We start from the raw sequence: 117,235 nt of genomic DNA, 5'->3' as shown, positions 1-117,235 counted from the left end.
TGCACAAGTGTGTGTATTTGCCTGGTTAAATTTGTGTTGAATCTGGGATCTTGTAGTTCCCACGTTTCTTGATTATGTGATTCTGTGGTTGCAGACCTGCTATTTCTACTATAGAGTGTATATTGTGCGAATAATGTGGCGGACACATGTTGTCAAACTATTCTGTTTCAGCTCTTTATGCGCAGTAGATGCAGTGAATGGTGGATCAATATATTATATTTTGTAGAAGTAGTTTGAGGGATAATTATTCATAGTGTATTATGGTGTACTGTTTTAGAAATATATTTGAGCTTGAACTTTAATTTGATAGTAATATATTTTTTTCAGATGGGGATTTTTACAAATGGTTAATACTGTTAATGATTAGAGTAGGTGTTCATGTTGATATTTCAGAGTATAGCACGAGCAAAGTTGCGGTGAGAGAAGTCAGCATGTTTGTAGGCTGAGGAATGCTGAGTGTGGTGTAAATGGCCTCTCTGTGACCTGACCTTGCTGAGTGCTGACCGTGTTGTGTTACACTGTTTACCTTTTAATACTGATGCTCTAGAGTTTGCTTTGGGAAATCAGCAATGCATGAATGTTTTATTTTGGGAACAAATTTTTGTTTTTACAGGTGATAGATTGTTGGAGAAATTTTAAAAGGGAAATTGGTTTTGCTTACGGGTTAGTTTGTAACGATTTGGGCCCAAATCATTTTTTTTTTCAGCAATCATGTTTTTGAATTTTTATCAGAGAATTACACATGCAATTTTTCAAGTTCATTTTCTGAATTTATGTATTGCTTTTTAAGTTTTTGAAGTATGTGATTTAAAAATGTAGCCTACTGAAGTAAAATGTTTCACTTGTTTTAACACCAAAGCAAAGTAGGGAGTGATTTGAAATGTTTGTTTAACTATTATTTTTTATAGTAATAAATTTTAGTTGTGTTTTTAAAGATACTAAGGGAAATTGAATTTGATTCGGGAGATGATTTTGTTTTGTTAGGTAAGAGATAAATCGCATGACTCCCCGAAAATAACTGTATTGGGAAATAATGTTTTAAATGTTGCAATAGTGTCCTTTAGTGAATTTAATAGTCTCACAAAATTTAAAGACAAAGACGGATTATGTATTAAAAGAATATTTTATTAAGATATATTTTGTTGTTTAGATTTTTAATTATCAGGGACTTAAATGGGAGACAAATTGAATATTTTTGTTTATTCAGAATTAAATTAAATTATACTAGAAATGAAAGACTGTTCCATCATTTATTGTTTTAAATGCTTTGAAAAAGGTTATATTTGAAGAATTTAAAGTAAATCAATCTGAAATTATTTATAATGTTTTGTTGTTTAATCATAGAGGCCAATGATTTGTTAAGGTAACACATTCCAAACACTTCCCTTAGTTTCAATAATTTTTGTTTCAATTTTGGTTGTTTTGTTTTGTTCTTAATGTGAGTTTGAGAATTTCTTTAAAAGTCTAGGGTTTTTTTATAAATTATATGTTGTATTTGTTGTGAGTTATATGTTTGTATAGGCTTCCTATTTACCCATTCCCACTGACCAACTGTAGACAAGGCTACAAGAACTTCATGATTTGCCCTGTTATCTTCAACATTGTGATCGGAGGAAGAGACTTTGTCAAACTCAATGAAAACTGGGGAAACGCAGCTGGGGCAAGGGCTTTTAAGAAGAGGAGAACTTCAGGCTGCTGTACACTCAATCAATGGCAAAATCAGTCCAACATCATTGTCAACCAAAGTCGATTCATCATCAATGCTGTCAAGGAACGCTGGATGGACTACAGACTATAGACACCGAAGTGGGAGACATCGCAGAAGACATGGCTGTGGTCAAACATCTGAAGACCAACGACTGTTCGAGGAGGCTTTATCAACGCAACTGCTGAGGAGGTCAGCAAACAGTTGGTCAGTTCTTCCCCTCCTAAACCTTATTTTGATTTTGTTTAGGTACAATTTTAAAAGATTTTAATCAGTTTTTGTTATTAATTTTTTTTCTCTCTCTGAGTGGATGTATCTATGTAGTTGAGACGCTGGGGACATCGTCTGGAGGAAATGGGGGGATGTAATAGGAGGGTCAAATATTGTAAAGAGGAAGTGTTTGGCAATGTTGTGTGAGTAGGCTGGTAGTGTTGTTAAACAATAACTTGTTGTGCTGACCTACTGAAGGCTGTTGCTTTAAGTAGGCCAGTGCACTTGATCAAGGGGTCAGTTTTGGTGTGTAGTGTTTGTGTGGTGCACCTGAGGACGGGGTCCTGCTGGGGGAGCTGGAGCCCAAGGCCCTTGGCCTTGGGTCCAGGTAAGAAAATGTTAAGGGTTTTCAAAATTGGGGTTTAGAGTCTTTTCCAAATTGGGTTTTAAGTTCCTAACTCATTTATACAGTTCCAGTCTACTCTACCTTTTTGATTGTTAGTTGAGCTTTGTGTTCTTTGTGTTGTTTTGAGTAATTAATAAAGTTGGGTTTTGTAAACGAGTGCTGAGTTTCATTCCTGAGCTACGTCACCCAAAGTAACAGTAGGTATTCCAAGAGGAATACGACCGTTACAGATTTTTTGGTGATTTTGGTCGTCATGGTTACTATTTACACTTCTCTATTCTTTAATCCACAGCTGACTAAATAAACTTACAATTATTTTTCAAGCAACCAAAGACATGTAAAATGAATAAGGAAATCATTAAGTATGTATTCAATACAAATTCAAAACATGCAAACACTATATAAAAGGGATTTATTAATAAAAAGCCGATGCTGAAAATGTCGCGGCGGCCGCGACGTACGAGTGGAACGGTCAGACGTGAATGTCGCGGTAGCGGCGACATACGAGTGGAAAGAAATAAAATAGATCTTAGTAAAACCTCTGGGATATTTACTTTTTCTCAAACAGGGTAGTAAAGTTCCAGCTAGCTATAGTGATAACAGAATTTAACCCAAAACGTTTTGGCTTCTACCACTTTGCTAACTGATAACAGTTTAACTTAATGTGATGATAAGTATAAATGAAAACACAAAATAAACAGCATTCTTTTAAAAACCTTCAGAATAAAAACAACAATAACCAGCCAATTAGATGAATATATTTTGTGAAACAATTGAACATGGATTAAATATAATATGAATTGATTTATTGGAAAAGCTAATTTCAATAAAGTGAACCTTTCAAAATACAGCAATACTAAATTTTTTTTATAAAAGTGATTCTAAACGTTGATCTTCGACTTGTTTCTTTATCCAGACCGAGCTTTTGTTAATGCTCATAAGCCGTTCTTTGGTAAATCCTGGGTCGAAAAGCAGCCCATCAATCGTTCGGACGCGGCTCACTGCAACGTATGTTAACCCCCGGCACTAAATTCCCTTGGCCCAATATCAATAACTGCTTGGTCCAGGGTCATGCCTTGAGATTTGTGGATTGTGAGAGAATAGGCAAGTGTCAAAGGAAATTGTTTTCGGGTACATTTTATGCCTCGTTTTACAAACTTGGTTACAACAGGGACAATCGGTACCACATTATTGTATAATGTGGGTCCTCTATAATTACTAAACTCAACTAATACGCATTTCCAAATGTGATAGGCCATCTTCACGTCCGTATACAATATCTTGAACAGTGCCAACAGCACCATTTACTAAGCCTGCATCAGTCCATAAGTTGTGGCGTAACATTACTTTACAACCTTTGGCTAACTGAGGGTGTTTTCAAGAGCTTGACATTCATCGGAACTCACTGTTGCGGCTATTAAAAGGTTTGTTTATGGCACGAATGAATGCCACAGGACTTTGTAGCTTAGCCAATTCCTTAAGGTTGTAAGTAGCCACGTCTTCTTTTCTTGCCATGATACGAACAGCGTTGCAAAAGTCAGCGATCTTTTCGGTGTTTTTCGATATGAAATATGAATCTTGAAGAAAAGAACTTGTAATCTTCCTCTGTTACTGTTCCATGAGCAATGTTATTAAGAGCATCACGAAAATGACTTTGTTCTTCACCAGCTTGACGCATGATAGTTTTTAGTTGAAAAACTTTTTGGATGTGCTCGTATACAAAACGTCCATGTGTATACCACTGGTTTGAAAGATCAGCTGGCATGAATAAAGCTCGATCTTGCACCGGTAGTAACTGCGCCATATCACCACATAGATACACAATAAGACCACCAAACACTTCATCTTGGTCTTCAGGTTTAGCTTGACGTAAGCGTTTGTCGATCATTGCTAGTAGCTTCTGCCCACACATAGATATTTCATCGCAAACTACGACACGGACGGTTTCGAACAAAATTTGAAGATGTTGTTCATGTTCACCCTGTAGCTCATTAAAATGTCGTATATTTAGTCTTAATGCTGAGTGAATTGTTTGGCCATTAACATTTGAAGCAGCACAACCAGTTGGTGCTAATATGAGAACACGACCGTCACCATAGGTCGATTCCGTTGTTTTGATAATCTCATTTATAACTACAGACTTCCCAACACCAGCTGGTCCTATAATCAAGCTTCTTTTTAGCGAATTTCCCATATAGGGAATAAGCTATTACCGTAGTACTCATGGTAAGACCTGGACGCGGGACCGATTTTTTTGTTTGTTTTGAGGTCCCTAGAGGCCAAAAACACCATCCGTTCAAATTCATATATATATATATATATATGTGTCCGCCAGCACGATAACTCGAGCAAAAATGATCCGATTTTGATGAAATTTGGTACGAACGTGTAAACCTACCTACGTTTATTCGAACGAGTTCGCGATCCAGCATGATCGGACCAATGGAACGGGGGTTTACGGGGGGTTTTATGGGGTAAAAATAGGTTTTTCCCATTTTTGACCCAAAAAACATAAAATTTAGCAATTTCTTTCCAAACCATTTTGTAGAGCTTAAAAAAACAAATAATTTAGTATATTAATTGAAGCGTTATTATGCACCTAATGGTTACGGGAAAAATTCCAAAAATTTTTAAATTTAAAATTTCCATGTTATTCTTATGGAGGATAAGTAAACTGTTGTAGTTTGCTTGTTTGTGAACATATTTTGATCAAATTTGGAAATTGTTTTTATACATCTTACTAACTATTCACATTTTACAAACAAAAAACAGTTTTACCCTCCCTGATGCAGCAAACCTAAGTACTTGTTAAACTAATTCTATTTAAATCAAGAATAAATGTTATATTTTTAAGTAGACATTTCAGTGTAAATCCAATCAGTCAAATGGAAATTCGCTTAGTCTGCAGGTTTGATGCGGCGGGGGTATTATATTTGTTTGGCCATTCAGTTGCTGTTTTAATTGATCTTGTTGTTGTTCTTGATTCAACAAAACTTCAGAACTATTAGCCCGTACTCTTCCTAGCTGAGTAGCTTTACTTACATGTTTAACCAAATTTAAATTGACATGTATATTGTCATACGCTCAAACCAATCATAGTCCCGATCAACTTCTCTTTCACCTGGATAGACGTGTTCGGCTACCACATTATGAGGAACTGCAGCTGCTTCCATCCAAGGAATTCGATCAATTTCTGGATTAACCACCTCGACTTCATCATCGTCATCAGCAACACCATCGTAATCCCACAATTCTACATCAAGATGTTCATACGTTTCTTTCCAAGTACTGTGAGTTTTTGCTTCGATAATTTCTCTGAACGCAGACACAACTAGCACTTTTTGCATATAGTACAATTCATCATGTTCTTCAGAAATTCCAAGCGTGGCTTTGGGTAGGATTTGAACAATGCGCGGCTGTCGGTAGTAAGTTAGTCTTTCCACTCTACTATTCGTGTTACATGAGCTAGTGAACTGATATAGTGTCATATTTTCAGCAAGACGAGGTCGATTCTGATATTTTGAAAAATTTGACGATCCGTGATCACCATTTTCATTCAGGACTACAAATTCTTCATTTGATATGTACAATGTGATGAACTGGCGTGAAGAATGATACAATGCTTTTCCTGTCAACAATCGCATAACCTCACAAGCAGATATATCTCTTTGGCCAATTAATTTCATTAATGTACGTTGAAGAGCAGTGGTCGCGTAGTTTGTAGGCTCAGATGTCTACAATAATTCAGAGAAAATATCACGGAAAAATTGGGAAGTCGGCTCACTTTTGGAAGCGTATTTAGCCAAGTAGTTGACTACCATCTGAAGTGAAGTAACCACCTTACAGTCAGTATTGGCGCGCCAGACATGTGCCACAAATGGATTGTAATAATTAATTAATTCGTCATTTCTCTTTGGAGTGTACACCCAATCACCATTCTCGTTTTTCTCAAGATGAGACTCTTCTTCTATACTTTTTGGGTAACCAAATCGACAGGTAAAGCCACCACCATTCTTTTTCTGACAATAAATAGAATGCTGTGTGTGACGTTGAACACGATTTAATAATTGTGCCTTTTTCTCAACGTCACAAAACTCAATTGTTGAACCATATAATCTCGAAGGGTGGATTACAGCAGGAGGTTCATTTTGATTAGGATTGACCGCAGATACAAGTTCATCGTAGAATTGTTTGTATGATGACATCTCATTCATAGTTGCTTGATCAAATAGACGTATATCGGGAGCGTTCTCAATCAAAATCAAGCTATGTACATGTGGACTACCACGATGTTGATACTCAGTTCGATACCAAAAATCTTTCACTTTGAATTTTATATTAAAAATTTCCATGAGTATTTGCACTCGCGCCTCGAAATACTAGTCCGCAATTAGTGGATTGTCATTTAAAGATTTTTGCATGAATCTAGACATTTAGCTTTCATTACTTGTGATTTCTTGAGGAATCTTGAAGTACTTTTGCAAGCATGGCCACCATAGATCAGCAGAACTTAATGTTAGAAATAGGGTGGGTGCACCAAGACTTTCACACATAGATTGAAGTTCATTCCGGCGTTTAAACCAATATGCGTTTGTTCCCCGGATATGGACACCATATGATAACAGCTTATTTAAAATGCTCAGATTTCTTTCAAATTCAATACGAAGTTGATCTATTGTCATCTTCTTGAGATCTGATTTCTTTGCCATAATCGCTCCGACATTGAGTGCCTCGTGTCTTTGAATTGTGTTTAGACAGAAATATCGGAATCTTTTGTCAGTTGCAAAACGGGAGTCCCTGAAGTGCATCAAATAATTGCACCACTGTTTGAAAGTCAGTTTTACTTGTCTTGTATGATCATTAAAATATGCTTTCCCACGTGGAAATAGATGAGGAAAAGCCATGACAATATATCCAGGAGTACGAAACTCGTCTATTGGATTGGGATGTCCAGGTGGCCATTCCAAAACTCGTTTTATTGATTCTTTTTGATTTTTGGAAAGCTGTACTGCTTACAGCCAATTCAGTTACCAAACCGTCGTCTAATGAATCATTTAATTCACTGTCGATTTCTATCGTTGGAACTTGTTCCTCAATAGTGCCATCTATTGGTAAATCATTTAATGTGTCCATATCGATATTTATGTCATTTTAAAAGTCGTTGTTGTGTTTCAAAAATACCAAAGCATCAAGTATTTTTTGTCTGCGGACTCTGAATTCCAAAAATCCTTGTGATGTTGGTCTTCGAACAATAAAAACGTTCAGAGTATTTGGTGCTCGGGGTAGAAAGTGTGTTATTTCAGACAAATCTTGCGCAATATTTATTACATGGCCGTTATAAAATATCTGTTCACAAGAACGATACTGATATAGCCGAATAACTGGCTGAACTTTGGCAATGAGCATTTGCTCTGCTGGAGTTAAGTCTTGTAGCTGGGGTAGCACATCTCCTGGATCCATGTTGTTAAGATCTGTAAGAACATTTGGGTTTCTTCTGCAAATTGCACACATAAAGTCTTCTTTTAATTCTTGCAACGTTTTTGCTTTACAATTTGTGCAGGTTACATAATCCAGAGACTGAAGGGAATGATCAAATTTGTTTGCTAATACCAAATTTCTATTAATGTTCCTGGCGGTGAGATCAGAAGATGAAGCAGTCTGATGGCTACCACTGTTGTGCTGCCTAGTCGTCCGTGTTGATCTTGACAAGTTTGAGCCTTTTGAAAATCGCGGCATTTCAAGTACGTTATATAAACTAACCCGATATTGTCCAAAGAAATCTACGTATGCAACACTGGCCAGAGGTAATTCCAAACATGACAAGCAGCAACAACAAACTCTCTGTCGTAAACTATACTGCGGTTCAATGAAGAAGTATAGGCCTACATTAAGTAAATTAAGCAGAACGTGAAATCCTAGCATTTCCTTCTGCGACAACCTTATAAGTTATTTGCAAAATATTTTTAAAGTTTATTTTTCAATATAGAATAAGTACCTAAGTAAAATGATTTTTATTGTTCTAAGGTCACATTAACGTTTTAATTAAAAAAAGAACAAGAACACTCACTGTTTCTCATATCAAAAACAAATCTTATGTGGTAGTTCTGCATGCGACATATTATGGGAATATAACACTTTCACATAATTCTGAACAATCCTCATCACCCTTCATCTTGATAAACTTCCACAATCTACAAATTCAATAAAACACAATATAAACTAAAACACTAATATTTAAGTGAAACTTTGTAAACAAGACAACTTTGTTTACATTAAAACACGTTTTTTGTTCAATTGAAACCCAACTTAATTATTGTTAACATATGGTTTTCACACGTATATTAAAACAATAATGGTGTGGATCATAAACATAAACAAATGACGTCACTATTAAAACACGTGGTTTCGTTGTATTGAAACCCCACTTAACTGTTAGCGTTAGCATATGGTTTTTAGACGAACATTAGAATATAATTGTTGTGGATCATAAACATAAACAAATGACATCACTATCCCCAAATTAATCATGTTCGTGTTATTTTTATGGAACTGTCAAAAACGTTCAAAACATGTTAGTTTCATTAATACAGGATTCGGGCTAGATGCTGCAGGATCCATGACGTCACACTAGTGGATAGATTCATTGACAAATTCATTACCATATCCCATATGTTTTAGTTTTAGGTAAATAAGCTGGCTGTCAGATTTTAATGGTAAGATTTTAGTACAACTATCCACCACTGTATTGTTGCGCTGCCCGTGCTGCAGCATGGCCTGTTTTTATAGGGGGGCCTTGGCTAGTTACGTCATTTTTTTATGTTTATGATCCATATAACTAAAGCTTCGTGTGGCCGTCTACAGTTCTCGAGCCGCAATGGCGTAGGCCTACTTTGGGCTCTTAATAAACAAACAGGCTGTTGTCAGCAGCCATAACGATGTTTACAAATGTTAGCAAAATAAAAATAATGAAACACTGAACAAAATACACGTTGGATATAACTTTTTCTGTCGGTGATAAATATCCAATCATGTTTAAACTGAAATCTTAGTTTAAAGGAGTAGACATACAGTGTATGCCTACAATTAATCGCACACTTAAATAATACACAACAAGACGTTTAACAGCACGGCAAATTGAAATTATAGAACAGAAACAGTATTGATCATTAAGAAAACTTGTAACAAAAAAATCGCAACAAAATTCAGAATTAATAGACCTTACGTACGTTTCAATGACGCCAATAGCCCGAAAGTAAACATGTTTGTATTATTATTTAAATTGACCTGTCAGTGAACGACCAAACCATATGTTTATGTTATTAGAATAAGGTTCTACCTATTGTCGTCATTTGTTTATGTTTATGATCCACACCGTTGTTTTAAACAGTTACATTAATTCCTTTAAGTCAACAGCTTAACCTCCATATGTCTTTGTTTATGTGTCAAATACTGCTTCCATAAGGATTACATTGAAACTTTGAGACCCAGTGGGGCGGATCCAACAGTCCGGACTGCTTGCATTTACTACTTCCTTTACCACTTTCTACGTCGCAGACCTGTTTTCCTCTCTTCCCATAGCATTTTAAGATTGTAGATACCTTAATCTAATAGTCATAAACATTTTCCACACTCCGGACAGCTCGCCTTGACTACTTCCTTCACTTCCTACGTCGCGGACCTGTTTTCCTTCCTTCCCATAGCATTTTAGGATTGCAGATACCTTAATCTAACCGTCACAAACAGTTTCCACACTCCGGACAGCTCGCCTTTACTACTTCCTTTACCACTTCCTACGTCACGGACCTGTTGTCCTCCTTTCCCATAGCATTTTAGGATTGTAGATACTTTAATCTAACTGTCATAAATAGTTCCTACAGTCCGGACTGCTTGCCTTTACTATTTCCTTTACCACTTCCTACGTCGCGGACCCGTTTTCCTCCCTTCCCATAGCATTTTAGGATTGTAGATACCTTAATCTAACCGTCATATACAGTTCCCACAGTCCGGACTGCTTGCCTTTACTACTTCCTTTACCACTTCTTACGTCGCGGACCTGTTTTCCTCCCTTCCCATAGCATTTTAGGATTGCAGATACCTTAATCTAACCGTCATAAACAGTTCCCACAGTCCGAACTGCTTGCCTTTACTACTTCCTTTACCACTTCCTACGTCACAGACCTGTTTTCCTCCCTTCCCATTGCATTTTAAGATTGTAGATACCTTAATCTAATAGTCATAAACAGTTTCCACACTCCGGACAGCTCGCCTTGACTACTTCCTTAACCACTTCCTACGTCGTGGACCTGTTTTCCTCCCTTCCCATAGTATTTTAGGATTGCAGATACCTTAATCTAACCGTCACAAACAGTTCCCACACTCCGGACAGCTCGCCTTTACTACTTCCTTTTCCACTTCCTACGTCACGGACCTGTTTTCCTCCCTTCCCATAGCATTTTAGGATTGTAGATACCTTAATCTAACCGTCATAAATAGTTCCTACAGTCCGGACTGCTTGCCTTTACTACTTCCTTTACCACTTCCTACGTCGCGGACCCGTTTTCCTCCCTTCTATCGAATTTTAGGAATGCAGATACCTAAATCGAATCGTCATAAACAGTTTCCACACCTCAGACTGCTCACCTTTACTACTTCCTTGACCACTTCCTACGTCACGGACCTCAAGCTAGTGTCGTCATTTGATTATATTTATGATCCATACCGTTTATGTTCTAATATCTGTGGAATAATGCTATGGAAAATGCCCATAGCATTTTAGGATTGTAGATACTGTACCTTAATCTAATCGTCATAAACAGTTTCCACTCTCCGGACAGCTCGCCTTGACTACTTCCTTCACCACTTCCTACGTCGCGGACCCGTTTTCCTCCTTCCCATAGAATTTTAGGAATGCAGATACCTAAATCGAATCGTCATAAGCAGTTTCCACACTCCAGACTGCTCACCTTTACTACTTCCTTGACCACTTCCTACGTCACAGACCTCAAGCTAGTGTCGTCATTTGATTATATTTATGATCCATACCGTTTATGTTCTAATATCTGTGGAATGATGCTATCAGCTATTTTTTTATCTACTGCATTCAAAAGTCAACAGCTGATCATATGTCTTTGTTTATGTGTCAAATACTGCTTCCATAAGGATTAAATTGAAAGTTTGAGACCCAGTGGGGCGGATTCCTGAGAGACTTTTTTAACGCCATATAGATGTTAGCACTCACCGATATGGTCTTTATCACCATGCAAAATTTGAAAACGATTTGAAAACACAGCCGTCTAGGAGGAGTTTGCGTATTACGAAATGCATAAAAGTCTATGTATAAGAGCTTCGCTTGCTCCGCTCAAAAATGCATATTGTTTATTTGGCCATTAAACATTACATAATAGGCTGTGTATATACATAATTCAATTAAATAAAACCATGGCGGTCGTTGATTTCCCTTCGACCGCCGCGCCGCGGCTCCCGCGCGGTTGGAGTTTCTAGAGTTGGCATGAGAGCGCGTACACATGAGTGTGCGTACACATTTACAACTTGAAAGCCGACTATTTCCTTGGCGGGAACAGGGTGGAAAGGTGTGACACCATCAAGGACCTGGGCGTTCTGATTGATGCTTCGTTTGATTTTGGACCGCACATAAGTCATATATGTACCTGGGCGTCACGCATGCTGGGATTGATCCTCTCGAACGTCAAGACATGGGTTGAGTGCCAACTCCTCAGCGAGCGATCCTGTTCAATGCCTTAGTTCGTCAGCTGCTCGAGTAAGTCTCTGTGGCCTCGTTGCCCCTACTCGGCCAAATCAATCATTTTGAATCAGACCAGGGGCCCTATTTTTGAAATCGTTGACAGTTAAGTCAGTCTGCATTTGGATGACGAAGTAGCCAGTGACACAACAAGCATATGTCAGCTGTTCTCCAGTTATTTCAACTCGGTCTACTCTCCATCGTCACGAGTTTCACCTAGCTTTAGCTATACCGTCTTCGATTCTCTTTGTGACATAACAACCTCAACTGAAGAAGTTCTCAGCAAGCTTAAGAATCTGGACACTACAACCCACACAACACAAGAATATCCTTGGAATGTCCTGGGGAACTCCCTGGGATATCCCTATGTCCGCCCAAATCCTGATCCCTGGGATATCCTACCAGAATATTCCTGGGATATCCCACCAGGATATCTATCTATATATATAAAAGGCAAAGCCCTCACTGACTGACTCACTCACTCACTCATCACTAATTCTCCCACTTCCCATTTACCTAGGAGGCTGAAATTTGGTACACTGATTCTTTAGGCATTAAATAGGAAAACTAAGTTGTTTTTATTCTGATCGGACTCTCGGGCTCCGCCCCAGTGGCTCTGGAGTTTCCCATGTTAACCTTATGAGTACTCATATTTATATGGAATTAATGAATCTTAACAGCTGTTTCAATTAAACATGTTGGTTCTGTTCTATGATGTTCAATAGCATTAAAGTTACAAGGATTACCAACAGGGTGCAGCACTATTATTTTTTTTTTAATTTATGACAACAGCTAATTTGCAACCAAAAGGTGAGTGAGCGTAGCGAACAAACTTCAACCTGGAGGCGAGTTAGCGTAGTGAACGAGCTATCCTGAAGGCAAGTGAGCGCAGCGAACGAGCTCCAACCTAAAGGTGAGTGAGCGTAGCGAACGAACTTCAACCAGGACGTGATTGGGCCATGCGAACGAGCTCACTTATGAAGTAAAACGGGACAAAGCCCGCGGGTACAGCTAGTTATACATAAAAACACAAAATAATAAATATTTAGTCTGAAAAGCACTTTTACCAGTTAAGTATTTTAATTCTCATAAAAACAAATTTTGGCAAAAAATATAAACAAAAATATTTTTGACCAGACGAGTTTTGAACCGGGTACCTTATTTGTGATTGATGATATCACTAGTTTTCAAGCGGTTAAAGAGGAGCCGACAGCTGAAATGGTCGTAATACTTAAATATTTTTGATACTATGATTCTGTTTAGGCATCAAGTTGTGAAATTGTTTTTCTGGGAATTGTAGAGGATACTGTAAGAAGAATATAGATTATAATAATTGTTATATGATTAATTAATATTTCCCCTTAAATTTTCAACCCATACATTTTCTCAAATAAGTTAGAATTTAAATTAAAAAGAAAATATTTTGCATTATTATTATTATTGTAAGCAGGTGTATTATTATTATTATTATTATAAAATGGTAAAAATTTAGAGTTTGATAGTTATTATGCCCCACGGGGATATCCTACGGATCTCCAAAGGATGTCCTATGGATATGATCGGAAAACATGATTAACTTTTATAAATCATTAGTAACGTTATTAGTTATTTTAATTCGAAATAGTATTGAAATCCTTTTTAATAACGTTTCTCAAGCACTTGTCACTTGAAAAATACAGCCAATACTATAAAATATGTTTTATTATAGGTAACCTACCGAGAATATACATAGGAAGTCCCCAGGATATCCTCAAAATGGATTCGTTTGTGTTGGATATGTGCAATATCTTAGGGTGATCCTAGGAACATTCTCAAATCCTGGATCTATGTGGGATGTGTGGGAACTGGTCAGGATCCTGTGCTGTGTGGGAAAGCTGTGGTAGCAAATTTCGAGAATTACTTGAGTTATTAGGGGATTTTACAAATAAATGATGACAAAAGGATATCGTAAATATTTTAGGGATATGCCAAAGATATTCCTGTCCCTCGATCAAAAACCCTAAAGAAATAAATTAATTATTGTAACGGGAATATGCCAGGAATGTCCCAGGGATATTCCTATACCTCATGGGATATTGGGACGTTTTGGGAACTCTGTGGAATATCCTGGGGATATTCTGTGCTATGTGGGAAAGGGAGCTGGAATTGACAATATACCATCTATGCTTCATCACTGCCGATCTCTCTTAGCTGAACCCCTCACAGTGTTGTTCAACGAATCACTTAACAAAGGAATCTTCCCTAGCTCTTTAAAGTTGGGCTTCATCATTCCTTTACATAAAGCAAATGATCGCAGCGACATACGGAACTACCGTCCAATCACTATTAAAGTTTTTGAAAGTATCGTGGTAGATAGACTGAATCCTTTTCTATCCAAAATAATCCATCCTTCCCAACATGGTTTTATGAAAGGCAAGTCTACTGTCTCCAACCTCATGCTCTTTCAAGAATATGTCTTGTCTGCTTTTCACAAGAACTACCAAGTTGATACAGCCTACATCGATATGACAAAAGCCTTCGACAAGGTCGACCACAAAATTCTTGTGTCTAAGTTGCTGGGCTACGGAGTGACCTCTTTTGTCATGGATTTCTAGTTATCTTCAAAAACGTTCTCTTGTCGTGAGGATTGGTTCCACCACTTCCACTCAGTTCTCACCTTCTTCAGGAGTTCCACAAGGTTCTTTGCTGGGACCTTGCCTCTTCAATGTTTTTGTCAATGACCTACTGGACAAATTAACTGTAAAGGCCTTACAATTTGCTGACGACCTGAAGATTTTCACTACTGTGTCTACACCAGAAGACTCTCAAGAAATTCAAAATAGCCTTTCTGAAATTGAGGATTGGTGTGTCAGGAATAACATGTCTGTAAATCCCAGTAAGTGCTCTTGTATAACCTATCACCGCATCAAATCCCCAGTCATGTACGTATACCATTTCTGGTACATCCATTCCACGGTCCCAGTGTATAAAAGACCTAGGCGTTATATTTGCCAGCGACATGGATTTTCTGGACATATAGATCACGTGATGGGTTAGCCTCTGGATCGAAAATTGCAATATAAAATGGTTTAGGTTACATTTTGCGTCGAACGATCCTTGTGTAGTAAGTGATAACTACAGCTGTTTCATGCCGCTGGGGCACATCTTCAGTTTGTAGAGCGTCAAGATAAAATAGCTGTCTTCCGTGGATGATTTTGTCGAAATAAATATTACACAGAAAACATAAATAAGAAAACATTTAAATACACGAATTTAACAAACTTGGCCAAGTGACAAACTGACAAACACGCGATACAGGTGCCGGTGAATGTTGCGTCATGACTGCGGACTGCGGGCGTGTGTCCAAGCATCAGCTGTTACCCCCTCCCCCCTACTCCTTTATCAGGACCTGTTTTGTTTTGGTCTAGTTGAATGGCAGTATTGTAAATAATGTTTGATCTGAATGAAGTTTGTTCGTTTAATTGATGGTCAGGGTGTTCTTTGGATGCCTTGTAAATTTCGAATTCCTCTATTGTGTCCATATATCTGCCTTTATTGCATAAATGCATAATTTCCAAATTACTATGTATATCTGTGTAGTTGTGGTTTAAGTTAATAATGCGGTTGGCAAATGCTGATTTCGAGTTCTTTTTGGGTAGATGTTCTTTAAATCTAGTAGCGAACGAGCTACTAGATCTCCTGCACATGAAGGCCTAGCAATGGGTTCTCCGCTGTCCAGCGTCCTTTCAGAACTGTTTCTAAATAATATTGAAAATAATTTTTTATGGTCAAATTCCAACAAGCAAAAGGAAAAAATAGTTCACTAAAGCCAATATGTGGATGGCACATTAATTTTATTTAATGGTAATGAAATGCAAATCAAGATACTCGGAAATTACCTAAATAAAGTCCACCATAAATTAAAATTCACTCTCGAAACCGAAGCCAACAGGTCAATTAACTTCTTAGATGTAACAATCACAAGAGATGACCACAACCTGGAATTAAAAATATACAGAAAACCCACAACAACCGACCAGACCATCCACTCATCATCACACCATCCTTTCAACCACAAGACAGCTGCTTACAATAGTTTCGTCCACATACTATTATCCATACCACTCACCCCAGAAAATTACAACAAAGAAATAAACATTTTGAAATACATTGCAGTTTCCAACGGGTACGAAAACTCACTCATTGATAAACTTTTTAGAAAACAGAAGAATAACCGGCGCCTGTATCGCGTGTTTGTCAGTTTGTCACTTGGCCAAGTTTGTTAAATTCGTGTATTTAAATGTTTTCTTATTTATGTTTTCTGTGTAATATTTATTTCGACAAAATCATCCACGGATGACAGCTATTTTATCTTGACGCTCTACAGCCAGATGTGCCCCAGCGGCATGAAACAGCTGTAGTTATCACTTACTACACAAGGATCGTTCGACGCAAAAGGTAACCTAAACCATTTTATATATAGATCACATCAGTAACAAAGCAAACAAGATGCTTGGTTTCATAGCAAGATTCTCCAGAGGCATCGACAACCCTTCTGCTCTTCGCTCTCTGTATTGTTCCCTTGTGAGACAGCTTGTGGAATATGCAAGTCCCGTGTGGTCGCCTTACACTGTTGGCAATAGGACGAGACTGGAGGCTCTACAAAGGTGTTTTCTTCGCTTGGTTGGTGTCCGGCTGGGTTTTGCCTATCTTGATGTGCCTGTGGAGGAACTGTCCAGCAATCTGAACTTGTCACCTCTTGCCCTGCGACGTGACGTGGCTGATGTTGTTCTTCTCTGGAAGATAGTGAATGGTCACATGAACTCTCCAGATCTAGCTGAAATCGACCTCAGAGTTCCTACAAACACAAGATCTCGAGATCTGCTGGGTCGAAGATCAACCAACTTCGACTTCAACAGTCCTTTCGCAAGGTTTATTCGCCTGGGAAATCAAGTTGCGTCTGGGTGTGACCTGTTCTTCGATGGACTTCACCAGGTTCGTCGGTAGGCCTCCTCTCTTCTTCTTTCTGGAGTTAGCTTTAAGCTGTGTTAAGTGCATGATCATTGTATTGTATGTTGTATTTATTGAATTTCTACTGTTATTTGTTAATTATTATATACCGGGTGTCCCAAAAAGAATGGATCAAAAGTAAACTTCCATAATTACTTTTTTATTAAAGATTACAAGTTTACTTTTTAAACACCTTTTTCCTTAACTTCTTAAGTTTTTCCTACCATTGTTTCGCCCTCTAATCTCTACATGTTCTCCACCATTTAGTCAAAGAAAGTCAAGTCAATGTTCCAGCTCTGACTGCACATTGTGGTGTATTTTTTCCAAAGGCTTCCCTTATCTTTGCTTTAAATTGATCTATAATTGAGTTGAACGAGCGATAGACACACTTGATCTTTCCCAAACCCCAAGACCTAACTAAAGAAATCACACCACAGATTTTATCTTTATAAACCATTCAATACACGGTGTTTTCAACTGCAACTGCATTTACTATATTGCAGCTTAATGTTTTAAAAATTCTAACAGGCTACAACAATGGAACAGCTGATTTCTGTTGAAGGGTACCGAAAGAAACTCTAAGATATCAGAGTTTAAAATTAGCCATAGTTTACTTTTCTAGGACCTTTGCATAGTTGGGAAAGTTAGTCAAAAATTCTAACTAGTTAGAAGTTATAAGTTAGTCCCGTAAAAAGTAACTGATAGAAGTTATAAGTTAGTTAGTTTAAAAAGTAACTGATAGAAGTTATTAGTTAGTTGAAAAACTAACTGATAGAAAATAAAGTTAGTTTTAGTAGAAATTAGCTGTTCGTTGGGCAGTTGTTTTAAAGTATTTTGTTATGTCACATCTTGGTTACTAATATATACTATAATATGAGTAAAGATTGCGCACGATATGATTTAAAAAATGGCTCCTACGATTTCCTCCAATTTTAATGCTATTGAAAATTGCTTGTATAATACATTTGCATTGTATGATGTCTTACTAACCAAAGGGATAATTACGACTGTTCAAAAACATTAAGTGTTTTACTGCAAAACAATATACACTGATATTGAACTAAAAATCTAAAGGAAAGGCCAAGGAGATTTGTATTTTTCGACGATGCACCGCACGAACTGAAATGAAATGGAAAAAAAAATGAAATGAAAATGAAAAATTCTTTATTTTACCAGGCAAAGTTAGGGCCACATGGCCCTCTCTTACACTTAACCTGACAAACTTAAATGTAAATAAAAATACAATGAAATATCTTAATCTAATATAAATATACATATTTAACACATCAAGAACACGTTAAGCAAAAATTCAATTTATTTAACTAATTTACTAATTTAAAAAAAATAGTAATTATCATAAATAGAATATACAAAAGAAAACACGCATACGCACCAGCAATCGCGCAAAGACGCAGAAGCCCTAGGACACGCCAGCCGAGACCATTTGCTCAAAGTAGAGATTTTTTAGTGCCGCGACAAACTGGGAACGTTTATCAAGGGATTTAATGTGTAGGGGTAGGCTGTTCCAAAGACGGCAAGCGGTAATAACAAAAGCCCTGTCATAAGCGGTGGTCACATGATGAGGTATACGCAATGTGATCGAAGAAGAACGAGAAATTCGTGAACTACCCTGAGACACAAATTTAAAATCTGATGTAAAATATCAGGTCACCTTTGGTAACAAGTATATTAAGCTGTAGATATGATCCATTCTTTTTGGGACACGGTGTATTATATTTTAATTTATTATTCTACAGTTGTTGATATCTACCTATACTTTAGTTGTTTTTTATGTAAAGTACATTTTATTTAAATCAATTTTCTGAGTTGTTTCCATCCTTGAGTAATTATTGTTGTTTGTTAATCTTTATTTTTTGTTGTTTTTATGTTTTGGATATTTATAACTTGTTATATCTTTGTAAACTTATTATATATTATCAAATTCTTGTATACCTATTTTGTTACTTTATGTAGATTTTTCATCTGATTGTATTAATTTTAATTTTCCGCTGTATTCTACCATCTATGCTTGTCCTTGTAAATTGGCTGCTGCCGTTGGAAATAAATAAATAAATCGTCAGCACTCAACTCAACCAACAACAGGATTTGGTATTTTTGAAATCCAACAGTTTGGAAGTGAGTTGGAAATGGGGTGGCGGAATTGTACCCCCTGCAGGTTAGTGACGTCATGATGACGTCTCATTTTCTCGACCAAAACGGCGTGTACGGGCTGGAATTGTACCCCCCTCATAAAACTTTGATATTGTTATGCACGAGTGGTTTGATTAAATCCACTGGCTTCTAAAAAACTGTACGGACCGGAATTGGAACGGGTGGCGTCGTCCTGTAATCCAGCTACTAGGAGGTCACGGATTGTGGATATTTATAGGTATGCACTGTGGATGGGATACTCCCTGGTGTGGATTAACGTCCGCACTAGTGAGTATTACGACTATCCGCAGTGCTATCCTGATAATTAGACCAATTCGTAAATACCAAGGAAAAAATGTGGTTCGGATTCCACTATAAACTGTAGGTCCCTTAGTTGCCATTAGCTGTTTGGGCTATTAATTAACAGCTGTGTCTAAGGAATGTCGGCCTTAGTCACTAACAAGACTACAAGATCGCGCCACTCATCCTACACTCATCTCCATTCATACTTGGCTTAAAATACCTACATTGTATGGTCGCCATTTCATAAGAAAGTATAAAGTATTGTACCCCCCTGGAATTGTACCCCCTCAGTTAGAACTCACTTTTATTTGGCCAGTGTACGGGGTGGAATTGTACCCCCCTGGAATTGTACCCCCTGGTGACCGCAGAAGAAGATGTACGGCCCGGAATTGTACCCCCTGGAATTGTACCCCCCCATTTCACCCAAGAGCTTGTATAATAATTATGATTACCAAGTAAAATCAAAACAATAGTTATGTTGGATATTAGAGGGGAATCACACGAAAGTGAACTGAACCAAGTTACCCGACACCTAATGAATTGCTTGTTGTGAAAGGATATTCTAAGAAACTGCAAATTAAGGCCATTCCGAGTGTGAGAGGCCTAACAGACTTTTTTGTACGTTATTCATTAATATTTGTTTAACCTTCCCAAGTAGGCTACTAACTGTTCATGGGTTAGCTTAAATTCACAAAGGGTAAAACTTTGACAAACCGTGAAATACTTTGTACCAGATACCTACAACTAAATTTTACAACAGGTATTTCGTCCACATTTGCCAGTAATAGATGTTCATAATTTGTTACCGAATGAACAATAATGCATATTATGTTTGAATGAACAAAAATGAAATACATTAACTTATTTTCACGGTCATATTAAATTACGTTGAAAAGAGTGACTTGAATAAATAACCATTCCATTCTTATAGCATAGTTATTGTATACAAACTAGTATAGCTCAGTTATTAGGCCTATGTGCAGTAATCAAAAGGTAAGTATTTCAAATTTATATAACTAAGCCGAAATTCGCTGCTTGCTCTTGAAAACAAAGTTTGTTAGGATTAACAGTAACAGATGTTTTGTATGGAAGCAGCTATGATGGTATTTTTGTTTTTACGAAATATTCATTACTGGACTATGACAATATTGACTCTGCTTAAAATGTACAGATATAGATTTTTTATTCAAATTGTTTCGGTTTTCAATCCTATATGTTTTATTTTCAATATTTTAATAACTGTATGTTCTTAATTTTAAATCTATGAATCGCGAATTAATGAGCTGATGACGATTCCCTAGTCTCTACGACTACGGTGAAGAGCACCAAGGTAAAAAAGGTGTTCACCATGTTATCTTATGGGACGTCTGTCACTAAACAACACCACTTGTGACGTTGCCAATTCTATCAGGCCGCGGCCTGTAGTTTAAGGTGGCCCTGGTACGTGCCGGACCCTGTTTCTTTTTACACAAGTTGTTTGTGGTTTGCTGGGTGCAATTTTTCAGTGAAAACTATGTCTGTATAATAGCAAAGCCATTAAAACAACGTATATGACCATATTGTTTAAAACACAGTCTTCAAAGAGGCTCTGTAAACATGAAATAACGTAGCTTAACATTATATTTTGAATAAGTTAATTATCCAAAATGTAAACCCACGTCTATTCCTGAAGTAAGGACGCATACTTAAATCAACGATGCGTTTACTACCTAGTATTAACTGTATTATGTGTACTTGGACGAAAGCCAGGATAATAAATCAAAAACTTCTAAACAAACTTGAAGAAGACATTCAGTACAATAACGGCTACGTTAAAACTATATTATTCAGAGATAATTATTTCTGTAGTTCACTTGAGAAACAACCTATAACTCCAAGATTACATACTATATGAAAGTATCTAAAGACAGGGGTTGGTGTAGTAGTCATTACAGAAAATTTGGTAAAATTGAAATGATCAGTATTAAGAATCTATTTTTCAGGTGTCTGTACAGAGATTCAAATAATTTTTGTATATCGACATATCACTATTTCTAAGAAGTTATTGATAAATTGCAGGTTTAAGCATTAGTTGTTAATTTTCGGATGATTTGATCAGTAATATATAACAATTGAATACTTGTGTCAGGCAATATTACAGTAATCATAAGTTTTGTTTCTTTAACTGAGAATGTTCTATCCGATAACTAAAATAGCGAGCTGTGGTAGAGCTAAAACAGCAATGCGAGAGTTGGCGCAGAACACGTTGGAAATTTTAGTTTGAAAAGTACGAACTGAACTACCGGTACTGGATTTTTTTTACTCATGAATTACTCATGATTTTTTTTGTTGGCCTGGTGGACACCCTGTCTGGATATAATGGCTTTCTCGGTATGGTAGTAGATTCACTTTTTCTTTATGGCAGCAGGATGTTAAGCTCAATATTCCTAATGAAATGTTTCATCTCTTTAATTGAAGACTAATTAATCCTCCTACACAAACCTAAACCTTTTTAAAATACGTTTCAACTGTCTAATACTCAACACAGTGTTATATTTACAAGCAAAGTAAAGCTATATTTCTGCCTGAGCCAAGCCTAATCTAAAATAATCACCAAAATGGCTTCTCTTTCATTAGTGTCCATTTCGGTGCTCAATTCACCGTTTCTTTAGGCAGGAGAAGAACGTCCAATTCAAGGAACGCCCACAAGTTAAATTCTACGACGGCTCTGAAGGGCCACCAACTGAATAAAAAAATATTTTCTTCATCTCTGAGAAAAAACTTAGAATTCTAAGATTAAAGTCTGAGCCCGGGAAGTAGGCTTCCCCTCTGAGAAAAAGTCAGAATTCTGAGTTTAAAGTCATAAATTACAACTAGATCTAGTGGGCGTTCCCCTCTGAGATTTAAGTCAGATTTTAACTCTTTGCTCTCTGTCTACCCGCCCCTTTAGCGTTAGGCTAGTCTTGAGTTTGAGTTGAGTATTGACTGAGTGAATGAGTAGAATAAGCTATAGTCTCTTCAAACTCAGTCTTTACAACCATGGACACATACGAGTATGTGTATGCCATAATGGCTTTAACTTATCATATGTATCTAAATGCCAAAGATACTTTTGGACCGTTGTTCTTGTATTTTCGTCGACGTAAACGTTTGCGGGTCCTGAGGTCAAGTCTTTCAAGACTTTTTTCTCAGAGAGGATGCCGACTTCCCGCGTTCTGACTTTAATCTCAGAATTCTAAGTTTTTTCTCAGAGATGAAGACAAATATTTTTTTATAGTTGGTGGCCCTTCAGCACCGTAAAGAACTAGCCTAGGCTATAATTAATTTTAAAATGTATTAGCCTACAAGATAAATTATAATGATCCATTAAAGATTGTGTTAAAGAGAAACATCATTGCTAGTTTCAATACCAAACTGCACTTCACCTAGCCTAATTAAGGGATAAAATTTAATTAAATACCATTAAATGTTTGGTTTAAGTTACACTGAATAATAACATTGAAACAAACCTATGAAGGAAACTAAAAAAGGTGATTTATTTGTTCCTAGAGACGCTAATCGACTATTATACGGATATGTCTGTAATGAGGTATAACCTAAAACTGTTTTAGGCATAAAGAGCTATGCAGTCTTTACCACAGAACAAAGGATCTAGAGTCAACTCATTTCATGCGTGAATATTACAGAAGGCTAATGTCGCTACCGTTCTGTTATAAAAGAAGAAAAATCTAATGAGATATTACGCAAAATCCAGTCAGCTGATAATAAATCAAAAGTGATTTGGCAAATTATTAACAGCAGAAGGCCAATAAAGAATAATACATTTGATGATATGTGTATTAGAGACATTGATGGAGAACTGACCCACGACCCCTTAAACATTGCCAACAAATTCAATGACTACTTTGTGAAGCACAATGATAAATCAGTAAAAACATGAAAAAAAGTCGTAGCTGAACAGCCAAAGGAATCTTTTTTCTTCCACCCTACATCTGAGAAAGAAATAAAAGAAGTAATAGCAACCCTGAAAAACAAAAACTCAGCTGGAGTCGATGAAATATCAGTTAGAATGTTAAAGAATATCACTGACTTACTGGCAGAACCCATCAGCCACCTGATAAATTTTTCCTTTTCTTCTGGTTGTTTTCCCGACTCCCTAAAGCTTGCAATAGTCAGACCAGTATTTAAAAAAGGTGACTCTAAATATCTCAACAACTATCGGCCTATATCCATTTTAACAGCTATATCTAAAGTGTTTGAAAAGCGCCTAACAAAATTTCTAGAAAAACATGAAATAATTAGTGAATCCCAACATGGCTTTGTAAAAAATAAATCTACCACCAGTGCGATGTTTGCTCTCATTGATGACATCGTGAGTGCTCTTGATGAGGGGAACTGTTCTGCAGGCCTGTTCTTTGATCTGAGCAAGGCTTTTGACTCAGTAAATCATGACCTCCTACTTGAGAAAATGAAAAGTATTGGAATCAGAGGCTTGGCTCTAGAGTGGTTCTGCTCTTATTTGAAGGGAAGGAGGCAATGCGTAAGGGTGTCGTCCGTTGATGAACATGGATTACTACGACAATATAACTCACCCGAACGTCCTACATTGAGTGGTGTGCCCCAGGGTTCCATTCTTGGCCCTACTCTGTTTCTGTTGTTTGTAAACGATCTCCACACTGGAATCCAATCGGCCAGGGCTTTCCTTTATGCCGACGACACGTCTCTCGCATTGTCCGGCCCCACTGTGGAATCCATAGAACAATTAACATTTGCAGAGGCCAACAGTTTAGCTCAGTGGTTTGACGACAATCTGCTCTCTGTCAATTCCCTTAAAACGCATATTCTTAATTTCCACATATCCGATCGTTCTTCCTCATTGTTTAGCTTTCATCTAGATGTGTATCCTGTCCACCCCATTAGTTGCACTAAATTTCTCGGATTGTTTTTAGACAAGTTAACATTTTACCATCATATTGACCACGTAATAAAAAGAGTTTGTTCAGGAATATTTGCCATCCGCACCCTTGCAAATTCGACTAAATCTGATGTCCTACTTTCCGCCTATTATGGCCTTATTTTCCCACATCTTACCTATGCCTTGCCCATATGGGGGTGAGTGAAAATTTAAAAACGTACGTTTTCATGTCCCTGGGCTTTTACTTCGTAGATACTGGATTTGTAGTTTATTATTATGTGTTTTAATATTTTTTGGGACGGGGGCAACATGTTACACACATTTATTTTGTTTTAAATAGGTTCTAGGTATTTTTTTCGTATTTTTAAAGTCTCGAAATTCACGACCAGGACGTGTCCCTAGGGTACATTTTCCAACTTTCACGCTATTTTTAGACTAATTATTCATGCCGAAATATATAAAGCCATATTTTTATGTCATCAATGGTTATTAAACTTACAAAAAAGGAGCATATTATAATTTTATTGTCATTGCAAACTGACTACCATGACAAAATAAGTCTGTCCCTCGATTTGGCGTCACGACCATTTGGGAAAAATTTTCTACTTTGGGGCACGACAGTTGCAAGCCTGGCGTCGATGGAGTCAGTTGGTTTTAGAGACTAGTTCGGGGTGTACGTCAGGATTGTAGTGCCGGTCGTTTCGAGTTGAAAGGAGGAATTACAAGATTAATAAAGGAAAGATTGTGTTTTTTTGTAATTTTGGTGTGTCCATGACCGTACGTAGTCATTCGATGAAGTAGACATGGTGTTATTTTTTGTTTATAAGATATTTCAATTACTAGATTAACCTAGAAGTCCACTTTGTATCCTCGAACATGAGGTGCAGAGCTACCGCCAGAACAGAGCCAAATAACACGTAATTTCACGACCAAAGTTTCACGACCATCGCGGTTTTTTTTCACGACCAATCCAGCCTTATGGATTATAGTGTGTTTGGTCGTGACAATAACTTTAATATAATTGTAAATTGAACAGTTTAGTTCAATTGAAACACATAATTTTATTATATCTAACAGTATAATTGAAGGATTGTTTAGAAAGATTTAGATTATTCCAGACAATTCACGACCGTACCGCTTGTCCCTGACCATCACGTTTATGATTTCTATCATAAAAAATTCAAAAATTAAAATATCATCATATTTTAATGTTTTATACACAAAAGAAGCACACCTCTATACAAACATAACGATTTTTCGGGTCTCTGGAAAGTTTTTTCGGAGTTATACAAATTTAAAAAGATTTTATTGGCTTTTTTTCAATTTTTTGAGTTTTTTCCTTTTTTTCTAGAAAGACCAAATATACCAAAAGCTCAGTGACCTTTTTATTGTATAATGGTCATAAAATTAAATTCGTTTATAGCAAAACATAGTTATAAAAATAATATTAACTATTTTTAATATTCATTTAAACGTCCGTTATGGTCGTGACAGGATTTTGTGTTTTTCCACTAATGATGCTCTTTAAAAAAAAAACTACCAAAAATATTGCGTTACCATGGACATTTTATAAAACTTCAAATGTTAATAAAATAAAAAAAATAATAAAAGTTTTGAAAAAAGGGGGAAAAAATTTGCAAAGTGCTTTTCCTGAAAACGTACGTTTTTAAATTTTCACTCGGGTATGAGAATAAGTGGACCTTATTTCTATTCCGTTTGCAGAAGCGGGCAATTAGAGCTATATTTTCTTTAAAAAGACGACAAACCTGCAAACCATTTTTTCAAACTGCAAACACCTTAACTCTTAACGTTTCCATCACTTTACATCTACAAAACCTTGTCATTCCTAAAACAAAACATCGACAAGTTCAACAATTCCCATAACCATGCTTACAATTTAAGAACTTCTTATAATCTTCCAGTCCCTGTTCACTGTACAACCTTTTTTAAAAAAAATCTCCGTTACAAAATACAATGCAGTAAATATCTTTAACCACCTTCCAATGAATCTAAAGGCAGAGTCAGACCTTCTGAAATTCAAAAGGAAGTTAAAATATTTTCTATTAAATAAATGCTACTACAGCTTCCGTGACTTCCTGACTGACGGCTAGAATCTTAATTTTCCTTTAGACAGAATGATTTGTAAAAAGTATGTTTAAGTTAATTTTATTATTTTAAGTTCAATTCCAATGCATATTATATTATTTTGACCTAACCTATACATGTAATTGTGTCTACTTGGTTCAATAAACGAGTTATTGAGTTATTTCATAATGGTATTCCGAATGTTTAATTAACTTAAACAAGGCACTTTAACCAATCATTCACTAAAAAGACAGTAAACATAACCTCAATCTATTATAGAATTGATTTGTTCAGTTCACTCTACTACTATTCGCGGTCGCGGAACGAACAGTAACGAACAGTTTGCCCCCTGCGGTTTCGGGGTTAGAATAGAACCGCAGCCTTCCCGGGCTTGTCGTAAGAGGCGACTAAAAGGGTGACCGACGCTCTCACTGGGAGTCCTTGGGAGTTCCCCTGTTGTGTTTGCAGGGGTTGATGTGTGCCCTGCACTGCCGATGTGTATTCTCAGTGAGTCGTGAGAAGCCAGCCACTTCGGTCCTTGGTCAGGGAGTGCGGCATGGATGTAGAGGTCGGGCTCTACATTGTGACGGGTGACCCCCGGCACGTCAGGTATCCGGTGCTGGGAAAACGGAGGTTGGGCCTCGGGGAACTGGGGTAGGGGCGCTGTCCCCGAGGGTATACCCGTTCCTGACTATTCCGGGCCGCCCCTTGCCGCACGATGCGCTGGTAAACACAAGATGGCTTTTATAACAAATACCCTGAACACATCTTTGATAAGTAGCTCGAATGAGCAAGAAAAGAAGTCGGAAGTAGAGCGAGACCCTTTTGGGCGAAGCTCCAAGGTCCAGAGATCGCCAACATTGAAAGGCGTGAAGACGTCCCCTCCACCTGCAACTTTCAGGTGTACAAAGGACTTGACCTTGGGATCTCCCTTGACAAGTGGAGAAGGAAACGGTGGACCACCCTCTAAGTCTGGTGAAGGGATGCCGGAGGAATCCCTAACAGCAGCGTTAGATTTGGAAGTGTCGGGAATGGTACTTCTGCGTCAGCAATATCTCGTCGCAGAAAATGACATTGAAAACCGGCTTCGAAACATGGAGCAGACCATAAAGGCAATGCTTGAAACCTTTAAGACGCAGAGAGGAGTTAACCAAGTGGTTAAAAATGGTATGGCTAAGCTCGAGGACGACCTTGGTTTTGTCTTCGCCTGCCGGCTGGTGAGCAAGGCGGCCATGGAAAGGATCGCCGAGAAGGTGGTGTCCCTACCTGACGACAATGCGCGAGCTTCCAAGAAACGCAGGAGGCCTACATCAGAAAGCCCTCCAAAAAGAGAAGAGGTTGTTCATACAGCTAAGCCTAAAGTTAAGGTCAAGGCGACCCAGACTTCTAGGTCCTTCTCTGACGTAGTTGCCGATCCAGCGAAACCTCAACAGCCACAGCAACCTACGACACCCATTGAGGGTAGCTCCCGAAAGGGGTCAGTCGTAGAAACACCATCTGGGACTGTGTGGGAAAAGCGCCTTACGAAAAAGGAGAAGAGGAAATTGAGGCACGCGGAAGTCGGCTCCAAGACATATGTGGCAGTGAGGGCACAGTCGACCGGCGTGGCCCAAGCTGTGCCTGGCTCGGCACTCGCTAAAAAGTCGCGGCCCAAAAAGCCCAGGACTGAGGCAATTTTGGTCAAGCCTTTGGAGGGAAGATCATTCGCCGAAGTCTTGGGTGTTATCAAGGCCAAGGCTAAGCCAGAGCAAACCGACACGGTTGTACGGTCGATTAGACAAACCCGGGACGGGGACGTCCTCCTCGAACTGGGTAAGTCTAAAGATAAAGCCGCCTTTGCTGCCGAACTAAAGGCAGCTGTGGAAGGTCAGGGCACCGTTCGTGCTCTCGAACCCAAGACGTCCGTCAAGGTTCAATTCAATTCAATTCAATTCAAAATCATCTTTATTCTGTTTCTTGTAACATTTACAAAGAATAGAGTCACACATAAGGTAAATATAACATAAGGTCATACAACATAAGGTAAAATAATATAAAATAGTTTCATACTACGTCACATGTAACTGAGTTTCCCACATCATACAGTATTTACAATATATACATAGAAGAAACCTTTAAATAAAAATTATGTTTAAGATACAAAATAAACATTAGTTACAAAAACTACAAGAGGATATAGACAGAGAGAGAGAGAGTTAAAAAATCATATATTTACAAGAAAAATAAAGTTGCTATGAGATAAAGTCTTGGAGAGAGTAAAAAGCAGATTTAATTAGATATTCTTTAAGTAATTTTAACAACCTTTTATGGTTTTTCTCTGATTTAATATTTTGAGGGAGGTTATGAAAACATAAATTGCCCATGTAAGTGGTTTTCTTTTTAAAAAATTCCAATTTGTGTTGTTCAACTAAACGATGAGCTCTTGTGTTATACGAATGGGTTGTGTTGCCAATTGAAATTTTATTGTTGAGTAGTGTAAATTTTATTGTTTCATAAATGTATAAGCCGATAACTGTAAATATTTTTAAATCCTTGAAAATATGTTTCACTGAAACTTTTCGTTTCAGATGAAACATTATTCTCAATGCACGTTTTTGTTGAATGAGAATTTTGTCCATGTTCTTTATTGTTGTCGATCCATATATACTAATACCGTAGGCAATATGAGAATGAATTAGGGCGAAGTAAATAGATTTCATGGTTTTTAGATTACACCAGTGGACCATTTTCCTTAAAGCGTGTATGCCACTAGATGTTTTATTTATAACATGTTCAATATGGTTGTCCCATGATAAATGTTCGTCTATGATTAGACCCAAGAATTTAGTTTCATTTACATGGTTCAAGATTCAAGATTTCAGGTTTTCAAGATACAGGTTCGGGATATGGATTGTGTGTCAACGGAGGATGACGTCATTGATGCCCTAAAAAAAGCTGTCCCCGAGCTTGCCGGACAAACGGCTAGTCTGAGGGTGTGGCTCACGAAACCAAACCGGAGTCAACAGCGGATGGCGGTCGCCGAAATGGCAGACGCAAACGCCAGTAAGGTTTTGGCACTCCAGCATTTGAGGGTTGGATGGGTTAATTGCAGGTTGAGACGGAGGGTGGAAGTAACGAGGTGTTTTAAATGCCTTGATTTCGGCCACTCCTCCCGAAACTGCGAAGGGCCCGACCGAGGCAAGAACTGCCTTAGATGCGGGGAGGTGGGTCACACTCGTAGGGACTGTAAAGTTGAGACCTGTTTCCTCTGTAAGGAGAAAGGCCTCAATGATAAAAACGCTAAACATATAGCTGGGTCTGGGCAGTGCAGTGCATTTAAAGGCGCACTACAACAAGCGAAAGCCCAACCACGAAGATAAGGATCCTCCAGTGCAATGTAGATCGATCCAGGACGGCTGACGCGCTTCTCAGTCAGCTTGCCCTCGAACACGGTGTTGACGCGCTCTTGGTCAGCGAACAGTACCAGTACCGGGACAGGGACCCATCTCTTTGGTTTCCCGATACACTTGGTACTGCTGCGTTCTGGGTTCGTAATACAGCTAAAGTGCAGGTGAGGAGTCACGCGAAGGGCCGAGGATTCGTTTGGGTCCGGGGGGGCTGTCGAGTGGGGAATGACTCTCACTAATTCCCGGGGGAAGTACATCCTGGACTTTGCTGCCAGGGCTGGACTTGTTGTCATAAACGAGGGCAACACGCCAACTTTCCAGCGTCCCGGAATGAGGGGAACGATCCCAGACATCACGCTTGCATCTGAGTCCCTCTTGCCGAGGATACGAGCCTGGAGAGTCCTAGAGGATTATACGGCCAGTGACCACCAGTACATCATTTTTGATGTCATGGATAGTCATCAGAGACAAGCTACCGTGTCTCGGCAGGTGCCCGTTCGGTGGAACACCAAAAAGCTGGACGTGGCCAAATTCACCGAAGTCATACTACGGGGAGAGCCAGTGGTACCTGCTGCATCTGGCGTGGCTCACGCAGAGACATCAGTTACATCATTGATGAGGCTGATAGTCTCGGCCTGCGAAGAGTCAATGCCTTGCAGGAGATCCCGGTGCGATAAGCGACCTGTGTACTGGTGGACAACCGAGATCGCAGAACTGCGACGGGCAGCATTGAGAGCCAGACGTCTTGTTACCAGGGCCAGAGAACCTGAAGATAGACGTCTTAAGTCTGACGCTTACAAGGTGGCTAGGAAGTCTCTTCGCCGGGTTATTAACCGGAGCAAACGCAGTTGCTGGGAGAAATTAAGGGACGATGTCGATTCCGATCCGTGGGGCCTGGGTTACAAGATAGTAACCAAGAAGCTTGGCACCCGCTCTCCACCTTCCGTTATGGACGGGGCCTCTATGGAGAGGATCGTAAAGTCCCTTTTCCCGACTCACACACTGCGCCCATTGCGGGAGTTCGGAAGGGTGGACGACGTACCGCTTTTCAGTCTCGAGGAGTTGGAGGCGGCCGTCCTATCCCTGAAGAACAACAAGGCTCCTGGACCGGATGGGGTACCTGGTGAGGCCCTGAAGAAAGTCTTTTCAATAAATCCACAAATCCTTTTGAGCACGTACAATGCCTGTCTGGCCGAGGGGAAGTTTCCCTTCTGCTGGAAAACAGCTAGGCTTGTGCTCGTGGGGAAGGGAAAAGGAAACCCAGACCTACCCTCCTCTTCCAGACCTCTCTGTATGTTGGACACTGCTGGGAAAGTCTTGGAAAAGTTGATCCGTTTCCGACTGAATTCAGCCGTGGTTGCTGCAGGAAATATATCCCCTCGTCAGTACGGCTTCAGGAAGGGACGGTCAACGGTTGACGCTTTTGAGGAGGTAAAGCGAGCCGTAATGAGAGCTGAGGAGTTTAACAACTATTCTCGTCGGGTTGTGCTGCTTGTAACACTTGATGTGCGAAACGCATTTAATTCTGCGAGGTGGTGCGATATGCTGGACGCACTCGAGAACACTTTCCACGTCCCGGCATACCTCATGCGCATTATAGAGGACTACCTCCGGTACCGCCTCATCATTTACGACACTAGAGAAGGCTCCAGGACGATGGATGTAACTTCTGGTGCTGCTCAAGGATCCATACTGGGCCCGGACCTCTGGAACGTCGCCTACGACAGCCTCTTGAGATCCGAGATGCCTGAGGAACCTGTCCTAGTTGGGTATGCAGATGACGTTGCGGCTTTAATAGCTGCACGTAGCATTGAGCTTGCCCAGCTGAAACTAAATCGAGTCATGCGAACCGTTAACGCATGGATGGCAGAACATGGTCTCTCGCTCGCTCTGAGCAAAACTGAGATTGTGATTCTGACTAAAAAGAGGATTGACACCATCGTGCCTTTGATGGTGGGGAACGTTGAAGTCCAAACCACTCGTGCCGCAAAGTACCTTGGGGTCATGGTGGACAGCAAGCTCAGCTGGCGAGACCAGATCACCCGTACGGCGGACAAGGCCGCTAAAATGGTTTCTTCCCTTAGTCGGTTAATGGCCAATGTCGGAGGTCCGCGGTCCAGCCGCAGAAGGCTGTTGATGTCTGCGGTCCAGTCCGTGCTCCTGTACGGTGCGGAAGTCTGGGCAGACGCTCTCAATAAGGAGATATATAGGATGCGGCTCACCCGAGTGCAGCGTCAGGCAGCACTAAGGGTAGCATCTGCCTATCGAACAGTGTCCGAACCCGCTGTCCTGGTGGTTGCTGGAGTCATCCCCGTCAAACTTTTGGCGGCGGAGAGGAAGGCAATTTATCAGCGCCGTGGGGAGGACCAGGCAAGAATTGAGGAACGCACCCGGACCTTCCAGCTGTGGCAGGAGAGCTGGGAACAGGAGACAAGGGGGCTCTGGACCAGGCGACTGATACAACAGGTCCAACCTTGGGTTAATCGGCGGTGCGGAGAGGTGAACTTCTACCTCACCCAATTTCTGACGGGTCACGGCTTTTTCCGGTCGTACCTGTTCAGGATGGGCAAAGCCGTGTCACCCGATTGCATATACTGCCCAGGCATTCCCGATGACGTGGAACACACTTTCTTCCACTGCTAGCATTGGGAAAGGCCCCGCCTAGAGGCTCAACAGTTCGTAGGACTGCTGTCGGTGGACACGGTCATACCGATGATGATGGAGGGTGAGGACAATTGGACCTGTGTGTCACTTTACATCCAGGGTGTTCTCCGCGCCAAGAAGCTTGACCTCGACCGGTATGCGGTGTAGGTCAAAAAAATAAATAATGCCAGAAACGGTGCGAGCCCTGTGGGCTTAGGTCACATGTTGGCCTGACTTGAAGTAATGTGACAAACAATTCCAGGTCTGTGTCCGACAGAGTAGAGGGGGTTTTTTAGTGAGTAGTCTGTGATAAACTCAGGAGTCTCACACTACAGGCTGGCTACCTGTGTGCGTAAAAGCATTTTCCCTCCTCACCCTAAAAAAAAAATCCGAATGTTTAATTAACTTAAACAAGGCACTTTAACCAATCATTCACTAAAAAGACAGTAAACATAACCTCAATCTATTATAGAATTGATTTGTTCAGTTCACTCTACTACTATTCGCGGTCGCGGAACGAACAGTAACAATAACAGTAAGGCTCGTTGCACACACACCGATTTTGGACGACCGGTATTTTACGGCCGGGGACACACACGGCGGTTTTGTCCGTCATGGATTATTTGCCGTCGCCGCACATGGGCAAACCGTAGTGTACACACGGAACGGATAATCTCCGTCGCCGTCTAAACTCAACAATTTTTGTTGTCCTCTAATTCGTCAAAATCGTTTCTGAATTGACACACTTCTCGCAATGCACTCCTTGTCGCATTCCTGTCTATGTATCTATTGTCTTATCCCACAGAACGGGCCTTTCTTGAACCAAATGAATTAACAGTTCATTGTCTATTACAAGTACTTCAGCTTCAGCCATGACAATTCAATGTTGAAACTATAATCTCGAAATTATAATATAAATGAATTACTGCAATACGCACTCTCTAAAAACGTTGTGCAATGTCAAGCGAATCCAAGCGGACAGCGGCAGATAAACCGATGTGTGTGTACGCGTGCATTAGGTCACCTACGCCACTGTTTCGGCGGAGGTGGAAACAAAAACGTCGGTGTAGTGGCAGCGGTCGTCCAAATTCCAATAGTGAACCACAGGCGGGAACGGGACCTTGCACACACGCCGACCGCTGATCGGCGCCGGTAAAATGCCGATGAGCTGCCGGCCACTGCCACTGCATACCGCCGGTGCCGGGGATGTACCGGCGACGCAGTGGCGTACGTAGCTAAATACAAGCTTGCACACACACCGATTGTTTGCCGACCGTCTGGCAGTTCTCGCTACACCATCCTCCATTTCAAGCCACTGCTCTTCTGACATTTTTAATTAGTTTTGGTAGTGCGTGTTTATAACGTTTTAAATGGGTGACTTAATAGATAAGGATGCTATTGACATTTTGAAAAAGGTAGTTGAAAATTTTACTGCTATCAAGCCTTATTTCTTAAATAAGTGTGTGGAATGTTCCCGTTTTTTCTCTGCTTAGATTAATTGGATAAATCCAGAAGATGCGTTTGATCATACGGCGCTTAATACCTACGTCGATACAATAACTACATAGCAACAACTCTTTTAGGATTAAGTATTCAATAATAACTCAATAACTCGTTTATTGAACCAAGTGGACACAATTACATGTATAGTTTAGGTCAAAATAATATAATATGCATTTTAATTGAACTTAGAATAATCTCTTAGAATAATATATTAGTAATCTCGTCTCGTCCTCGACACAACAACCAGAGACTGATCGTTTCGCCGATAAAAATCCGGTATGTGTGCAAGCACACCTTGATGTGATATCAATTCTTCCTGTTTTCTCTAAGGTTCTGGAGTCAGTAATGAAACAGCAACTGGTGGCCTATTTCGAGAACAACAACCTGTTCAACGATTCCCAACATGGGTTTAGGGCCGGACGATCCACAACCTCTGCACTCCTTAGCCTAGTCAAGAACATCTCTGATGCCTTTGAATCAAATGACTCCCTCCATCTTAGTCTTTGTGACCTTAGCAAGACATTCGACGTGGTATCTCATGATATCCTTCTTACCAAAGCTTGGTAAATATGGCGTCACTGGAGTAGTCCACAAATCGTTAGTCAGCTACTTAGAAAACAGGAAACAAATTGTTTCGCTGCAGGGAGCCTCCTCTAGTATCAGACAAATACACCACGGCGTGCCCCAAGGATCGATTCTGGGCCCTGTCCTGTTCGTCATAATGATCAATGATCTGTCCTTAAACAGGCGAACGTTGCTCTTTGCAGACGACACAACACTACTGACCAGGCACAGCAACCTGAACGACCTGAGAACCGAGGCAGCAATTCTGCTGGAGGAAGCCAAGGAATGGTTCGTTTTGAATCGTCTCAAAATCAATGACGATAAAACACAATCCGTCACGTGCACTCTCAAACAGGGCATCGAAGACGAGGCGGTCAAACTGCTAGGTTTCTGGATCGATTCCAAACTCAACTGGAACCTCCATGTGGAGAAAGTATGTGTTAGGCTAAGTAGAATATTATATCTGATTAGGAAACTTAAGCATGAGATCACACGTCCCTACCTAGTCATAATGTACCATGCTTTATTCCATAGCCACATAAATTACGGACTGGTGGTATGGGGCCATAGCCACGCGACCCAGAGTGTGCTGTTGCTTCAGAAGAAGGCGTTAAGGCTAATAACATCCTCCGGCCCTACCGACCACTGTAGGCCTCTTTTCAAGGAACTTGGCATTCTATCAGTCTACAGCCAATATACGTTAAACACCCTAGTCCTTTTGAGAGAAAATATAAACAACTTCTCAACCAGAAACATGCAGCACAACTATGGGACCCGCAGAGCTTATGACCTGGATGCACCCCGTTGTCGACTTAGCCACACGCTTAATTCATACCCATCTCTAGCGATAAAATTATTCAATACGCTACCGACAACCATCCGGACCCTAGAACCAAAACAGTTCAAGTCTGCACTTCGCCAGAGCCTAGTCAGTAGGCCCCTGTACTCGATTAAGGAACTGATTGACGAACCACTCGCCTTTCCAAAAATCCGAGTCACATCCGTCAGTTCAGATTAAATTGTATATATATATATGTTTATAGTGTTTTATAAGTTTACTCTTTTTTTTGACGCAGTCTATCCAACTTTTGTTGGTCAAAGATGAAGGAATCAAGTATTCAAGTATAAGTAAGTAAGTAAGCACCATGATCCGATAAAATATCGACCGACTTATTACCGACCGTCCAAAATCGGTGTGTGTGCAAATAGCCTAACAGGAGAGTCGGAGGGAGCCCGGCCGTTACCTCAACCTCACATACTTCAATGTTGCCAGCAGAACCAGACTAGTAGCTGCTAGTGCAACGAAACAGACGTGTTCGTGTTGTTAGTAAACAAACAACAAATTATTGAATATTGATAAATTTGCTAGGTTAGGTACACACCTACCTCATCCATCTATTGAAATCTGAGAATTTTCGGAAATGTGAAATGATAAATCCAGTTTTCAAATGTTACTTTGTTATACTTCTACTTGCTTTCTATTTTACTGTTGAACAGTGCACTGCACAACATAAGAACTCTTCAACTACAGAGGACACCAAAGACAATCAGTATCATCCCCTTGGACCTTTAGTAAAATGCAGTTATTTGTGAGTATTAACTATAGGCCTAAAGTAAAAATTAACGATTTCAAAATGAGCTATGGTACTCAAAAGACTATTGTACTTAATTTTAATCTTATCAATGTAGGCTAGCCTAAGTATACCTAACCTATACCTACCTATACCTTTTTTAGCTAGGCCTAGGCCTACTCTACTTAAATTACTTACTTACTCCCTCGACGTCGTTGACCAGCTCTTCTAGGATAGACTGAGTCAAAACTTCGGTCTACACTCAATGTAAAACTGGAGATGTAGGCCTAAGTTGGGTCTTTATCACAACTGTTTAGATTAAAACTTTTAATAAGTAGGCCTACTTTCAACAATCATCACATAGCTTAATGTGGCAATTATTTAGTACTAGCAGAGTACCCGTCCTTCGGGGTTGGCAAGTATAAAATGCTTATTGCAGTTATACTCAAGCTTTGCGTTTGCAATGAAGCAGCAATGATTGCAATGATTTTACCCCCCCTAACCTACTCCCCAGGTACATGATGTTGATACTGTCGTGTCCGTTAAAGTGTCCTCTATCTGTTGGCATCATCGGTAATATGGATCGCCGACGTATTTAGCCGCAAAACGGCCAGCAATAGATTTTAGCGGGCATGTGCACAACTTATTGCTGATTTTACCCCCCCCCCTAACCAACTCCCCAGGTACATGATGTTGATACTGTCGTGTCCGTTAAAGTGTCCTCTATCTGTTGGCATCATCGGTAATATGGAGCGCGGACGTATTTTGCCGCAAAACGGGCAGCAATAGATTTTTTGTGGCGCGTGCACTAGTTATTGCCAGGTTCATACCAATCAATGAAGCAGGACACAGTTTGATAAAATTAGCTTCTTTAAATTTACAGTATTCTATGGTATTGCACATCTACCATAGCCATAATGTTCTACCACTTCACCTAAACAATAGAGAAAAATAAATCATCAAAAATTCACAAATTATCAAAAATTATTCATGAAATTAAAAACATAAGGTAAATTGCCAAATACCGTGACTCACCCAAATAGGCCTACCGTGATTCTTGATATCGAAATGAAAAAATTCTGCCCAACATACCAGAGCTCATACCCCAATTCCCTCCTGCATGAGTCACTGGTGGCTATGCATTTCATGTTCAATACTGTTAACACGTTCTGCGGCGGCACGTCAAATGGCGGGCGTATCCCCAGTGCGGCGCAGCCCTCAGCATCGAACAAACCCGATTGCCGCGTGTGATTGGCTTTCCAATTTCGGTCTGACGTATAGCAAATAACGTGCGAGGATGTCCTGCTTTACGTCGACGTAGTTCGCTAAACACCCACAGATAGCAGCACTGCTTGGAACGTAGCCGGTCCCATTGGAATTGTATTGCCAAATGGAGGGAAAAAGACGGGACAAAAAGTACATTTTTGAGAATTACAAGACGGGGATTTTACGGGGAAATTTACTACCAACCGACACCACAAAAAATACAGTATACTATTGAGTAGTGCTGTGCGAGGTTTCAAGTTTCTAGCTCTAATCCTAGCTTAAAGAAAGATCATTTCGTACTGCATTGCAGCTTAGGAGCGATCGCACCCACCAGGATGGCATTAGGGTTCCTTATGGGAGCGATCGCTCCCATGCCGCCGCGAACGTGTTAATAGTGGAGTGTATACTCCGTTCACACAGCCGTGGCACCTGACGGATTAGGACACCCCATGGAAACCCTTGGGGCCTCCTAATCCCTCAGGTGCCACGGCTATGTGAACGCACTATAGGCCTACCTATCATTATGTATTTTCTTGTTAAATATTTTAAAATTATTCATCCAGTTTAGCCTTGTTTGGTCATGTATGTGATTTGTTTAGTTATTGTGTAGTAGGTAACCAATTTTTTGCAGACTTCTCAATAAATTCTTTTTTACACTTGCTTCTTGTGTTTTGTTAGATTATCTAGTTTTAAAACCTAATTATTCCTTCTTTTCCAATCTCCATAAAAGTTTATATTTATAGATAAAAAATGGGAAAGTAATTTATTAAATAAAATTGGAGCAACAACAAAATATGTTTATTGGAGTTTAGCCTCTAAGGACGTGATGCATAATCCTTCTTCTTACTCTTTACAAACATCTGAATTTTACCTGTCATCGTCATCTGCTGGTACAATTAAGTGTTTGAGGTTATATTTTCCTATTTTTTTTATGAAATTAGGAATTTTCTGGTCTTTTTAGAAACTTTTAGCTGCAAAATTGCTGTATTACGGACTTTGGCTGAAAAATCACGGATTTTTTTCTGTGAATCACGGAATTAGGAAATAGTAGGAAAATTGAGTGTTGATACGGACGTAGAAAATACATTTTTTGGTCATAGCACAACCTGAAACCATCATTTTGTTGAGAAAATTGTACACATTATATTGGTAAGAAATATTTGTTCCAAAAGTCATAATTTTATTTGTTATAAAGCAATTTCAAGAGAACCGTCCTTAAGGTCACGGTATTTGGGCAGTTTACCTTAAACATAACTGTAAACAATCCTACTTTGACAGTTAGTTCTCATTGCGTAGGCCTATCACAGTAAAAAAAAAAATTAAATAAATAAAAACAAAATACAGGAAAGTAAAATAAAATGGGCACACGATTGCATATCCAGCTCAAAAAATAAATCTAAAGACTCTTGGAAGATTATAAAAAGCATTAGGCCAAAATAAAATTTAGACTGTAATAATAGTATATACTGAATATTGACGGTAACAAAATAGAAAATCCTATAGATGTGTGTGAAACCTTGAATGACTATTTTGTTAATGTTTCGAAGCTTGTTAACAAGGATCAGGAAACCCATGCCTTATCTGGTTTTAGGAGGAATGGCACTTCTGAACTTGGACAATTTCATTCAATTACATCTGCTTACCTTCTGGATTTGTTCTCAAAGCTTCCATCTAAACACTCTAGTGGTGTAGATGGAATCAGTATGCAGTGAGGAAGTGGCAGTTCCTCTTACCCACATAGTCAATTTTTCACTGTCATCTGGAATTTTCCCTCAGAATTGCAAAACTGCAAAAATAAAACCAATTTTTAAAAAGCCAGACAGAACTGACCTGGGGAATTATCGCCAATCTCTCTCCTACCAGTCGTTTCAAAATTGATTGAGAAAGTTGTTACGGAGCAACTTAGCAACTTCTTGGAAAAACATAACATATTGTGTGACAGACAATATGGTTGGAGACGCAACAAATCAACAAAATTGGCACTCGTTGATTTCATCAACAGCAGTATCTAGATGCAATGGAGGCTGGAGAAACAGTAGTTGGTTGTTTTGCTGATCTCTCCAAAGCCATCGATTGTGTCGAACCTGCGATTCTATTGGAAAAATCGGCATCAATTGGAATCTTAGGACTTGTGCTGAAGTGGCTCACATCCTATATGAGCAACCGATTCCAAGTCACTGAGATTTAAAAAAACACAAATTCAAAAACTGAAAGAATTTCATCAACAAAAAATCTCCAATGGCATCCCCCAGGGATCTGTCCTTGGACCTCTCCTTTTCTTGGTCTACATCAATAACATAACAGATACTGTTCCGCAGGACAGCGTCTACCTCTTTGCGGATGATACAACATTGTTCGTAAGGGGGACTGACGACGCGGCCCTGGAGGCAGAATCTAATCAAAGAGCAAATGATCTGGCTGACTTTTTTTCTTCAAACAAACTCAAATTGAATTCACAAAAAACAGGATACATGTGTATCCAAACTGCAAAAAGACAACATTTAAAAAATAATAGGACTCCGAACGTATTAATTGGAGAGGATCAAATCCAAATTTCAAAAACTGCCGACTTTTTGGGAGTGTGATTGGATGATAAATTGAGCTGGGATGCACAAATAAAAAAACTGGAGGGGTCATTGGCTCGAGGGGTCTTTGTACTTGGAAGAATAAGGACCTTCGGAAACCTGGCACTCTCTAAACTTGTGTATTTTGGCCTAATAGAACAACACATTTTGTATTCAATCATCCTATGGGGAGCTGTGAAGAAGAATATTGAGCAGATCTTTGTTTGGCAGAACATGGCAGTAAGAGCAATCTTGGGCATGCCGCCTCGGACCATCTGCAAAAATGTTTTTAAAGAACTTGGCTTTCTCACAGTCCCTTCACTTTTCATCTTTGAATCAGTTTGCTATATAAAATCACAGAACATTAAACCAACTTTTACAAATCACACTTACAACACCCGAACAAAGGGCACACATGCAGTCCAACATAAACTCACAAAATTTTAACACAAACCAGATTACATGGGAATGAAATTGTACCAGGCCCTACCAAAAAATTCTTTGTATTAACCCTGACCTGTCCAATTCCTTAAGGCAAAGGACTACGGACGGAGAGATCATGTATCATGTATGTATGTTTTTTGTTGCTGCTTAGTTCAAATTCGCTGTTTTCATAAATGCAAAAAAATATTGTGCTGCACCCTGTTGGTAAATCTTATCACTTTTTAATGATTTTACATATCATAGAACCAACTTTTTAAGTTGAAACAGCTGACTAAATTCTTTAATTCCCTTTAAATATGAACTAATGATTTTTCCCGAGCAAAGGTTGGTCCCAAGGTACCTTTAGTAGAATACAATGCCGTAAATTTGAGCTCAAAATAACAGCTGGGTAAAAAATGGCAGATTCAAGAAATATTTGAACGGTTGCCATTTTGACTCGGTTGTTGGTTTGAGTTCGGGCTTACGGCAATGTAGAGGTCGTACGGAATGAGGTGAAGCTTTGAGGGGAATAGTGGTGTGGCGGGGGAAGTGTCGCTATGCGAGGCGACGATCGGCTCGTCTCCTACCCCCACCATGGATTTCCCCGCTTTAGACCGTTCCCGCCGAAAATCTCAGGCTTCACCTCGTTCCGCCCGACCTCTATTTTACTAAACAAAACCTTTAATTAGATACCAAACTGGACCTATGCTGATGCTATTCAAGGAAACGTAGGCCTATATGTACAGTTTCAACATTTTACTGATTTGGATTAAATTAAATCTTATATATTAAAAAAACTTTTGCAAAACTTATGACAGCTAGCCTTATCATATCGAATTGCACACAGGCTGTACCTAAAGAAAGGTTATCGGTCCTATATGTGCAGGTTTTATTTGTATTTTGAGAATATTTATGTTAATTTGATCAAAAATTGACATTCAACTTTTCTTATGGCGATTTAATATGTGGCCAAACTTTTAAGCTTACGACTGCCACCCTGACAATACTACCTGAACGATTTACACACAGGTTGTACCAAAAGAATAGGTTATCGGACCTTTATGTGCAGGTTTTATTTTTATTTCGAGAATATTTATGTTAATTGGGTCAAAAATCCAAATTAAACTTTTCTTATAGAGATTTAACATGGGGCTGATTCTATATGTTAATAAACGAGCACGTTTATTGAAAACCTTTTTTCTCAGCTCCTGTGCATCACAGGGAAAATCTACGCATACTGTTAAAAGGATATTTGCCTATAGATGTGCAGAATCCCTTTATAAATTAAAATAGGCTCAAAAATAAGCACAAAAAATGTATTTAAAATTTAAATAAGATTAACATGGGCCTTATGGGTTGCCAACAAAATATAAACAGAAAATCAAAACATATTGAAGAAATTCCAATCACATGTTTTATTTACAGCGTGGGGTGAAAATAGAGAAGTTTGCACAATACCTATTTTTGGTTGAGTTTTCGACCACGGGCCAGTTCTAGTATAGCCTATTGAACTAAATTGTCAGAAAATTATAGCAAACCTAAATTATATTACTCTTTAATCGCTCCTCAGAAACCATCATCACATTTTAAAATATTTTTATATCTAAAAATGTTATTGCTTACAAAAAGCCTAACCTGTAATTTAGCCCAGTTGCAATAACACTTTTATCTTTTTAATGATTTTTAATGATCTCTACATTGCAGGTATGCAGGTATTCAGGTATTCAGGTATCCAAAATTATTAATATAGGCCTAGCTAGTATAAATGAATCCTAAAACCCCAACATTAAATTATTTTCCAAAAGCCTGAATATTAGTGTAAGTGATGTTCCCTTATGAAGAAAGGAGACAGTTGGCCACAACAATGAATCCATGGACATCTTGTGCGGAATTAAAAAAATGCCTTCTCTTCTCAATTGGACATGGCAGCTTCAACATCTTAAATTCAGTGAGGGTATAATCCCTATGAAAAACATTTAAATAAAGTCAAAGCAGGGCATATTTTAAGGAAATTTTTTCATAAATTATATGAAAACAACACATTTTTACGCATCTTTTGATGATTTTTCCTGTTATATTTTCTTTATGATAGTCCATATAATTTCACTTAATCACGTGTTTTACAACGACTTAACAGGTCAAGGCTCTCTTCACAACCTCTTGGGCAAAAATCATTGCTCAATTTTAAAATGTACTACAGTACTACAAACATTAAACAATTTGTGAACACAAACATGTTTAAAATATCTACGTAAACCTAAAACAAAACTACAATATAAATTTCCATTTTTTATTTTTAGACAGGGAAAAATCATAATCATAATTATTAATTGTTACGGATTTATATATAAGTAGCCTATGATACAAAATTATCTGTAATGATAATTATGATTATGATTTTTTACCTGTCATAAAATAAAAAGCGTAAATCTTTTAACGTATATTTCCTCAATTTGCAATTTTCACATAAAAAAAAAACATTTAACAGTAATTTTCTACTTTTATTAGTGAGATTAAAAAAAAAACCCCTTGGGGAATTCTTTTATAAATGGTTTATTGCACACAACAAACAATCGCCAGGAAATACTTTGAAAATAACACAAAGCTTTAAAGAGTAATAAAATTACTAAGATTACATCAATACTTTTTACAAAGAAATAAGTAGCTTTCTGATTAAAAGAATTGACGGAGAACTTTGAATTTAAAGGTTACATGAAAATCAGTACAACAGACCGAATCGCTATCTTATCTTATCTGCTTCCCCTCCCCCTCCCCAGCACACATGCACTCGTCCATCCTTTCTGCTGTCAACTTCAACCTGCCAACCAGTCTTTCTCTCTCTCTCTACCCCCTCACGCTCTCTCTCTTTCTCTGGCTCGTTTGAAATCAGAAAAAGCGTGGCAGTTTCATGTTAATCACTTGTTTACTTAACGGAAGAAGTTGAGAACACTCTAAAATATTTACACAATGTTATTTTTTTTACTTTTATAATCCCGATACATGTGAGTCATTAAAAAAATATGCCGGCACTACCCATAGCCACTGGGCGACAAAATCTCGGCACTGGCAAAATCTCGGCAGTTAACATGTTATTTTATGCCCTGAGTCAAAGTGATCAAAAGTATTTAACACTAACTAACAACAGAAGAGTTAGCCCTTATATATTTATTTATTTATTTGTTAACGGATACACCATTTTTACATGAAAAATATAATAATCTTACATAAAGAAGCAGAAAAAAAATCACAGGCCAGTACAAAAGTAGTGAAAAAAAACTGGAATACAAGACCTCAATAACAAGACATAAAAAGATAAATAACAACTATAAATAAAAAACTATAAATAACTAACTATGAATAGCAAACTATAAGTAACAACTATAAAGAACAAGCTATCTGAACAGGTTGACAAAACGAGATTCGAAAAACAAAACCAGTATAGGAACAATACAATGATGCAATGCAGTAGCCGAGTGAAACTTCAGTAATGAGGCAGAACAAACTTCATAAAAAACAGATAAATCTTGCAGAAAAATAACAATATGCTAAACTCTGTACAAGAACAAGATACTAGTTGCTCTGCCCGTGCTTCGCTACGGGGTGAGGATGCAGAAAAGAATAATTCAGTTTTACTTTAAGATACTAATATACTAACAGAAACAGTTACAACACATTTACCAGGAAACATATAGGCAAAGGCTCAATCGTTCTTATTGTTTTTTTTTTTTTTATGAAGAACTCTTAATATATTACAGTACTATAATTTTATATAGTGTATAGCATTTAAAATATATGCAAAAGTATAATTCATTGACAACATGGCACCAAGAAACAATTCTCATTCTAAACAAATTAAATTAAATAGCAGAACAGTATTTCTGACAACAGCTGGAGTTTCATAACAATGTTTGTTTCCCATGTTAATCTTATGGAGAAATACAAAACTTTAAAGGACCCCAGGGCCTCACTCTCTAATTATTTTCCTGAAAAGAAAGTTTCCTGCACAACTTCACGTTATGCTCTTTCCAATGACACCAAAAACTTGTCAATCGGTTCAGTAATTTCAGAGGAGTAATTGTCACAAAAATCCTGCTTGCGTGTTAAATAAGTATAGATAACAAAAACAACAGGATAGACTATATTAACAAAAATAAACAACAATGCAATAAATAGAAAGTTTGGAAACGTGCAAAGATTGATGCAGGAGTTCAGGATAGAGTAGGAGTTCAGGATGGAGTAGTACAAAGGTCGGAGGTAAGCATTACTGCCTCAGCAAACTGATGCCAACACACGCACAACCCCCGGATCCCCCACTGACCCCACACTATTGACATAGACTCACTGAACCACCGTGAACACATCTCCACAGATGATTTCTAGTGCGTTGAGGCTAATTGGATTGAAGAATGGAAGTCGCTCTCCGTTTGAAGGCAGCTGGGCTCAGGCCATTGAAGAAATCCAGATGAGAAGCTACCATGTTGCCAAGACGCATCAATCTGGGAAGAGGAGAGTGTTGTAGATAGTTGTAGGGATAAGATCTCTTGTAGAATAATTCACGTGATCTGGTTCGATTGGGAATGCAGAAATCAATTTGTTCTAGGAGCTCTTCACAGTTGATAGCACCCGTTAATAGTTTGTGGAGAAAACTGATATCCGCCACTTCCCGTCGAAGCTTTAGTGGGGTGAGGCCTAGATCAGTTAGGATGTCAGGAACAGCAGACTCCAAGTATCCGAATCCGAGCTTTGTTCCCACCAACCGAGCAAATCTTCTCTGGATGGATTCAAGCCTATCGCATTGGCCCAGGAGGTAAGGTGACCAGATAACGGAACAATATTCCAATTGCTGGCGTATATAGGAACAGTAGAAGCTGAGCAATGTTTTTGTACTAAAGGGATCCCTAGATATTCTGCAAAGGAGACCCATAGTTTTGTGGCCTCGACGACAAATCTCATCAACATGAAGGTCAGGTGAAAGGTCAGATGAGAGAACCACCCCTAAGTCACGAATGCTTGTGACACGCTCCAAGTAAGTAGTGTCAACCATATACTGAAATTCGATTGGTTGAAAGTTTCTATGAAATGAAATGATTTTGCACTTAGTTGGGTTCAGCGACATTAAGTTCTTTGTTGACCACTCGAGGACAGAGTCAAGGGCTCTCTGCAGGTGGAGACAGTCTCGCACGGTGTTGATTTCCAGGATGAGCTTCACATCGTCGGCAAACAATAGAGAACGGACTTGCAAAACACTGGGAAGGTCATTCACGAAAAGAGAGAATAGGAAGGGTCCCATCAAAGATCCCTGTGGCACTCCTGAAGAAGCAGGAATTGGAGTTGATACTGCGGAAGCGAATTTAACACAGAGACTCCTTCCAGACAAGTAGCTGCCAAACCAGTTCAAGAGATTTCCCAGGATTCCATAGCTCTTCAATTTAATGAGAAGCGTTGAGTGGTTTAGTTTGTCGAACGCTTTTGCATAGTCCAGATATATGACGTCGACCTGATTGCCCCTTTCAAAAGCATGCAATATTCTGGTTTGAAGAGTCAGCAGATTGGTCATAGTTGAACGGCCTGCCCTGAAGCCATGTTGTTCGGAGGCGAAAATGTGTTTAGTTGCAGGAACAAGTTGAAGGAGAACAAGCTTTTCGAATACCTTAGAGAGGGATGACAATATTACCACTGGACGTAGGTTAGTCGCTACATTAGGATCGTTTGACTTTGGAATTGAAACTATGAAGCCCCGCTTAAATATTTCCGGGAAGATACCAACTTGCAGGGATTTGTTGAAAAGTACAGTTAATATTGGTGCTAAGATGTCAGCACAATGCTTCAGTACAGAAGGGGGTATACTATCTGGACCGCAGCCCTTGGATTCATCAAGACTTTTAAGTTCGGTGAGGACATCTTTTTCACATATCATTAAGGAGCTGATGTTTAAACTGGTGTTGACATAAAAAACTAGATTGCTTGGGATCGGGGGTGCAAGTTAGAGATGGGCTAAATGATTCCATCTATGTAGCCGCTACAATGATTCCAGCTACACTCGTGGACTTATTACAAGTAACCGTTCCGATTCCAAACGATTACTTCGTTACCGCCGTTACAGAGTAGCCGCAATCGACCGATTGCACTCGTAATCGTCATGGTATTGATACTCAGATGTATTCCAGTTACAGTAACCAGTAACGCCTTTTGAATTAAAGTTTACTGAAGCCAAATAAATATTTGTTTGTGTTTGTATCGCAATAAATACAAATTTAAATGAGTTTCCAAAATATAGGATTCATGAATTAAACTAATTTAATGAAGCATTAATCAATCATCTAATCCATCATTAATTTAAATTTGTATATTATTACACAAATTTATACAACCAATTACTGTAGTAATTTGTAACAATTAAATCATTCTAAGGAAGGTTAGAATAAGCAAAACTACGGGATATGTTTTTGCACATTGTAATCACCACAATTTTAACTAACATTATTTTCAAATCACAGTGGATTAATTTAATCCGATAAACTGATTTGGATTTCGCATTCAAAAACATCAACTGTTCACCCACGGGTGCGAGGCGGCGGCGGAGTTAGTTAAGCGGAGCGAAGTGAAGCTCTTTGGGATCAACTTCAATGCAATATTTATAAGTGTTGGACTGGACTGCGGAATGGGGTTATCTCGCTTGTCAAGCAAGCTGGTAGCTGGACTCATTTACGGAATCGAAACGGCATGGAATCATCTTCTCTAAACGATTCCAGGCACATCGATTTGCTACAGTAACGAAGTAATCGGAACCGGTACTCTGATACTTGAGTAACGACTACTTTAGCACCAACCATGTAACGATTACAAAGTAACGATTCCAGTACTTCGTTCCCACCTCTAGTGCAAATACACTTGAGAAATAATGGGCGAGCAGATTGCACATGTCGAGTGGCTCTGATGCTTCAATATCGTTGTACTTTATCTTTGTTGGGACAGTCTGGACCCTTTTCATCCTATTTATATGGCTCCACAGGGGTCTTGGATTGTTAGAGAAGGTCGAGTCTAGATGTGAGATGTAGTCATTGTAGCATCTGGTGGCAAGGAGAGAACATCTTCTTCGCAAGGTCCTGAATTTATCCAGATCGGGATACTGACCATGTAGTTTGAAGTCACGGTGAGCAATTTTTTTCTCGATAGTAAGATGTCGAAGTTCCCTCGAGAACCAAGATGGAAAACGTGCAGTTCCTAAGCGTTTCAAAGGTGTATTCTTAAGTACAACGTGTTGAAGTTTTTCAATTAAGGCTTGAAACAAGAAATCCACATCGGTCACCGACTCGTCCATGGAGAGGTTTGTGGCGGCAAGATCATTTCTAACAGCTTTGACGTCACAGCGGCGAAAATCAGGAATGAAGGAAGGCAAGTCGGACTCAGAAGGTTTCTGAATGTTACAGTCAATATCAAAGTTGAGAGCAGGGTGATGGAGTTCCTCCTCAACAATCGGGTCCAAAGCTCTTATGATTTTTAGTGAATGGTCTGAAGTGAAGATGAGGTCAAGTGTTTTACCTCGTGAGTTTAAAATATTATTCTGTTGCTTGAGGTTAAACATATCTGCTAGGTTGACAAGATATTGTGCAGCAGGGGAACAAGCCGAAGTGATAGGGGTGGTCCAATCAGTCCCTGGGACATTGAAGTCTCCTAAGATGAAGCATGAATGAGTTGGATAATTTACCAAGGTGGCAGTTACAAGATGTGAGAAATTGAGATATGTAGCGGCTGGTTTGCTGGGAGGAACATAAGCTACACAGAACAGCAGAGGCCGAGTCCCAACGACGATAGAGAGAAAAAGAGCCTCAAATTCGCCACACTCTAAACTAATCACTGATGACTTAAGGTCCTTCCTAACTGCAACAAGAATGCCACCACCGGATGTTTTGCTTGTTGAAATGAGGGATCTGTCGCATCTGAATAGGTTGTGATTAGTGAAACCAAGCTCCCCATCACTAATTTCATCCTGAAGATTTGATTCAACAGCAAATATGATATCGTATGAGGTAGAGGGGGCTTTTTGACGAAGGTTCTGAGTCTTAGACCGCAAGCCATTCACATTTTGAAAGTAGACACTCAACCTCGAAGAAGTACGAGTGTCATGCTTTACTCGTTTTTTGAAGGAGCGGGCATGGTGATGATTTTCGGGACGCCTTTGATAAACTTAATTGTGATGTTCTCCTCGCCATTATTCTTCCTTAGCTCGAGTTCAGATTTCAAATTATTCAGAAGAGATCGTTGCTGTGGGGTTCGGTCGGGTATATATATATACTAGGAAAAGTAAACTAAACATTGCTCACAAGCACATACGTTTGATAGTAAACAATAATTTAATAGCACATAATACAGTATATATTGTTGTGGTTTATAGCCTTATATAAATCTATTACTTGCAACTATTGTAAACAAAAATACTTAATTTACAAATTTTTGTGATTAATTAGAACAGTGGCGGCGGAACCAGGGGGTCAGGGGGATCAGTTGACCCCCCTGAAATTTTAGGAAGGGTCAAGGGGGTCAAGGGTCAGGGGTTCATATAAAAAATGTAAAGATATAAAGCATTCCGTACTGTATACGTTTATTTTTTCGGCCCAAGAAGAAAAGTATAAGTAGGCCTAATAACAGTTACTGAAGATAAGTACAAAGACAAACGTTCCACGATGACGCAGAAGAGATTGAACCATCTTGCCATCTTATCCGTCCATAGGGACATTGCTAAATCTATTGATGATAAGCACATTGCAAGAATGATTGTCAATAGAGTTGAAAGTCGCTGTGCAGTTTTCGGGAACTTCAAAGATTGGAGTTCAAGTTAGGGCCTACTGAAGTTTCATCAGCAGAAGTTTAAAAATCTAGTAAACTTGTAGTAGGCTAATATCTTGAGATTCTCGTGTGGGATTTTACTTATTTTAGCAATAATTCATCAAAAAGGTTTTGTATTTCTTAGTAATTTTATGTTGTGCCGATACAATGTTTGTAATGTTTTTTGTGTAAACCATTTTTTATCCCCAGTGGACACACTTACTTGGTTATACCCTACCGTCTTACTTTTGTGATTAACTATAATCAAGCATCCAATTTAACTTTTTATTTTTTTCAGTTTTGAGGGGGAGGGGCAGAGCTTGCCGAAATTACGCGAACACATAAATCCCTAGGGCCTAGAGCTTGTTTACTCTTCTCTGTCGTCTGCAGCAACTCATTGCTGACAGCTTTAGTAAAATCTGGGCACCAGTACTTCATTTTATGTTTGTTTGAGATGTATGTGTATTATTTATTATAATGTTTTTACAATGAACAGAGTAGCGTCTTTGTTAAATTGTAAATTTTCTTTGTTACTGCTTGAAGAAAAATGTTCTTCAGGAAGCCTAAAAACACGTTTTAAGGCTTTTATTTTTCAAAATTTTCCCGGAGGAGGACCCCCGGACCCCCCTTGTCCCCTGGGGGGTATTCCATACCCCCCAGACCCCCCGGATGTGGACCTCCACCGTAGGTTTCTGACCCCCTAACAAAAATTTGCTTCCGCCGCCCCTGAATTAGAACATTACTACAAAGAAAAAATATCTGTTTAAGCCTGTTCATAAATACTAGTGTACATGTTGCTCGAAATCAAGCAATTGCAAAGAAGTAAAGTAGTTATTTAAAAACAAATAACTTATTAAAAACTAATAAAATCATAATTTCCGATGAGTATAAAAGATTCAACTCATAGATTACATACCTAACAGTTCCATATAATCAACATTTCTTGTAAATATTTTATCATTCTTCGAAAGCTGATCTGGTTTTTTTGTGTATTCTATAAATGTTTCCCACTTATAGCCGCATTAGGTTGTCCATGTTGATCTTCGCCAATGATAATGTAGTCTGCATGGTACTACCTATTGTCGCCAGTACGTTTACAAATTTCAGTCATTTTTTTATAGCGATAACATTTTGTACACATTACTTAAGAACTGCCTGATTTTCTGCATAACCTCTCTATCACAATTTTATTTGAATCAATTGGCATTAATTTGGCTAGTTAATGTTACAACGTAAGTTATATTTACCTGAAAAAAATGTAGAATTGAAAGGTCTATTGTTGTTCAGATGGTTTTTTTTGTTTCCCTTAAATGTGAATAATGCAAGTCCTTTAATGAAAGTTTTATTAAGGTTTCTTGAATGTAGTCATATTATTTTAAAATCACTTGAATTTTATGAAAACATATATTTAATGTCCTTGCAGTACCAGTTTAATTCAGCCTTAGAGTGTTTTCCTTTGCCAATCATCATAAAGTTAGGTCCGTGTTTCCTACAAAATAGTAACACTTCGGATAACATCCTTGTTTATTGTTTGTGGGAATCTTCATATTGTAGGTGTTCTTCATTATATAGGAGGTAAAATATATCAAATTGCCCAGGCTTTCTTGATTTTTTACATTGTAAATTAAAGTAGTAAATATTTAACTTCAACAAAATCAGTAAATGTACCCAATGCGTTTCGTTGAATTGAAAAATAAATAACAGCAATTAAATTATACAGCTGATCAAAATGTAAACAATTATGTTCTTCATAAGGATAACATAGGAACTTTCAAAGCCACTGGGGCAGCGCCCATGGGACTTAACAATAAGACGTCAATGGATAAAATCGGTTAAGAAATGGCAGAGGAGTTCAACTGACAAAGTTTCATGTATCGCATTAATTATATAGATATATATATTATTTTTCAATTTTAAATTTGTAACTTACTGCCACATCAAGATTGATATATATTAAATTAATTTGCCACACATTTGATTCTGAGTTTGTTTAAATATTACAATAATTTCTTTTCCATTTGAGATTTTTAGGGACTTATGTCCCTACAAGCCACTAGTATGTATTAATTACGTAAGCCGATTCTTTGCATTAAAATTGTGGGCGACTGGGAAGTGGTAGAATGACGGGAGAGGGCTCAAATTAAAGGCCTCGATCCCGTAATGGTGGGAAAAATAGTGAAATTCCAAAAATTTTAATACAAAATGAGATATAACGTAAACTGTTCCCCATAAGAATAGCATTAGAAGCCATTTACTGCTGTCTTTTATTTACTTCAATATAGCTGATTGTGATTTATCATTAAGCCAGTAAGCAATATTACACTTGGATTACTCATATTTGCCAGTCAATTCTGCAATGTACTGTATACTATGTAAAACCAGGGATTACGTTACCTATAATAATTCAGACTTTTAGTAACGTCTTAGAAAGTTGAAATCAATTGTTTTCCTGAGCAATTTGCAAACTTAAATACAAAAGTAAATTTGTTAAGCGTATGATTAGTAGAATCGTAGGATATGGCTCAAATCGAAGGAATGGAACTCAGAATGGCTAAAAAAATAATGAAGTTTTTTCATCTAATTTGAAGGTTATTGTTATGTTGAAGAAATGTTTAACATGAAATAGGTTATAACCACATTGACTAAAAAATAAACTAAATATTAAATGGATAACTTCTGCTTTGTTTTAATTTCAAAACATTTGTTAAAGATTTATTCAGCATGTTAAAATTTCAAAGACAAGACTAAAAGACAATTAATGAACTTTAAGTATATTTAACAACTAGCTGTGTGCCCGTTCTACGCACGGGGATCTTATAGTAGTCAGTTGAATGTGACAAAAATCACAAAATGTGTTGAGTTTTTGGACATTTTTTGTAACTTTATTTCTTAAGTAGGTAGGCCCTGTATTCCATGGAAAAGTACCGGTATCAAGGATCGTCATCGAAAAGGTTGTTATGAATAGAATAAATAGGTAGGCGTACGTACCCCATCGATCTCTATTAATAATAGAGATCGATGACGTACCCAAGAGATGGGCTATGGGCCTATTGGCTGTATGGTCCAGCGATTGCATCACACGATGAGTAGAAACAGAAAGTGACACATTGGAAAAGCGAGTTTAGCATCATCCGTATACCGCTATTACTTAAAATCACCCACTGCAGTTGTAATTTTTTTACTTTACACAATTGCCATTGAAGCGCCGTCAGTGAGTGGAAACCTTGTTTGTAGGCTATTGACGACGATCATTATAAGTGTCCCAGTCCTATACAACACTGATTCAAGGTCTTCTTTCTGGTTATCAAAACTCAGATCAATTTCATACACAAATAATCTCTGGTTCCTGACCTGGATGATGCCTAGTTATTTAATTTCATTTACGGTTACACTATAATATTGCACTTGTGATTCATTAAATCCGTTATGTAAGAAAAACATTTTTAATCTCACTTTGTTTGGGATTTGCTTTCAAAACGTGATCGGAAATGATTGCGGTACAGTAGAACCTCTTTAATCCGAACCCCCGTAATCCGAACGTCCACTAATCCGAACCCCTCATTGCTGTACTCTATACACAGTACAGCAGTTCTTTATTGTATACTGTATTTAATTTACAGTAGTGTTTATTCACTATGTTAACTACTGTATTCAATAAACACTGTATTTTACTTTATAAAACCTTTTTTCACTATTCCCAAAATAATGTTGATCAATTTTAGCCATGTTTTAGCTATTGTTAAGTAAAAAAACAATATGTTCTGTAATCCGAACTATTCAATAGTCCGAACTACCCCTGGTCCCAATTAGTTCGGATTAAAGAGGTTCTACTGTATTTGTAAACAACATTTGTAAACATATCAGTGACAGCTAGAAAAAATAATCTTGATCAGAACAGCTGTTCGTTATTTCATAGATATGAAATAACGACCGATATGTGATAAAAATTGACCGAAAACTTGGCAAAAAATCGCACAAAACTGCATTTTTGAACGTCCGTAATTTTATTTACAAAGTAGTGAGGCGATGTTTTAATGGCTAAAGACACTCTCGCCAATCCAGTGAATACATTAAAATGACTTGGATCTTGATAGGTACTCTCGTTTTCATGGAGAAGATTGCGTAAAATAACATCTTGAGTGTTACAGAAAGACAGAAAGACAGACAGACGGACAGAAATAGAGATAAGACTTGTTTCTGCTTCTTTAATGTATAAAACGTAAAAATAACCTAAAAATTTATAATTCTGAGCAATGTACAGACAAAACTCTAATTTTATTTATATAGAAGTTGGACATTATTTACAAAATCATAATAATAATTAATAAAACATATGTTAGTTCAATTAAATAAGAAAAAAGGCAGGCATGGATTATTACATTTTCTCCCCCCCCCCCCACCCCCCCCCCCCCAACAAGAACTGCGACCTTGGTAAGTGGGTGCCGGAATGTTGTTTTTATGTCCACAACTCTTATAATGCCATCTTTACCTGGGAAAATGGCTGGTATTTGTCCAAGAGGCCATGAATTTCTTTGATTATCTTCTTCTACTATTATAGCCAAGTCCCCTACTTGAGGTGGTTCTATTCTTTTGTGCCACTTGCAACGTCTTGGTAAACAGGGCAGATATTCGTGGACCCAACGCTTCCAAAAACTATCCAAAAGTGTTCTTACGCGGGCTAGTTGTTTCTTAGATAGTTTATCTTCATCAATATTTATTTTGTAGGCTTCGCGTAGAAAGTGGTTTGGTGTGATTGGCTCAGGGTCCAACAAATAATTGATAAGTGTGTGAGTGGACGTGAGTTAATAATAAACTCAACGCGAGTCAAAAACGTCTGCAGTTCTTCATCTTTTGGGTACTGGGATCTCATGACACTTTTCAATGCTGTTTTTACTGACCTTATCAGTCCCTCCCAACATCCCCCCATGTGTGGCGCACGAGGAGGAATGAAATTCCATTTAATCCCACTCTTGACGACTGTCCGTTGAATCTGAGCGTTATTTAAAGACTTAACAGCATTTCGAAGTTCATTGTCTGTTCCTACAAAATTTGTACCATTGTCAGAAAACATCTCAGAAGGGCAAGGTTTTCGGCTTATAAACCTTTGAATTGCCATAACGCAACTCTCCGTACTTAACGAATGTGCCACTTTGAGATGAATTGCTCGTGTAGAAAGGCATGTAAACATTACACCGTATCACCTTTCATGTCTTCGGCCAACAGTCATTTCAATTGGGCCAAAATAGTCAACACCAGTGTAAAAGAAAGGATATTGTGCCTTGACTACTTGTGACATTTGCAGGGGTGCCATTTGAGGTGAACTTGGTTTGGCGTTGTCAATCCTACAACGCATACAGCTTCTTTGCACTTTCTTCACTGTTGTGCGAAGATTAAGTATCCAAAACCGTTCTCTTGTCATGTTCATTACGGTTTCTATTCCTTGGCGGAAGCATTTTTCATGGAAGTTCTTCACAATAAGTCTTGCTACATGACATTTTCCATCTAAAATAATTTGGTATCTTTGGTCAGTGCTGATCTCAGGAGAATTTTGTATTCTTGTAGACATCCTGATGAGGTCTTTCTCGTCAACGAAAGGATCCAATGTGAATATTTTACTTGACTTCGGTAGTGACTTGTTATTTCTTAGTAAGGTCTTTTCTTCTTTAAAACTTTTGTCTTGGGAATTCAACACTAAGATGTGTTCAGCCTTAAGAATTTCACCTGGTTGAAGTTCAGGTATCAATCTGGGATTATAGTTCTTCTTCAGTCTGTCTTTGTCATTTCTTTTGATCCTGGATTGCAATATACCAATGTATCTCAGAAGCCATGCAGTTACTCGTGTTACCTTATTCCAGGAAGAAAATCGCTCAATATTGATAACATCTTCTTTGTCTTTGTTTAGTAACCCAACGAACTTTTGTTTCACCTCTTCACTGTTTTTTGTTTGCAAGGTTGTCGGTTGCTGTGGCCAATGACTTGAGTCGTATTTTAGAAACTCGGGGCCATAAGTCCAAAATTCATGAGTACTTGTAGTGAATTTCTGGTTGCTTCTCGTAGCGACATCAGCATTGTTATATTTTGATGGCACCCACTTCCATTCATCAGCTTGTGAAACTTCAAGGATTTCCACAAGTCGGTTAGAAACAAATTGTTTAAAGCTTCTCGGATCAGATTTTATCCAATGTAACACTGTAACAGAATCTGACCAAAATATTTTTCGGACGATGTTGATGTCTAGGTCGTGTATAATTGTTGTAACAAGCCTACATCCAAGGACAGCAGCTTGTAGTTCCAGTCTTGGTATGGTAGTTGGTTTTAGAGGAGCCACCTTTGCCCTCGACATAACCAACATAGTGTTGTATATAGTATTCTCGTTTCGTCAGTATTCTTATGTCTTAGATATCCAACAGCGGAGTACGCTTCTTCACTTGCATCGACAAAGACATGAAGCTCAACCTCATTTATCATAAGGGTTTTGAAATAGCATTTCGGAATGGCAAAATATTGTAGTTGTTTAACTTCTTCCTACCCTTCTTGCCATTTCTTAGTAAGTCCTGTTGTTAGTACTTCATCCCATGTAGTTTTTGTTCTCCAAATCTCTTGCACTAATATTCGACCTTTGATTGTAGTAGGGGTGACTAGTCTCAAAGGATCAAAGATAGACATCGCAGCCTTCAAAACCTCACGTTTAGTTGGATAACTTGATTCCATTTTTTGCAACTTTTCTGCATTCGTTCAGTGGGAAGATTGCTATCATCCTTTAATTGCTTAGTTGAATTTGATTTCAGTTCTTCAGGAATTCCAGACAAAACATCTTTGGAATTTGATAGCCAATTGCAAATTTGAAATCCACCTGATTTGTGAATTTCCATTATTTCTTTCACTCGAGTCTTTGTTTCTTCCTCAGAATTGACAGAGTCTAATAAATCATCCATGTATTCCTTAGTGAGAATTGATTTAGTAGCTTCAGGGTAGATGGATGAGAAACTTTTGGCATTTTCGTTTACTACATATAAAGCAGTGCTTGGAGAACAGGTCGACCCAAATGTCTTCACCTCCATTACATACGTATCTGGAGGATCATTCGTGTTTTGCCTCCACAAAAATCTCTGTGAATCTACATCTTCTTTCCTTATGCGTACCTGATGGAACATTTCCTTAATATCACCAGCGACGGAAAATTTTCCCACACGAAATTTTACGAGAACAGCTGGTAATGGATTCAAAAGGTCAGGTCCACTAAGAAGAGCGTCATTAAATGATACACCGTTCGACTTTGCAGCTGCGTCAAAGACCAAACTTAATTTGTTGGGCTTATTGGGGTTAACAACTCCGAAATGAGGTAGATAATAAGTATGATCATTTAAAAAACTTGCATCATCTTAACTTAGTTTTCGAATATACCCTTTTTCATTGTAGTCTGCAATCTTCTTTGTGTATTCATGTGTATAAGCAAGGATCCTTTGCCATCTTCCCTTCAATGTGTTTTAGTCTTTTAAGAGCTTTACCGTTGCTCGAGGGATATTTAAAATCATCTGATTTCCACAACAAGCCAGATTCATAACGTTCTCCGATTTTCCTCGTTGTTTTTTTCAAGATTCACATTGCACGTTCGTCTTCTACCGATTTTATTGATTTGTTTTCTACTGGAGATGCAACGTAGTTGTCAATTTCAAAGGAACCTTTCACCAAATCATGTAATCTGTCGTGATCAAAGGACAATAAGGTGAAATCATCAACACGCCCAGTAAATTCCGGACACTTGCCATGCATTGACCATCCTAGGTAGCTTCATGACAGTACGGGAGCATTTGGCGGACCTTCGATAACTTTTCTGGTCAATAACAAGTCACAGTTATCTTGACCTATCAAAATGGTAGGTTTGGCATGAGATGTTGGTAAAGGTTGATCGATTGACTTTAAATGAGGCCATCTCTCACGAAGCTTTACTGAGTCAATTGACTGTTGGGGTGAATCTAGAGGTGATTGAGTTCTTACATTATTTAATGTGAAAACTTCTTCTTCATAGAGTCCTTTTATTTTAAGTTCAACTCGTCTGGACGTTGGGTCAAAATGTTTAGTAGCATTTGACTAACAAGTAGTAAGGGGTTCAATGCTACCACTGATGCCTAATTTATCGGCAGTAGTCAAATCTAGCAGAGATATGGTTGAACCGTCATCTTAAAGTGCATCTGTGTCGATCTGACAGCTTGGACCATATAACGTTACTGGACATGTTCTTAGTAAAACACGGTTATTTACCGAGTGATTGCTTATAATTTCTTCTTTCGATTGAACTTCCTGCCTGAAAGTACTCTGTACTCTGTCCCGGCTGATTTCTTGGGCATTTTTAGAGGCACTGTCAGTATGCAGAAGGCGATGGTGGGATAGTTTGCACCCATTGATTCCACAAGGTTTCTTTAACTTACAAAATTTGATATGGTGACGACAGAAGCAAAAGAAACCCAGTTTTTTCTCAATTATCATCTTCCACCGCTGCGCGACTTCTGCTTTTCTGAAAAGCTTACATTTATCCTAACCATAGCTAGAAATCTGGCTGATAATTTACATCAATATCACTACCTACTTCTTCAGGATCATCAACCAGCCCTTCAAAATCACTTAAATCTTCTTATAATGCACCACGTATATCACTACTTTTGATTTTTAACACTAAAACAATGATAAACGTAATCAGTCTCCGTGATAAAATGTTAGATTACAGTCTCCGAGATAAAATGTTAGATTACAGTCTCCGTGAAAACACATCAGTCATCGGTGCGAGGTTAACCAAGCTGGGAAAAAAAGCGCTTAGAGACAGACCTCGGGAGAAAGCTTAGAATCTGCCAAATAAAACAATACCTAACTCGATTCAGTTCAATCCGATTTTGTCAGTCATAGAGCCTTCGCCGTAAACAGTGTTTGTGAGTCGAAAAATCGACACAAAACACTACACAAAGTGTGTTATGTATCGATTTTTCGACACATAACACTCGGAGGGTTAATCAATATTTTGTTTAAGTGGAATAACCTCAACGGACACTATATAAAACCAGGGATAACGTTACACATATAATAATTCAGACTATTAGCACAGAAAACATACTAATATAACCCAGAATGCCAACCGCATGGCAAAAAGCATTAAGTGTTTTGAGAGAGCTTTGCCTGTCAATTTGTAGGCAGCCCCATCAGCGTTGTCATGCACTCAGCATAGCAACGCTGGTGGCGCTGCCTACGAATTGACAGGCACAGCTCTCTCAAAACACTTAATGCTTTTTACCATGCGGTTGGCATTCTGGGTTATAGTAGTATGTTTTCTTTGCTTTTAGTAATGTCTTAGAAAGTTGAAATCAATTGTTTTCCTGAGCAATTTGCAAACTTGGGTAATTTAAAGTAAATTTGTTAAGCGTATGATAAGTAGTAGAATCGTAGGATATGGCTCAAATCAAAGGAATGGAACTCAGAATGGCTAAAAAAATAATGAAGTTTTTTTCATCTAATTTGAAAGTTATTGTTATGTTGAAGAAATGTTTAACATGAAATATAACCACTTTGACTAAATAATAAACTATTCAAGATTAAATGGATAAATTCTGTTTTGTTTTAATTTCAAAACATTTGTTAAAGATTTATTCAGCAGTCTTTTTTTGTAAATTTACTAACATTTATAATTTGAGATGTATCATAGTGTTTAATCAATATTTTGTATTAAGTGGAATAAACTCAACGGACACTCTCTTGAAAACAACCTAGGAATAAAGATTAAATAAGTTTGTTGCTTAGACAAAATAAACTAAGCAATTACTATGCCATTATGAGATGTTCCAATGGAAGGAAAAACAATATTCTTTTGAGGAAATTTTAACCAGGTACTGTTGCTCTAAGCAAAAAATTTTCAAATAATATAACAAAGCAAGCACGGTAGTAAAAGGAGCATCCATCCATATATATATAACAGTAAAACCTAGAGGCAGTTTCCCTTTCTTAAAACTAACCAAAAATATGCATGTCTAAGATGCTGATGAAAAGTCATTTCGTGATTGGTTTCGATAACTGGGTAGTGGAAACATAACCAGTCGCAAAATAGTTAGTACTCAAGCGTTGATTAGGCCCTTTTTTGATAGAATATGTAAAGTCAATCGCACCTTTAGGAGGAATACCAACTGGGTCGGGGTGCTAATTTAGCGGTTTTAACCAAGAACTATTCTTATCTCAACACACCTTTATTTGCCTTCTCATATTTGACAAAGACAATTTTCAATACAGTAGAACCTCTTTAATCCGAACTAATTGGGACCGGGGGTAGTTCGGACTATTGAATAGTTCGGATTACAGAACATATTGTTGTTTTTACATAACAATAGCTAGGGAAAAGTGAAAAATGCTTTATAAAGTAAAATACGATGTTTATTTAATACAGTAGTAAACATAGGGAATAAACAGTACTGTACATAACAATTGAAATAATTACGGTGTGTATATCAATAAATACAGTATCTAATAAAAAACTACTGTTCTGTGTATAGACTACAGCAATGAGGCGTTCGGATTAGTGGACGTTCGGATTACAGGGGTTCGGATTAAAGAGGTTCTACTGTATTTCAATCAGGGGAGCATTTTTATCACTAACCAAAAGACCAAAGCTACTTTAGTAAACCAATATTTATTCATAAACATGTTTGCTTCCTTTAGCATGGTTAAACCTCTGGAGTCATTGAAATTATTTATTTAAATTAACATCAAGCAACAAAAGCAAACAAAGACAAATAACAAATTGTTTTTCACACAAAAGATATGTTGTACTGGGATAATAGATAATTTGATTCTAAGTTTGTTTAACCATTTAAGTTTTTTGGAATTTTCTTCCTAACCATTAGGCGCATAATAATGCTTCAATATACTAAAGTATTTGTTTTTTTAAGCTCTACAAAATGGTTTGGAAATAAAATGCTAAATTTTAAGTTTTTAGGGTAAAAAATGGGAAAAACCAATTTTTGCCCCATAAAACCCCCCATAAACCCCTGTTCCCATAGTCCGATCATGCTGGTTCGCGAACTTGTTCGAATAAATGTAGATTTACACATTTGTACCAAATTTCATCAAAATCGGATGATTTTTGCTCGAGTTATCGCGCTAACGGACACATATATAAATATATATATATTAAAAATCAAAAACATAGTTAACAAAGTACCCTTTTAGCAAATTTCCCATATAGGGAATAAGCTATTACCGTAGGTCTCATGGTAAGACCTAGACCCGGGACCGATTTACTTTTTCGTTTTGAGGTCCCCAGAGGCCAAAAACACCATCCGTTCAAATTCAGTGTGTCCGTTAGCACGATAACTCGAGCAAAATTGATCCGATTTTGATGAAATTTGGTACAAACGTGTAAACCTACATTTATTCTAACGAGTTCGCGAACCAGCATAATCGGACCATGGGATCAGGGGTTTATGGGGGGTTTTATGGGGTAAAAATGGGTTTTTCTCATTTTTGTCCCTAAAAACTTTAAATTTCTAAATTTCTCTCTAGACCATTTTGAAGAGCTTAAAAAAACAAATAATTTAGTATATTGAAGTTTTTTTGAATGTTCATTGACTACGGAGAAAATTAAAAAAATTGTAAATTTAAAATTCCCATGTTATTCTTATGGAGAATAAATAAACTGTTCTAGTTTGCTTGTTTATGGATATATTTTAATCAAATTTGGCAATTTGGCTTATTTCATACTAAGCTATCAATATTTCAATTGAAAAAACACACCTCAACATCTTCCCCGTAGCAGCAAACCTAACTACTCACTAAAATTAATGTTATTTAAATAGGAAATAAATCTGAAAATTTATAGGGAATATTTTAGTAGAAATCAAGCCAGGTAAATGGAAATTCGCTTAGTATGCAGGTTTGCTGCGACGGGGGTATTAGTAATTATTTTATTTTTAATGACGACATGTTTCGGAGACTAAGTCCATTATCAAGTCATATTTACCATAACCTCATTCTTAAAACTAACAAAATTAAAAATATAATCATATGTAAAAATAATGAAATTAGTTAAATAAATCTTAATAAATTTTGGTATTAATTTTTTCATTATACTATATTAATGTTTTTCTTTCTTTCCTTAGTTTTTCAATTTTATCGTAAATAGGTTGGTTTAATTTTGGAATCATTGTGTTAAGTATGTTCTTGGGGTCCTTTTTGTTGTGTAGATAAATATTTAGCTCTTCTTTTACATTAAGTTTCTCACATTCTTTTTCATATTCTAAAATTGTTAGATTTTCTTTCATGTTTTTATAACAGTGGTCTGGGTTCATTATATGGTCGGGGAAGTTCGACTTCATTGATGTTTGATTTTTTGATTTCAATGCTTGTAGATGTTCTTTGAATCTTGTTTTAAAACTTCGAGATGTTTGATCTATATAACAATTGCTACAGTCACTACAGTCCATCTTATAGATTCCTTGGACTTGTTGCACTTTTCGTCTTCATCATTTTCTGTGTATTTGATTTTTGTTGATTAATTGGAATATATTGTTCTTAGTTCTGTAACTTACTCTTATATCCGAGTTTTTAAATGTATTTCTTATTGCTTTAGTCATATATTTGTCATCCTTGGAGTCATAAAATCACTACTTTCCATTCACTTATCCACAGACTTATTAATATTCCCTTGAATAAAGAAAACTTCAAAAAAGAGAAAAATACCATTAAATACTTAGCAGAGAAAAATGGCTACAGGGCAAAAATGATAGACAATATGATAAAGAAGAAATTGAAAAACAAAATACAAAAGCAAAGAAAATCAACGGAAAATGAAGAGAAAAAGAAATATATGTGTATACCTTATTTATTTATTTATTTTATTTTCAATGCTACAAAACAGCACATGCCAATTACTTTGTAGCATTAATCAAATAACAGGAATGTTAACATGATATTACAATTAATAATAAACACAACTAGGGAAAAAACGTCTGTCTTCAATGGTGACAGTTTCACTCAAAATATAAATAAAGAATATAAAATATAAATAAGAATGACAATATAACATTTAAATATACAGTAACAAGAGAATTTATACTAACTAAAATAATACTGATGGTCATGAATCAAATATAATAAATATGCAATAAATATAATATAAATATATAACAAATAAACATGTACTATTTAGAAAAATTATAAATTAACGTTGATAAGAAAGTTTGAATTCATTTAACAAACAGACATTTAACTTTTTTAGTGATAAATGAAATATATCATAATGATAGGAATTACAAGTGCAAGGCATAATATTTAGTGGAGAATTGAATCCAAGATTGGTACGAGAGTAACGAGGGGTAAATACAAGAGTGCTGCGTGAATTGTGTCGTGGAACGTGAAAATTGATTTGTCCCAGCAAGTCACTAAGTCCAGAACACCGCTCACCAGTTTATGGAGATAAGATAAGGCGGCCAACTTCCTTCTGTCACTGAGACTAGTCATATCAAACATGGTCAAGAGCTGGTGGTATGAGATGTTGAATGTATAGTGACCTAATGTTTTAAAATACATAAATCTTAAAAATCTTTTTTGAATCGCCTCAATCATGTCTACAAGATAAAGCTGATGAGGATACCATACAACTGATGCATATTCTAATCGTGAGCGCACCAATGAACAAAATAATAATTTTACTGAGTTTAAATTTCTTAAAAAGCTGCAAGATCTATGAATGAAACCTAATACTGAATAAGCTGCCTTACAAGTGTTCATCACGTGTTCTGCAAATAGAAATTTACTATCGAAAACAACACCAAGATCTTTAAATGCTGACTTTCTACATAAGACAACACCATCCATTGAATGAAGAAAATTTACAATAGTTTGGGTAGTTTTCCTTGTATAACTCATAACAGCACACTTTTTAACATTAAATAATATATTTTCTTTACTCCAAGCAATTAGTTCATCAATATCAGTTTGTAGCTGTTGAGAATCCAAGATTGTGTTAATATTTTTGAAAATTTTTAAACCGTCAGCGTACATTAAAATTTTACTATGTTTTACACACCTGGTTATATCATTTATAAATACTATGAATAATAAAGGCCCTAAATTTGAACCTTGGGGGACACCTGAGTCCACCAGAAATGTGTTGGAGCCTGCACCATTGTATGTTACATACTGTTTACGTTTGTATAAATATGAAGAAAATAATCTTAATGTGTTCTCAGATAGGCCATAGTAATGCAGCTTAGACAATAACACTAAGTGATTAACTCTATCAAATGCTTTTTCAAAATCGGTGTACACACAATCAACTTGAATGTTCTGATTAATAGAATTTATAATGTACTGTGAAAAATTTATTAAATTCGAATTAAATGATCGGCCCGGAAAAAACCCATGTTGATGAGGAGTGATAAAATTTGATACATGACCGAGCAATCTGTTGTATAATATGCACTCAAAGACCTTAGCTGGAGAAGATACAACTGCAATTGGTCTGTGGTTTTTTATGTCATTTTGAACATAAAAAAAAAGAGCGCTTATAACAATTATATGACTAAAGCAATAAGAAATAGAGTACCTACAATGTCTCCCACATTGATTTCATAAGTTTTGTTTAAATTATTTTTAGAGAAATTTAGAAAACCGAAGTATTCCTTTTGAAATACTTTTCGTACTCCTTCAACCCAAGGAAGTTGTACGATGTAGCGGCCAGTCGAGTCTCTTGTCACAGTCTCTTCAAAGAACTCTACCACTTGCTCGTCCTTTTCTCCCTTCTCCAGTTTCACACTTGGGTCCGTGATTCCCATCGTCTCAAGCTCCCAAAACTGCTCCTTTCTCGCACCAAACCTACACTACACACTTCACACCTCATAGGTGAATCGTAGCACTTTATTACATGTAAAGCGGTATCTCAAGGTAACCGATACATAATGAATCCATACATTAACAGGGTGAACGATAAACTGGATTTTGTGAAGAGACAGATGCCCCTCCCGATATTCTATAAAACATATATTTACAAATTGCGTCGTACGAGACAAATGCCCCTTACGACTTGATACGTGAATTAATCTGAAGGCGGGAACTCAAAATTATCTTGGCTCGGGGTCGCCATTAAATGTAATAAAACTCTGAAATTAAACTGATTTCTTGTAAAATTAATTAAACCAGTTTTAAAAGTTACATTTTATTTTATTATATTTCTAAAAACACAATTATATCATTATTCAGACATATGTAAATTGAAAACTTATTAGTTTTCAATTTACATATGGTGACATATGGTTGGTTGTTACATATGGTTTTGGTTTTCGGTTTTCTCAAGGTGTTGTACAAAAATAATTCAAAGGACACTAAGTTAAACATTTCCAACAAAGGTCATGGTCACAGTCTTTCATTTGTTTTTTAAGCTCTACAAAATGGTTTGGAAAGAAAATGCTAAATTTTAAGTTTTTATGGTAAAAAATGGGAAAAACCAATTTTTGCCCCATAAAACACCCCTTAAACCCCTGAATCCCATAGTCCGATCACGCTGGTTCGCGAACTCGGTTACCCTGAAAGACTGTGACCATGACCTTAGTGTTGAAATGCATCAGTTATCTATATCTATACTATTATATAAAAATCTAATGGTCTCTGTCTGTATGTGTGTTACTAATAGGTGCAAACACTACTGAACCAACTGGGCTTAAATTTTACAAAAATATAGCTACCATACCAAGGACCATTATAGGACTAATCACATTTCGATACTGACCGTAGGCTTTGCCCCTTTGGCTTTAAAAGTTCTGAGGTGAACATTTTAAAAGTAAATATTGATTGGTCTCCATGGCTGCGATGAGAACACTAACATTGTTTGTTTATATTTGCTTTGACATTTAAATGTAAACAAGAAGAACTGCTAAACTGCATATTTCACCATTTCAGACAGCTGATACAAAGAAATTAAATATAATATTTTCCATAACTATGAGGTAGGTTTATTTTAATCTAATCTTTTATCATGGATTATTTATTCTAAAACTATGTCAATGATTATAGAAAAAAAAAGATTCTATAACCGTTGCTGTATCAACTCCGGCTCTGCTTTGGATTTTGTAAAGCGTCCAAGTTATGAAAAAATAGTTATTTGTGTAACTAGTGGTGAAAGTGGCACTTTGCTGCACACGAGAGCAATGTTTACGCACGAGCCGCAGGCGAGTGCGGAATGATCTCGAGTGCAGCAAAGGCCTTTTTCACTCGTGTTACACATTATATTTTTCCTACAGTCACTATAAAGCATATAAATAATTAGTCTTTCAAACACTATACAACACGTTTTTAGGTTCAGCTGGCAACACAAATGGTGCCCTAGAGAAAGTAGTACCCGCGGTCTGTATCACTCCGCTATTTTTCCTCGGCAAGAAATGTGCTCCGCGTTTTGAGAATATAGTTCCGTATGTTTTTGTAATTTGAAGTGGTTTCCGCGCATAAAAAAAATGCGTTAAAGGTATTTTCTTGTTTATTAAGATCGTAGGAATGGTTTAAAAACGTTTAAATGAAAAGTCCAGAAAGACCTAAACTATAAACACGAAATGACAGGTTAAATCGTAGTTATAATAGTCAATCAGCTGCTCATAGTATTATTATCTTTAAGTGTTGCCAACCTATTTCCAAGCGTACACGGATTACGTGCATAATAGAACCACGCTGTTTTGTGTTGTTTCGTTGGAATCCTGATGTGCGGCAAAGTATAAACCGTACGGCAAAGTATAAACCGTACGGCAAAGTATAAACCGTACGGCAAAGTATAAATATGCAGCAATTAGCAGCTTTCTGTACTATAAACAGTACAAGGAAGCCAACTTTGTCGGGTGACTGTAGGAAAATGTTATTGATATGTTTTCATGGAAATAGTATGAAAGTTACAATGTATAGATGTTTTGTATGAATTTGGAGGCTACTTTAAATAAATCCAAACTGCTTAACATGTGTTAGATTAACTTAAAATAGCTTGCACATCACATTGTTTTTTATAAGTATATTTAGGTAAATTAAGTTATTGTGTTTTGCTAAACCTTTGCTTAAATTAAACTAATGAATATTATCAATAACTAAATTGTACCTTGATTTTTGTTTTCTAAAATCTGTTGTATGTGTAACTATATTTAATTATCAAATGGTAATACAAAATACTCTTATTTTATCTTAACATAGCTTTCAGTTTACATTTACTTTATTTGATACAATTTTTGTGTTTTGTTAATTTGTGTTTTGCCACATCACTGATTAAATTAAACCATGGAAAATATCATAAAACTAAGCAGTACACAGTGTTCTTTTGTTTCTAAAATCAATAAAATATCTGTTACTATGTTTACCTAATGGTAAGTGTGAAAATGTAAAGGACGATGGAACTGATTAAAAGAACTGGTTTGTATATTAATTTGTTTGTTGATATTTTTGTAGAGTAGAATCAGAGATGCAATGAAACATATACTGTATTTGCTATTACATATTTTAGTCCTTGATGCTTTGATAATCATATTAGTTTAGTCTGCTGTCTTTAATGGTAAATTATTTGTTTAACATTGTTTAAAGTACCTATAGATATAGTTTCTTTAATATTTCAAAAGACTGTATTGATATGGCACAACAATATTTCTAAAGTTTATAACAGCTGACTTAGGCTAAGATTATACTAGGACGCTGGCGTCCAGGATGCTGGCATCCGAGAGGCTAGCGTCCCACCTCGAGCCGAAAAATGACGTGATTTGTGTTGGGATGCTAGCCTCTCGGACTGCCATTTTATTTCAATGTTTAGTCACTTTTTGTAACATTAAATAACACTAGGTGAACCTGTGCGAATTCGCTCGAATAATAAGTTAGGATATTATAGCAACGTCGTTAGAAGTTGCGTCGTTGAATCGACGTTGGTCTTGAGCTCGATCGTTGGCTATATACATGCTAAGGTCTTTTTGCTGTTCAGTAGGAGTATTTTGCAGGACGGAGCTCATCATGGTGAAAACTTGCGCATATGGATTAATATCAACCAAATGATGAGTCAAAATGTGCATGAGTTCAGTGCTGCAAAAGCCATTAGCTTTGTTTAGCATTCTTTCTTGAACAGCGGTTTTCACGTCCGTAGATATAAGCTTGGGACTATATGGGATGCTCCCCTTCTGACGGTTGAAAGGTGCCAATTAAGTGATAAATTGTGTCGTGCACCTTATACATGAAAGGCCCTCCATCGTTATGTTCTTCAATTTTAGCTCGAGTGCTGACCATTGCGAGCGCAGAGTTGTACGACCTAATGTTCTCTTTGTAGTTTCTCCTCAAATGATTTGCTCCATTAAGTTACTTTGTAGCAGCAGGATGAAAATCCTTCACCTCGTCCTCTTCGTTCTTCTTTAAAATGTAGCGCACCACATTTCTAAAATTATAATGCCATCTCGCCAAGTGAATGCTGCTGAATTCTTGTATTTGTCAGTGCAATTTTGTAAGCACACGTTGCCACTAACTGTTCCGGCTCCTCGTCCTTACGTTTTGTATTGCTTGCCGTATGTTGACTCGCCGTGTCCGACCGGCAATATTTCTTTGTCGTCGGGTCCTTGGCATGTTTAAACGAAAATATAATGTAAAACTTTTCTCCTGTCGTGTCCTATAGGTAACATTTCTTTGCCGGGTTTCTAATTACTTTTAAAAACATGCAAACTGTTTACATTTTAAATCAAACAAAACAACAGCTGGGATTTAATTTTTCTGTAAACTAATGTATTGACATCTGTTTCAGAATATAATAACATTCAAATCAATCACAATGTTATCCTAATGGTAGGAACTTTGAGGGCAGCCCACGCCCTTAAAAAGATATATTTCGAAAATCTAAAGCCAGTTTGCACATCTACACACCTAGACGAACATTTTGGTATATAATATGTGGGGTTAAATCTTAAAACAAAAAAGCCTTATTGTTCACAAAGTTTCATGTCGCGTATTAAATATATAGATTAGGTTTAACGAGTACCAAGGTTTTATGCTTTAAGAGGGCTAATAAAGTGTGTTTTTTAGTAAAATACTGTATTATTAGCTTAGTATAAAACAAATTGGCCAAGTTTAATCAAAATATATCCATACACAAGTAAATTCCAATACTTAACAACATTTTCTATAAGAATAACATGGCAATTTTTAATATACTCTTTTTTTTAATTTTCTCCATAACTAATAACAGTACAAAAACACTTAAATATAGGTACTAAATTATTTGTTTTTGAGCTCATTAAAATTATCTAGAGAGAAATTGTGAATTTTTTAGTTTTATGGGTAAAAAATGACAAACCCCTTTTTTAGCACATAAACCCCGTTCCCAAGGTATGTTCATGCTGGTTCGCGAACTCATTCAAATTTATCCCACCCTTCACCTTAAAACAAAATTTCTTCAAAATAGAACAAAAGTTACTCCAGTTATCGCGTTTACATACATATATATATATATAATATTTAAATCTATACGAACGGATGGTGTTTTTGGCCTCTGGGGACATCAAAATGAAAAAGTAAATCGGTCCCGGGCCTAGGTTTGGGTCGCCGGATGACTGCCCCCCGGAAAACTACCCCCCCAAGCAGGTTCCTACGTCATATTGACGTCAGAGACCGGGGGGGCAGTTTTCCAGTCACGGACACTTTAATTTAGTTGTCAAACAGTTCTAATCTAACCTAACCTAACCAACCAAACTTGCTGTAACATTTCGAAAATCTGTTTTATATTCACCACATGCCTTTTCTATTATCCAACGGAATTACTCGAATTAAAATTAAAATTACATAGCATGATTTGTCTAGGGGGGGTAGTATTCCAGTCGCAGACACGGCTTCCATATTGGTTAGTTAGCAGATTTTGTGACGTAACGTTTCACCTGGGGGGGTAGTTTTCCGGGGGATAGTATTCCGCATCCCCCTAGGTTTTACCATGCCACCTACGGTAATAATTTCGAGCTTTCAGTGGCTTTTTTTAGCATCCGACGCTAGCATCCGTAGTATAATCGCCCCCATTTGATTTAATGCCTCGCTAGCGTCCCGGACGCTGGCCTCTTGGACGCCAGCGTCCTAGTATAATCCTAGCCTTAGTTTTGATAATGATTTATTGTGAGTGAAGAAACTGAAGATGGAAGGATTTGGATTTAATATAAAGAAGAGTGAAATTAAAAAAAATTTCATTTAAATTTAATAATTATTAGTATTTTTGCAACTTAAGATTCTTTATTAAGCTTCATATTATTTTGGAAGAACTTCAAACAGTATCAGGGACGTCCCATAAGGACCTCCGGGGAGTATTTTTTATTTTACAGGGCCCACTCAAATATTTTTTAACATCAAGCTTCCACTGCCAAAAGCTCTGTCTTATATTATTACTTTCCAAGTTCTTCCAACCCAGGGGCAACCAAGATTTGTAAAGAATTCACTTTTGAGAGCATTGCAAGGAGTAAAATATATTTAAGTACAATATTTAAATATATAAGTCAAACTTTTTTATTTTTCTTTACAAATAAACGGTACTCCGCCATTTCTTAACCGATTTTATCCATTGACGTCTCATTGGAAAGAGCATGTCGCGTAGATTTGCAAACTGGCCTTACAATTTTGAAAATGCCCCTTGGGCTCTGCCCCAGTGGCTTTAAAAGTTCCCATGTTATCCTTATGAAGAACATAATTGTTTACATTTTGATCAGCTGTATAATTGAATTGCTGTATTTATTTTTCAATTCAATGAAAAGCATTGAGTACATTTATTTACTATTTGAGTTTGTGTAAACATAACCCCCAAGATGGATCGTGTTAGTATGGTTGTATCTTAAATTTGTGCATTTATCGTTGTTTTGTGTAGCTATAATTTGTTTATTTGTTGTTTTTTTCTTTTGAATGACTCCGACGCGATGACAACGAAACATAGTCAGGAGGCGTAATCGTGATAACGACCGCAGTTACAGAACAGTGGCGGGTAATAGGCTTAACTCATCACAGTCAGCACCTGACCCTGGACAATCTCAACTATTACGTTACAAATGCGCCCTACCCCAAAACGACTTTTCGTTCTCAATTGGCCCTCTATCAATGACCTGTGTTGCCTGTACAGCGAGGCATTTTGAGAAGGAGAAAACCGGCCGGAATGCTTTAGGTTTATCAATAACGAAGGTAAACATGGTCATGGTCTGAGTTACACACCGGTAATCTTTGAGTTGACTCTTTTAAACTCATTGTAAATGTGACTGTTATTCGTTTTGAAATAATTCCTGTAATACTTTGCAATTGCTTGAATTCGAGCAACATGTGCACTAGTAATTAGTAAATCAGCTGATCGTCCAATGTAAATATAATGGAAATTACAAATTACAAGTTAAAACTTGTAACTTGTAGTTTATTATGAAACAGGCCCCTGGGAATAAAATATGAAATAGGTTTGTACAGGCAATACATATTTTTCTTTCATTAATTATTATAACAAATTCCAATGGGCGGAAAAATAACATTGTTTGGAGGAGATTTTAACCAGACTGCCTGTTGCTCCAAAGAAAAAATGTTAAAATAATATAGCCTAACATGCATAGTATAGATAGTAAAGGGAGCATCCATAACAATAAACCCTAGAGGTAGTTTCCATTTCTCTACGTTTCACTAACCAAAAATATGTACCTATATCAATGCTGATAAAAAGTTTTTTCGTGATTGGTTTTGTTAACATGCTAATGGAACCTTAAACAGTGGCAACAGAGTTAGTAATCAGTCGATGATTAGCTTTTTGAATTGTAGGCTAGATAAATATAAAAATTTTTAAAAGTTAAAAAAAGGTACATCCATTGAATGAAAAATGTTATACTATTAAGTACTTAAAATGAGGGCGGATTAGCAAATAAACACTTTAATATGGTCTAAACTATGAACCCACTGAACGTTTAAATAGGCATATTTTGATAGAGTGTGTAAAATCAATCACAGCTTTAGGAGGAATACCACCACATAAGCTTACACAAAGAGTAGTTTCTATTTTATGTTGATCAGAAACGAAACTAAAGTTTAGTTTGGTCAGCCTTTACACTAGTTGCGCCTTTACAAAAAGAGTAGAGCTATAAGATTATAAATAATAACTGGGCCAGGGTACTAATATGAGTAAATGTATTATTGTAGCACTGTATCAGTTCTGACGCATAGATAATTTTATTTTAAGTTTGTTTAAATATTACAATAATTTGTTTTACATTTATGCTTTTTAGGGACTTATGTCCCTACAAGCCACTAGTATCAATTAATTATCCCCATTTTTAATAATTGGCATATGTTATTTAACACGTTCGCTACTGCGATAGTACGAAATTTTTCATTCACATGGACCAGCGACGCACATATGCGACTGCCGGTTTCCACTCATAGACTGCCGTCGCATATTTGCGTCTAATGTTATATCTAATGGGTTCTAATGTTATTAAAATGCTTATATCTTTGTAACAGTCTATTTGAAGGCTCTGAATTCCCTGCAGTGGTCTACAGTGATGTCTGACGCACAACTGCGTCGCTTGGTCTGTGGGTATGATGATTGGTGGCGTCATAATGATGGTTGAAAAAAACTGGTCTTTACTTTTCTGCATCACTATTATATGTATGTATGCAGTATGTATGCTATATTATCCTATGTTAGCTTTTATATTTGTTCAGTTATAAACTGTTCTTGAATAATCTGTTTTGTTTACTTACTTTCACCTCAAAACAAAAACAAAAATGAACTGTCGCACGTATGCGACGTTTGGTCTATTTCAAGAAAACTAGGATAATTTTCACTATTGTCTTCGCTGTAGACCGGGCGTCGCAAATATGCGACATTACAAAAGGTTATAAAAATTACAAAAAAATAAGAATAAATTATTTACAAATACGATTGTAGCGTATTACAATGTAAATGATCACTGTTTTACAGGTTTTCGCCCGTGGTCTGTGTGAACTGTTAACCAAGTGACAGCAGGTCTATGTATAAGATTCAAATGTATACCTCGGTCTGTGGCAATGACCGCGGCGTCGCATAAACGTGTTAATAAATTAAAATATTTGAAGATCTTTTGAGTCAGCCGAGTTCCCCTCCCTGATAATATCTACTGTATAATTAAACTTATTGTAAACTCAATGTTCTGTTTTACTGAGCTAGGCTTTTAACCAAGATGGTGACCCTTTATTGTTCATTATAATAATTATCAAACCACATCTACATTCATTGTAATACCCTATTCTTAGTTCATTAAATTTGTAATGTAAAGAAATCCTTCAGCTTAATCATTTGTCTTTATATATATTTAATTTACAGCATAAACACATTGTTTTCTTTTAACTCCTTTGCTGTAAAATACCAAACCTAACAAAATTTTTCTTCAGTTGGCTTGTAAATTTACGCAAACAAAAATCTGATCTCAGAGCCCACCTCACAAATGTTGTGACGTTGTAATGGCAGAACTCATTTTAACACTCCATAGCAGACAAAGATTGAGAAATATGATGCACAAGTTCCCATTCTGGATTCGTACTGAGTGTGGAAACACTCTGAATCTGATACTAAGATGGTGGCAATAGCACCGCCCCAAACGGCGCAAATGCGAAGTGTCTACTACTTTCTAGGTGGCCCCCAACAAACCTAAAACCTCTCATGCCCCTGGGTCCAGGCCCATTTACTAAAGCGGCTCTGGTTACCACTCAGCTACCTACCTGTGTAGATATTGTTATATGTTATTATTTTTAAAATGATAAAAAATGTAAATACTTTTTAGGCCAATGGAATTTTTGGATTGTGAGGAGTTAGTGGATCATAAAGAAAATGTCACTTCTCAAGCAGAACTTGGATATGGTTGTTTAAAGGTAATTAAAAAATATAAGTTTTCCATCATAAAGACATTATTAAATAGTTGCCTATTAATACTTTAATATTTTTAATTAAAATGGCAACCATACAAAGGTAGGTATTTTAAGCCAAGTATGAAGGGAGATGAGTGTAGATTAGTGGCACAATCTAGTAGTCTTGTTACTGAATAAGCCCAACATGTTCCTTAGACAGTGGTGCTATTAATTAAAAGCCCATACAGTAAATGGCAACCAAGGGACCTACAGTTTATAGTGGAATCCGAACCACATTTTTGCCTTGTAATTTACAAATTGGTCTAATTATCAGGGTAGTACTGCAGATTGTCATAGTACTCACTAGTGTGGACGATAATCCACACCAGGGAGTATCGCATCCACAGATCATGCTATATTTTTATTAGGCCTAATCATATTTTATTGAGAATTTATGGGAATTTTGAATTTAATTTTTTTTTCCCCAAAGCATTCTCAAAACACTAAATTATTTGTTTTTTAAGCTCTTCAAGATGGTTCTGTGTTGTGTTACGGTTACAAAACGGATACAAAGTGGTGGTACGGTTTAAAGAAAAATTATAAAATTATATATTTTGAGGGTCAAAAATGAGAAAAGCCAATTTTTACCCCACAAAACCCCGTTACCATGGTCCGATCATGCTGGTTTGCGGTCTTGTTCAAATAAAGGTGGGTTTACAAGTTTGTACCATCGATGTATAACCTAACTGGATCGCGCTCGGCCGGTAAAAGAAAACAGTCCGCCGCTGCCGCGCTGCTCTCCCACCACAAGTGGGGTACCGGAGCGGCCCATAGCATTGAAGTACAGTAGCATTGTGACCGCCGACATTGTACTTTTTTACTTCCTTATTGTCACCAAAATGTTTAAATGAATTTCTTTTTTCGTGTATGGTATTGTATGTATTTTTGTTTCATAGGTACATTCTCTAAACTATAATATACATATTTAAAATTAAACCTTCTTGTAGTCTTGGATTTATAACACAGTTTTGATGGTACATGCATTGATATGGATTATTTTATTCTGTCATTTGGGTTGGATAGTACATCCATTGACATTAAATCATAGTAGGCTATATAACATTAATTTTTACTCTTACAATATTAATAAAAACTACAGTACTGTAATACATTTCCTGGGTATAGTAGTTACGATGTAGAATAATCAAAGCCAATAAAACTAAACAACTCTATGGTAGATGTAATTACACTTTAATTAATCTAATCAACCATACAACTTTTACATATAATAATCATCAGACATTGATAGACGTGGCGACACAAATAAGTTTATTTAGCATCTGCCGAACGCTGAGGTTTCAAACATTACTTTTTAAGTTTTTTCTTTAATACTTTTTGGCAATATACTATTAAAACAACATCCATATCTTTTTAATGAGCGTAAGATCATGATTCTTAGGTCTTCTAAGATCTCTGTTTGATCCGTGGCCACGGAACACATTGCCAGCAAACATCTTTGATGCCAAAGCACATATATTATATGAATTCATTAGCTCGGAAGTCCTTAGTTACTCATACAGTCGCCATTTTTTTTCTTTCACTTATTAATTTTTTTCTAAATAGTGGTTAAAGATACAAAATTGAAACTTTGTACAAAAATTTATGACAACTATTCAAAGCTACAAATAATTGATAATTTTGTAAAATTTATAAAACAAAATTGCGGCTATTTAAAATTTTCTTTCAATAACTCAAAATTTGTTGATTTTACAAAACTTTTAAATAGCCGCCATTGAATGTTTTGTAGAGAATGAAATTAAATGGAGATTATAAGATGAGAAAAAAATGAACACACTTTTGGGATAGGAGAACAAGCACTGTTTTATTTACTTTTTGATACACAACATGTGTTAGCAATAGAGAATAATTTAATTTGATTAAGAACACATGTTAGTTGCAAGGAAAAGAGATGTACATTAAATAAAACATAGAGTGTTAAATAATATGAATGGTTAAAGTTTACTGAACATACCGGGGGCCTTGAATCCCCAGTGGATTCAACAAAAACAGTTCACGAATCCACAGTTGGCAGGGGAAACACTTTGTGGGCAGATCTTCTGAGGTTGCCACTTGATGTTTTTAAGTCTATCACTCGCACAACCCCATCAGCCCCTGGATGAACTGCTGTAATTCGAGCGAGAGGCCACGAGAGAGGTGGTGAGTCCATATGTACCAGAACAAGGTCACCCACTTCAAGATTTTTTGATTTCCGAGTCCACTTGGTACGTTGTTGCAAGTTGTTTAAGTATTCTAGGTGCCATCTATGCCATATGCGTTGATGAAATGCTTGAACTAGCTGCCATTGCTTGAGACGGTTTTCAGGAACTGTCAGGAGATTAGGTTCAGGTACTGCTGTGAGGGGTGCACCAATCAGGAAGTGTCCGGGAGTCAGTGCTGCGAGATCCGAAGGATCATTTGAAAGAGGTGTCAGTGGTCGGGAATTGAGCATTGCTTCGATTTGGGTCAACAATGTGATGAATTCAATGAGTGTTAAGACTGAGTTTCCCATTACTCGACGGAGATGATGTTTCACATTCTTTACAGACGATTCCCACAATCCTCCTTGATGCGGAGCGGCTGGTGGATTAAAATGAAAATTGATGCCTTTAAGTGAAGAGAATCGTTGAATCTTCCGTTTGGAGTCTTGACAATAAAGAGATTTTTCAACAATCTTGCGTAGGGTAGAGTCAGCACCAATGAAGTTGGACCCACAATCCGAGTAAATGTCGGAAGAATGTCCTCTGCGAGATACAAATCGAGTCATTGCAGCAATGAAAGATTCAGTCGTTAGGTCTGTTACTACTTCCAAATGTACAGCTTTCGTGACGAGGCAGATGAAAGTACAAAAGTATGACTTTATGTGTCTCACTGCCTTGAGGTTGAAGATTTTAACAGTAAAAGGCCCTGCATAATCTATGCCGGTGTGGAGGAAAGGTCGAGCAGGAGTTACACGAGACTGAGGGAGATCAGCCATGAGAGGACACACATTTCTAGGTTTGACTTTGAAACATCTGACACATTTATGGATACGAGAGCGTATGGCACAACGGGCAGACAGTATCCAAACATGTTTGTAAAGTAATGCTTGAGTAAGCTGAGGGCCTGAATGAAGATTGTAGATATGGTAGTGGTCAATGAGGAGATTTACCACATGATGCTTTTTTGGCAGAATAATGGGATGTCGAGCATCTTCAGGAAGTGATGTCTGAGAAAGACGTCCTCCAACACGCAATAATCCAAATGAGTCAATGAAAGGTGAAAGACGTTGTAAACGAGTGGAGCAAAATGATTTCCGTTTGAGGCAGTTGATTTCTTCTGTGAATACTTCTTTTTGTACAAGTTTAAAAATGTGATATTTTGTGTCTTTCAGTTCCTGTGTTGAGATGAAACCTTGGCGTTTTTCAGAACCTTTACAGTTGTATATGAAACGAAGGACGTAAGCAAAAATCCTAAGAAGTCGTTCCCATGAAGAATATTTAATGAGAAGATTGGTCAGCGTAGATTCAGTGGTAGTTGACACAAGTACAGTTAGAGGAGTGTGTTTTACTTCATCTAATGTTGAGATATCTGTAGGTGAAAAAGTTACATCAGGCCAGTTTGAAGGGGGAAGAGAAAGCCAAGAAGGCCCTGACCACCAAAGGGGGTGAGACACAAGCTCAGTGGCTAGAATACCTCTTGAAGCACAATCAGCAGGGTTTTCCTTGCTAGGGATGTAACGCCAACAGTGATAGGGGACAAGTTCTTGTGTTTGGGCGACTCTGTTAGCCACGAATGTTTTCAGCCTGTAAGATGGAGTTTGAAGCCATGTCAAGGTTACTGAAGAATCACACCACAAATAACATTGGTTGAGTGAAATTAAGGGTTTGAATGAAGAACAACAGAAGTTTACGAGTTGAGCTAATAAGTGGGCAGCGCAGAGTTCTAATCGTGGAAGAGTCACCTTCTTGAGAGGGGCGACTCTAGTTTTAGATAAAACCATACGTGTAGTCACTTCTCCGTTGGGTTGGGAACATCGTACATAGACAACAGCTGAAAACCCACGTTCAGAGGCGTCTGAGAAGCCGTGAAGTTCAACACTAGAATTTGGAGAGATTTTCAATGCTCTAGGGATCTGAATGTCTGCAAGTGCTGGTATCGCTGAGATAAAGTTACTCCAAATTGCACTAAGTTCTGGAGTGAGAGGTTCATCCCATTGTAGACCGGTCGTCCAGAGAAGTTGAATAAAACATTTCGCTGTCATAGTACATGGGCTAAGAAATCCACAAGGATCGTATATTTTAGCGACTAGACTGAGAACGTGACGTTTAGTTAGTGTTTTTGGCGGTAGGTTGAGATGAAATGAAAAATTGTCCGAGTCTGGAGACCAGTGTAGGCCAAGAATTGAGAAATGGGGATCAGGTGTATTTTCAAGAAAGACTGGAGAGTCTTTATGAGTGTCTGGAAGAGACTGAAGAAGCTCGGGAGAATTTGAAGTCCATTTTCGAAGTTCAAAGTGTCCACGGTTGAGTAGTTGAATGAGTTGATTTTGAAGGTTCTTTGCTTCATCTACCGTGTCTGCTCCAGTTACAATGTCGTCTACGTAAGTCTGAGTGCGCAAGACATTTGCTGCTTCAGGGAAGTCTTTACCTTCGTCTTCAGCTAACTGGTGGAGGGTACGAATCGCTAAGTAGGGTGAGCTATTTACTCCAAAAGTCACTCGAGTGAGTTTGTATGTGGATATATCTTCAGAGGGATTGTCACGCCAAAAGACGAGTTGGAACAGTTGATCGGAAGGTTTGATTAAGATTTGAAGATACATTTGGCGAATATCGCAAGTGAAAACGATATTGTGTATTCTGAAATGTAGCAATATATCACAAATGTTGGTCTGTAATTTAGGGCCGGTCATGAGAGAATCATTGAGGGAAATTCCAGAGCTGGTTTTGCAGCTTGCATCATAAACGATTCGGAGTTTAGTTGAGGTACTGGATGGTTTCACAACTGCATGGTGTGGCAAGAAATAGTGAGGAGAGTTGATATCTAGATGAGGTAGTTTTACCATATGACCTTGAGAGATGTGTTCGTTTATATTGTCAGAGTAAGCTTTATACAAATCAGGAGAGAGTGTAAAACGTCGTTCAAGTGAGTGAAAACGTCGTTCTGCGATGAGTTTGGAAGATCCTAAAGGTGGATGATTTTCTTTAAATGGTAGCTGAACTAAGTAACGGCCATTTTCGTCCCTAGAGTGGGTAGCTTTAAACAGATCTTCACACTGTTGCTCTTCAACCGATATCTTTGAGGGTACAGATAATTCCTCTAATTTCCAAAATTTCTGTAGAGAGTTATGCAATTCGTTGTCAACCGTTGAGAGCAGAGAGATGGATGGAGTGTTGGCAGGCTGGGAATCGGTTGAACAAGGTGCATTCCCCATAACAACAAAGCCAAAGTGAGTTCCCATCATGTTAGGCATGTTAGGGCCGAGAGAATAGTTTTCATTCGTTAAAAGAAGAGGGAAGAGAGAAGCTCCGATCAGCATGTCAATGGGCCCTGATAAGTGGAAGCTGGGATCAGCAAGGGGGTAAGGTTTTACTTTCAATAGAACTCTTTGTGATATTTGAGATCTAGGGAGATTGACAGATATTTTATCAAGTATGTGCACTTCATGGTTGGATGCAACTAATTTTCCTGCCAGTGTGTTAACAGTGAGGTTCACAATACCCTTTGTGAGAGTTGGAGATTGAGAAAGACCAACTACTTGTAAGTTGGATTTGAAACGAGGTGCATTCAGTAGTTGAGCAGCTTTTTCACTAATAAAATCACACATGCTGCCACTATCAATCAATGCTCTGAACACATGAGAAACGTTATTTTGAGCAGTAACTTTAACCAGTGTTGTGCCTAAAATTACAGTTTTAGGGATTTGATTAGCAGGACTGGCTTCCTGTGAGCAAAGAGATACGGTAGGTTTTTCATTCGAAACATGAGTGGTTGATGGTTGTGATGATGTAGAACCTTGAGATGTCTTGTCATGTTCAAAATGAAGTAAGGTGTGATGACGTTTGTGGCATTTGAAGCAAGATGCTTTAGACTTACATGTTTTAACATCATGTTTTCCGAGGCAAGAGACACATCTGTTGTTGTCCTTTACGGTTTTAAAACGTTCATTTGAAGAAAGAGAGAGAAAGCTAGGACAAGCATAAACCTTGTGGCCAGTTGATGAGCAGACAAAGCAGGGAAATGAGAAAGGATTTTTTGAGTTGTCTTGATTTGATGGAGTTGGAGTAGAGACCATTGTAACTTTCTGAGCTTGAATGAAAGAGGGCTTGGAGGATGTGAAAGATTTGGGTTTAAAATTTGAATAGTGGTTGTTCGTACTTTGAGCAAACTTGGTATGTAACACAGCGTCTTCCATTTGGTTACACTCTTGATTAAGAAACTTGACTATTTCGACTACTTCTGGTAGAGAATGTGTTTCGCATTTTATATTAATTCTAAAAGCCTCTAGTTGTTTTAGAAGGTCATTGTCTAGTTTTCGTAAGAGTATGGTGGACAACAGAGGGTTAGAGTTAGAAGTAATGTCACAGTCAAGAGCTTTAAGTGCTTCTGTGTGTTCATAAAACAAGTTGAGGAACGTTCTGAGACATTTGTTTGAGGTAGAGGAAATGTCCGGTAGGTCGATCAGTTTGTTTAGGTGAAGTGTAGTTAACCTTCGGGTGTTGTGGTATCTGTCTCTGAGGAGCTGATAGGCAATTGAGTAATTGGCTGAAGTGATACTGAAAGCTTTTACGAGATTTAGTGGTTCATTTTTGAGCACGCTGAGAAGATATTGAAATTTAGTGACGTTTGAAATGCTTTCATTCAGATGGATGCTAGTGTCAAATAAGTTGATGAAACTTACCCACTGTAGAGGAGAACCATCAAACGTGATGAGGTCTAGTTTTGGGAGTCTTACGTGAGCAGATGATGAAGCTGAGATGTCACTAATTCTTGTTGAATCTTTACTTTCTTCTGGAACATCTTGCGGCTGCTGTTGGAGAAGGGCTTCAATCCGAGACTTGGCTTCGACGAATAGCAGTCGCAGTTTGTCTTCAGTGTCACTTACTGCATCCAAATCTAATTCTTCTGATATATGTTCCAAGGCTCTTTCCAGGTAATTTTCATAGGCTTCATGTTTCTTTTCTAACTGGTTCGAGAAGTTGTTTAAAGTTCTGATTTGTATCACTGACAAGATTGAGGGGGAAAGTGTTTCAAGCTCTTGTACAGATTTGAGAATCTTTTCAAAAGAATTTTGTATGAGAAGGGTTGATTTGTTGAAGTTTGAGAGTGAAATTGATCTGGTAGCCATATTGGACAAAACAAATGGAGTGAAACTTTACTAAGAATTAGATAGAGTTTGTGACACTATGAGAGTGGGGAGAAACATAAAGAGATTGAATGATAAAATAAAGATATTTCGATAGCTTGAAAGTGTTCTGAAAATTGAATCCAAAGACTGAAATTCAAAATCCAGGCTCGATTAGGACCAATGAATATTTTGTAGAGAATGAAATTAAATGGAGATTATAAGATGAGAAAAAAATGAACACACTTTTGGGATAGGAGAACAAGCACTGTTTTATTTACTTTTTGATACACAACATGTGTTAGCAATAGAGAATAATTTAATTTGATTAAGAACACATGTTAGTTGCAAGGAAAAGAGATGTACATTAAATAAAACATAGAGTGTTAAATAATATGAATGGTTAAAGTTTACTGAACAATGTTAAAGTTTACTGAACAGCCATTTTGTTATATGAATATGAAAATTGTCATTATTTTTGGAGCTTTGTCTAGTTGTCATTAATGTTTGTGCAAAGTTTCAATTTCATATCCTTAACCACTTTTAGAAAAAAATTAACAAGTGAAAAAACAAAATTGCGGTTTTGTGAGTAATTAAGGACTTCCGGATAATTTAAATATAATATTTAGATATGTTTCTTACTCAGGAAAGTGCCCTACAATATTTGTAGTGAGTTCTGGGACACCCTGTATAGGGAGTTATAATTCTAAAAATTGTCTCATAGCTCTCCATAAAATAACATATAAACTTGTTCATATATCTCCAGTTTGAATGAAGCCAAAGACTTCGTTTTGGTCTTGAAATAACTGTTAAATTACGGGTTTTCATATGAGACTTCAATCATTCAAATCAAACAAGTTTAAGGCAATTCATAAGCCTCCAATGAAGGAAAATTTGAATTTTTCCAAAATTTGACTACAGTTAAAGATTAGTATCTCTAGTTATAGTTGTGATACGTCATATGTTTTAGTCTAAAGACATTTGGTGAAATACCGGCTTTCATTTAAGCTATTAGTAATTCAAATCGGGCGAGTTTCAAGCAAATTTAAGGTGAAAAACCAAAATAAAATGTATCTTTTATAAGGTCTTTCGATGATTAAAAATCAAAAGCTCCAGTAGGCCTATTGTTCATGCTTTTTACTTTCTCCCCCTATACCATAGTATATGAAGAAAGTATTGTTTTCGTCAAAATTTTCTAGTTTGAGTTTTGGGTGGATATATTCGTTTTCCCCTGGACCCAAAAAAGTGGTTTTCAAAGTGATGTCTGTGTGTGTGTGTATAGTATAGTAGTTTTCAATCAATAGTCAATAGTAGTTTTCGGCTAACATCCTTGTTCATTGTTCATAGGTTGATAACAATAGTAATTTTTTTTCATCTCTTTGTTTTTCTATTTGGTGGCGTTCTATGAATTTGCTATGTTTCCATGGTTAACAAATCGGTTCTTTCAATGATTTCTCAAAAAATACAGTACTACTAAGTCAATTCATTTTTCTTATTTTGTAAAATGGATCAAATTGTCCAGGCTTTCTCGATTTTTACTTTCTCCCCCTATACCATAGTACCTATATGGAGAAAGTATTGTTTTCATCAAAATTTTCGAGTTTGAGTTTTGAGTGGATATATTCGTTTTCCCCTGGACCCAAAAAAAAATGTAAAAAAAATGTTTGTAGTGAGTCAATGGCTCAGTCGGTAGCGTCGCGGACTTCGGGCCCAAGGCAGCGATGTCGTGGGTTCGGATCCTGGTCACTGCCGATAACATTTTATCAGTACAGTTCACCTTTGTACTGTACCGGCTCACTCCTTGCTTTGCTGTAAACGATCCACGCACGGGCGCTTAGTCTATGTGGACGAGCAAATGCAAGGTTAAAAGAGGCCGCCAACCTCTTTTTTTTAAAAAAAAAGTGGTTTTCGAAGTGATGTCTGTGTGTGTGTGTGTGTGTGGATGTGTACAGAGCTACAGACCACACCTGTAGTCCGATTTTGATGAAATTTGGTATGTAGGTACTAATCTATGGTATCTGCAGGCGTTTTATTCATTTTTTTGAAATTTTGATTTTTAATGTTGATTTTCCCATAAAACCCCATAAAATAACGGAAAAATCGGATTTCTCAAAAATGGCCTGAACGATTTTGTTAAAAATTTAGTATGTTATAGCCCTTTAAATTCTGAACAAAATGGTAGGACTCCCATTTCTGTAAACATTATGGTTCAAAAGTTATTGTAAATTATGTTATTTTCCCATAAAAAACCCCCAAAAAAAGATAAAATCATATTTTTGAAAGAAACTAGTTTAGATTGAAATTAGTATGTGATAATACTTATAATTCCAAACAACATAGTGCAACCCCCCCATTGCTATAAAGATTATGGTTCAAAAGTTATTGTAACTTATTTTATTTTCCAATAAAAACCCATTTAAAAAACGGAAAAATGGATTTTTTTGAAAATAAAACGATTCTGATTGAAATCCTTCTGTTATGGTCCTTAAATAATTCTAAACAAAATAGTGCATCTCTTCATTCTTGTTAAAATTACTGTTTATGATAAAGGTTGTTGACAAGCTAATGGGAGAAAGTATGTGTCAGATTGTTGATATGGTTTATTTTATATGTTTTAAACTAAAAATAATCAGTAAACTATGGGCTTGAATTTGAGCTATTAGCTATTAAAATCGGACAAGATTCTTTCTGTGAGCCTCCAAACAACAAAAATAAAAAATTTTAAAATATTATAGGTTTTGTTTTTAATCAACGATCCATAACTCCAGTTCTATTCCAGTTAGTATATAACATTTGGTATCAAATTGTTTATTAAATTAGCAGCTTTCATTTGAGGCAATGATCATTTAAATCTGACACGTCAACATGTATAATTTAAACTCCGAAGTCAATGCACGAGTCAGTCTCCGGCGCCCCGTGGTACCCCACTTGTGGTGGGGGTAGCCTATTGAGCGCCGGCTCGTTTTCAGCACTGTACTCTCGTTGCAGGGCGCGATCCAGTTAGGTTATATACATCGATGGTTTGTACCAAATTTCATTAAAATCAGAGGATTTTGCCCCAGTTAACTTGCTAAAGGACACACATATATAAAAATATATATCTACTAGCACCCATTGTCACTTCATGATTACAAAATCCGTATACCCCATTTTACTAATTGCTAAAGATTAATTAGGTGTTCCTGTGCCAAGCAAGGGGCCCATGTTAAGTTTTAGCCAAGGGCGCTCCTGACTAATTTCATGATATTTACTGATTTTCTTGTTTCAGTTTGGAAATTATCGATATGAGGATGTAGAACGAGCCAAAGTTACATGTGGTGCTCTTCCTGGGATCGAATGCCATGGGCCTAGGTCATTTCTCAAAGAAGGATTTCCCTGTGTAAAGTATGTACATTTGGCTAGAAAAACCTAACACGACTCTTTACCTAGTCCAACCATACTCAAATTAATTGTTATCCTTTTAAAATAAAAATAGGCCATCGTCTATGATATTGGGTTATTTCCTGAAAATATTTTAGTTCAATCAGTCTAGTCAAGGCCCCACTAGAAAAACAGGCCATGCTGCAGCACTGGAGCACAACACTACGTCACAGTGGTGGATAGTTGTACTAAAGTTGCCAGACGTAAACAGCCAGCTTATTTACCTAAAACATATGGGATATTGCAGTGAATCTATCCCAGTGTGATGTTATGGATCCTGCAGCATGGCCTGCTTTCTCGTGGGGTCTTGGTCTAGTACTTTTCACGTGATAACAGACTAACACACAAACAACCAACAATTCTTATTGATAAGATTAGTAAGATGGAGTCCACTGTTTTACCCCGCACTGACTTTTGTATACAGTAAACAAGTTACTAAATTTTATCTGTTAAATATGTAAGAAATTAGTAAATTCAGAATAAAGCAGAATCATAAAGTCTATTTTAATACAAAACCTAAACAAAACAATCAATTGTAAATAAAGTGTTTTTAACATGTGATTTCATACATTAAGCAATATTAATTATAAACATATGATGTTGGACAGTAATATCTATCAATCCTCCCCCTTTAATCGGCAAGGTAGCATCTGGTTGACATGTCTTCTCCAGTTGCAGCCGTCATCCATTCCCAAAACATACATCACTTTTCCTTCTTTAGCTGTTACTCTTCCAAAACTCCACTTTTTCCCTTTTTGGTTGTAGCATAAAGCTTGAACCCTTTCTCCAATGTTAAAATTGCGACATCTTTTATTTGAAGTTTCATTCTCATTTGCTGTTTCTAGTTTGTTTGTTTCCAGCATGAAGTCAAGACGAGTTCTTATATTTCGACCGAACATAAGGGAGTACGCATCTTTACCCGTTGAGTTTACAGACTTTCTTAGTTGCGTTAGAAACATTGGTAGTTTTGTACTTATGTCTCCTCCCTCACTTTTCATTGCACTTAAGCCCTTCTTTATTGTCTGAACAAATCTTTCTGCTTGCCCATTTGACGAAGGGTTAAATGGAGCACATGTCTTGTGGATGACCCTGTTTATCTTTAAGAAACTTTTGAATGTAAATGATGTGAATTGTGGTCCATTGTCAGATACTAGTACGGGAGGAATACCAAAAGTCGAAAACAAATTCCGAAGTGTCTTTATGCACCATTCCGAGGTTGTTATCTTTGTTGGAATAACTTCAACCCATTTAGAAAATGAATCAACAATAATGAAAAAGTATTGATTTCCAGCATATGGTCCAGCAAAATCTATGTGAATTCTCTGCCATGGCTGTTCAGCACTTTCCCAAGGGTGTAGAGTCACTAAGCTTGGTCGATTCTGTTTTTGACAACACTCTTTGCATGTTTTTGCCAAATTCTCTATGTCGTTATCTATGCCCTTCCAGTAACAATAACTTCTAGCTAACCCCTTCATCTTTACAATGCCTAAATGTCCAATGTGAAGTTCCTGTAGGACTTTACTCTGCAAACTAGTTGGAATAACTATTCTGTTTCCTTTAAACAAGCAATCATTCTGTAGAGTAAATTCATGATCATGTAAACCAATTCTTTTGATACTCTTTCCTTCTTTAAGTAATTTAATAATTTCTTTTGTAGTGCTGTCATTGTAAGATTCTCTTGCAATCTCTTCTTTAGTGACTGGCATTGTTTCCAACTGACTTAATTGAAACACAGCATTATCATCCATGAAATCATCAGGTGTGTTCTCAACTGGAAATCGGGAAAGAAAATCAGCATTCGAATGGTCTTGTGTTCTGCGAAATTCAACAGTGTAGTTAAACCCTGAAAGGAAGTGTGCGTAGTTAAATATCCTTGTAGCTGTCATTGTCGGTAAAGTTCTATGTGGATCGAAAATAGATACTAAAGGCTTGTGATCTGTAATCAGTAGAAACTTACGACCATAACAGTAAGAGAAGAATCTTTTCAATCCCCAGTATATTGCAGTTGCTTCCTTATCTATTTGGCTGTATTTTTGTTCACTCCTTGTCAATGTTCGGGAGGCAAAAGCTATTGGTCTTTCACTGCCATCTTTCATTCTATGTGATAGGACAGCCCCTAGTCCTACTGGAGAAGCATCTGTAGCAAGAACCAACGGTAGCGAAGGATCAAAATGAGCTAATGTCCGTTCATTTGCAATTTCTTCTTTCACTTTCTTGAAGCTTTGTTCACAAGCTGATGTCCACTTAAATGGTTTGTTCTTCTTTAGCAAATTGTTCAAAGGATAAACTATATCAGAGAAGCATGAAATAAACTTACTGTAGTAAGTCACCAAACCCAGGAATGATCGTATTTCATTGATGTTCGAAGGTCGTTTTGCATTAGTTATTGCTTCAACTTTTTCAGTACTCTTGTGTAAACCATTGTTATCAATCACGTGTCCCAAATATTTTATGCTCTTCTGGAAGAATTTGCATTTCTCTCTGTTCAATCGTAGATTCTTGCTACGTAACACATTCAGTACTTGTTTTAATCTTTGTAAAGTTTCATCAAACGTAGATCCTTGTACGAGTATGTCGTCAAAGAAACACTGTACTCCATCCAGACCTTGTAATGTTGAGTTCATGAATCTTTGCCAGAGAGATGGAGCGACCTTCACTCCAAACATAAGGCGATTTACCTTAAAAAGTCCTTTGTGTGTGCTTAAGGTTTGCATTTTAGCACTTTCATCGTCCATTACCATATGTAAGTACGCATTACTTATGTCAAGTGTACAAAAGTACTTCCCTCCACTCATGTTTGAGAAAATGTCTTCTATTCTTGGTATGGGATAGTTTACCTCTTCAATTACTTTATTGAGTGTAACCTTGTAGTCGGCACATAATCTCACATTGCCATTTGGTTTTATTACTGGAACCACAGGGGTTCCCCAAGCAGAGTTTTCTACCTTAGTAATGATGTGTTCACGTTCCAATCGTTCAATCTCCCTCTCGACCTTACCTTTTATTGCGTACGGTACTTGTCTAGGCTTTATGTAAATAGGTGTAGTGTTTTCCATCACCTGAAATCTAGCTTTGAAGTCAGGAATCTCTCCAATCTCTGTCTTGAAAATATCTTCATATTCTTCAAGTAAGGATGTCAGCTGAGATCCATTTGTTTCTTCAACTGCCCTCATGTCTGCCCAATCAAGTTTCACCTCTCTCATCCACTCACGTCCAAATATAGCATCAACTTGGTGATCTATTACGTATAGCTTTCCAATGAATCTTTGTCCCTTGTAGTTGCATTTCACAAAAGCTACGCCACACGGTTTTATTATTTCTCCTGTGTATGTGCGTAGTTCAACTGCAGTTGATAGAAGCTTTTTGTTCGGAAAATTGTGTTGAAAGTCTTTTAGGGAAATGGAGCTCAATGATGCGCCTGTGTCTAATTCGAATAACATCTCCTTGCCATCCACTGATAATTTTGCATTGAATTTACCTCTGTCTTTTGAATTTGAAAGTAAATGTATGTTATGTAAGTCGTTTCCATCCTCTTCTTCAAAAGCTTCTTCTTCAGCATAGTGAACTGATTTTTGTAACTTACCTTTACTCATGCATACACGAGCAATATGACCAGTTTTATTGCAAGAATGACATGTTTCTTCTTTGAATTTACATTTATTAGCCGTATGTGATTCATTACCACAACGATAACACTTTCCTCTCAAAGAATCAAAACTCAAGGTAGTTTTATCAAGTTTCGCAGTAGATTTCATGGAATACCTTGTATTTCTTACATCTTTATTTTTTGGTACTGGTACTTGCTGACTTTTGTATTTGACTTGATTCACATGTCTAGCAAAATGTTGCTCAGTAATCATTGCACTTTCTGTTTTTGATAGCTCTATTCCGGTTGCTGTCCTAACTAACTCAGGAAATGTTCTCAATTCACGTTCTTGTAAGAGTCTTGTTCTTATTTCTGGGTCATTTAGTCCTCTGACAAACTGTAATCGCAAAAATATATCACAAACAGACTTTCCACATGCACAGTTGAACTCACAGTTTGTAGATAACCTTTTAAGGTCTGTTGAAAAATCTGTTACTGATTCTCCATTCTGTTGTTCTCTAAGTACAAATTTGTGTTGTAACGCTAGTGTACTTGCTTGAGGATCTAAGTACTGTTGTAATAAATGTACTAGTTCTTCGTATGTTTTGTTACTTGGATCATCTGGTGAGCAAATGTCGTATAGCTTTTGATGAATTAATGGTGTGAGAGCATGTAAGAATGTCAATGTTTTCTGATTTTGGTCCTTTATACATTTTAGTTCCATAAAAGTATCCAAACGTTTTGTAAAATTTCGGAAACTTTCCCTTTCATCGTATGGCACAAAGTTTAGATTTGAGGTTGTCACATTTGTTGTAGCAGCATGCTGAATCTGATCATTTGAACAATCGGCACCTGATGTATCAATTAGGTTTTGTAACATTACCTTGGTATCAATTGTGGTATTTTCAAATTCTTGTCTGTAAGCGAGTTCATCTTCAATATCATCTTCATTAATCATTAATTCAATGTGGTCCTGTATTATACCAAATTTCGTGTGCAATTCATTTAAATGATGTAGTCTAACTGAAGCATCTGTAGACACTTTGTGCTCTTTCAAAAGTTTTGTGATATTTGTAAGCTGAGCTTTCAAGGATCTTCTGAGGTTTTTGTACTTGATTATCCTCTCATTCTTCTCTTTTATTTGTTCAATTGTTTCTATAATCCTCGTCGCCATTGTTAAATATGTAAGAAATTAGTAAATTCAGAATAAAGCAGAATCATAAAGTCTATTTTAATACAAAACCTAAACAAAACAATCAATTGTAAATAAAGTGTTTTTAACATGTGATTTCATACATTAAGCAATATTAATTATAAACATATGATGTTGGACAGTAATATCCATCATTATCCATCCTTTTTTACCTGTGAATAATCATATAAAATTTCCATGCTTTTACAGGTACAAGGGACACTACTTTGTCACCACCCTTATGTACAGCATTTTACTTGGGTTTCTGGGGATGGACAGGTAAGCGTAGATATGTTCTGCATGTGGGTTTACTGTACTTGTTTTTTAAGAAAGATCAAAGCCCCTAATTTTAATACATATTATCATAGAAAAAATAATTTGGAATACATTTTATTAGACATTCTACATTAAAGAAGGAGAAATGTATACACAAATAAATTATGCAAGAAAAGAGTAACAGCACATCAAAAAGTTAGCCACCCAATTAATTTGATACTAGTAAACACGTTAATCGAAGTCGAGCAATTGCAAAGATGTAAAGTAGTTATTTAAAAACAAATAAAAGTCATCATAATTTCCGACGAGTTTAAAAGACTCAACTCATAGATTACGTACCTAACAGTTCCATATAATCAACATTTCTTGTAAATATTTTATCATTTTTTAAAAGCTGATCTGGTTTTTTTATGTTTCCCACTTATAGCTGTATTAGGTTGTTTGTGTTGATATTCGTCAATGATAATGTAGTCTGCATGGTACCACCCATTGTCGCCAGTACGTTTACAAATTTCAGTAAATTTTTTATATTGATAACATTTTGTTTACACGACTAAGAAATACCTGATTTTCTGCATAACCTCTCTGTCGCAATTTTATTTGAATCAATTGGCATTAATTTGGCTAGTTACTGTTATAGGAATCGTAAATTATATTTACCTGAAAAAATGCAGAATTGAAAGGGACTGCAGAAGGGATTGAATGCAGAACCCGGGACCTCAGGGACTTCAGTCCCTGAGGTCCCGGGTTTGATCCCCACAAAGTCACCAATGGATTTTATCTAAGTGATAATGCCGCAACCCCTAGGTCAATTCTGAAGTAATGTGAAAAACAATCCCAGGCTCATGCCTAGACAATAGACAAGACAATTGGTTTTTTGTTTCACTTAAATGGGAATAATGCGAATCCTTCAATGAAAGTTTTATTAAGGTTTCTTGGATGTAGTCACATTCTTTTAAAATCACTTGACTTTTATGAAAACATATATTTAATGATTAATGTCCTTGCCGTACTAGTTTAATTCAGACTTAGAGGGGTTTCCTGTTTCCTTTGCCAATCATCATAAAGTTAAGTCGTTGTTTCCTACAAAATAGTAGTTTTCGGCTAACATCCTTGTTCATTGTTCATAGGTTGATAACGATAGTATTTTTTTTTTTCATCTCTATTTCTTCTATTTGGTGGCGTTCTATGACTTTGCTATGTTTCCATTGTTAACAAATCGGTTCTTTCAATGATTTCTCAAAAAATACAGTACTACTAAGTCAATTCATTTTTCTTATTTTGTAAAATATATCAAATTGTCCAGGCTTTCTCGATTTTTACTTTCTCCCCCTATACCATAGTACCTATATGGAGAAAGTATTGTTTTCGTCAAAATTTTCGAGTGAGTTTTGAGTGGATATATTCGTTTTCCCCTGGACCCAAAAAAGTGGTTTTCGAAGTGATGTCTGTGTGTGTGTGTGTCTGTGTGTCTGGATGTGTACAGAGCTAGGGACTACACCTGTGGTCCGATTTCGATGAAATTTGGTATGTAGGTCCTAATCCATGGTATCTCCGTAGGCGTATTTTTCATTTTTTTAAATTTTGATTTTTAATGGGGATTTTTCCATAAAAACCCACAAAAAACCGGAAAAATCTGATTTTCTCGAAAATGGCTAAACGATTTTGATAAAAATTTAGTATGTTGTAGCCCTTTAAATTCTGAACAAAACGGTACAAATCCCATTTCTGTAAAAATTACGGTTTAAAAGTTACGGTAAATTATGTTATTTCCCCATAAAATAAGGAAAAATAGGATTTTAGAAAAAATCTGGTTTTATTTTAACATAGTATGTTATGGTCCTTAAAAAAGTTTTGATAGTTTTTTTCATTAAACATTTTTTTATTAATGGGAATTTTCCCATTAAACCCCATAAAATAACGGAAAAATAGGATTTTTCCAAAACGGCCTGAACGATTTTGATAAAAATTTTGTATTTCATAGTCCTTTATATTCTGAACAAAACGGTACAAATCCCATTTCTGTAAAAATTATGGTTCAAAAGTTATTGTAAATTACTAGAGAACCTGTGCGGCCCAATGAGCCGCATAGTATGAAACATAACGCCGAAAACGTTATGCTTAAATTAGAGTAATTCTAGTTAGGTCTACATCTTAGAGTTGTTAAACACTTGTTAGAAACTATTTTTAAATATCTCTATTTGCGTCGTCAAGATTCACCTGCATTATTTCTGCTCTCAGTTTTAACTGATAGCTTCTAATGAATGCTAAACGATCTGCTTCAATTCAAGCTAACATGTTGAAACAAAGTTTTTCCAACATTGAGAATTGAAGAAAACTGTTGCCTAGACATCCCCCTAATCAAACGAATTTTCCCCGTAGAGAATCCTGAAAAGTGGGGTGATATCAACCATTTATTGTGCTTTATTTTTTACCCACAAACTCTGGGTTATCAAATGGAAAGCCATAATCTGCTTTGAATAGGCTAAAGCAGCAACACCATTGATAGTTTGTTAACGCATTTTAACGTGTTGTGTTAAAATATATGCCCCGCATCAGAACGTCCTCACGTTGTTCAGTGGGGTTTCTCTTAATACCTGTCCCAAAGTTTTGAAAGTATGGATTCATTTGTCGAAATTGTTTGGATAACTTTTGTAGCTATAAGATTTGGATAGCAATTTTCATTTTTTCTTTTTGAACAGCGTATATTTGTAACCTTTTTTTTTTTAAATAATATTTGTTAGGTTAATTGATCTAAGCCCAGGAAGGGGGGGGGGGGTTTGTTACTGAAAGCTTTTAAAGAGTCACAATGACAGAAAGGATCCTCTTCGGGAAGGCGCCACCTTGTTCACTGCAGAACGTCCACCGGCCAACAAGGAAGTCCAATGGCAGTACAGGGTTGAGATTAAAAGGTTTACCCTCGAGGACCACTTAGCTTATCATTCAGACTCACTTACTCATTTACTTACACCTAGACACTTTAATGAGTTAATATCGCTAATTGTTTTGCATGAGCGTGAAAAATAAGATTAATTTGTAAGGGAGCGACTAAAGTTTGATTTTAACCACAGTAGGAAATATTAATATAGTGAAAACACAACAATTAAATTTGAATTACAATAGTTTAATAAGAAAATTAAAAGTTAAGAAGATTACAAATCTCCAAAGCAAGATATTGAAACAAAAGTTAACGATAGTCGAACAGATTTCATATCATAATTATGGGATAACAATAACTCAACGCTCAAAAAGGGCCTCATGAATAGCATTCTTATACCACAACGATACATAGCAGTCAAGACACTCTGTCTGTGGTAAGTTAATATTTCACAATTATAACAGGCTATGAAAGTTTATCTTCACTAAGTAGTTAACACCAAATGTCAATACGGGTACTTGGTACCAACCTAACCTAACTTTTAACAGTTCACTTGATGACACGTTTTAGTCTCTGTTTCGTGTAAGCTAACAAAAGGAATGTTTGAATCTTAAGAGTTCACCTCATTCGATGACTGTTCATATAACAATTATTTACTTCAACAACAGGTTTAAAATATCACAGCAAAAGTTCAGTCTTTTGATATCACAAGTATTAAGGCACTAGAGTTTTGAACAATACGATTGTCTGTCTGAATGGCCTAAACTAACCTATCAAACTTGTTCTCAAGTCTTTGGTCCATAGTACATAATTATGCATAGCACCACACAATACATTACATACATTATATAAGATTCGTTAACAAATTAAATCCTAACATTTGACAATGTTATACTTACAACATAGACCCAGCTCATATAACCTAGAAACTAAACATTTTACACATAGTCTTTAAACACTTTGAAAGATAACACAGAATAATCCATAGGCCCTACATTTTAACCTTTTCAGTGACTTTGTAGGCTACTTTGCCAATTTTAAGATAACTGAACTTAGGCCTAGCCAAGTTAAAGTCAAAAGGTTCGTTAAGCATCTTTAGCCTAGGCTTTAAGGCAAAATTACAAAATAGGCTAGTAACAGAATCAAATCTCAGAGTGAACGGGAAAGCCGTACTATCAGAACACATTTAAAAACAGACATTACCAAATTTAAGTATAGACTTTAATAACAAACAATTCGAGAACAAATTTAATTTACTAACCTAAAGAGCTGGACCCAAAATGAGTCTGAATGACTGAGGTGGATTTTCGTAAGACAATGTGGGACATAGTATTAGCCCATCTCAAGAAAACCCTAAATAACAAAATGTTACTACATAATCCCCCAAAATATGTAATAGAACGAAACCTTACCTCGAGGGTGATTCATTTTAAGTAAATTTAGTTGAATTTAGATGACATCTCATTCTTGATTAACAAAAAAAAATCAACTTCTAATTTTTTTGTCTTCGTCACAAAATCATGGCTAGTGGAGAAGAGGGAGGAAGCGTCGGTTTCAGTCCACAGATCCGTCGAGTTTCATTATTGAGTCCAAACCACCAATCAGAGGTCTACAACTTTATCGATTGAGTGAAGATGGGATGTAGCAATCGTTGGAGCTAAGAGTATGAAGTGGTAGAGGCGTACTATATAAAATATTTTATAGTGACGAAATGAAATTCAGAATGCGGTCAGGCAGTCGATGCGCGCTTAAAGACTGAGATGAAATATTTAGCGGATGGTCAGTCCGCTAGTCTGTATGTAGGTCTGTTGATGGGCCTTCTCCAGACGTCTCTTTACATCCTCATAGATTTGTTTGAGTTTAAATATCTTCTCAGCTTAGGTTCCAGTGGCAACTCAGAAAGTAGTTTGGAGTCCTCACACCCTGTTACTGACAACTCACGTCCAAAATTTAAGAAAGCTGGTGTGTAACCTGTGGTTTCATGCTTAGCTGTACGAAGAGCAAAACCTAAAGCAGGAATATTCTTATCCCATTCTCGGTGATTATCCTTCATGTAGGCTCTGATCATCGTAATGATGGTTCTGTTAGCTCTCTCTGTTGGATTTGTCTGTGGGTGCCTACTGGGGTTAAAAAGCATTTTAACTTGGTATTGTGACATCAATTTCTGCATTTGTGCCCCGGTAAATTCTGACCCATTATCACATTTAAAATAGGAGGGGACACCATAAATCATAAATACTTGTTCCTCCAAAACTTTTGATACTATAGAGGCGGTAGCAGCTCGAATCGGGAACAAAAGAGTATACTTAGAAAAGTTATCCACGACAACCAAAAGATATTTAAAGCCTTTTGTTGACCTTGGAAAAGGTCCCATTAAATCAGCGCTTATAGTGCACCAAGGTCGGGTTCCACAACGGCTCTGTCCAAGTAAACCAGCTGGTTTGGCTTGTTCATATTTTGTTTGTTGGCAAACTTTACACTGCCGCAGATATTTCATGACATCTGGTCGGAGTTTGGGCCAATAGTAACGTTGTTGTATACGGCTCAGAGTTTTATAACTACCTAAATGCCCTGCTGTTTCGGCATCATGATTCTCATGGAAAATTTTAAGGCGTTGGTCTTTCGGGACAACTAATTTCCAATCTTCAGCATCATAGTCCAAAGTGAGTTTTCCAGGAATATGTTTCCACAGCTTACGGTTTTCTACCCTCCAAAGCGGATATTGATCTGGGTGGTTGGTAACTTCTTCAATCATACGGTCATACCATTTATCTACGCTAGGAGTGAGTTCTGCAATTGTTCCTTCGAGTTGTTCTGGCGAGGCACGGCTGAGGAGGTCTGGGACGACATGTTCATTCCCTTTACGATGGATTAATTTAAAGTCGAAAGGTTGTAACCGTAATGCCCATCGAGCTAGGCGGCCTTGAGGATCCTTTAAATTATTCAACCAGAGGAGGCTGTAGTGATCAGTCACTACGGTAAAGTGGGTTCCTTCGATATATGGACGGAAACGCTCAATAGCCCAGATGACGGCCAGACACTCTCTTTCTGTGGCTGAAAATTTCATCTCACCTTTTGACAATGTGCGACTGGCATAGGCTATGACGGCTTCACCTTTCTCAGTAGGCTGTGAGAGTACTGCTCCGATTCCAACGCCACTAGCATCACATGAAATTGTAAATTCTCTGGAGAAATCAGGACATGTCAAGATAGTAGATTTTATTAGGCAGCTGCGGATATCTAGAAAAGCCGCTTGAGCTTCTGGGGTCCAAATGAATTTCAAAGTCTTCTTTAACAGGCTGGTGAGTGGGTGTAGACGAGTAGCAAAGTTGGGTATAAACCGGCGATACCAGGAGGCCATTCCGCAGAATCTTCTCACTTCTTTTGTGGTCTTTACGGAACGTTTAGTTTTCTTACCTGTGAAACGATAAGCTGCAGCCTTTTGAAAATTGATTACTACAACCAAATGCTGCACAGAACTGTACCATATTTCAACATAATAGAAACATACAACTGGCTCCAAAATGATGGTAAATAAACACACAGAGACGAGCCATCAACATATTGGCACCTGACACACGTGTACGTAAAGCGCAGCCGATGGCAGGAAACCCCTTACAGTGGTGGGGGGAGTACTATCGCCGCCGGACCGCTCTAGCCGCTACTCCGCCACCTCAGTCAGCGATCCAGTGTTGTTAATATAGATCTATGATTTAATCTCATTTAAGAGGAATAGAATGAAACATTGACTTTAGAAGAAAAGTATTGTATTAATATGCTCGCTCCGCTCAATATTGCAAGCAGACAACTGCATTGTACACCTAGTATAGATTTCCCCATTACAACGAGGCTTCGTCAAAATGAAGTAGTAGAATAGCAGTTACAAAACGGTCACTGGCATAGAAACATTTAGTAAAAGTACACTTACAATCACTAAGTTACTTTATCACACTTCAGTGGCCTGGATATGCAGTATTTTTGTTAAGGTTTTGGGGGAATTTCCCACACAGGGTATAATCTATAACTGCTGGACCTGGCACTGATTTACTTTTTTTATTCACCCAGAGTCCAAAAACACCATCCTTTTAAATATATTATTAGTACAATTAATTGGGCCAAAATCATCCGATTTTGATCAAAATGGTACAAACATTTAATTATACATTCTAACGAGTTTGGGAACCAGCATGATCAGACCACCATGAACCATGGTAACCATGGTTATATAGGGTAAAATTTCCTTTTCTCATTTTTGACCATCAAATTTGCAATTACTTTTGTTTCAATTTCAATTGAAAAGTGAAATTATGGGAACAAAATTCATGTGATTTTCCTATATATATAATTATTTTCACGTTATTTTCTTACCATTATTTTGCAGAAATTACAACTGTGATATTTGAATGTTTTTTTTTGCGTTAAGTTTTTGTGGAAAGAACTTCTTCTTCATGTGAACAATGTAAAATGGTAACATGAATTTCACGTGAAATTTTTGTTTCCTTGATAACTGGGGAATAGCGCTTCGAACGGCTCAATTACTTGGTGTATAAACTAGAGATGGACAAGACTGGATTTTTAGTTTGAGACGAGATGAGACGGGATTTTTTACTTCTCATACAATTTTGAGACGAGATCAAGACAGGATTTCCCTTCTCATACGTTATAACGGGAAAATAATGGGAAATTTTTTCCTGATTTTGTAACGTTGTTAAATACCTACTGATTTATGACGGATGACTGTTTAAATACAAATATAATAATAATAGGCAAGAATATTTAAAATGTTATTAAAAAACATCAGTATAAAAAAAATTATATTAATTACGCCTACCTTATTAAAAATAACTCTTGCGCTTAGGAAACATGGTGATATCAGTTAGCATAGAGTTAAACTTTAAAAAATACAAAATTGACCAGTCTTAAACATCAGTCTTACATGGGTAAGTATAAAGTAACAATTATTCAGTCTTGTGTTATTTTTAGAATGATATTGGAGTGACTTGTTTTGGCTATACATCCTGTCTTTCTATAAAGATGGAAAAGAAATAAAAAAGTGCTTTATTTTTCACAATTCATTTACACCCTGTAACGATAACGATTCATTTACACAATAACAACAAACACAAAAAACAATGGTTTATTTAAACCGTCTGTTTAGTTCGCACCCTGCTGTGAATTAACATTATTTAAAAACTGTAACATAAAGTACCTATTAACTATAATGTTCCGTATTCAAGCGCTACCTAGATATTTCCAGACGTTTCATATCATACAATAACCCTTGCCCTGTCACGTGATGTCTGGAAACCCCAATCTCGCCCCAGTTCTCTTGCACTCATGCAACTACCAACATGTCCCCGGCACAATTAACTCCCAATTGCTGCTCTCAACTCTTAACCCTAAAGTATATTTAATTATATTAAAAGTGAACGATTGAACATTTGTGAAGTGAAACTACTGCCGGTCCGGGTCTGTGTACGAGAAATACGCGATAGCTGGCCAGCAGAAGAAACTCGTGTACGTCTACCGGCTTCGTCTTCTCAACACTTCAGTTAAAAGGAAGGTACCTCATCAATCTCATTTTTATCTGTTAAATAATTAGTGAAAAGTTTTTAATATTGCTCTTTCACCATACAGTCCATTTGAACATTTTTAGGCAAGTTTACCCCTCATCCGCAGGTCCTGTCGAGTCGGACGAAAATCATATCATTAATAATATATTGTGCTTTTATTAGCCTAGCTACTGTAACTGTTTAAATTGTACAACTAAACTCTTAAAAGTGTCACTTCCCTAAATAATTAGAGCAGCATTTGTATTCCCCATTACTATTTTTGGTGAATTAATAATATTTTATTTCATTCCCCTGTGCCATCCCAGACGTGAATATTTCATGTTAGTTTCATGTCCTCCCACTGTTACATGAATCTTGTCATATTTCCTTTCAAATAGTTATTTGAAATCAGGAATTAGTTAGGATATTTAATATTTTCTCTAAGTTTCTCAACCAATTCTCCATATCAATTATTGTCATTAACAATAATTTTTTGTCTGCACTATGTTTCTTCCTTAATTTTCTAATATATTTTCACTTGTCAGAAAGTCAGCCATTTTATATTATCTGTCCTTGCGATGCACCTTGGTAGCGAACTTCTCCACTAGAGCGCTCTGCCTGCAGTCTGCACATCGCAAGAACCAATGAGCGTCGAGATACGTAAAACAGAATAAATCGCCCAATGATATTGCTTCTTCAAATTGATCATATGTAAGACTCAGTTTCAAGCACAGGAAATCAGCTGACTGAATATAAAACACACAGCTACAGCTGTGTGAATTAAATCAAAATATAAACGTAACCTTCAAGTTTATTTACATCTTTGAAAATGTTGTTTTGTGTGAATATTAAACGAAATATTAGTGATTGAATCAATTCTTATCTACATTAAGGATATTGCTGATAATAAATAAAGGGTGTCCCAATAAGAACGCCGGATTTAAAATTTTAACAAACCATATATTTTCTCACTAAATTTACAATATGAAACATGAATCTTAAAGCATAGTATCTCCGATTAGTAATTGAGTATTATGTCTTGTAAGTGCCAACCTGCTGAATACTGACAAGCTCGACCTCTCTTGACAAAGTTTTCCATCACTTTTTCACACACTTCCTGTTGAATTCCATTAATGGCACGAATCATTTCCTCCTTCAAGTCTTGGATTGTTAAAGGATTATTGGCAAAAACAAGCGACTTTAAATATCCCCAAAATAGAACTGAGCCAATTTATTCGAACTTATAAATCAATCTTCGGACAGATGGATCATTTGGTGCATTGTCCCGGCCGTAAATAGTGCGCAGCTTCCGTGCTTGTAGTGCACTTTAACTATGACCACGCGTTGATCTGTCGTGTAGCGATTCATGACTACAAATGGGACAAATGGGAATACTGATAACATCGCTGATAATTTGGGAATTCCTATTGAAATACAGATAAGGATAAGACGCTCCTCAAATCCGGCGTTCTTACTGGGACACCCTTTACTTCCCTACTCAATTTATTCTGCGAAAATACTTGATTGAAATGAAATGACATTGTGTTAAATAGACTTTACTTTATTTACTATGTCTGTCTTGGGTCTGATGGTTAAGTGAAATATAATTTTACATTCATTATTTCTTGTAGAGCTAATGTAAATGAATTGATTTATTCTGAGCTATTAATTTGCATTATTGTTAGGTCTAAGACTTGGAGTTATTTTGATATTTAGGTGTTGGGAATATTTACATAGGCCCAAGTATTATAAGAAACTTAGGCCTATAGCTTACTCTTTTGATTACATAAATGGTCTGTTAAAATGAGATTCTCTACACTGGAGAAAAAGGCAAAACTTGTCAAAAATAGGCTTCAGAAAATAGGCAAGTTTGTGTCAGCTCAAATTACTCTCTCAGAAACTCAATCATTAAATGTTGTTTCCATTCAGCGCTTACACAACTATGATGATGAAGTTAGAGGTTTATTCTCTGATTTTAAAGCTTTATTCGATAAAGTGGTTTATGATGATCCTGGTTCTGATTATGATGAAACTGAAGCATGCTCTATGCAAGATGAAATTTTGGACTTTTACATTTCTCTGATTAGTGACTTGAAAATAGTGTTACCTGCTAAAACTAAAGAAGTAACACCTCCCACCCAACCATCTCTGCGACTGCCCAAATTTGAGTTGCCCAAATTCAGCGGTAACTACAAAGAATGGGTTAGCTACTACAATATGTTTGAGGCTTCTTAATAGGAATGAAACTTTGGCCCCTGTGAGTAAGTTCCAATATCTGCTTAGTTCTTTAAGTGGTGAACCCTTAGATTTAGTAAAGAGCTTAAGCATAACTGCAGAAAACTTTGATGTTGCACTTAGGCTGCTTAAGGATCGCTATTATAACAAAAGGCATGTTGTAACTCAGCTTGTTACAAAAATCATTGATTTGCCATGCATAAGTAGTGGTTCTCTCAAAAGTCTCCAACATTTTCTCACAGTTTATAAAGAGAACACTCAAGTTTTTAAAAATCTCAACCATGACATAACAGCTGAAAATACTCTGCTTGTCCTAACGCTTTTGAAAAAGTTACCTACTGATTTAAGAAAATCTTTTGAGGATTCTCGCATCACAAACAATGACATACCTGCAGTAAATGATTTAATTCAATTTCTTGAAAGAGAATTTTAACGATTAGAAGGAGCTAGTATCGGTCTTGGTCCCTCAGCTAACGCAAGATACTCTTCAGTGCAAAAGACTCAATCTAATAGTTATAGGCCTAAACCTCTTCGAGATAGTAAACCTTACTCCTCTCAAGCTAAAACAGCTTTCGTCACAGTTACTAACACTTGTAAGTTTTGTCGGGGTAGCGGATTTTTATCCCCCTGGAATTTTACCCCCTGGGCAAACGTGACGTCACAAACCAGGGGGTAAAATTCCGGCCGCAAACTATTGAGTTTTGCGACATCAGCTCGATGGATTAAACGCGGAATTAAACATATATTTTCACGGTTGTGAATTTAATCAGAACACATCAAATTATAAAAACCTAGAATGTACGGCCCGGATATTTACCCCCGGAATTTTACCCCCCGGATTTTTACCCCCTGGATTTTTACCCCCGGAATTTTACCCCCTGGCCAGATATATAAATTAGTGAGAATGATTATTAATTATCTTCATTCAGTTTTAATTTAATAGTAAAATTTTATTATTAAGTAGCCTATCTTAATTTATTTGTAACATTAACTGATCGAACAGGTTTTTAATTTTAATTTTGAAATTCGAGTATCAGGATTCGATCTTTAAAGCCAACTGTTGGTTAATATGATCAAAATAATACAGCGAATTCTGTTCACTTAGTAGAGATTACAAAATAAATAAATAAAGATAGGCTACTAAATAATGAAATGTTTACAATTAATTAAAAACAGAAATAAGAAAATCAATCATTCAATTTCTAAAATGGGCTAGGGGGTAAAATTCCGGGGGGTAAAAATCTGGGGGTAAAAATCCGGCCCGTACATCTTCAGATGTCTTAATGCTAGTTATATGGACAGGGTGTAAAATTCCGGTTTTCCCCGCATTGTATTGATGTATGCTTGTTTTGCTGCAGGTTTTGTCTAGGCCAGACTGGTACAGCCGTAGGGAAGCTGCTCACACTGGGAGGTAATGTTATTGTTTATTTTTTAAAGCTTACAAATGCGTCTGAAATGCCAACAAACTTGCATGACTGTAGTTTGATTTTACAACATTTATCACCATGTAATAAGCATCTTGTCACATGTATCACAATGTAAACGATTGTAAAAATGGTGTTTGCCGTAAAAATAAATTAATAAATAAACAAAGGAATTATAATTAAACTTTTCACTTATGTTTTTTGCTATGTTCACTTTTTGTAAAATTATAAATAAAATGAGACATACAGTATATTGAGAATCCCTCTAGTTATAGTTCAGTTTTAGTGTTACTTTAGCGTGTGTTAGCAATTATAGTCTTGTAAACTATATAAAAAAATAAGTTGACTTATTTTTCTTAGCCAGTGTACATGTTTTATCTTATCTAACAGGGGCAGGTTGAGACCTTAAAGCACTTCATCCGAAATCGAATTATTGCGCGTGTACATGTTTATAGGATTTGGAAACAAGGATAGCAATTGAGAATACCAAATTATAAATAAATAAACAAATATTACTTTATTGTCACATACACAAGAATACATTCCATGTTTCTAACGCAGCTAGAGGAACAGGTGACATTGTCAAATATGCATAATATAAAACAAAGAAAACATTCCATAAATTAAAATAGTATTAAAGTAAAATTAACCATAAACTGAGTTATTGCTCAAAGTGTGCACCAATATTATTGTCATCCAGAAATTCAGATACAGAATAGAAGGTTTTTTCCATTAAATACAGTTTAAGGTCATTTTTGAATTTAGTAATGCAGCTAATCTCTTATATTAATACGTGAGGGCTGTTTTTTGTGAACAAAACTCCTCCGTTATTTCTGGACCGATTTTAACGTTTGAGGTGTCAAATGATTCGTCTCAATTCGTAGTTCTGCATAAAGGTTTTAGAGTTTAAAATCTCTTACCCTTAAGGGCACGAAACGCTCTCAAAAGGTCGCATTTTCCCCATAAGAATTACATTGAAAACCAATTTAAAAACAAAAACAGCTGTATATAAAAATAAACTCACCAGCTTTTTGGTAGTAAATATTGATGTTTGTAATATTTAGGAGGTTATAAACAAATCGAAACGGTTAATCGGTTTTGTTGGAAGAACAGGAAATTTATTGAATTTAAAGGAGAAATATTGAAAACAGGAGGAGGAGACAATTAATAGGAAATCGTATACTTATGAGAAGAGTAGAAGAGAGGCCTGGTCTCACAGTAAGGAATCCAGGTACACAATCACTTGGGGACATTAATCATTTTTGCCAGTTATGCTAAGCAACTTATTTTGGAAGTAATAAAAAATACTTGAAGAATATACACACACATCATGTTGTCACAGTGGTAAAGTAAACCTAGACCTAAAGTCAGATAAAATAAATACATGCAAGAATTTTTTTCTGGTAACAGCTTTAAGTCGGGAAACATTTGTAGAAAACACTAAAAAATAAAGGCCGGGTCCAAAAAATGCTAAAATATTTTTACAAGAAGCGTTATTTATTATTTCAAAGCGCTGTTAAATAGCGTGAGTATTTCAATTAGTTACATAAGCATTTAGTCGGGTCTTTTAAACTCATCGAAAATTATGACTGTTATTACTGTAGTTTTAAAATAACTTCTGTATAATAAGGGTACCGGTACTTGACAAATGCTCGATTTCGAGCAACAGGTACACTAGTATTTTTTAATCTATTTGGTAGATATTGAAAGAAACTAACTTGCTCAATGTCTATTTCCAATCACATGGTTTATAATTAATTAAATCATGTGTATGATTGTTTTATCTTGAAACATGTTTCTGTAAACATAGTTAATAATAAAGTTTAACACCTATTAATCAATAATATTTTCTTTCTTTATTTAAAAGGTCATGGTGCCCAGGTACGTTTTATTTTGTGTAAACTATGAAAATTAATTTAAAATGGATGTGAAAGTACAAATATCAAAGCTCTTATTCTTTCTTTCTTATTCTTTTTTGTGGGTCTCAGTCCTGGCGTAGGTGGAAGAGGCAAATGGAATTGATGTTGAAGCATCATGGGGTCCTAGACATTGCAAAGGGCCAAAGAAATTTGCCTAGAATCACTGTAGACGATGTGACTGGTCTGAGCCCCCTGAGGAAAAATCAAGAAAAGAACAGGCACACAATGAGGCAGTAAGAGCATATGAGAAAGATGATTCTCTAGCCCAGGTCCTGATGGTAAGTGATGTAGATGATACTCATGTCGAATTGACAGCAACTTGTGACTCAGCAAAAGAAATTTGGCAAACATTTTTAAGTGTGTATGAACAGTCCTCAAGTCAAAGGTTGGATAGGACGTTGGAACTTTTTTTTCTGCTAAAGTAACTGAGGATGAGGAATTAGTTCAATACATATCTCGTTTGCAATTAATGTTCAGGGAAATAAATGAGGAGTTGCAAAAGCATAATGCCAATGTATTGCCTGATATTGTACTAATGTCCAGAATTATGAGTACATTGCCGAGTGAATTCTTTGAATTTAAAAACGTGTGGGAAAGCATTCCTGTAGCTGATAGAAGTATAGAACTTTTGATTGAAAGGATCAGACTTATTGAGTCAAGGTTCTTCTAAAAATTCAACAAGTGGAGGGCATGCATTACAAATAAATAAGAAACCATCATCAAATTGTGTTAAGGAAGTAAAGGCAGGTAAAAACTATGCCAGCAGTTCCAAGGTTAAGTGTTTTATTTGTAAAGGGCCGCATTACGCTAGCAAGTGTCCTAAGAATCAGAATTCAAGGAAGCAAGAAACTTACAAAAGAGGTGGGGTTTCTTCTAATGAGAACAAGAAGAAATCTAGTCAATTTTTATGCTTTGTAGCTGATGGACATCGTGATGGTACATTTATAGCTGACTCTGGTGCTTCACAACACATGTGTTTCAAGAGGGAATATTTTGATACCTACCACGGTTATTCTAAGCCTGTTTCAGTTACAGTAGCTAATGGAGAAGCTATCTATGCTGAAGGAGAAGGTCACATTCGATTTCTTGTAAATATTGGTAAGAGTAAAATTGTCCGGATATTGCAAGGAGTATGGTATATTCCAAAACTAGGCAGAAATCTTCTTTCGGTCTCCAGGTTCGTTGAAAAGGACTATACGTTCAAAGCTAATAAAAATAAGTGTGTTTTTATAAAGGACAATAAACCAAATTTATTTGGACTCAATGTCAATGGCTTATTTGAACTTGAAATGTCAGTTTTACAGAGTAAGTCTTCTGTACAGCTTGTGAGTAGTAAAAATAAAACTCTACAAGAATGGCATAAGTGTTTTGCTCATCAAAACAAGGCTCATGTGTATAAGTTTCTTAGAAATCGGGGTATATCTGTGAAAAAGGACATCATAGAGAAACTTATCACACAAGAACAGTGAAACCTGAAAGTCCAGGTGAGATTATAAGTGGTGACTTATGTGGACCAATGGAAAATATTTCTCTTAGTGGTAGTCGTTATTGTCTAGTGTTGAAGGACTAATACACTAAATTTCGACGAGTTTTCTTTTTGAAGGAAAAAAGTGAAGTTTGTGATTGTCTACAAACATTTCTCAATGAATGTCAGACAGCAGGTCATGTTGTTAAATCGTTCATGAGTGATGGTGGAACGGAATTCTGTAATGCCAAAGTGAAGAAACTACTCTCTGATCGTGGTATCACTATGAGAACGAGCATGCCTTACACGCCTGAACAAATGGGGTCCGTTGAAAGAGAAATGTGAACCTTAGTAGAAGCAGCACGTAGCATGTTTTATGCTAAGAAATTACCCTGGAGTTTTTGGGCTGAGGCCATGAACACTGCTTGTCATGTTATCAACCGCACTGGACCGTCTGTTGATGGTAAAACTCCTTACGAGTTGTGGTTTCAAAAGGGTCCTGCGCCCATTGAACATTTTCGCCCTTTTGGTGCTGAGTGCTATGTCCATGTACCAAAACCGAAGAGGAAGAAATGGTCTGCTAAATCGGTTTCTGGCATATTAGTTGGATATTGTGACGAACAAGATGGCTATAGAGTCTATGTTGCGCCAAAGATTGTGGCAAGCAAAGACGTTATTTTCAAGGAAATTTCCAAGGAAGTTATGGAAAATGATTCATTCATGTCTCCTCGACGGATCGAAGGAAACAAAGAAGATGAAAATGCTGGTGAGTCATCTCAATGGAATGAGGGAGTTCAAGGCAATGAAGTTGAAATGTGCATTCAATTTCCACGAAAAATCAGTGACAATGGAAATGTGGGGATTGAAAATGATGCAGTGTGTGCTGAAAATGATGTAGTGTCTGCTGAAAATGATGTAGTGTCTGCTGAAAATGATGTAATGTCAGTTGAAAATTATGTAGAAAAGAGCCATAAATGATGATGACAGTCGACCTCAACGTCAGCGACATACACCATCATACCTTCAAGACTATGTTTTACTTGCTGAAGCAGGTCCCTCCTACGATGAAGCAGTTAACAGTCCTTATTGGTGGCACTGGCAAGCTGCAATGAATGATGAAATGGCATCAATAAATGAAAATGAAGTGTTTGAGTTAGTTCCACGTCCCAGTAATAAGAGAATTATAGGTCTAAAGTGGGTTCTAACACGAAAACAAAATCGAGAACGCTTCAAGGCAAGGTTGGTAGCAAAAGGATATGCTCAAAAGTATGGAGAGGATTATAATGAGACATTCAGTCCTGTAGCCCGAAGCGATACCATTCGATGTCTTTTGAATGTAGCTGTTCAAGAAGATCTTTAGGCTACTTAAAACAGTTTGTAAAAACTGCATTTTTGTATTCTAAGTTAGATGAGGATATCTATACTTGGCAACCTGAAGGTTATGATGACAAAAGTGGAAGAGTTTGGAAACTGAAACACAGTTTGTATGGTCTGAAACAAAGTCCAAGGTGTTGGAGTAAGTGTTGAATGCAAAGTATGCTTAAGAAGGGTTTTAGCCAAAGTACTGCAGATCCATGTTTGTTTATTCGTAACAAGAACGGTACAAAATTGTATGTAGTAATATTTGTGGATGATGGTCTGATTGCTGGTTCAAATCAACAAGAGATGTCTGATTTTATTGCACAATTGGAACAAGACTTCAAGTTGAAAGTTACCGATCCTTAAACCTACCTTGGAATGGAGATTCATAGAGCAGAGGGCAGGATTTCTTTGAATCAGAAGTCTTACATCAAGAGTGTACTTGAAAGGTACAGGATGTCAGAATGCAATCCAGTTGGTACGCCTTTATGCACGAAGCATGAAGATGCAGTAGAGAAAAACAAGCCTTTGAGTAAAGGAGTTCCTTTCCGAGAAGCTGTGGGCAGTCTGATGTACATAACAAATACGAGACCAGACATAAGTTGTGCAGTGAATATGGTAGCACAAAAGCTGAACAATCCTACTGTGCAAGCATGGAGTGAGGTCAAGGGAATATTTTGGTATTTGAAGGGGACATTGGATTATTCACTGACTTATTCCAAAAGTGAACCAATTCTCCGTTGCTACAGTGATGCTGACTTTGCAAATGACAAGTCAAGAAAGTCACGCACAGGATATTTGTATATGTTTGCTAATGGCATTGTAAGTTGGTCTTCAGTGAAGCAACATTGTGTTACATTGTCAACCACAGAAGCAGAGTTTGTTGCTGCGAGTGAGGCTTCTAAGCAAATTGTGTGGTTGAAAACTATGTTGGGTGAGATATATGGTCAAGAAATCAAGGCTTTTCTTTTTTTAGACAACGCTGGAGCTGCTCGACTACCTAGAAATGCTGGAGAGTTTCATAAGCGGTCAAAACACATTCATGTGATACCAGTATGTACGTGAGTAATTTCTTGCAGGTACATTTGATGTACGTCACGTGTCTGGGAATGACCAACTAGCCGATTTCCTGACGAAAGGCCTACCAGTGTCCAGATTGAAAACCCTGTTGGAGCGTGTTAGTTTGAGGGCATATTGAAAGAAACTAACTTGCTCAATGTCTATTTCCAATCACATGGTTTATAATTAATTAAATCATGTGTATGATTGTTTTATCTTAAAACATGTTTCTGTAAACATAGTTAATAATAAAGTTTAACAACTATTAATCAATAATATTTTCTTTCTTTATTTAAAAGTAGACTATTGTAAAGCCTCAAACTCATATAGTAGGGTGACTTTTCGTACAGACAAAGCCGATGCCTTGGATACTGCAGGTTATCTTTGAAACGTGTGGGGTAGTGATGAACAAACTGCTTAGTGCTTACTTACATATTTGTGAAAATTACTTTTTAAATTTACTTTAGTTTTGAAAATAAACAGTGAAGGCATTGTCAAGACTTCATATTTTTTAAATAGTGGTTTACATGATGTTCTTTTAGATTTAAAAGATAGAATTTTTTAAAAACGTTTTTGGATTTTAAATATTTTAATTGCGTGGGAAGTGGAACCCCACAGCTCAATACTGTAATAGGAGGGTCAAATATTGTAAAGAGGAAGTGTTTGGCAATGTTGTGTGAGTAGGCTGGTAGTGTTGTTAAACAATAACTTGTTGTGCTGACCTACTGAAAGCTGTTGCTTTAAGTAGGCCAGTGCACTTGATCAGGGGGTCAGTTTTGTGTGGAGTGGTTTGTGTGGTGCACCAGAGGACGGGGTCCTGCTGGGGGAGCTGGAGCCCAAGGCCCTCGGCCTTGGGTCCAGGTAAGAAAATGTTAAGGGTTTTCAAAATTGGGGTTTCAGTTTCTAACTAAATTATTACAGTTCCAGTCTACTCTACCTTTTTGATTGTTAGTTTAGCTTTATGTTCTTTGTGTTGTTTTGAGTAATTAATAAAGTTGGGTTTTGTAAGCGAGTGCTGAGTTTCATTCCTGAGCTACGTCACCCAAAGTAACAGTACGTATTCCAAGAGGAATACGACAGTTACAAGGCCGCTTACAAAACCCAACTTGGCCAACTTTATTAATTACTCAAAACAACACAAAGAACACAAAGCTAAACTAACAATCAAAAAGGTAGAGTAGACTGGAACTGGGCCTTGGGCTCCAGCTCCCCCAGCAGGACCCCGTCCTCTGGTGCACCACACAAACCACTCCACACAAAACTGACCCCCTGATCAAGTGCACTGGCCTACTTAAAGCAACAGCTTTCAGTAGGTCAGCACAACAAGTTATTGTTTAACAACACTACCAGCCTACTCACACAACATTGCCAAACACTTCCTCTTTACAATATTTGACCCTCCTATTACAATACCATATTGCAAATGAGAGAAAAACATGGCATAATATACCATAATTTTAGTTTTGGTATCTATTATATTTCGCAACACATAAATTTGGAAACAAGCAGTGTTTAATTTTTTTGTAAGCATATATCAATGTGCGGTTTCCATGACAAGTTTTCATCAATATGTAAACCAAGAAATTTTGTACTTTTTACAAAGGATAAAATATCACCATTAAAAATCAAATCAAATGTATAAACATTTTTATTTTGAGCGGGCTGAAATTTTAAAATTTGTGTTTTTGAACTATTAAGTTTCAATCCATTCACATTAAACCAGTTGGATAGCTGTAGAAGTTAACGATCTAGCTCTACTTTCAAATTATTAGAATTGTTAGCCTTAACTATTGCTCTAGTGTCATCAGCATATTGAATGAGATTAGAAGAAACGTTTTTGGGCAAATCATTTACAAATATCAAAAATAATAAAGGTCCTAGAATTGACCCCTGAGGGACACCATATTTATTTTTACCCCATGTTGAGGAAAATGTTTTACCATTTTTCTTTATAATTGTTCTTTGATACCTATTGCTTAAGCATTGACCATACAATAGTCAATGGCTTAAGTAAGATTGTATCCAAGACAATGAGTAGTATCTAAGTTTTGTAACAGAATATCATAATCTACAGAATCAAAGGCCTTGGAAAGGTCACAGAATACAGCCGCTGTACTCTGCGACCCATCCAAACCCTCCGAAACCTGATTTATGAAATCAGAGATAGCAGATATTGTGCTCATTCCAGATCTAAAACCAAACTGTTGGTCAGCAAATAGTTTGCTAGCATCAAAAAAAGAATAAATTTGATTGTATACAATTTTTTCAAAGATTTTAGAGATGTTGGGTAGTATTGATATTGAGCGGTACTTGTCTGTGGCGGTAGTTATCAGGGTTTTCCACTAATCCCTTTTTGAAAAGAGGCTTCATTTGATTAGGAAATATGCCTTCATAAAAACATTTAATTTATTTATAATTATGCAAATAGGACGTGCAATGAAAGTAGCTACCCTTTTGATAATAACCATAGGAATTTCATCCCTTCCAACAGATTTTTTATTTTTTTTTTGTTTTTGATAGTTTTCTTTACTTCTGAAATGCTTACAGGGTGGAAATTAAAGTAATTGTTCTGATTATTTTTAAAATTATTGACAAATTCTTCTGCAGTATCAACATATGGCCCGCATCTATTGTCTCCCAAAACATTTAAATATTTGTTATTGAAATAATCTGAAATAGTCTGACCATCATTCAGGCGCTTCTTTCCAACTTGAATGTCAGGAAAATCCAAGGATTTATTACCAGAAGATCCGAGCTCAGACTTAACAACATTCCACACAGCTTGACTTTTATTATCAGCAGTTGATATTACTTCACAATTATACATCTTCCTAGCTTTATCACATACAGTCTTAAAAATTTTCCTGTAATTCTTATAGTAAGCTAGAAAATTCTTATCTTTACTGGTTTTTGCAAGTTTGCTCAGTTGCCTTTTAGTTCTGCTTGATACCCTTATACCTTCCGTCACCCAGGTTTTATTATTATTGTTTTTACGTTGCTTGTTTGAAAAAAATTTTAGTGGAAAGCAATGATTGAAATGCATTATAAACTGATTAAAGAAATTATTAAAATTAGTCTGTGCATCCTATTTATTTGAAATATCCCAATTTGTTTGAGAGATAACTTAAAAAAATTGTGAGATGTTATTTTTAGTAAACAACCTTTTCTTTGAGCAGGGTTTTATGTCAGATGAAGAATAATTATTTGTAAGTTCAATAAAAAGAGCCCTGTGATCAGAGAAACCTAATTCAAGATTGAGTTTAGACCTCCAAATTTCTGGATGAAATAAAGAAAGGTCATTTGTCATAATGTTATCTATGCAGGTGCTCGAGTTTTCGGTTATTCGGGTGGGAGAGCAAAAATTTACATTAAAACCTTACATACTTATTAAGTTTAAAAACATGCTTTTGTTATTTAATGAGTTAGTTGTAGGCAAAATATCCACATTATAATCCCCTGCAATATAGATGTGGTGAGACTTCAGATACTTTTTAAATTTATTCAAAAGACGTTCCAACTTACTAATAAAAGATTTAAAATTTGCTTCATAAGGAGTTCTGTAAATGGAAATTACAATTGTATTTATATGGGGAATTTCAATGCCACAGGCCTCAAAGGTCCCTTCCTCATTGTAAAGACACAGATCACCTAGTTCCTTAAAATTATAGTTTTGATTGACTAGTATGCAAGAACCACCTCTCGATACATTTTTCCTACAAAAATAAGCCCCTATCCTATAGTTTTTAAGGCATGACAGTACATTTATGTTATCTTCCAATAAACAATGTTCATTAATACAAAGTATATCTACATTTGAACCCTCTAAAAACGTATATAATTCATGATATTTATTGAGAAACCCCCCCCCCCCCTGTATGTTTAAGTGCATGAGCATTACATTATTTTTACTAATATATTTACAAGATTCCCATTTTACACACTTTTTACCAATATCATAATGAGACCCACCACATGCTATACAATAATTATCAAGATTACAATTACTGAGATTACTTAAAACATATGCTTGACCATCAATTTTGTCTAACATTTCTGCACACACTAAGGGTTGGCTATCTATAAAAAACTATTAGAATTAGGACTATAATTCGGCCGCTTAGAAAGCAACCTCCTCCAGCATTGGTTTAGCAGTAGCGCGCAGGTCGTTTTCTAAGCGGCTGAACTATAGCAACTTCCATCATTTGTGTATTACATGTAATACAGGGTGATTCAAAATGAATGACCCAGTTTTAACGCTTTATAACTTTTATACTATTAAACTTACCGCTATAAAATACACATCAAACGAAAAAGAAACTCAAAGAGTTTATGCTTTCCAAAGACAGATCATTTAACAAAATCGATCCAGCAGAACTGTAGATTTAATTGTACAAAGTTAACAAGTAATCTCCAACTTTTTTACCACTACAAATTTCGAGGTTACTTGACGTTTTTGCAAATTACTTTTAAATGGTGAGGAATTCGACCGAAGTGGAAGGTAATATTCCGAAAGAGAATAAAATTTCCAACAATCTACTATTATGCATTTCTTGAAAATACTCAATAAATGTAGCCTAAACTTGGCTTAAAATAAAAAAAGTGTGAAAATTAATGTTTGCTATGTTTATTGTCTACATTCAAGACGGGGATTTCATTTTTTTTTATTTTGTGGCAACTTTTGGTACCTTTCTTGAGCATTAAAAAAAAAATGCATAATAGTAGATTGTAGGAAATTTTATTCTCTTTCGGAATAATACCTTCCACTTTGGTCGATTTCCTCACCATTTAAAAGTTATTTGCAAAAACGTCAAGTAACCTCCAAATTTCTAGTGATAAAAAAAGTTGGAGATTACTTTTTAACTTTGTACAATAAAATCTACAGTTCTGCTGCATCGATTTTGTTGAATGATCTGTCTTTGGAAGGCATAAACTCTTTGAGTTGCTTTTTCGTTTGATGTGTATTTTATAGCGGTAAGTTTAATAGTATAAAAGTTATAAAGCGTTAAAACTGGGTCATTCATTTTGAATCACCCTGTATTATGATCTGCAGTAGCACCAACACTAACACTTTTACTCTGCTCTGAACACACTTCACTTCCGGTGTTGTTGTTGTTGGAGGTGATGGTGGTGATGGTGATTATACATTACATGCAATTACAAATTGACATTGAAATTACTAATTAGATTATGATCATTGTTTAACACGTTCGCTACTGAGCGTCGCATATATGCGACTCCGGGGTCATTGCCACAGACCGAGGTATACATTTGAATCTTAAACATAGACCGGCTGTCACTTGGTTACCAGTACACACAGACCATGGACGAAAACCTGTAAAACAGTGATCATTCACATTGTAATACGCTGCAATCGTGTTTGTAAATAATTTATTCTTGTTTTTTTGTATTTTTTATAACCTTTTGTAATGTCGCATATTTGCGACGCCCGGTCTACAGCGAAGACAATAGTGAAAATTATCATAGTTTTCTTGAAATAGACCAAACGTGGCAAATATGCGACAGTTAATTTTTGTTTGTGTTTTGAGGTGAAAGTAAGTAAAAATAAACTGATTATTCAAGAACAGTTTATAACTGAACAAATATAAAAGCTACATAGGATAATGCAGCATACATTCTGCATACATACATACAGTGATGCAGAAAAGTAATGACCAGTTTTTCTGACTATCATATGACGTCACCGATCATCATATCCACAGACCAAGCGACGCAGTTGTGCGTCAGACATCCATGTAGACCACTGCAGGGAATTCAGTGCCTTCAAATAGACCGTAACAAAGATATAAGCATTTTAATAACATTAGAACCCCGACGCAAATATGCGACGGCAGTCTATTTTAATGTGACTAGCAGTCGCTTATATGCGACGGCAGTCTATGGGTGGAAACCGGCTGTCGCATATGTGAATGAAAAATTTTGTACTATTGCAGTAGCGAACGTGTTAAAGAAAGCCATTTATCTAGTTTGGAATTTATTTTTAATTTTTTAATTTTTTTTTTAAGTTAATAAAATATATGGTATTTCTTCTATTTCTATCATCATTAATTACTAAAAATTAATAACAATTTCAAGCGTTAGTTCCTTTTGACGTTAGCGTAAATAGGAGAAATTGAATGGTGGACAGTACACAGAATTTTGAAACAATATGGTCCACTTCTAGGAGGCAATGCAACATATGGGCCCGAAAGACACAAAACACAAAGCATTGTTGTATTGTCGTATATTAGATCTAAAGTTTTTTTGCCACAGCACAAACTAAACACTCCATTAGAATTTTTTTTCACAATCGAAATATACGGCGGAACAGTATGGGCATTTGTTTTGCAATTTGTCTAGATTATGGCATGTGACATTGGGTATATGATTAGTGACTGCAGACTGATAGGTGACATTAAACTTATCATTTTGAGATTTTTTATATTCTTCTTTATCTAAAGTCTTTTTGTGTTTAGTCAGAGTATACCTCCTCTTTTTATTTGGATAAACTGGTACAACAAAGTCCTGAGGAGCATGGGTGGCATAGTTTGGAAAGTTAGTCAACAATTCTAACTAGTTAGAAGTTATTAGTTAGTCCCGTAAAAAGTAACTGAAAGAAGTTATTAGTTTGTTAGTTTAAAAAGTAACTGATAGAAGTTATTAGTTAGTTGATAGCTGATAGAAAATAAAGTTAGTTTAGTTTTTGTAGAAGTTAGATGTTTGTCGGGAAGGTGTTTAAATGGATTTCGTATGTATTGAAATAATGACACACACATCTTGATAACTTATTGTGTTTTAATCAAACATTGTCACATTTTACATTACTATAACAGAAACAAATTACTTAAAACTTACTGTCATATAATGAACATCAACTGAAGACAATGTTATGACACTTGAGATTACATATCAATCACCAAACAAACATTCCCCCTTCCCACCCCTCGGTGCTTGGGGTGTTGTTATTGGCCGTCACTGCCCTTCCACGGGCCCACTGCATACCAAAGCAACTAGACTTTGACTTTCTCTTTCTCCACTCCCTGCATTGTTTGTCAACAGGGGTGCTGACCTCTCACGGCCGCACGCAATTTACTGATAACGTAAAATAAATAACCTGTATTTGAGATACTTCTACCTGACCAAAAATCTAACGGTGTAAAACCAACGAATATATTATTATCTAATCGTACCACAGAAAACATACTACCATACTACTATGCTGAGTGCATAGCAACGCTGGTGGCGCTGCCTATGAACTGACAGGCAAAGCTCTCTCAAAGTACTCAACGCTTTTTACTGTGCGGTTGGCATTCTGGGTTATAGTAGTATGTTTTCTGTGTCGTTACCTAATTATAAATCTAACTGAGTAGAAGTGATTTCCAGCACTTTTAAAAAACTATACATTATGAAATTCATAAAGTTCAGGTCAAGATACGTTATTCATAAACACTACATATTTACATGTACAAATTACTAATATAACAGCTGTTGGGTTTTTCAGCTGTAGTTGGTTTGCTAACAAATCTTAAATACATTTTAAATTTTTTTTATTCTATTTCTTTTAAAAAGTTTTTTTTTAATTTGGCTCTGTCACGACCTTTTACACAAAATTACCTTCAAATCAAAAAAAGAATCATCAAAATCCGTCAAGCGGTTGTCTCACAATCTGCGTGAACTATATGATCAGCTTGTTAAGTACCTTGAAACAAACGAAATTTTAAGCAAAGAACAGTACGGTTTTGTAAAAGAAAAAAATATATCTGACGCTCTATTCGAAGTAAGTAAAAACATAAATGATAATATCTCTCACAATAGACGGATCATGCTAGTATTCCTAGACTTAAAAAAGGCATTTGATTCTGTTGATCGAGCAAAGCTATTCGTTAAACTAGAAAACATTGGCATTCGTGGCACCGCTCATCAGTGGTTTCAAAGCTATTTATCCGACAGAAAGCAAAGTGTGGTGATTAACGGAATTTCCAGTGACGTAAAACCCATAAACTATGGGGTAGTTCAAGGAAGCACTCTTGGGCCTGTCCTGTTCTTAATTTATATAAATAATATCACAAAACTTTCAATTAAAGGCAAACTGTTTTTATTTGCTGATGATACCGTCATTCTTGAAAACGGGACAAGTTGGGAAAACGTCCGTGATGATGCTTATCATGATCTTCTTTTAATACAGAAATGGTTTGACCAAAATGTTCTATCCTTAAATGTTTCAAAAACCAAATTCTTACCAATTTCATTAAGAAATATTACTGACTATAACTTGGAAAATATTTCAATTCACTCTTGTGGCAACTTTTTAAATAGCCTTTGCTCTTGTGAGCAAATTGAGAAAGTAAGTTCCTATAAATATTTAGGTGTGGTTTTTGACAATCGTATGAAGTGGTCTGACCACATACATTTTTTAACCTCTAAATTACGTAAATATATCTTTGCATTTAGGAAACTGCGTGACATATTAACAACGCAGGAAATGAAGCTAGCATATTACGCCTATGTCCAGTCGTTACTTTCATTTTGCATTATCGTATGGGGCGGAGCTTTTCCCACGGTTTTAGATTAAATTTAAATTAGATTAAATCACAGTTATTTATTAAATTTAAATTTCTTTCAATTAATGTTTTCAAGAACTTTGATTCTATTTTTAACCAAACATCACATTCTTATAATACCCGATATGCACAGAATGTCGGAATAACTACCTCCCATTTATCCGAGTCTTACTCATTAACCAATTCCTCTTACATTTCTGAAGTTTTATATCATAATGTTATCTCCCGCTGTAATTCTTATCATTTGTTTCATTCTCCATCGATTACTATTTTCAAAAATGCATCACTGGCTGTCTGATAGAGTGGGGTGTAGATGAATCAGAACTCCTAATCAAAGCAGAGTAGGCCTACAGGCAGACTTGATCCTACTTTATTCCCTCGTAATCATTACTGAATTCCCAACATCGAACATTCTTAACTATATTTATGTCTGTGCCCTCCACCTTGCCTCATTCCTCAAACTGCTCATTTCACTAATTTAGCCTCAGAATAGTTGCCGGTACTTTATAATTATATTAAATTATTTGTTTTTTTAAATTTTCTGAATATTTATGAATTTATTGTTTTCCAACAAATACGTAAGTCACTGATAGCGACTGAGCCTACGCACAGGCTTCCAGCCCATGTAGGCTTATTTCCTAAATGTATTATATTTAACATAGCTTTCTCTGAAACCTTCCATCCTTTGTTATTATTATTAAGTTTACATGTATCTCGTATTTAATTATTTTATCCATGCAATAGCAAGAAAGGTGTCTGTTTCACTGGAAGTTTATGTTTATATTTTATTCTGTTCAATATTTTTGGAAATAAAGTATATTTTGATTTTAGATTTTGACCAATATTTTTAAATAAGGATTGTTTTCACCAGAAGAACACTCGCATAATAAAATAATGTGTCTGCTTTTTCTTTGAGCTAAAATGTAAACAAATTATCTAAACAGCTGCTTTATTAAAACTGTCAATCAAACATAAACAAAACAGAAGCAATTTATAGCCCCCTCTTTTCTAGTATTCGTGGCCCAAACTAATAAAAATTTCATCAAACGGAAACCACTTTGCAAAACTACAGATCAGGGCAATTTTTCTGACAAATCATCAAAATCGGTTTAAAAATTAGGGAGGAGCTTAGCGTATTGTATATATAGAAAATAATAGATTTGTAAACCTCTAGAACAAAATTTTATTGAAATAGGAATAATTGGAGAGTAAACTTGTGAAGGCCAGATTAACTCATGTCTATGTAGGTGTCGGCATCTGGTGGGTGGTGGACGTGATCCTCCTGGTCACCAACGGTCTTCAACCTGAAGATGGCGCCAATTGGAACATCTATGCATAACTGTTAGCTTATCTGTGATTTTATACTAATTTTTAATCTCATTTAATAAATTATTTCTATAATAAATGTATAATTTCATTTTCCTCTTTACTAGACCAACTTTTTACTCTAATTATTAATATTGAAAGGGAATTTAAAAATAACAGAGATTTAGTTGTACTGTATCCTATACTCTTGTATGAGCAATGTTTGCTTGCAAGGTCTTGAAAACGGCTTCGATGATTCCTTAAAATGTTGTAAATAATTTATATATACCTACAAACGTGTTTACTGCACTTACAACTGCCAACAAAAATTTAATAACGTAAAAATTGACATTGAAAGTAAACATTTTTTTAACCCTCTAACTGGCAATGAACGAACTCTGTAGTAGCATTGGCGATTTTGCAGTCATATTTCCAAAAAATCATATAAACTAAACCAACAGAGCAAACCTATTGAACTGTATACTTGGTAAGTTCGTAATGAAATGAAGAATTTAAAAATGGCA

The 117,235-nt window shown here is 36.7% G+C and overlaps 2 protein-coding genes across 3 annotated transcripts; both read left to right on the top strand.

Annotated features, from left to right (window-relative positions):
• Positions 1-23,851: 23,851 nt before the first annotated feature.
• LOC128998492 (uncharacterized) lies at positions 23,852-33,367 on the top strand. Its single transcript, XM_054424651.1, has 3 exons — positions 23,852-24,300; positions 27,285-27,537; positions 33,338-33,367. Exons 1-3 carry the CDS (start codon positions 23,852-23,854, stop codon positions 33,365-33,367), a joined length of 732 nt encoding a protein of 243 aa, XP_054280626.1.
• A 2,490-nt stretch (positions 33,368-35,857) lies between these two features.
• On the top strand, positions 35,858-116,811 carry LOC128983694 (TM2 domain-containing protein CG11103). Of its 2 annotated transcripts, none has more exons than XM_054403094.1 (6): positions 35,858-36,188; positions 73,039-73,126; positions 83,752-83,867; positions 88,892-88,960; positions 100,981-101,033; positions 106,869-107,215. In XM_054403094.1, exons 1-6 carry the CDS (start codon positions 36,028-36,030, stop codon positions 106,985-106,987), a joined length of 606 nt encoding a protein of 201 aa, XP_054259069.1. In that variant the 5' UTR covers positions 35,858-36,027; the 3' UTR covers positions 106,988-107,215. The 2 variants fall into 2 exon arrangements, with proteins under 2 accessions (XP_054259069.1, XP_054259070.1); XM_054403095.1 differs by lacking the exon at positions 106,869-107,215 and adding an exon at positions 116,654-116,811 and having other exon boundaries at positions 35,861-36,188.
• Positions 116,812-117,235: the final 424 nt, after the last annotated feature.

This window comes from Macrosteles quadrilineatus, unplaced genomic scaffold (genome assembly GCF_028750875.1).
Source record: "Macrosteles quadrilineatus isolate MER2022 unplaced genomic scaffold, UCM_ALF_1.0 Scaffold_1__1_contigs__length_201487025, whole genome shotgun sequence".
Lineage (NCBI taxonomy): Eukaryota > Metazoa > Arthropoda > Insecta > Hemiptera > Cicadellidae > Macrosteles > Macrosteles quadrilineatus.
Note: the sequence above shows the minus strand (reverse complement) of the source record. Positions and strands in the feature narration are given on the sequence as shown.

What these genes read in the sequence shown, in the direction of transcription:
- LOC128998492 (XM_054424651.1), top strand. Translation starts at nt 23,852, where the DNA reads ATGTTTGCTCTCATTGATGACATCGTGAGTGCTCTTGATGAGGGGAAC. An exon ending in GCCAACAGTTTAGCTCAGTG is followed by an intron (nt 24,301 to 27,284) that starts GTTTGACGACAA and finishes TTTGATAAGTAG; the next exon opens with CTCGAATGAGCAAGAAAAGA. An exon ending in ATTTGGAAGTGTCGGGAATG is followed by an intron (nt 27,538 to 33,337) that starts GTACTTCTGCGT and finishes CTTATCCCACAG; the next exon opens with AACGGGCCTTTCTTGAACCA.
- LOC128983694 (XM_054403094.1), top strand. Translation starts at nt 36,028, where the DNA reads ATGATAAATCCAGTTTTCAAATGTTACTTTGTTATACTTCTACTTGCT. An exon ending in GAAGGATTTCCCTGTGTAAA is followed by an intron (nt 83,868 to 88,891) that starts GTATGTACATTT and finishes ATGCTTTTACAG; the next exon opens with GTACAAGGGACACTACTTTG. An exon ending in GGGTTTCTGGGGATGGACAG is followed by an intron (nt 88,961 to 100,980) that starts GTAAGCGTAGAT and finishes GTTTTGCTGCAG; the next exon opens with GTTTTGTCTAGGCCAGACTG.